General features: G+C 41.6%; 6 protein-coding genes and 1 pseudogene across 9 annotated transcripts; 4 read left to right on the top strand and 3 right to left on the bottom strand.

Annotated features, from left to right (window-relative positions):
* Window positions 1-5394: 5394 nt before the first annotated feature.
* On the bottom strand, window positions 5395-14793 carry LOC308290057 (multidrug and toxin extrusion protein 1-like; the record flags this gene model as incomplete). Its single annotated transcript, XM_080731832.1, has 18 exons — window positions 5395-5618; window positions 5755-5797; window positions 5875-5969; window positions 6898-7030; window positions 7563-7632; window positions 7967-8042; window positions 9100-9208; window positions 9327-9394; window positions 10122-10235; window positions 11076-11173; window positions 11258-11355; window positions 11584-11628; window positions 11795-11837; window positions 12004-12152; window positions 12956-13024; window positions 13110-13211; window positions 13417-13473; window positions 14785-14793. 18 exons carry the CDS (start codon window positions 14791-14793, stop codon window positions 5395-5397), a joined length of 1602 nt encoding a protein of 533 aa, XP_080587958.1.
* A 122-nt stretch (window positions 14794-14915) lies between these two features.
* On the bottom strand, window positions 14916-37913 carry LOC308290056 (multidrug and toxin extrusion protein 1-like; annotated as a pseudogene). The gene is made up of 28 exons: window positions 37815-37913; window positions 37624-37692; window positions 37238-37390; window positions 37058-37100; window positions 36624-36668; window positions 35067-35164; window positions 34871-34968; window positions 34036-34149; window positions 32737-32804; window positions 32487-32595; window positions 28863-28870; window positions 27864-27965; window positions 27558-27626; window positions 27019-27167; window positions 26834-26876; window positions 26648-26692; window positions 25867-25964; window positions 25158-25255; window positions 24718-24831; window positions 24566-24633; window positions 24315-24423; window positions 23892-23967; window positions 21357-21420; window positions 21042-21174; window positions 20360-20454; window positions 20226-20268; window positions 15395-15579; window positions 14916-14927 (listed from the first exon to the last, which is right to left on the bottom strand). The product of its transcript is annotated as a multidrug and toxin extrusion protein 1-like (transcript).
* Window positions 37914-41272: 3359 nt separating this feature from the next.
* Window positions 41273-47549, top strand: LOC308290444 (heat shock cognate 70 kDa protein-like). Its single transcript, XM_080732279.1, has 9 exons — window positions 41273-41409; window positions 42791-43000; window positions 43098-43303; window positions 43628-43780; window positions 43928-44483; window positions 44599-44801; window positions 45304-45502; window positions 45612-45844; window positions 46373-47549. The coding sequence occupies exons 2-9, from the start codon at window positions 42796-42798 to the stop codon at window positions 46580-46582; spliced, it is 1965 nt and encodes a 654-aa protein (XP_080588405.1). The 5' UTR covers window positions 41273-41409; window positions 42791-42795; the 3' UTR covers window positions 46583-47549.
* A 5351-nt stretch (window positions 47550-52900) lies between these two features.
* Window positions 52901-59303, bottom strand: slc13a5b (solute carrier family 13 member 5b; the record flags this gene model as incomplete). The annotated part of the gene is made up of 12 exons (XM_080730936.1): window positions 59253-59303; window positions 57790-57918; window positions 57439-57575; window positions 56354-56559; window positions 55714-55888; window positions 55488-55610; window positions 55148-55360; window positions 54883-54989; window positions 54663-54784; window positions 54358-54519; window positions 53185-53322; window positions 52901-53026 (listed from the first exon to the last, which is right to left on the bottom strand). Exons 2-12 carry the CDS (start codon window positions 57886-57888, stop codon window positions 52901-52903), a joined length of 1608 nt encoding a protein of 535 aa, XP_080587062.1. The 5' UTR covers window positions 57889-57918; window positions 59253-59303.
* Window positions 59304-67414: 8111 nt separating this feature from the next.
* wdr81 (WD repeat domain 81) lies at window positions 67415-83874 on the top strand. Its single transcript, XM_080732375.1, has 12 exons — window positions 67415-67624; window positions 68422-68889; window positions 69245-72810; window positions 72898-73005; window positions 74151-74350; window positions 74522-74703; window positions 76238-76403; window positions 76563-76728; window positions 76861-77682; window positions 78412-78557; window positions 79201-79383; window positions 82004-83874. Exons 2-12 carry the CDS (start codon window positions 68525-68527, stop codon window positions 82328-82330), a joined length of 6231 nt encoding a protein of 2076 aa, XP_080588501.1. The 5' UTR covers window positions 67415-67624; window positions 68422-68524; the 3' UTR covers window positions 82331-83874.
* Window positions 83875-84485: 611 nt separating this feature from the next.
* Window positions 84486-88671, top strand: serpinf2b (serpin peptidase inhibitor, clade F (alpha-2 antiplasmin, pigment epithelium derived factor), member 2b). 2 transcript variants are annotated; one of them, XM_080732350.1, is made up of 9 exons: window positions 84486-84691; window positions 85331-85396; window positions 85575-85649; window positions 85780-86065; window positions 86241-86384; window positions 87079-87267; window positions 87407-87549; window positions 87776-87980; window positions 88151-88671. In XM_080732350.1, exons 2-9 carry the CDS (start codon window positions 85346-85348, stop codon window positions 88495-88497), a joined length of 1440 nt encoding a protein of 479 aa, XP_080588476.1. In that variant the 5' UTR covers window positions 84486-84691; window positions 85331-85345; the 3' UTR covers window positions 88498-88671. The 2 variants fall into 2 exon arrangements, with proteins under 2 accessions (XP_080588476.1, XP_080588477.1); XM_080732351.1 differs by lacking the exon at window positions 84486-84691 and adding an exon at window positions 84749-84772.
* A 2593-nt stretch (window positions 88672-91264) lies between these two features.
* rpa1 (replication protein A1) lies at window positions 91265-141700 on the top strand. Of its 2 annotated transcripts, XM_080731439.1 has the most exons (17): window positions 91265-91401; window positions 93012-93059; window positions 93441-93519; window positions 93708-93816; window positions 94116-94204; window positions 94288-94365; window positions 96047-96167; window positions 96744-96846; window positions 98224-98292; window positions 98597-98795; window positions 100337-100473; window positions 105331-105479; window positions 122147-122279; window positions 126165-126341; window positions 127788-127895; window positions 128179-128265; window positions 140967-141700. In XM_080731439.1, the coding sequence occupies exons 1-17, from the start codon at window positions 91372-91374 to the stop codon at window positions 141069-141071; spliced, it is 1821 nt and encodes a 606-aa protein (XP_080587565.1). In that variant the 5' UTR covers window positions 91265-91371; the 3' UTR covers window positions 141072-141700. The 2 variants fall into 2 exon arrangements, 1 of the variants encoding a protein (XP_080587565.1); XR_013962254.1 differs by lacking the exon at window positions 140967-141700 and having other exon boundaries at window positions 127801-127895; window positions 128179-128263.
* The last annotated feature ends 2479 nt before the right edge of the window (window positions 141701-144179 follow it).

The raw sequence follows: 144179 nt of genomic DNA, 5'->3' as shown, positions 1-144179 counted from the left end.
TGCCCAGAGGCAGCACAGCAGTTAAGGTTACAAGTTACAGAGAAGTAAGAAAAAGAAAAAGAGTACAGTATACAGTCCAAAGAGCAAGCACAAAAAAAGATAAATAAAACAAAGTGTCGAAAGCTATTGCAAAAAAAAAGAAGAAGAATATATACATAAAGTGACCACGAAACATTCAACGCTCATAAGTGACACGTCACACACACAAAAAAGCTATACTCAAGCATAACTTAACAAACAGTGCCACACAAAAGAGTGCACATAACAGTCACTGCTAGTCGATGCAGTCATGCAACAAGTATCACACCGCCATATCAACACCGCAATAATACACAGTACAACCAACACAACCCAATAGTGCAGGGCCAGGATATGAGGTTGGAGGCTTCCTCCTGGTAGCCATTAACAACACATGCATTTACAACACATGCATTTATGCTTTAGATGTTTCTTAGCAAAAAATACCAGTGCATTATACTGTATAACTAAATATATGCAGATCAGATAGCTAACTGGGATGCATATTTTGAGTCATGGAGCATGAATGTAACTCTGCCTCCCTCTTGCTGTGTACCTGTCAATGCTGTATGGAGATCTCTGTATGTTTTGTGCTTCCTCTGGGCTTCAAACTGAGTTTTATGCGACTAGTTTAACATTTCACTAAAGAAAACACAAGACAAAATAAGTTGATCATGAAATAAACTGTGTATTACACATGAGGGTTTCTTTATGAAATATACTGTATATTTTTTCTCTATAAGCTTTTAGCTGGGTTTCTTTCTCAGCTGTGTCTTTCCCCATCTACTGTACCTTCTTCATTATTGTGATCTTCAAGCTAAACTGGGAAATAATGACAGAGGAGGTAGTGTATGCTTCGCACTAATGAACCTTTTAATATAAATGCACAGTAATTGAAATTTCTGTTCTTAAGGCAGTTTTTCCCTGTGCATTGTTCGTTCGTCATAGTGTAGTGGACCAAAGTCAAATACAACTTATACCTTCAAAACGTCGAAAATGAAAAACAATTGCCACTTTCTCTATTGTGACTTGTGTGTAATAGTCTAGTGGAATTTCTGAAAAATGTTAGAGGCATTTTGGGGTAAAAGTTGGGAACCAGTCTATTTTACACAATTCAAGGGTGCTGAATCTGAAAAAAATGGTTCCCAAGCAAAATTTTGAGTTTTTGACCTTCTAAGTTGCGTAATAAAATCGCTGCCGAATTGTCAATTTTAAACTATTTCTTCAAGGGATATTTCACTTTCAAAAAACCTTTAGTAATTTTATCGTCTAATCAAGCTTTTGGGAACACACAGGACAATTTTTGAGTTGTTTGATTCAGTTTAGATTTAGATATTTGATATTCATTTTATCAGACACGCTTCCTATACAAACCCATTGTAACTTCAAACTCCATTTTAACCACGAATAGATTTAATGAGAACACCCATCCTTTTTTCTGGTGACTCCTGACATCCTCCTAATACGTGAGCAGGTTGTGTTTTGTCAATAACATTTTTCATTTATTTTTAATAATTTCTTAATTGTATTTTATTTTTTTCATTTTCCCTAATAATTATATGTAGCACCCAGCCATGAACCAGCGACAACAGCCCTGCTAATCGGGCTCAGCCCTATTAGCACGACTGGATGTGCGTTGAACTGGCGAGTGAGTCCCGGGTTCAATCCCCGCTTCCGCGTATCACTACATCTGGCGTTGTCGGCAGGATGAGGAGCGTGATGTCCTCGCGTGAGGGAACAGTGCCACGTTGTGTGCGGCGGTCCGCGGCGTGATGTGTGAAGCGTGAGGGCGCGCTCCAAAAGACCAGGGGGGTGAATGTAGCACCCAGCCATGAACCACCGACAACAGCCCTGCTAATCGGGCTCAGCCCTATTCACGACTGGATGTGCGTTGAACTGGCGAGTGGGAGTCCCGGGTTCAATCCCCGCTTCCGCGTATCACTACATATAGAAAATAAACTAAAAAGGTTATTGAAAGAACACTGCCTGTTCATGTATTAGAAGGGCATCAGGAGTCACCAGAAAAAAAGGATGGGTGTTTTCATTGAATCTATCATGGTTAAAATGTTTTATTTTTATTTAAAAGGGATATTTATGGTGACTCCTGCCGCCCTCCTAATACACGAACAGGCAGTGTTTTTTCAATAACTTTTTTAGTTTCTTTTTAATAATTATTTGGGAAAATGAAAAATAAATAAATACAAAAAATAAATTATTGAAAATAAATGAAAGGAGTTATCGAAAGAACACAACCTACTCATGTATTAGGAAGGCCTCAGGAGTCACCAGAAAAACGTCACGTGTGTTTATTTATGGGCCACATTGCTCTGGAATGGTTGGTTCCCAAGGCTACTTACAGGACATGTTGGATCTTTCTTGAGGATAAAATACACTAAGCGGAATGTTTAACACCAACTGTAGCTTGTACTCTTTGGCAGAAATATAACTATATCAATAACATTCTGCTCAACTTAAGTGTGTTTTACCCTCAGGAAGGTTGTCAACATGTCCTGTGCATACATTTATATTTATATATTCATATTTAATGTTTTACATACCGTATATTTGCAAATAGCCAGAGGGCAAATAGACGCCAAATGGTGTGCATGGTATTTGGTGCCAGTGAATGACACCTCCTTTCTATGGGAAATTGCATTTATCTCCTCTTGTGGTCTCCTGATTGATGATTTTTCAGGCCCGTTTTGAAAGAAACCAGTCATCTACATCTTGTAATGGATGGTGTCAGTCAGGGCATTCCACATTTTGTATGTTGGCAGAGGACGGGTGTTTTCATTAAATCTATCATGGTTAAAATGGAGTTTGAAGTTACAATGGGTTTGTATAGGAAGGGGGCGTGTCTGATAAAATGAATATCAAATATCTAAATCTAAACTGAATCAAGCAACTGCAGAAACTGTCCTGGGTGTTCGCAAAACCCTGATTATATGATAAAATGATGAAAAGTTTTTTGAAAGAGAAATATTGCTTGAATAAATAGTTCAAAATGTACAATTCGGCAGCCACTTTGTTATGCGAATTAGAAGGTCAAAAACTCAAAATTTTGATTGGGAACCAGGTTTTTCAGATTCTGCACCCTTGAATTATGTAAAATGGCCTGGTTCCCCACTTTTACCCCCAAATGCCTCTAACCTGCTTATAGAAGGCCTTTTTTCCGAATTTCCGCCTGACTATAACAGCCTATAGGCTCTTCCAGTTAGCTAAAGTGTCCGATCGTCCGTCAGTACAGAACAGCAAGAAGAAATCAACAGGAAACAGAGTGAGCTCTCTATGACCCAGCTGTTGGTTGCGGTTGTGCTTTTGGGTGTTGGAGTTGGGACCAGTGTCCACCTCCTGCTACCTCTGCAGGAAAGCCTCTCGGGTTCAGAAAGCAATGAGACGATGGATTTGGTCAATACCACCCTTCCTTCTGATCAAATTCTGTAAACCTTGCTAGTTTGAGAGCAAAATGGGAATATGGCTTAATCTGTTTAGATTAGATAATCACCAATAAATCAAGACACACAAATAAATGGCTTTCATGTAGGTTTGTTTGTTTGAAACCTGCAACAGGGTGACAAACTGAGACCTGGCTAACTTTTACAGAAGTGCCCTGTAAATGAATATAATTTACACAAACAAAATACCTACAAATAATAATAATACAAATAAGTATAAAAGTAGAATTAATCACAGACTACTTGACACATACTACATTCACTGATTTCACCCAGGGAAATCCTGTATCAATATGAATAAATAGCCTACAGTATACATATACATACTGTATATAGTATGTCTCAGTGCAGCCCGTGCCCTATACACACAGCACACAAACTGAGCAGGGACATTGCACACACGCACACACACCCTACAAAGCTGCTTCTAACTAATGAACATCAACAGCCGTTTGGAAGTGACTGCAAGTGTTGGTGTTGCATGTTTCCAACATCTAAACTGACTGTTATTTGTAAAACGCAAGGACTGCAATAGTTTTAAACTTGTGTATTGAAAACTGAGTAAAAGTAAATTGATTGTTAGTCACACTGCTGTGCTGGTGTTTCAGAGGGGGGACGGTTCTCCATTCCGACACATTCCCATTCCGATCACCAGGTTAGCATTCACCAGCGTCAGTAGGTTAGCTACTCACCGGTTAGCAATCACAGAATTGATTGAGTTATTCTTTCTTTCTTTCTTTCTTTTATTTATTTCGAACTTCATACAGTAAAATGTAACAATAAAACAATAGTAAAAATATAATATAAAAACAATTCCAATCATCTCAATGAACAATAAATCGTAAATGTGTTCGAAAAGGAGTAGGACGAAGCTGATGCTTATAATATCCTACCCCTCCTTTACAGTTTTATACAGTATATAAAACAAAATATACAGTATATATTAAAAGTAAAACGAAAAACAAATAGATGAACCAAGTTCACACTCATATTTGTACTTCACTTGACATATCAATTCAGTATCCTTTCTATCATCCCCATCAATTTGAAATTTCCTCATTTCTGTAAATATTAAAAATGCTTTTTTATATCTATTTTTAAATTGTGGCATACTAATGCTTTGTCTTATGTCCTCCTGCAGTGCATTCCACAAATGGACACCGCAGACTGAAATGCACATATTTTTTGGGGTAGTGCGTGCAAAAGGTTGCTCTAAATCTTCCTTTGTTCTTAAATCATACCTTCCCTCTTCTTTATCCTTAAACATATTTTGTAAGTTTCTTGGAAGCAAAGAATTCCGTGCTTTGTAAACCATCTGCATTGATCTAAATTTAACTAGGTCCATACATTTTAAAATCTTTGACTGTAAAAACAATACATTTGTGTGCTCAAGATACCCAACATTGTGCACTATCCTTATTGCTCTTTTTTGTAGAGTGCATATCATTTTTAGAGCGCTCTTATAGTTGTTTCCCCATACTTCTACACAATAATTCAAGTATGGTAGTATAAGTGCACAATATAGAGTATGCAAGGCTTTAAAATTCAATATGTGTTTAGTTCTGGCCAAGATGCCAATGCTCCTGGACATCTTTGAACACAGGTAACTTATGTGGGGTTTCCAGCATAGTTTATGGTCTAATATAACACCCAAGAACTTGTTTTCATACACCCTTTCTATCACCACATCTTCAATTTCCACATGAATATTTCCATAAATCTTACGTTATCACCTCAAGCTGTACAGTATTTGAGTTTAATCATAAAACGTATTTGTGAGTCTTGGCTTGCTCAAAGGCAGACAACGTGGAGACCACATATGACTTTTGAAATAAGTATTTAAAATCTTGAAGACTCTGAAATGTGACCCAGAGTCGATATAGGGGAAAGGGGAACATTGAGGTCCTATGTTTTCAATTCATCATCCTATAGTGACTACTATGTTGGCGATGATTCCAGCAGCCAAAATGAAGAGCATCCCAGCCAGGGCCAGACCCCTACGCAACACCAGACCCCTACGCAACACCAGAGCTCTGTAGCTGTGTGACTCCACCACTGTTATGACAGCCGATCTGTTCCCAACATCAGCCAGCTCCTCTGTATCTGTGTGGGTCCCTCGCAGGGCCCTGTGTCTTCCAACAGACCCTCTGGAGAGACATGACAGTAAATGTCAGAATCATTTGTGGAGATTATCAGAACATGAACCAAGATACTTGAACCACACAGATCTCTAGCAAACTTAACAGTTATAACGGAAATATTCTCTGAGACTGCCTCTCACCTCTTTCTGTAGAGCTCCCATGCACTCCAGCGCACATCAGTGCCTGGGAGGAAAATTCGTATTACCTTCCCATAAAGTTTAGATCATAAAGGGATCAGTGAATTAACTGTGTGTACTCACCTCTGCTGTGACTTTCTTCCAGTTCATTTTGGCCAGATAATAGCTTAGGTAGGAGGATTGAACTGAAACACAGATCAAAAGACCTGTCCACAGACCTGGAAAGCAGAGGAGTAATGTCTGTGTACTTACAGGGTAAGGGCAAAGATGAGTAATTGCGACCGTAGGTTGCAGTTTAGTATCAAAACCTCCACCGGCCGTCCGTCGGTCGGTCGGTCGGTCGGTCGGTCGGTCACACGTCACACGTCACACCTTTGCCCTGCTATCTCCGCATCAGTATATAGGGCTTGTTTGTTTATTGTATGACATCACGCCACATCATCAGCTGTGGACTCTGTGATGTCATCGTATCTCCATATATGGCCACCTCCGTATATGGAGATATAAGTCGTCCATGCCCAAGTATGGGCTGGTGAGGTCAGACTTTGTGTGATGCGTAGGTTATCTCCATATATGGAGATTCAACATTCCAGGTGTAACTATGGCTGCCCGTATGACGTGAGAGGTGGAGGTTGTGATATTTGTGGAGATAAGCGACCAACGGTCGCTTATCTCCCGATTAGGGAGTCTTACTGGTATAGAAGTCCTATGGTACAATACAATACAGCCCCTCCCCCCCAACTGTACAAAATATACAGTACCAGTGAAACAACAATGTACATAACTTAAAACACCACTTAATTCCTATTCAAATATAATTTTCTGATGATTTTTTAAAACGTTTGCATATACCAAAAACAGGGACTACAGATTATTATCGTTGGTATTTTTGTCCATTTTTTCCATTTGTGTGCTAAAAGTCTGACTTTTGAGAACTGTTTCAGCATGCAATTTAATTCCTCCTTTCCCTTATGTAAAGCGACTTTCGGTACTTAAAAAAGTGCTATATAAATGTGAGCTATTATTAAATCAATGGGCAGAATATATTGGATCATCAAGTTTCAATCTACCAAGCAAATACTGAAGACATCTCACCAATATTTGGACTTAAACCAAAGTGTAATTGTGCTTTCATTCTCTTCTTACCTTTAATTCCTAATTTGGCAGCAAACATCAGATACACACCGATAGGCAAGCCCACACCATAATACCCGACCAAGCTGCAGATGGCTCCAACTTTCTGCTTCCCAGCTCCTCTGATAACACCTGTTGTGGCAGCCTAGACAAGCAAACAGAACAAATACATGGCTGGACTGGACTTCCAGTAAAAAAAAAAAGGGCAAAAAAAGGGCATCTTGTATCAATAAGTCATTAAAGGACAACTTTGTTTTTTACAACAAGGGTTCATATTTGAGATAGTCATTAATGAAAAGAAAAGATGAGTGTTAAAATGTTTCATTTAGAAAGATGCACTGCAATCTTTCATGGGCAGATGTGACTTATGGGGGCAGGTGTAAATAGTAACAAAGACATTGCCGGCTTATTGTGTCTAAAAAAGACATATTTAGCCACTTGTACACATGCCCCCACCCACTGAAATCCAAATACTAATATCGCTAAAACAATAGAAAGCAGTAAATGAAAACATTTTAACACTCATCTTTTCTTTTCTCTAATTACAATCTAAAATATGAACCCTTGTTGTAAAAAAACAAAGTTGTCCTTTAAGTGTTTCCAGAATTACAAATAGTTATAGGCACTGTAGGCTGTGTCATGTATCAAGATGAAATGCAGTCTCAAGAGATACTTACTGATAATGCATCTAGCAGGAGGAATGGTGCGTAGAAACCCATAATTTCGTTAACTCGCTCTCTAATTTGTCTGTTGGGAAAGAAAATAGGAATTCAATTCTAAAACGAAATATATGTTATGCAGTATTAATATATTGTTAACAGTATGGTATAATATTAAAAACTAAAAACATCACATAGAAAGCTACAACAAAGGAAACGGCTATTATATCCATAACTCAACCCTTGATTATAATTACAGGTACCGGTACTGTACAGATGTTAGCAAAGTTCACTGATTTCTAGCCTACAATGATTAGTGTTATAATATTCAAGCATAGTGTTTATCTGGGTCAGGGTCAGAAGAAATAATAATATGCTTGTTCTAATGGTGATGTACAGTACAGAACTATTACTCTACTCACTCATCATATGTAAAGACATAAGAGATGTGGTTCTTCAGGCTTCCAATCATAACTGACAAGCACACAGAGACTGACCCTGGAAATGATAGACAGTTACATACAGTATAAGCCATTTTTTGTCAACTAGTCACTAAAATAAAACATTTGTTAAATGAAGCTATAAAAAAGAATTTCAATAACAAAATACATTTTTATTTTTGAATAAATATTTACGGTTTATTTCAAAGAATCATTCAATTCTTCAAAATGTAATTTCTAAATCCATTTATAAATCCATTAAATTGAAATAGAGGCTGAAACACAGCCAAAAGGGTGTATACATCCAAGGCTGTATACTAAAAACTGTATACAAACTAGAAGCAGTGCTCCCTACGTTCATGATTTGAGGCATTTTGTTCAAAACAGACCAATACTACACAACTTTGGAAGCAAATGTCAGCCAATTGGGATGGAAAATGAAATATCTGACAGATCCGTCTTGATCACATGACTATTTAGATACTGTGTGTGTAGCTGTTGCGTGATTTTTGGATAAAATTGAAGGAGTAATATCCCAAAATGTCGGCCTCCTGGTGGCGCTCTAAAGATCAGATGTGAGAAATGCAGGGCAAAGGTATTTCCTTGGCCTCTAGGGAGTGCGCATACAACATTTTACACTGATCAGTGGAGTTACAGGTAAAAACACAAATCGGCCTGTTATAGCGCCACCATGAGGCTGATTAGAAAAAAATCAAGTGGCATTTCTTCCTCGGAAATGTGCGTGCAAACTTTCATGGAAATCGCAATCGAAATCTGTGTTAATGATTTGAGGCTTTTTGTACAAAAGGGAGCATTCTTGCAAACTTTGGAAGCCAATTTTATCCAATCAGGATGGAATATGATAAATATGAAAGTTTAATGACTATTAGAGATACTGTGTACCGATTTGCGTGAAAGAATCTGTAGGAGTAGTGTCCAAAAATGTGTTTTGCACAAATCCACCTCCTGGTGGCGCTATAACAGGCCCATGTGAAACATTGGGGGCAGAGGTTCTGCTCTGGCACCAAGGGAGTGTGCGTGGATGGTTTCGCTGCCATCGTGCCAACCATGCTGGAGATTAAATCAAGGACATTGTAATGAGAATGTGTAGTAACCTGCACAGAGCATTGTCATTTTGGAAGACAGTTTGGCCTGCTCTGTATTTCCTGCCCCCAGGGCATTGCCTACCCTTACACTGCCTGCCACACTGATCCCTAGAGGAAACTAAAAACAAAAACCTTGCATTAACAATTACAAATATAAAAAAAGTTAAAGGATTTGTTGTAAATGCTGCCTATAACAGATGAATTTACATGCTTTTTCCACATAAGTAATAACTCACCATGAATGCAACATTAGCCAGTTCATACACAACTGACTGAGCTCCAAGTTCCACCTCGCTTATTAGGCCTAACCAAAAGGAATGGAGAGAAAATGTCAGACCTGTGAAGTGGCTCGAACCATTCGACAAAAATCCACAAATGCAGTTTTTGGTATTTATTTTCTCCAAAACACCATCAATCCAGTGCAGGATTATGTACAATGAGGCACACGCAAAAATAATAATAAAAAATTAAAATAAACTAGAACAAAGCTGATCAGAGCACAGGTCTCTGCCAGGTCAGGTAGGTTATTGTGGGCCAGCAATGTTGATGGAATATGAAGAACTGGACAGATCCATCTTTATCATATGACTATTGATGAAGTGTACCATTAGCATAAAGGGCGAGCTGGAAAAGTGGCATTTGACATGTGTCAGGCATGTGTCTGTTGCCAAAGTGGCATTTGCTGTTGCCAAAGTGGCATATGCTGTTGCCAAAGTGGCATATGCTGTTGCCGAAATCTGTTATTGTAATATCAAAAGAATTGTTTAGCAAAAATCGACCTCCTGGTGGCTCTATAACATTTTACATTTTCAGACCCCCACTCATTCACATAGACCCAAAAACAAAATGACCGAATTACTAAAAAATAAAAAAAAACATACCACACTGGCATTACACTAAAGGAAGCTTATGGAAGCAACTGTGTAGACTGTGTGCTTGCAATGTTTCTATATGGCACCGCTGCATAGTGACAAGATCCAATGCATATTTATGCCAATACATCTTTTACAAACACAAGATGTCCTGCTTACCTGACAGAAAGCTTCCAATCTCATAAGTCCACCATTCCACACACAGCATGATCATGCTGGGAATGGCCAGGCGGATGAACGCTCCCCATTCCTGCAGGCACTCTTTAGACCAACCTGCACAAAATTAATTGATCACGTAGTTGCTAATTGACAAATCAACGTTATGCAGCATGTTTTGTGCATAGAATGTGTGTGTGTGCGCATGTGTGTACATGTGTGCGTGCATGTGTGTGTTTGTTGGGGGGTACAACGCATATCAAAAAACTATGCAAGGTTGCAAGGCAAAGTGAGTTGCAAAGTGAGTTTAACGCTGTTTAACGTAGTTTAATGCAATCAAATAGGACTTTTCTATTTGGATGTATGGGCTGCCTGCCAAGGACAGAAAGTAGTTTTTGCCACTCTGTAGCCGTTAATTCCAGGTTGATTCCCGCATAACTTCCGGGTATGATGATGATATACCGCGAATGTTCCTACCATAGGAGACGCGTGTGCATGAATTAGAAAGCGCGGCCTGTGATTGGCTGGAGCGGAGTTCTGGAGCGCTCGGCTGTGGTCACTTGGACTGCGCGGGCGGGTGTGAATGCGTTTATCGTGGACAGGGCGTTTATCGTGGGCTTGCCCAGGCCTTACGGCCTGGGCATAAATATAACGATTGCATTCACCACGGCTTCGTAACTCGCGCGGCGCTCCGCCGGCCGCGCGGCCCTGGCCCGCTCTTCGCGGCCACTCGCGCCTGCGGCGCTCGGGGGCGAAGAGCAGGACCAAGGTCCGCTGGCCTTCGCGCCGCTTGCAATGTCGTGGACAATAAAACGAGCGCTCCTTCAAACGGCGTCTCCTACGGTAGGAATAATAGCGTCCCGCCATACCCTCTATAGGCCTACACGAGGGGACATACTGTTTGAAGACGTTCCTGTTTAATGAAATTAGAAAACAATCTGCAAACCTTTAACTTACCACCCCAGGTGGCCTTATGAAGTCCTTCCCACATAATACATGCATATAGTATTATAGCCAAGGAGAACTGGGAGATAGTGTTGGCCACAGCAGACCCTCTGTTAAAGGTATTTCATAGCATTAATAGGCCAAATGTAGCTGACACCAATAATGATATGAGTGAGGTACAAAGTGATACTCACGCTACCCCCAGATTGAGTGCATATACAAGGATGTAATTGATGAGAGCATTCAGAAGATTAACCACAACTCCTGTGATAACCTGTGGCCATATGATGCCCTGAAAACAAGGGATAAACCATTATTCTAATACCCAGGACAGAATACCCAATCACTGTTTGACCATGGAGCAGTGTTCTCCCAAAAGTACACTATCAAATCCTGAGTGTTAATTTAAAGGGGTTTAATTCTCCAGGCAGAGACAAAAATAAATATGCTTTAAGCCAAAAACCTTTAAAGCCCATTCTGAGACCATAACAAATACCAGCAAGTGACCAGCTGCACTTACCTGATTCTGTAGATATCTTGCCTGCAGGTAATAAAGGAATGTCGCCTGTAAAAAGTCTAAATTCAATGGCACTGTTTAACAGGGCATATTCAAGGTCACGGTCAACTTTATTACACCCGTAGATACATTAGTAAAGCATATATTGCCCAACTATACTGTAATACATTCTGTTCATTTTTGCAGAGACCAGACCACATGCAAAGATACTCACAGGTAGTGCTGGCATAACAATCTTCACATACATTTGACACAACCTAAGAAAATCAAAGTCTGTCAGAACCATCAAGAACAATCTAGTGTAATATAAGGAAGCAGGTTTTTCATACATAAAAAAAACATAATATTACTATTCCTAGGCAATTACATGAAAAACATAAGTAAACTGCAGCTGGAGTATACCAATAACTCTACAAGCCTGACCTGGCCACTTCTGGATTTTGTCTGAGAGCCAAGAGAATAGACTCTGTGTTTATTAGGACAGCCCAGCAAGGACAACAAGCCAGCATCAGAATCAGGATAGCCCTCTGCAGAATGACACCAACTCTCAGCAGATTACCACTCCCATAGGTCTGCAGGCACAGGAAAATTACAACTAATAGAAACCTTTCAGTATTTAAAAGGTAAGTACCCTAGAAAAGTATTTATTAAGGTTCGTAGTGAATACAATATAACAAACTATTAGGTTAGGCTAACTCTCCAATCTAGCCCTCACTTAGCTTAGTTAGGGGTTAAATGTATTGCCTTACTCATGAAACACATACACATTGCACAGACAAATAAAATAAAATACAAAATAACAACCCATATAGCAACTTTTCAGTGTGATGTTGGTCAGTAAGGTTTATAGCCTGCCATGCTCCAGAACATAGACTCCATCATCCACTGAGTTGTCTGCTTCTAGCTTCAGTCAGATAATTAGGCTATAGGTTTTACACAGTAACTGAACCATTACGTTAGGCGATACCCATAAGGCTTACACCATACCGGTACATGGGCAAATGGTGGCCTGCAGGTAAATAACCGAATATTGATATAATATTATTTATTTCAGCTGTAACAACATTTTGTAATGACTAATAGTCCAGTGTATTAAATTGTATCAATTTATTTTGTATATCCAATGTAATTGAATTAATAAAGTCATGATAAGTATTTGAAATGAAATAAAAATGTTACTCAGTATAATAATTGTTAATATCACTTTATTATTACATTTGCAGGGTTTACTGTAGTATACTACTACAGTACAAAACTCAATGTGGCCCCCATAGTGAGTGTGGACATTTACTGGCCCTCTCCAGTCTCCATCATCAAAAATGTTGCTTAACGCTGCCCTATACACAGACTTGTATTTAAGTACGGCTGTTCTTACCTGAGACATTAGTGTATCACACCCTGATGCCAAACCACGTCCAATTGACGTACCTGTAACATTAATAACCTGGAGAAATGTAGCACAAGTTATTTTCTGTATGTAGCCTTGTTAACAAAATGTATATTAAAGTGAACAATAGCCGAATACGTACAGTTATAGCCAGACTCACTCCTGCCAGCTCTGTCTTCCCCAAATGGCCACAGAACACAGTACTGATGAAACTCACAGAAAACGCCATAAGTTGAGCCAAACACTAATGAAAAAAGACACAAATATAGCTTGATCTTCTCTTAAAACCAACCATGTGCACTTTCAATGCATTCAGCTTACAGTCCATTGGCCTACTAAAAAAGGTTATTATTGGTGATTAAATTGCAGCTCGATGGATCAGTCATGTAGATTATTATGTAATCTACTGTAAAATGAAACACTTATTTTTAAGTTTTTGGACTACTTACCACTGGCCCAGCTAATTTAGCAAGTTCAAATACTTCCGTCTTGGCACCAAAAGGAATCTTTTGGCGAATTTGTCTCAAACAAGTTCCACAAGTACGACGTATGACAGATGAACTGTTATTTCCATTTACTGTAGTATTCTCCATTATCTAGCTGTGTTTTGTAGAGGCTGTTGCTTATTCCTGGAACACGGCTGAGCATGAATGTGACAATGGCTTGGGTATTTATTTAACTTAAGTAAATACATTTAAATTATGGATGTGTCATGTAAGTATGTGTCAATAAACCCCACCCCCCACCCCCCCCTCCCCCCCTCCCCCCGAACACACACACACACACACACACACACACACACACACACACACACACACACACACACACACACACACACACACACACACACACACTATATATTTACATCACTTGTGGGGACATTACATAGACATCCATTCATTTTTATGCAAGTCCTGTGGCCTTACCCTAACCCCTAACCGTAACCGTTGTGGGGACCTACTATTTTGTCCCCACACTGTCAGAGCTCCCCTGCAGGTGACTGTGTGAACATGCGTTTAGTCCCCATAAGTATAGCTAGACAAACACACACACACACACACACACACACACACACACACACACACACACACACACACACACACACACACACACACACACACACACACACTTTGAGTGGCAGGTATACACCCACCATACGTGTCTTGTATTTCTTGTACTTCTTCATACTGTACAGTATGTGCCTCGCTCTGGAATTAGCGAGTTCCCTAACGCTCTGGACTAGAGCCAATATGTGCCCAGGGACACATAACCACGTCGTGAACTCTATACATTTCATGTACTCACACTACATGACATCATACACAACCTCATACTAAGGACAACAATGGAAACAAGACATTATGGACAGCGCCTCAAAAACCCTCTTCTCGCCCCCCTAGTGGCGAGAAAAAGAACTTCTGGGAACTCAGATTGCAAAAACCCAAACTTACTTTATTTTTTAAACTGTATTATAACAAAGGTAAATACAAACACAAAGGATTGTACTGGTATATGTATTACACCAGGAAGTCTTGTAACTAACTCAGTACAGACACTATATGCATAATGTCACAACACAACCCAACCATAAGTGCTTTCACCCTACACCAAAACCCTTGGAAAAACACATGGTGAAAAACGCCTCGTATTGGAGCGGTTAGGACCGCTCAAAAAGAGTTGAGGCCTACAGCTATTTGCTCACTATGCTCTGACGAAGGCACGTTTTAATCTCTGAATCAGCCATGGGTGTGTACATGGCATAAATGAGTAGACCTATGTGTTGTCTTCCATTCCCATAGAGCTATGTGCTCCTGTACCTGGCGCATTGTTATTTAAATTACAGATTCGGCAAGTTGGAGAAGCAAAACAGTTTTGTTGAAAAAACAGATCTGCTCATGTGTGAAGTGAAAAAAGTAAGACAATCTACAGGAGGTAGTTTATTGTGTGATTATGTGATAGCCTATAATGATAACAGGAAACGCATAGGAAAATATTTAAGATCATGGGTGGCAGAAAGTTATTAATACCATGAGCGCGCAAATGAGTGCAAAAACATTTGGTAATGAGCTTAGCACCATTTAGTGCCTGATGTAATACCGGTCTGTAGGTATTTTATTAGTTAACACAACTTAGGTTACTTCCCTGAGAGAATGAGTCTCAATACAAGAGTGATATTGTTTTACAAAACTATAACAAATTAATAGTTTTATAATAATAATAATAATAATACATGAAAGATAAAGCCTTTCCCAAGCTGGCTCTCTGCTCTGTAGATGTGCAGGTACTGTGTTGGCTGGTCCCAGCCACATGCAGCAACCGTTTGTACCACAGTCTGTGCCACTGCCAACCATGCACTCTCCTGACTTCAGTCGTTCTAGCTGAGAACAACTGTATCTATGCTCCTCTAATTAAGTTAGTGACTACTACGTTGGTGATGATTCCAGCAGCCAAAATGAAGAGCATCCCAGCCAGGGCCAGACCCCTACGCAACACCAGAGCTCTGTAGCTGTGTGACTCCACCACTGTTATGACAGCCGATCTGTTCCCAACATCAGCCAGCTCCTGTGTATCTGTGTGTCCCTCGCAGGGCCCTGTATCTTCCAAATGACTCCCTGGAGAGACATGACAGTAGATATTACAACTTGTCAGTTAGTAAGAGAAAGTTAGCCTATTGCTACATCAATCTGGGAACTAAATCTAAATCACTAGCTTTCTTCACAAATGTGTTCATAAAGGTTTCTACTATCACCTCTGAACTTTGTCAAACCCAACTCCCTTGACATACTTTGTGGGAGCCAATCAAAGGTATTGGGTATCCCGAGGGCCTGGGATTAAAGGGGGAAAAATAAAAAATGGCCAATATGAGCGTATGAGGTATGTAATTTGGGTATTTTTGGGCTGCTGAATCCATTCCAACCATTCGTTTTCAGTTAAAATGACTCCTTGGCCATAAAATAGGCCACACCTAATTTTGTGTGTCCATGAGACATATAATATTGGCAATAAAAAAAAAGGTTGGAGTAGTGTTTGAATTCATGAAAACTATTCAAGATCAGGTGGGTAATCACACATGACACACAGGATAACATGATACAATCTGACAAGGAACATTCAAACACAGGGTTTAAAACATAGGGACTAACAGGACACAGGTGAACTCGAATGACATGATTGGCTAAGCCTTAGCCAATTAGGCCTTTTTTATGGCCAAGGAGTCATTTTTACTTATAACTAATGGTTGGAATTGATTCAGCAGCCCAACAATACCCTAATTACACACTTCATACGTTCATATTGGCCATTTTTTATTTTTCCCCCTTTAATCCCAGGCCCTGGGTATCCCGATACCCCCAACTTCGATTGGCTCCCACAAAGTATGTCAAGGGAGTTGGGTTTGACAAAGTTCAGAGGTGATAGTAGACACCTTTATGAACACATTTGTGAGGAAAGCTAGTGATTTAGATTTAGTTCCCAGATTGATGTAGCAATAGGCTAACTTTCCCTTACTAAGAGGCCCCCCAGACGAGATGCGATATTGCATGAGATCAGAACTCGGAGCCGGGGGTTGATCGGTGTTCATTTCAAACGACAGCGATCCTCTGTCTTGAATTCGGGCCCGGTATATCCCGCTGTGCCAGTGAAATATCTGATACCTTTTCAATCGAGCCAGATATCCTGGATTGACCACCCCTAGCGATCTCGGGCCAGGGTTGAGTGGGGAAAAAGTTTTATTTTATTTTTTCTGGCAGTTGATTGAATAAGAAACAAGGCTCCAGCCTCCACGGAAAGACGGTTCTCAAACTATGTGTCCCGACCCAACGTGGGGTCGCGGAAGGTGCCATGGGCTCGCACATTGCCGACCAAAAGAATAAAAAATAAATAATGAATATGTCTATAAAAGAAACGCTAAAAGTGAAGTTGTTGCGACCAGCGTGAAGCCAACGGACACGTTCCCAGCCTTTATACTGTGTATAACGTGTATTTGCCCTTCAACTATAAAATATATATTGTTTTTTTATGAGACATGCATTGTAATTAGGCTATGCTCCCAAATACATATTATTATCGTCTGTTCACATATTCAATGAGTCCCGCAGTGCAACACCAAACAAAACAAGAAAAAAGAAACTGCGTTTGAAATTGCCTACTTTCCAGTATGATTTCAGTTAGGCTACTTTACATTCCACCCGTCTTTCAGGAGATTCTCTAGTTTCTCCATCCCCGCACTCTTCTGGAATGGTGCAGATTGTGGGCAACTCCAATATGTGTATTGACATTATAATAAATATTGGCGCTGTGGATTCTGTGTTTCTCGAACATTTCAAGGTCTCCCCCTTCTCTTTACAGTGTAGGCCTACAAAATACTAATGCAATGTGCATCAAATGACAGCGCCGTTGCGCGATGGTCATCAGCTGCTTTTTTTTTCCTTTTCTTTTTTTGCGCAGCCTCTTTACAAGGCACGCATGGTGCTTTCATCAGTGCTACCAATTAAATATTACCAGTAAGACTCCCTAATCGGGAGATAAGCGACCGTAGGTCGCTTATCACCACAAATAGGGCAAAAATGTGTTTTTCCAAAATCTTCCTGATCCATGTTGATGACATGAGTGTAGACATACTGTGTGGTGATTTCCGTGATTTTAGGGCAAAATCTGTAGGAGCAGTGTCCAAAAATGTGTTTTTAAAAATCGGCCTGAAGGTGGCGCTATATGGGACAGATTCATGTTGATGGGATGAGTGTAGACATACTGTGTAGCGATTTGCGTGATTTTAGGGCAAAAACTGTAGGAGCAGTGTCCAAAAATGTGTTTTAAAAATCGGCCTGAAGGTGGCGCTAGAAGAGGGCCATGTGAGAAATGAGGGGTGGGGTCTCCGCGTTGCCTTGGTGGACGAATAGGTACCGGCCCCGGCTCTCCCGGACGCTCCTAGCCCGAGTTACGGCATTTTATGTGAGCTGCAGTGGAGGGGGTCCTCCACTGGGGGCGCCACCACTTTTGCATCCGTTCTGGAGCACCAGGAGTGGGTGGTCCCCAGGAATTCCCCTTGAGCAGCCCCGTTGGGGTGGTCATTTTTGCACATTTGGTCATTTTTTACACCTGGGGGTCCCCCAGGGACCTGGGGGTCCCTGGAGCTCCGGGGGCCCTTGGAGGTTGTAGTTTGGCAGGTAAGGAGTGTGTGTGCAAAATTTGGCATGGATGGGGGCAACGGTTGTGGAGATATGAGCAGGGCAAAAGTGTGACGTGTGACGTGTGACAGACAGACGGACGGACAGCCGGTGGAGGTTTTGATAGTAAATGCGACCTACGGTCGCAAAAACGGCAAAATTAAACAAATATATTCGCTAGAGTCTCTCTCTCTCTCTCTCTCTCTCTCTCTCTCTGTGATATTTGTAGCTAATAATGCAGTATTGATACTTTTACTCAAGTAAAGAATGGGAGTACTTTTACCATCACTGCATTAACTGTTCATCAATCAGCATGAATACTTTCAGGTGTGTAGGCCTATCTGATCAATAGGAAATTGCCCATTACATTCTGCATGACATCAAAGCGACATGTTGCGTGAGAGAGTTTGAACTTGAACGATGTGCGCTACATCGTGATTACATAATACAATTAATTAAAAAGGGAAGAAACACGCAAATTAACCCGGGATATAGCCTATTATTGTGATTTCTCCAGATGACTTGTTGTGAGCTTGCAGATCGGCTATTTTTCAGACGCTGAGACTTGTTGAAGGATGAGGCAGTGTGATGCCAGTCAGATAGACCTATAGCCTGTAATGTTTTGACAATGAGGGTGTTCCAGGTGATCCCCAGCTTAATGATGGAGATGGTAACCAAATGGACCCTATTAATCTTCTTGAGGGCGTAAAATGAAACCGCCGTAAGGCTCCATTTGGTTTCATAATCATGCGTGTTGAAATATTAGCGCTCACGACATTTTGATCTTGTGTTGTATGTCTTCCATTTTCGACACGCAACAACATCGCAATAGCCTACGGCGATACGGCGAAGCACAAATCAGGCTTGTCACTCACTCAACACAGAAAACCCAAAACCTAGCCTATATGCCCTTTGTCTTCTGGTACTGTGCGCACACTGGCCGCTGCTCACTTTATAGATATTATAATTATATATTCAGTTATTTTTTGGCAAGCGAGACATCTGGCTCTGCATGACTACTAGATATTAAGTTAACTATAAAAATAAGAACAGATATTGCATCTGTGATAAAGTGGAAAGGATCCCAGCGCGCGTCTCGCTCCTCTGGATAGGTGTAAATTGTATACCTTTTACGCATAGTTAAGAAGGGCATAATAATGCAGTCGTCCAGTATGATTTCATTCACTATACATATTTTAAAAGATTACAGTCTCCATCACTGCCACTCTTCTGGAATGTTGCGGTTTGTACGCAAACTTTCGCACGCAGTGTGCAATGTGATGCGCATCCAGCAAGACACGGCTGAGAGTGTCGCATCTCCAATATCATTGATTTAATAAAATCCATTGCCTCATCCAAGCCTTCAACCAACTGTCCAAAAAGGAACATTTACCTGTAGGGTTCACTTGGTTCCATACACTGTCAAGTTGCACTAGGTCAATTTAGAGCCCTATACACGGGTGCCTCGCATATTGTGATTTGATTAGATGTTAGAAGAGAGGCATGCAACAGCCAACTCCGAGATGTATTATTATCTTATTATGGGCCTATCTTAGATATAAATATAATACAGATATTATCCCCACGTGTTGTCGTGGGGAAAGGCTTTTTGTGAGGCGATAGAATAACCTACACTCTGCGCAGCCAAAAAAAAAAGGGAGGAGGAGCTGGCTTGATATAATCTGAAGCAATCCCGTGTGCTCATTCAGACGACAATAATTGTAAAGGATTTGTACCCGATGACCCGAGAATATCAAGCAAGTTTAATATTCTCGGAAGAGCTCCCGACGAGTCCCGAGGCCATAAAAATACCATTAACATAATCCGATCGTGTCGGGGTACCGTACAAACCCAAGACCGAGTCCGGGGCCGACCGAACGATTTTCCCGGGGGGTCATCCCGAAATCTGATCGGGATGAATCGGCCCCGGGATCTGCTCAGTGTGCACGGGGCTTAAGTAGATCCTTCTCCGATTCATTCTCCAATGTTCTACTCTTGACTTTCAGAACATGAACAAAGCCCACAGATCTCGCACACTGACATGACAGGTAGAATAAGGAAAACATCCACTCTTGAGACAAACACACTCTTACCTGTGTCTGTAGAGCTTCCATGCACTCCAGCTCTCATCAGTGCCTGGGAGGGAAATTGTTATTACCTTCCCAGAAAGGTTAGATCATAATTGACATTTTGGTCCAATCAGAGAGTTATAAATCTGCCTACTCACCTCTGCTGTGGCTTTCTTCCAGTTCATTTTGGTCAGATAAACCATTTGGCCGGAGGACTGGAGGAAAACACCGGTAAACATACCTGTCCACAGACCTGGAGAGGTTCAGAGTAATGTCTGTGTTGTTTATATTGTTTATGGCCAGAAAGGGGGAAAAAAGGCGCTCAAGCCATTTGACGTCTTTCTAAAAGAGGAGTGAACTAATAATGATTATTTTTTTAAAAGGTCAAAAGGTTAAACTTCCAAAATATTCTCCTCACTGATTTATGTTTCATGATGAACAGGTCTAAAATACTAATGCATATTGCTGCCATACAAGGCAAATCAAAGAATCTTGTTAAAATGTGAATGTTACAGTAAGAGACAACAACATTCCCTTTACCATTGTCATTGTAAACAGATTTTAAAAAGCTAACAAAATACTGAACCAGGGTTGTGTAATTTTATACATTAGTAGAATACACTTTGTTTGCATTAATTTGTGTGCTAAAAGAGTGTCTATAAGAGCTGTTTCACCGTGCAAGGCAAGTCAATGAGGGGAAAACATTGGATCAATGTTTTATATACCAGCCAACTATTGAAGATATCTCGCCAATATTTGGAGTTACATCATGGCAAGGTAACTACATCACCCAAACCTTTACCAAAGTTTAATTGTGCTTTAAGTCAATAAACTTATTACCTTTGATCCCTAATTTGGCAGCAAACATCAGAGACACACCAATAGGAAATGCCACACCATAATAGCCGACCACGTTAAAGATGGCTCCAATTTTCTGCTTCCCAGCTCCTCTGATAATACCTGCTATGGAAGCCTAAACAAGCAAACAGAACCAAGACATGACTGGACTGGACTTCCAGTAAAAAACGGTGTCTTGTATTCTTTACTGACAGTATCAATAAGCCATTGGAAATGTTTACAGAAAGTAGTTTACAGGCACTGGAGGCTGTATCATGTCAAGATGAAATGCAGTGGCAACTGGCAAGAGATACTTACTGATAATGCATCTAGCAGGAGGAATGGTGCATAGAAAGATACAGATATCACCTCATAAAAGGCTCTGACATCACGTACGCCACATGAGTCAACAAAAAATCTCTGTGAGTGTGTATGTATGTAATCCGCATATCTCGAGAACCGTTCGTCCCACCGGCACGCGCGTTCTCCATATATGGGAATAAAATGAATGCCTGTATGCGGAGCTGATGTCTGACATCAGAGTTTTCCGCAACCGGTACTGTGTGTCCAGAGATCTTCATATATGGGCATAAGTGGACAAAGGCAAACAGATGGTCAAAACGGGTCCTATGACAACAGGTATATTGGGGTTTGCATTAAAGGGTGGGGCATTCATGGGGTTTGCATTAAAGGGTGGGGCATTCATTCCCTATTTCAAATTCGGCACACGCGTTCCCCACCACAGCAGGTAGTGCAGTGCTCGGCCTCGACCCGACCCGATACACGATTTTCTGTAACCAGCACGAAAGGTTCGGATTCTGATGTCTGACATCAGGATTTTCCGGAACTGACACTGTGTCTGCATAGATCTCCATATATGGGCATAAAATGGATGCAGACAGACAGATACAGATATCTCCATATATGGGCATAAATGGACACAGGCAAACAGATGGTGAAAGATCTCCATATATGGGCATAAAGTGGACGCAGACAGACAGATACAGATATCTCCATATATGGGCATAAATGGACACAGGCAAACAGATGGTCAAAACGGGTCCTATGACAACAGGTATAATGGGGTTTGCATTAAGTTTGTCTCCTCCTCCATCTGTTTGTCTGTGTCCCTTTATTCCCATTATGGAGATCTCTGTATCTGTCTGTGCCTCCGACTGTGTTGCAGACACAGTGCCGGTTCCCCCTTTAATGCAAACCCCAGGTTCGGATTCTGATGTCTAACATCAGCATTTTCCGGAACTGGCACTGTGTCTGCATAGATCTCCATATATGGGCATAAAATGGATGCAGACAGACAGATACATATATCTCCATATATGGACATAAATGGACACAGGCAAACAGATGGTCAAAGATCTCCATATATGGGCATAAAGTGGACGCAGACAGACAGATACAGATATCTCCATATATGGGCATAAATGGACACAGGCAAACAGATGGTCAAAACGGGTCCTATGACAACAGGTATAATGGGGTTTGCGTTAAAGGGGGAACCGGCACTGTGTCTGCAACACAGTCGGAGGCACAGACAGATACTCCATATATGGGCATAAATGGACACAGGCAAACAGATGGTCAAAACGGGTCCTATGACAACAGGTATAATGGGGTTTGCATTAAAGGGGGAACCAGCACATGTGTCTGCAACACAGTCGGAGGCACAGACAGATACAGAGATCTCCATAATGGGGATAAAAGGGACACAGACAGACAGATACAGAGATCTCCATATATGGGCATAAAATGGACGCAGATAGACAGATAACTCCATATATGGGCATATATGGGCATAAAATGGACCCAGAACTATATCTGCAGTGATCTCCATATATGGACATAAAATGGACGCCGACAGACAGACAGATACAGATATCTCCATATATGGGCATAAATGGACACAGATGGTCAAAACGGGTCCTATGACAACAGTATAATGGGATTTGCATTAAAGGGCGGGGCATTCATTCCCTATTTACATAGTTCCCGAGTTGGCCAGGTCGCCGACTAGACGCTGGGCCGCCCGAAGGGCGGCCCAGCTTCTAGTACTGTATAATAGACATCTCTGTGTCAGTCCTTGTCCCATATATGGATATCCCCAATATTAAGCCCATATCTTGGAAAGTCCATAACTTGGAATGCCCATATATGGACATACTGTGTCAGTCTCATGTGGTCTATCATCTCCATATTTGGGAAAAGTTTAATTTTAGCCAATTTTTCCCATTCAAGTCAATGGAGAAAATGTATTTACTAATAAATTAATATAAATTGAACTATATAACGTATCTCTGAGCAAAATGCACCTAGACATGTCCCAATGAAACCGGTCGATTTGGGCAACCACACTACTAACATACATGCAATATATTAAGTAAGTAAGTATTATTATTATATTTTAAACAAGCAGGAAATCAGATTGCCCGATGTTGTGGGGTTACTGTGAGGACATCACAGAGCTACACGTTGATTAGCAAGTTCAGTTGAGTGTTGAGTGTTTCGAGTGTTAAGTGATTTGTCACTTGATGTCAACAGTGTAATACTAAAAACTAAAATCATCACACAGACTGTTATGTGCATAACCCAAACCTGATTAGATTACAGGTGCTGTACAGTGTTTCTGAGAACAAAGGCCACTTGCCACGATCACTTGACTGAAGTTAACATGTAAAAGAAGATGTTCTCAGTTTTCTATAGCTGTGATTGTTAATATAATTCAAACACACTAAGACTGCACTGCTTCGTCTGGGTCAGGGGTAAGAAGAAACCACAATACAGTAATACACTGCGAAGGCAAAGTATGTATACACAACAAAATGACTCAATACTCACTCATCATATGTAAAGACATAGGCGATATGGTCCTTCAGGCTCCCAATTAAGACTGATAAGCACACAGAGACTGACCCTGGAAATGAGATAACAGAGTTGCACAATTACATATAATCCTTATAGGACTATAAAGACCAATTGTTATAATAAAGTCATTAATTTAATCAAATCATTGTTAAATGAATCTCTAATAAAGAGCTTCATTAAAAAAAAAGATATATCAATTCTCTTCCAAAGAAGTCCATAACTTGGACAGGATCCTTTACGCTTTAATTATTAAAATAATGACTTTCACATGTTTCTTAATCCCCAATATTTTGGAAATCGATTGTTCATTCGTGTCATTTCTAAATCCATTATTAATATGTTAATAGGATAACAACTAAATTATGAGAGAGGACATTGGTTAGAATGTGTAGTAACCTGCACAGAGCATAGTCATTTTGGCAGACAGTTTGGCCTGCTCTGTATTTCCTGCCCCCAGGGCATTGCCTACCCTTACACTGCCTGCCACACTGATCCCTAGAGGAAACTAAAAACAAAAACCTTGCATTAACTTACAATTTAATACCATACATAAACATGGTTCATGATCATTTCATGCGTCTAGAATTTGTTGTAGATGCCGTCTGCATAACAGATGGATTTACATACTTTTTCATGTAATAACTCACCATATAGCAAACACTTGCCAGTTCGTACACAACTGCCTGCGCTCCGAGTTCCACCTCACTAATTAAGCCTGACCAAGAGAAATGGAGATATATACGTTTATTTACAACAACACATTATTTTTTTTTACAAACATAATTTCCTGCTTCCTTACCTGCCAGAAAGCTTCCAATCTCATAAGTCCACCATTCCACACACATCATGATCATGCTGGGAATGGCCAGGCGGATGAACGCTCCCCATTCCTGCAGGCACTCTTTAGACCACCCTAGATAATCAATTGGTCAATTAATTTACTGACCACAAGTTAAGAGACTGTATTAGACCCTATTCTGGGGGGAACAATCGCCAAAAATAGCCAAAAATAGCCAATCTACACGTTGTCCGTACCACCAGCCCATGTATAAAACTGAATTGGAACATAGCGGTATAAGTAGGATTGAGGAGATTTTCCATCTCAGAGAAAGCTCTCAGCTCACATAACAATACATGGAAATGTTGTGTCTCCTTATAATAGTACAATAGGATTGACAGTTTGAAGATATTACCCTGTAATTAATTCAGTACCAAAATCAACACAAATGTCGTACTTACCTTCCCAGGTGGTCTTATGAAGTCCATTCCATATAATATATGCATATAGCAATAGTGCTAAGGAGAACTGGGAGACAGTGTTGGAAACAGCAGACCCTCTGTTAATGAAACTAGCCCTTACCCGTTGAGCTCCGAAATGATGTGCAGTGTGTGGGTTATGGGATGTGCACTGTGCACACAGTAGGCCTATATGAGGGATGGAAAGTAACTTTAACTGGTGTTTGCATGATAATATGTAGGCGCATCAATGTAAGAAATACCCGTTTCGTTTAATGGCTACAGAGATACTGTGTTCCACCCCTCCCCCCACACCCCCCGCCCGCCCACCCGCCTGCACACACACACACACACACACACACACAGAGCTGGTTAAACATGTTGCCTCATGCTAGATGCAGAATAGATTAGCCTCAAGCTAGATGCAGAATAGATAGTAGATACACCATAAAAATGCTAATATACAGCATACGATTTGTGAAAGTGACAAACGGGCTTCACAGTTATGTTAGGTGTGTTCATATGCTAATTGTGATGCGATTTCAGATCAATTGCTCCAGCCATTGAGGAGAAACGCTGTGACAGACAGACACTCAGACATTCCGAAAATTATATGTTAGATGTAATAGCATTAAATAGGCCACATGTATACATCACCAATAAATATGAGGAAATATATGAGGGTGGTGATCCTGTACAAAGTGATACTCACGCTACCCCCAGATTGAGTGCATATAGAAAGATGTAATTGATGAGAGCATTCAGAAGATTAACCACAACTCCTGTGATAACCTGTGGCCATATGATGCCCTGAAAACAAAGGGATATACTCAGTTTTATTCTAATACCCTAGACAGAGCTTAAACATACACAGTAAAATCCAGAGGCTTCCTTTAAATCGGAGAGTCTGTATAAAATAACAAATATATTTTAAAAAATAACAAAATAACCTGAATGTTCAAGAGTTGTTGGATTGAACAGTTCTAGGTTGTTCATCTGTATCACATAATCACATATTACATGGTACACATACAGGCTCTTCTCTCTGGTATCTGGATGTGGGAGAGATGTTGGCATGTCTTTTGTTTTGTCTTTATTTTTTGTTCTTTATTCTTTGCTTGTCGGTTTGTTTGTTTGTTTGTTAGGTTTTAGGTTCTCTATATTCTTCTTTCTTGTTATTATGTAAAATACTGTATGTAGTAAGGATAGGAATCAATAAGCATTAAGCTTCTCTGCCTATACAGTACCTTTTCGATACCTTTTTGAACAGGCGAAAAAAGAAAAAAATGAATTTCTCATTGAACAAGCAGTATCGAAATAAACTATTACTTAATTAATTAATTAATTAATTAATTAATTAATTTATTCATTCATGCATTCATAAACTATTAATTAGTTCAACCTTAATTGATTTACAGAATTGAAAGTGAAAGTTGAAACTGAACCAGTGAGTTCAGTTTCGTATTTTAATATACGAAAATGACTGTACTTACTTGATTCTGTAGATATTTTGTCTCCAGGTTATACAGAAATGTGGCCTGTAAAAAGTCTAAATTAAATGTACTTGTTTAACTGGGTTTATTCAAGGTCAAGGTCAACTTTATTGTACCCAAGGTACATTTGTATTGAAGGCAGGTATTAGTGTATTGTTTGCAGAGCACACATGCAAGGATACTCACAGGTAGCGCTGGCATAAAGATCTTCACATACAACTGAGACACCCTAAGAAGGACAAAGCCTGTCAGGACAATCAAGATCAATCTAGTGATATATAAGGCCGCACTTAATACATAAAAACATATAAGATGAAAAACATAAGTAAGTAACTGCAGCTGGAGTATATCAATAACTCTACAAGCCTGACCTGGCCACTTCTGGATTTTGTCTGACAGCCAAGAGAATAGACTCTGTGTTTATTAGGACAGCCCAACAAGGACAACATGCCAGCATCAGAATCAGGATAGCCCTCTGCAGAATGACACCAACTCTCAGCAGATTACCACTCCCATAGGTCTGCAGGCACAGAACAATAGTTTTACATGAAAAAGAAAAACTAATAGAAACTTAAAGGTAAGTACTCTAGAAACATATTGATTAAGGTTTGTAGTGAATTCAATAAACAAACCATTAGGTTGTTGTTAGGCCAACTCTCAAATATAGCCCTCACTTAGTTTAGTTAGACGTTAACTATCTTGTTTTGCTCATGACACACATACAGGTATTCCCCCACTCATCACTACAACTGTGTGTGTGTGTGTGTGTGTGTGTGTGTGTGCGTGTGTGTGTGTGTGCGTGCGTGCGTGCGTGCGTGTGTGTGTGAGAGAGAGAGAGAGAGAGAGAGAGAGAGAGAGAGAGAGAGAGAGAGAGACTTGCTGATGCTTTTGGAGAAGTAAGTGTTCTTACCTGAGATATTAATGTATCACATGCTAATGCTAAACCAGCTCCGATTGATACACCTGTAACATTAATAACCTGGTGAAATGAAGCAAAAGTTTTTAAATGTTATTTATACATACTAGCCACGTGGCTAATGGGCAAATTTAGTCTAGTCTCAGATGCTTATCTTGTTTTCTGTGCACATTATCCATGAAGCTGACCAAAATACACTTTGAAAGTGTTTTTAAGAGCTGTATGTGACAAATAAAGGTTGAATTGAATTGAATAGTTATTGAATAAATGATTCTTAAGAAGGTTACCAGTACTACTTACAGCTATAGCCAGAATCACTCCTGCCAGCTCTGTCTTCCCCAGATGGCCACAGAACACAGTACTGATGAAACTCACAGAAAATGTCATAAGCTGGGCCATAAACTAATGAGAAAAGACAATTAGCTCGATCTGCTTCTTCAGAGCCCATGTCTTGCACTTTCAATGAAGACAGGCTATTATGCAGTAAATAGGTTTAATTCATGTATGCAGCAGCTCACATGTCAGTGTATATTATTTAAATTAAAGGAAGGGTGAGCGATTTTCTTTGGTAAAAAGTTAAGTTAAAGTTAAATATCTCTATATTCTGATAGTAGCCTACTGATTGCTATAGACACTAGAATGTTTTTCAGTTACAGGAGTCTCCATGTCTCTCCAGCTCTTTATTAAATAGAAAATGCATTTTCAGGTCGGGATACAATTTATCTTTGTTTTTTGGAAGTGATGAAGAGCTGGAGGGAGAGGAAGACCCCTGTGACTAAACTAACTTGAAATGATTGATTACTATTAGAATAGATCTTTAACCTTTTAACAAAAAAGGTTTTGTTTTAACGCAAAATATCATATCACTTACCCTAACTTTAATGAAAAAATACGCAACCGCCGGTATTTAAAGAAATAAGTAGTTTTCAGTTGACTTACCGCTGGACAGGCCAATTTTGCAAGTTCAATTAATTCAGTTTTGGCACCTACTGGAATCTTTTGTCGAATTTGTCTCAAACAACCTCCACAAATATGTGATATGACAGATGAACTGTCATTCCCATTTACTGTAGTATTCTCCATAATTTCTATAGCCTATAGGCCTACTGCTAGCAGCTACCCGGCGAAGCTGGCAAAGATGACCGTAAAATGCTAAAGTGGAATTGAATATTAACCTGGGGGCCAAGGTGCAGTTGCACGCGCACCACGCGGTAGAAGTGCACATTATAACACACTTAGGGGCCACATGCCCACCTTTACAGTACTTAGGTCAATATCCAAATACTGGCCTGTTCTTACCTGAGAGGCTGAGACATTAGTGTATCACACCCTGATGCCAAACCAGCTCCAATTGACATACCTGTAACATTAATAACCTGGAGAAATGTAGCACAAGTTATTTTCTGTATGTAGCCTTGTTACCAAAATGTTAAGAAAACAATAGCCGAATACGTACAATTATAGCCAGACTCACTCCTGCCAGCTCTGTCTTCCCCAAATGGCCACAGAAAATGCCATACAGTAAGTTGAGCCAAACACTAATGAAAAAAGACACAAATAGCTTGATCTTCTTTCTCTTAAGATTAAACCAACCATGTGCACTTTCAATGCATTCAGCTTACAGTCCATTGGCCTACTAAAAAAGGTCATTATTGGTGATTAAATTGCAGCTCAGTGGGTCAGTCATGTAGCTTATTGTGTTTCATCTATAATGAAACATTTATTTAGTTTTTTTAACGTTTCTTTTGGACTACTTACCGCTGGCCTGGCTAATTTTGCAAGTTCAAATACCTCCGTCTTGGCACCAACAGGAATATTTCTGCAAAATTGACTAAAACAAGTTCCAAAAGTACTACACATGACAGATGAACAGTTATTCACATTCACTGTATAGTATTCTCCATTATCTAGCAGTGTTGTAGAGCAGTTGATACTCAAACTCAGGCCCGCTGGCCACTTCCGGCCCGTGGCACAATTTTGACTGGCCCACCAATCTAATCAGTCAATCCCAAAATTAACCCAAAATGGACAGAGATATTTTCAGCTTTTTCCCTCTCATGCAAATTCAACAACCACAGTATGTTTAAATTTGCCAAAAAACAGTCTCAGTTGTTAAGATGGACAATATAACAGAGGTTATCGAGTATCATAAATGTTATCATTGTATCAACTGCCCCCTGGCCCCTTGCCATCTATGTAATGTGGCCCACAGGTTTGAGTACCCCTGTTGTAGAGGATATTGTTTATTCCAGGAACAGATTTAAATTATGGATGTGTCATGTACCTTCCAGTTCATTTTGGTCAGATAAACCATTAGGCCGGAGCACTGGAAGAAAACGCCGGTAAACATACCAGTCCACAGACAGAGGTTCAGAGTAATGTCTGTGTTGTTCATATTGTTTATGTCCAGAAAGGGAAATAATAGGTGCTCGGGACATTTGATGTCTTTCTAAAAGAGCAGCAGCTAATAATGATAATAATCAATGTATTGTACACACAATTAAACTTCCAAAATAGCCTCATCACTGATTTATATTTCATGATGAACAGGTCTAAAATGCAGGGCAAATCTTGTAATCATGTGAATGTTAAGAAACAACAACAGTCCCTTTACCAATGTTTACCATGGTCATTGTAAACAGATTTAAAAAACTAACAAAATGCTAAACTGAGGTTTGTAATATTATTACTTATGTAATAATGGATTGCATTTTTAAAGCGCTTTTCCACGTGCTCAAACCACTCAAACCCAACAGTTTAATTGTGCTTTAAGTCTCTAAACTTCTTCTTACCTTTGATCCCTAATTTGGCAGCAAACATCAGAGACACACCAATAGGAAAGGCCACACCATAATACCCGACCACCATTAACGATGGCTCCAATTTTCTGCTTCCCAGCTCCTCTGATAATACCTGCTATGGAAGCCTAAAAACAAGTAAACAGAACAAAGACATGACATTAGCCTGGTTCCAGCCCATAGACCCCGCCCACTCTCAGAGTGGACTGTTGGGTCTGAAATCAGGCTAACATGACAGTATCAATAATCCATTAGAAATGTTTACAGAAAGTAGTTCACAGGCACTGCACTGTAGGTTCTATCATGTCAAGGTGAAATGCAGTGGCAGTGGCAAGAGATACTTACTGATAATGCATCTAGCAGGACGAATGGTGCATAGAAGGCCATAACTTCAGAAACCCGCGCTCTAATTTGTCTGTTGGAATTGAATAACGAAAATTCCATTTTAAAACTGTCAGACTGTAAGACAGCATTAAACCAAAATAACATACTTGCAATATAGTAAGTAAGTATTATTATTATATTTTACACAAGCAGGAAATCAGCTTGCCTGATGTTGTGGTTACAGTTTTGCCCACCACTATTCTCCGTCTCTCTCTTGCTGACAGAGATCTGGATGTGTACCGGTATATGTACGGTATGTGTAGGCTACAGTATATGCCAGGGGTGTATAAACTTTTTTCAAAAGGGGCAATATTAGAAAATATTAAAACACCCAAGGGCCGACTATCTCCTGACATAATGTAGCCTACTTTCGGTGGGACCATAACAAAGTCACATACATATTACATTTAAATGATTTTATTTAACTATCATCATCAATATTTAATTAATGCTCATTTGTCAGGTGTCTGCTCTGAACAAAACACAAATAGCCTTATTTAACATAAGGCTAAAAAAGTAAGGCTAAAAAAGTACAATATAATTGCCTTTCTTCTTCAGAATGAGACAACAGTGAACAATGCTCACAAATTATACTATGGGAAAATATTCTTGTTTGATGGTGCTGGTGGGCCGTTTATAATACAATTTAGGAATGAAGCTGAGGGCCGTATAAAATGTGTCCTCGGGCCACATTTGGCCCCCGGGCCGCACTTTGGACACCCCTGGTATACAGTATATGTGTATGAGTGATTTGTCACTTGATGTCAACAGTGTAATACTAAAAACTAAAATCATCACCCAGACTGTTATGTGCATAACCCAAACCTTGATTAGATTACAGGTACTGTACAGTGCTTCTGAGAACAAAGGCCACTCACCATGATCACTTGACCGAAGTTAATATGTAAAATATATAAGTTCACGGTATTCGTTTTCTATCATACAGTGATTGTTATAATATAATTCAAATGCACTGCTTCGTCTGGGTCAGGGGTAAGCAGAATTCACAATACAGTAATACACCAATGCGAAGGGTACTACTCAACATTACTCAATACTCACTCATCATATGTAAAGACACTAGAGGTTCGCGGCCCTTCGGGCCGCTCACATCTAGAGTCCACGCCCGCTTTAAAAAAATAATAATAATTTAAAAAAAAAGTTAAAAAAAAAATAATAATAATAATTTTTTGAAAAAAACATTTTTTTTTGAAAAAAAAAAGTTTTTTGAATAAAAAAAAGTTTTGGCCTAATTGTGTTATTATTGTTACTGTAATAGGCCTGCCAATGTTTTATTTTCATTATTTCAATGTTTTCATTTTAGCAACACACACACACACACACACACACACACACACACACACACACACACACACAGACAGACAGACAGACAGACAGACAGACAGACAGACAGTATCTTGCTGCAGACAGACAGACAGACAGACAGACAGACAGACAGACAGACAGACAGTATCTTGCTGTGAACTCTAGAGGTGAGTGGCCCGAAGGGCCGCGAACTTCTTGTAAGATACAGGCTCTCGGCTAGCGATTGAGTCTCTCTCTCTCTCTCTCTCTCTCTCTCTCTCTCTCCCCCTGTGCAGCGTTTTCTTCCTCCTCCCAAATATTTTGAAGATCAATTGTTCAGTACTTCATAATGTCATTTCTAAATCCATAACATTTTAATAAGATAACAGCTAAACATAAATTATGATAGAGGACATTGGTTAGAATGTGTAGTAACCTGCACAGAGCACAGTCATTTTGGCAGACAGTTTGGCCTGCTCTGTATTTCCTGCCCCCAGGGCATTGCCTACTCTCACACTGCCTGCAATAGCGAACCCTAGAGGAAACTAAAAACAAAAACCTTGCATTAACTTACAATTTAATTTCATACATAAACATGGTTCATATTATTTAATGAGTCTAGAATTTGTTATAGATGCCGTCTGCATAACAGATGGATTTACATACTTTTTCATGTAATAACTCACCATAGAGCAAACATTTGCCAGTTCGAGCACAACTGCCTGCGCTCCGAGTTCCACCTCGCTAATTAGGCCTGACCAAGAGAAATGGAGTTCAAATATAAGTTTATTTACAACACTTTTTTTTATTTTTTTTACAAACATAATTTCCTGCTTCCTTAAAGGTGATACACCATGCATTTAAAAAGTATTTATGTCATATTGTTTATGTCCCAAAAACGTTTTTCAAAAGGTTTGAGGCTAAATTACCACTCCTGAATAGAGAGCCATCTCATTTTTGAATGGCTCTCAGAGCCTTTTCAGCTGCAGTACCACCTTTGGCCTGAACTGCGCCACCCCCCCCCAAAATCTTTTTGAAAAAAATGTTTTTTGAAAAAAAAAATGTTTTTTCCCTTCAAAAACGGCCGATGATGACGTCATCATCGGCAGCAAATCTGGACAGCCTGTTTTAAGAACCCGTGGGATACTTTTAACCTTCGCCTTCTCAAAACCAGAGAAAGACACAACGGTCAGAAATGGGACTTTGTGAGGATAGAAGGTGCTAGTGGGACCCCCAAAAAAGGTTTTAAAATAGGAAAAGTGAAATTTCACGGTGTATCACCTTTAAGTACTGTATCATGCACAGTGATACATAAGGACCGCAGGTCTACACTAGAAACGGAGGGGGAGAGAGATTTCTTCTGTTTGGTCCGTTTGGTGTTCGTTCTCTCTCCCTGTCCGTAGGCTAGCGGACAACACCCAACCCGACGTATTAAAACCGATTAAAACATACGTAGTCCTACGCATGAACTACCCGTGGCGAACTTTTGTCAACTAACGAAAAATAACTTTTACTTTGCAAAAAGAGTGAAGATGTCGTTCTTATACCTCTATGATACCAACATGGAAATCTCCGTGGCTTGAACGCCGTTCTCTAATTGACTAATCACCTGATTCGAGAGATGGGCTACTCGAGGTGAGTGTGGTTCATTCAGCCAAAAAACGATTCACTTGCGTTTCAAATCATATATACTTTGACTGGCTGGTGATATAACGTTAACTGACACAAAGTATTCATAAAAAAGTCTTGTGTGGATGACAGAGACATCGGGGCACGCTGAGAATCTCTTGTGTGCTCTGTGCTGCGAGGCGCAATATGTGGTGCGCGGCCCCAAGGGGAGCGGAATTGGAGTGGAGGGCTGGTCGGCACGCACAAACCGTAGACGAACTAAGCATGTCGACGTAATTACTGCACGACAGTGCACGTACTCTCTCATCCAAAACGTACACAAAATCAAACATACGGAACTATAAACGGCCCTTTACCTGTCAGAAAGCCTCCAATCTCATAAATCCACCATTCCACACACAGCATGAGCATGCTGGGAATGGCCAGGCGGATGAACGCACCCCAGTCCTGCAAGCACTCTTTAGACCAGCCTAGAATAGATAATCAATTGGTCAATTAGTTTATTAACCACTTGAAGTTATTGAGACATCCCTATTCTGGGGGGAACAATCCCCAAAAATAGCCAATTTATGGCATCGCAACCCAACACGTTGTGAGCTTTTAGATGGGCTATTTTAATAAATCCCCAAATAGCGGCTTTAGAAAACTCAGCCAAGAATAGGGCCAGTGTAGATTGGAAAAAGACCACACCAAGTACAGTGTAACTCAGTTAGGGAGTGTGCATGCAGTGTCAGGCCAATCAGCCCAGATTAGCTGCTCACAGACAGACGGATGGACGTGAGTGAAAACATAATCTACGGCCTGGTGGAGACAATATAAAACATCGATCAGTACAGTACAAGCTGCAGATTTTGGGACTCATAGTTAATGTTCTGTAGAACATTGAGTTGAAAAACTCCAAATAGTATTAACACAGTGGAATCACCTAAAGAGAAGTATTCAAGGGGACCTTCATCACTTGTTATGTAAATCTTACAATTAGAATGAGAAAATCAGACACATTTCCTAATGCATTCTGGGTGCCAAGTGCTCGTGCAGGAAGATTACCATCAGCCCATGTAAAACGTGCTGAATTGAAACATTTATGTAATATTGAGGATATTTTCCATTTCCTTATAATGGTACAAACGAATTGACATAGTACATCCTGTAATTAATTTAGTAAAACAATCATGAAAATGTTTTACTTACCATCCCAGGTGGACTTATGAAGTCCATTCCATATAATATATGCATATAGTAATAGCGCCAAGGCAAACTGGGAGACAGTGTTGGCAGCAGCAGACCCTCTGTTAATGGTATTTAATAGCATTACATGTAGCCGGCCCATCACCCATAAATATGAGGAAATATATGAGATGGTGATCATTTACAAAGTGATACTCACACTACCCCCAGATTGAGTGCATATAGAAAGATGTAATTGATGAGAGCATTCATAAGATTAACCACAACTCCTGTGATAACCTGTGGCCATATGATGCCCTGAAACAAAGGGATATACAACTCAGTTGAAACATTATTCTAATGCCCTGGACAGAGCAAAACATACACATTAAAATCAAGAGTCTTCCTTTAAAGCTATACTGTGTAAGTTGCTCAACTTGTGGTCAGTAGCTCTATAGCATACCTCGGTCGCGTCCGGGTCTTTCGGCCGTTTTTCGGTTTTCACACCCCCGCGTCTGCCTCCACCTCGCCGAGATCTATCTTTTGAGGGGTCCCTGGTTGCTGTGCGTTCAGCCATTCCGGAGATACACTCCTTCACCCATGCTTCACCGTGCACCCGAGTATAGAGACACACAGGAGACTACAAATATGGCCGCCCTAGCGACCCCACTCCAAGATGCGCTGTGATTGGCCGGCAGTGTATAACCCTCGCTGTGATTGGCCGGTAGTGTGATGACGCAATTTTGCCGCGAAAACCGGTCCCCGGTAGGGATCATAGAAAACATATAAAGAGAAGGCTTTAGAAGCTGAAAATAACAGAGTGGGGGTTCTAAAACTTTAGCGATTTAACAGTTAGGACAATTTTAAGATTTGTTTTATAAAAAAAGTTACATGGTATAACTTTAAATCACAGAGTCTACAAAATAACCTGAATCCTCATAAGAAGGGAATATTATCAGAAATAGTGTCATATCCTGGAATAAATTCCTTACCAAAAATGTGTTTGTAAAGGTGTCTAGTAACACATCCCACAAAGACTGAAATTCAGTTTCCCTAGGAGAATCAGTTACAGCTGATGGAAGTTGGAGTCCCATTAAATTAACTATACAGGATAAAACACACCAAAATAAATATGCTTTAAGTAGCATGCGAGAGGTCAAACTAGTTTTTTTTTAATGATTCTGAATCCATTTCAAGCATTTGTTTTGCACCGAAAACATTCCTTGGGGTCAAGGCGGCTCCCACAAAACTTTGAAAAGTGATGACTCATCACTAAACAATAATTGTATGGGGGCTGTTTCTACCCCAAGGAATGTTTTTTGTGCAAAACAAATGCTTGCAATGGATTCAGAATCATTAAAAACCCCTCACATGCTACTTAAAGCATATTTATTTTGGTGTGTATTATCCTGTATAGTTAATTTAATGGGACTTTCATCAGCTGTAACGGATTCTCCTAGGGAAACTGAATTTCAGTCTTTATGGGATGTGCTAGACACCTTTACAAACACATTGGTGAAGAAATGTTTTGGTAAGGAATTTATTCCAGGACTTTTTACAGTATTCCCTTCTTATCAAGAGTTGTTGGACTGAACAGTTCTATGCTGTTCATCTGTATCACATCATCACATAGCCTACAGTATTATATGTTACATGGTACACCTACAGACTCTCTCTGGTATCTGGGAGAGATTTTGTCAACCTTCATTGATTTACATCATTGAAAGTTTAAAACCAGTGAGTGCCCTTTAATATATAGAATGATACAACTACTTACCTGATTCTGTAGATATTTTGTCTCCAGGGAATAAAGAAATGTGGCCTGTAAAAAGTCTAAATTAAATTAACTTGTTTAACTGGGTGTATTCAAGGTCAACTTTATTGTACCCAAAAGGTACATTTGTATTGCAGGCTGGAAATAAGTGTCTGCTGTGACATGTACACACAGACGGGTTGTGCAATATGTTGATATAACATCACATACCGGTAATTATATGAGACTAGACATTCTAAATATACCTGGATGTTTTGGCTATGCTATTATTTGCCTTTACCTAGTTAGTCATTATATATGCATTATGGATGATTATTTATGAAGAATATCATTCTGTACAGTATATATTGTTGAATTTGCTGCCCAGCTCTACTTTGATACTTTCTGTTCATTTTAATCAATTGTTTGCAGACTAGCACGTGTGCAACTATACTCACAGGTAGTGCTGGCATGAAGATCTTCACATACAACTGAGACACCCTAAGAAAGACAAAGCCTGTCAGGACGATCAAGATCAATAGTGATATATAAGGCAGCACTTCATACATAGAAAACATTTTACATGAAAAACACAAGTAATTGCAGCTGGAGTATATCAACAACTCTACAAGCCTGACCTGGCCACTTCTGGATTTTGTCTGACAGCCAAGAGAATAGACTCTGACTGTGTTTATTAGGACAGCCCAACAAGGACAACATGCCAGCATCAGAATCAGGATAGCCCTCTGAAGAATGCCACCAACTCTCATGAGATTACCACTCCCATAGGTCTGCAGGCACAGAAAATAATAGACACTTTTCAGTATTTAAAAGGTAAGTAAACATATTGATTAAGGTTCATAGACAGTGACTATGTGTGTGTGTGTGTGTGTGTGTGTGTGTGTGTGTGTGTGTGTGTGTGTGTGTGTGTGTGTGTGTGTGTGTGTGTGTGTGTGTGTGTGTCTGTGTGAGAGAGAGAGAGAGAGAGAGAGTCTTGCTGATGCTTTTGGAGAAGCGTTCTTACCTGAGATATTAATGTATCACATGCTAATGATAGACCAGCTCCAATTGATACACCTGTAACATTAATAACCTGGTGGAATGAAGCAAAAATCATTTCTGTGGAGTGTTCTAAGAGCTGTATGTGACAAATAAATGTTGAATTGAATTGAATAGTTAAAATAATCTATTTGTAAGGTTACCAGTACTACTTACAGCTATAGCCAGAGTTACTCCTGCCAGCTCTGTCTTCCCCAAATGGCCACAGAACACAGTACTGATGAAACTCACAGCATAAATCATAAGCTGGGCCATAAACTAACGAGAAAAGACAACAATTAGCGAGCCCATGTCTTTAATGAAGACAGGCTAAATGCCTATAGTAAATAAGTTAATTACGTATACGTTGTTTTCGGTTGACTTACCGCTGGACAGGCCAATTTTGCAAGTTCAATTAATTCCGTCTTGGCGCCGACAGGAATCTTTTGACGAATTTGTCTCAAACAACCTCCACAAATACGTGATATGACAGATGAACTGTCATTCCCATTTACTGTAGTATTCTCCATAATTTCTATAGCCTATACTGCTGGCAGCTACCCGGCGAAGCTGACAAAGATTACCATAAAATGCGGAATGTGGAATGGAATATTGACTCGGGTCGGTCACAAATTCGCAGCCTCTGCTAAAGTAGGTGTTTTTAGCCAGGATATGGGATTCATTATCGGGGGCAATTGTCACACAGTGACCGGGGGAAATTGTAACAATGTATTACAATGCAACAGTGCTTAATTTGTCAATGAATAGGTGCCGGATCCCAGGCTCTGTGCGTAAACTTTCATATCTTTTTTACCTAAATTTACGCACCCAGTATAACATTAGCAGCAACATTTGGCACATGTGGCCCATCAGAACACTGGTAGTCAATCTATCAATTTGGAATGATCAATCTGAATAACTGTTATATTAAAAAATATATATTTTATTGTTAACAAAATTCTACATGACACCATGTATGTGTGTGTATATACAGTAGATTGTCTATTGTGTGTCACTGTCACCTATGAAGCACCACATCAGAAACATTACCTGAAATTGAACAAAAACATGAAAATATAAAGTAAAGAGAAATGCTGCAGCCAATTTGGAAAGATGAAAACATAAATGACCAAACAGCACTATTTTGATCGACAGAGAAGGTCCTGGATCCAATCAAATAGGTGCCGGATCCACCAGATCCAATCAAATAGGTGCCGGAATCCATCAAAGAGGTGGGGGAACATGTTCCCCCCACAAATTAAACACTGCAATGCAAGTAGATGGAAAAATAAATGTTTCAACAAAAATAAAAGATACTGTAGCCTACATAATTATAATAAATACATATTACTTAATGATGTGCTTTTATTTTGGATATAGTAGTGTGTTAATATGACTTATTTTTACATTGTTACAATTGCCCCCAACCACTATTGCCTCCGTCATGGGGGCAATTGCAACACTCATTGCATTAAAAGTAATATTTTAGTCTTGTCCTATTAGTGAAAGCTTATACATTGTATTATTAATTAGGGAACATTATGCTTAAAGATACATTTCAAGTGACCCGTATGTTAATTATGAAGGAAAATGCAAAAAGTGTTAGGCCTACTAACTTTATTGACCCCGGTCTCCGCCTACATACACCTAGTGGCCTACCATAGAGTTATATATGAGGCCTACCTGTGATTTTTGCACACACGCATAGGGGTCCAACCTATGTTCCCCAGGTTCTATCCCCAGGTTCTATGTTCCCCATTTACCCCTACAAAAAAGGTTCTATGTGTGACGGAGAGAGTCGCAGCCCCAGCCTTGAAGCCTCAAAAGTCTAGTATCTCCCCCGGACCAGAAGGTTGTCTCTTTGGTCTGGTGGTTAAGATATTGGACTTTCGCGTGAGAGACCCGGGTACGAACCCGGGTGGGGAGGTTCGGATCACCTCTGTTACATTGTTCCCCACTTAACCAAAAAACTTCCTATGTTCCCCAGGTTCTATGTTCCCCACTTACCCCCACAAAAAAAGGTTCTATATACCCAGCTCAACTTAAAAAAGGTTCTATGTTCCCCAATCATCCAAAATGCAGGAAACATGCATTTCTAATTATTAATAACAACTCAAAACATACAATCATCGAGAAATTATGAATACTAGTGGGACGGGGCACTAGGGACATCTGGACACCATACCTTTATTAAGGGCACCTGGACATCTGGGCAATAAGGACATGTGGGCACCTAAATTAGGATTGCCCACATGTTCTTAGTGCCCAGATGTCCCACCATTTCCTGCATTTGAGTTGGGAACAATAACTTTTTTTTGGTGGGGAAGTTCCCCACAAAAAAAAGGGGAACATACAGTAGATCCTTTTTTTTGGTTGAGCGGGGAGCATAGAATCTTTTTGTGGGGAGGGTGGGTGGGGAACATAGAACCTGGGGAACATAGAACCTTTTTTGGGGGGGAAGTGGGGAACATAGAACCTGGGGAACATAATATGTTCCCCAGGTTCTATGTTGGAACATATTATGTTCCCCACCTCACAGCATTAGTTTTAGTGAGGTTATGGTTAGGGTTAGGGGTAGGTTTAGGTGGTAAGAAAGTGGGGAACATAGAACCTGGGGAACATAGGTACGGTCCCCACGCATAGGCCTACATGGGGGTCATGTACCTACTTATTACCAGTAAGACTCCCTAATCGGGAGATAAGCGACCGTAGGTCGCTTATCTCCACAAATAGGGCAAAAATGTGTTTTTCCAAAATCTTCCTGATCCATGTTGATGACATGAGTGTAGACATGCTGTGTAGTGATTTTCGTGATTTTAGGGCAAAATCTGTAGGAGCAGTGTCCAAAAATGTGTTTTTAAAAATCGGCCTGAAGGTGGCGCTATATGGGACAGATTCATGGTGATGGGATGAGTGTAGACATACTGTGTAGCGATTTGCGTGATTTTAGGGCAAAAACTGTAGGAGCAGTGTCCAAAAATGTGTTTTAAAAATCGGCCTCATGGTGGCGCTAGAAGAGGGCCATGTGAGAAATGAGGGGTGGGGTGTCCGCGTTGCCTTGGCGGACGAATAGGTACCGGCCCCGGCTCTCCCGGACCCTCCTAGCCCGAGTTACGGCATTTTATGTGAGCTGCAGTGGAGGGGGTCCTCCACTGGGGGCGCCACCACTTTTGCATCCGTTCTGGAGCACCAGGAGTCGGTGGTCCCCGGGAATTCCCCGTGAGCAGCCCCGTTGGGGTGGTCATTTGGTAATTTTGGCACATTTGGTCATTTTTTACATCTGGGGGTCCCCCAGGGACCTGGGAGTCCCTGGAGCTCTGGGTTGCGGAGATATGCGCAGGGCAATAGTGTGACGTGTGAGGTGTGACAGACAGACAGACAGACGGACAGACAGACAGACAGACAGACAGACAGACAGACAGACAGACAGACAGACAGACAGACAGACAGACAGACAGACAGTTTGTGCAGGTTTTGATAGTAAGTGCGACATACGGTCGCAATAACTCTATGACATGTACTCATTCGACCGGATCAGCAACGTGCAAAGGGAAGTGACGTAGTCCAAGTCTGTTTCCGTCGAAAGAACAAGAACATTCCAGAGCAGTTTATCGTGCCTTCATAAAACTGAGGGAGGAGGAGCCAAAGCCTCAGTATTATCTTTGCGGAGCCAGCTAGTTGTCAAACACAAGAAGCGTCCCGCGGTTATCCGCAGATTTGACAGACGCTTTTAACCAGAAGACTTCCTCCTCAACGACCACTCGTCTATAAGGTAAGATGCTTGTTTTGCGTTATCTTTTCTCCGAGAACAATATAAAGGAAATTTGCCAAACATGATGTAAACTGCTGGTCGGCGGGCTTCAACTGCTAACTCCACTACAAAATACATTTTCTGCGGTTTGAGTTCATCCTTGTGTGAACTATCTGACAGTTCATTACATTACTCTAGTAGACTACAACGTTTATCCTGTTTTAGTAATGAAGCGCCTAATGCAAACAGTGTGATAAATGTGCCTATATAAATTATACGTTTGAACTTAGGCCAGCTGGGTAGACTTTTGTATTAGGTTTTTCATTTTAAATGTTAAACGTAAATGTATAAATGTTTAACTCTCTTCGATGACGCGCTGAGCAGTGAGCAGAATGTTCCAGAATTTTCTCAACCAAACCAAATAAGGACTTCCTCATCCGTAGCTCAGTCAGATTATCGTCATTAGCCGTTGTTAGCCTGGCTCTGATGATCAGGCTACTGCTATGTGCTATGTAGCTTTGCATGCCAATAATTCATTGATATAACAGCTTATAAATTCATTGTAACCAGCTTTAGAATGAAAATACAATGTCTTAATGTTCCACTGTAGAATCCTTGTGGATTGAGTTGAGTAGCCTATCTGCCTATGTGGTTGTGGTTCAACTTCGACTGTGGTTGCCTTTGTCACGTAGGCCTACTGCTGTAACATGAAACTGTTGTACTGTTGTAGTAACACTAAACCGCTGTTGCCATAATAATGAGACAGATGTCAAGCTTGACAGAATAAAGAGGGTGGAAAAAGGTGCACATTTGACCATGTTTTAACCATTTATTTATTTGAGTCCCTCAAACGAATTATTGAATCGCATCTCTTCGAGAGAATTTCTAGTCTATATTAAAGGGGAACTAGGCAAGTCTGTGTGTGTATACAAACACATTCCCTCCCCTCTGTGACGGGCATATAACAGGTAGTTGGTTTTCATTGATATGAGAGATCACTAACAAGCACTTGACACTTTTATGGCCCAATCAATTACCTCAGTGCACGCGCAGTGTTCTACCCCTTTGAAGTTCAAAAGGAACAATTGAGTGCTCTGGCCAGCTCCCCCTGACAGAAACGTCCCTCCAAGGGATGAATGTCAACATAAATGGTGGAATAGAAGCAAAATACAGTGAAGGGGATGTGTCCTTCTGCAAGGAAACACCCCAGCACAATAATATAGTGACTGATACAGGGAAAGGACTGCTAAAAATGTATATACATGTATATTACATTTAAAAACAGTCTTAAAGTTACCTAGTTTCCCTTAAAAAGTTAAATACCATTAATTTGTATAATTTAATTTTGTTAAATGGACACAACTTGTCAATCCTAAAAAATACTTTTTCTCCAACACTATAGGAACCATGTCAAAGGGACCAGCAGTTGGCATTGACCTGGGCACCACCTACTCCTGTGTAGGGGTGTTTCAGCATGGCAAGGTAGAGATCATTGCCAATGACCAGGGCAACAGGACCACACCCAGCTATGTTGCATTCACGGACACAGAGAGGCTGATTGGGGATGCAGCCAAAAATCAAGTGGCCATGAACCCCACCAATACAGTATTTGGTAAGATTTTATTCAGTTTGTGAAGTATTGACGTTAATCACTGCTTAATTTTTTTATTTTATTTTTTCAACTCATTTACTTTCTACTTTCCTCTCAGATGCAAAACGTCTAATTGGACGGCGGTTTGACGACAGTGTTGTCCAGTCAGACATGAAACACTGGCCATTCCAGGTCATCGACGATGCCACACGTCCCAAAGTCCAAGTGGAGTTCAAGGGTGAGACCAAGGCCTTCTACCCAGAGGAGATCTCTTCCATGGTGCTGGTCAAAATGAAGGAGATCGCTGAAGCGTACCTTGGCAAGGTAATTAAATAAAGATATATGCACAAAACTACTGTAATACTGTAGGGGTGAAACAATGGAATGATTAACAGGAAATGTATCAAAATACAATTGTATTCATTAACTAATCATGTTTAAAAGCAAACATCCTAATATGTGCTATTTACCACCCGTATAAACTTGTATTTTTGCCTACATTGAGATCTAAACAAACCCCTGCATAATCAGCTGACATGTTATGGTTCAAACTGGGTAAATAATAGCTAAACGCGACTTAATATAATTATGTAGCAAACTACCATTGGTCAGATTCAACATTTATTTGATATTTCCGTTCCTCCACAGACCGTGAACAACGCTGTGGTAACAGTGCCTGCCTACTTCAACGACTCTCAGCGTCAGGCTACTAAAGATGCAGGGACCATTTCTGGACTCAATGTCCTCCGCATCATCAACGAGCCAACAGCGGCCGCCATTGCTTATGGCCTGGACAAAAAGGTTCAGTACCAATATGTTGCAAAATCTGTCATGATGCATGTGCTTTTTGTAGTAGCCTGTTCAAGACCCATCAAACTGTCCAAGTTTTTATTCACTTTAAGGTTAATACATTTCCACTTTGTATGATTTTAAATGTTTCCCTTGCAGGTGGGAGTTGAAAGAAATGTTCTTATCTTTGACCTCGGTGGCGGCACATTCGATGTCTCCATCCTGACCATTGAGGATGGAATCTTTGAGGTCAAGTCCACAGCAGGGGACACACACTTGGGAGGAGAAGACTTTGACAACCGCATGGTTAATCACTTCATCGCAGAGTTCAAGCGCAAATACAAGAAAGACATCAGCGACAACAAGAGGGCTGTTCGTCGTCTGCGAACGGCCTGTGAGAGGGCCAAGCGTACCTTGTCCTCCAGCACACAGGCTAGTATCGAGATCGACTCTCTGTATGAGGGCGTGGACTTCTACACCTCAATCACCAGGGCCCGTTTTGAGGAGCTTAACGCCGACCTGTTCCGTGGCACCCTGGACCCTGTGGAGAAGTCCCTCCGTGATGCAAAGATGGACAAGGCCCAGATCCATGAGATTGTTCTGGTGGGAGGCTCCACTCGTATCCCCAAGATCCAGAAGCTGCTGCAGGACTTCTTCAATGGAAAGGAGCTTAATAAGAGCATTAATCCTGATGAAGCAGTGGCCTATGGTGCAGGTATGGCTCAGAGTATACCGTTTACCAGCTATTGTATAGTAATCGTACCTGTACAAATAAATAATCTCAAATATTTGTATATAGCTGAGGATTGAAATTGTAAAATGTTTTGCAGCTGTACAGGCTGCCATTTTGTCAGGAGACAAGTCAGAGAATGTGCAGGACCTGCTGCTGCTAGATGTCACCCCTCTGTCCTTGGGAATCGAGACGGCTGGAGGAGTCATGACAGTACTCATCAAGAGGAACACCACCATCCCTACCAAGCAGACTCAGACCTTCACCACCTATTCAGACAACCAGCCGGGTGTGCTCATCCAGGTATTGAATTGAGGTGGTCAAACAGTATATCCTATATTAAAATTACCTAATGGGTGGGCGTGGATCGACATCACAAATGTAACTTCCGATTTGCAAGGCGCACCGTTGTAGCCTTGCTTCAAACTGCACCAAACCAAACCATACACTGTGATGACAGTAGTCACACCAGTGGGCCCCAAATGGCCAGATGTGCACCATGATCCGATCCGCACCAACGGTGGGGAAAAAACACTGTTCAGGGGTCTGGCATGAGAAAGTCACACACCAAATGGCCATAACTTGTTGACCATTGTTCTGAATATTGCAATATTGGAGTAGATTTGAAGGCCACACATCGCCCTGAAAGTTTTGTGCATTGTGTTAGTAAATTGTGATTTAGGTATGGGAATAAACATTAAATGAAAACTTAACATTGGCCCCGACATGCCTAAAACAATTTGATTGTGGATGATGAATTTACAAAGGGTATGCATTGGTTCCTGATTTAACATTTTGTCTTCAGGTATATGAGGGTGAAAGAGCGATGACCAAAGACAACAACCTTTTGGGGAAGTTTGAGCTGATTGGAATCCCCCCAGCCCCACGAGGTGTTCCTCAGATCGAGGTGACTTTTGACATTGACGCCAATGGCATCATGAACGTCTCTGCTGCTGATAAGAGCACTGGCAAGGAGAATAAGATCACTATCACCAACGACAAAGGTAAACCTAAGAGAACTGCAACACTGTGCCATAGGGGTCAGGCAATGAATTCTACCTTCCCCTTATCAACATTCTTACAAATACGTTCTTTTGTGTTGCCCCTCTCCAGGTCGCTTATCCAAGGAGGATATTGAGCGCATGGTCCAGGAAGCTGATAAGTACAAGGCTGAGGATGACGTGCAGAGAGAAAAGGTTGCTGCCAAGAATGGCCTAGAGGCGTACGCCTTCAACCTGAAGTCCACTGTGGAGGATGAGAAGTTGCAGGGCAAGATCAGTGATGAGGACAAACAGAAGATCCTGGATAAGTGCTCTGAGGTCATCAGTTGGTTGGATCAGAATCAGGTATGAATTAACTGACTTGGTCACTGACTGGGGTCCCCAGATGTTTAGCTTAATGTAAAAAAAAATGTCTCACTCAACGGTAAACAAACCTACATAAGTGTATACAGGGTATCTGCACATTTATAAAGTGACAATTTAAGGACTTTACAGACCATTTAATACCAAACTGGCCGAACTGTAAAATATGAAGTAAGCAAAAGGCGAACATTGTGAAAATAGCAGATCTACATGCTCACAACGCCTCGCAGTGCGAGGCGTTGTGAGCATGTAGATTTGCTATTTTCACAATATTAGTCACATTAAATGTAATACCTACAATTCCAAGTGCTTGTCAGGGTGGGGGTCCCCAGTTCATGTTTATTTTGGGGGTTACAGCCTTAAAAAGTTTGAGAACCCCTGATCTAGATCATTGGCTAGATTTGATATAATCATCAATTCATAATTTGGCTAATGTCAGTTGTTGTAGGTCATCTGCTAAAAAATTAAGGTTTAAGGTTTAAGGTGTATCCCCTCCCCCCCTGTGCTTAGTCTGCAGAAAAAGATGAGTTTGAGCATCAGCAGAAGGAGCTGGAGAAGGTGTGCAATCCCATCATTACTCAGCTGTACCAGAGTGCTGGTGGTATGCCTGGTGGTATGCCTGGTGGCATGCCTGGTGGAATGCCAGGTGGCTTCCCAGGGGCTGGTGGTGCCCCCGGAGGAGGAGGAGCCTCTGGACCAACCATTGAAGAGGTCGACTAAACTAGAACATTCCCACAGTTGTTTCCATACCCTGTAACTTTTTTTTTCTTCTTTTTTTTCTCAGAAAAGCATTCATTGTACCAAGCAATTACTATTATACAGTCAGGGACGCAAAAAAATGGATATGCAGGATTTCCATTAATATTGTTTTTGTGGCACTTTGTTTTGTTTGTATCGTATGCTGTTTTATGGACCGTTCTGATCCTGTTATAAGGGGAACAACTTATTTTGCGTTCTATCGATAGGCACTTTTTGTACTTTGTTCGGTTGCACTGTTTTGGTTACCACGGCATGTTTTGCTATCACAAAGAATTTACATTAAAATATATAATTTATAAGATCGAGTTGATATCCTGAAACATCAATGTCATTGTGAAAGTGTGTTTGGCAGGTTAGTGTGAGTTTGATTCATATGTCCGGTAGGCACAGAAAGGGAGATACAAATATTATTAAACACACCAAAATGCTGCATTCACAAATTAAGTGATCTCCAGAGTTATCATTTTGAATGTCCTCTCCGAGGTTTGAAATCATTGTGACAGCACACATACCTGAGAAGAATGTTAGCACCATCTACTCATTACTCAACCCATTCTACAAGATAAGATTTGACCGTTTCCATAGTTCACTTAGGTAGAGCTCACAGGACATGAAGAAGATACCTGATTAATAATAACTAGTGGATATTGGGATATTTTCCAGCTGTACTATCATTAATCAATTAAGCAGTTGATGGAGAATTAGAATGTGAGATGTCAAAACAATTGAACTTACTGTCTATAACAGGTATTGTAGCATTTGTGGAAATATTGGGCCTTAAATATACATTTTATATATATATATATATATATATATATATGGCCCCTAGTCTCTTAATATAAATAATATTTTTAACGTTGCATAATGTACTCGGGTCCAATGCTCTGGCGTGCTGTCGAGTGCCAATCAGAGGCAAAAAATGTTTATAGTCTGGTAAGTTTGGTATGACTGACAGGACTGAAACCTGACTATAACCACAAAGCCACTAAGGTGGTTTACAGGAAAACACAATGTTCAAGGTGAAATAAATAAAATAATGAATTATCATTTTGGTGTTTTTAAAAACAAACAATATGATTAATATTTATGTGATATTAATAAGGCGTTTGGTTTCTCAAAGTGATGATCTAAATATGACTACAAATCATCACAATGGACAGAAGACATGTCCCCTTCTACATTATACCAGAAGATGGAGCCATTTAGCTATTAATCCCATTGCAAAATGAGTAACCAGTGTAGCATAATATTCATTGCCCAATGCCCACTAGTTGAAAAAAGGTTGTGTAAACCAATAGAACCTTTACCATTACATTTCTCTCAAAGTAATGACTTAAAACTAATGAACAATTATATTACAGTAAATATGATGAGAATGTTACTTTATGATTTGGGACTTTTTATTTGCATAAATGAGTTCTTTTGAGAAATTATTAATTTTGAACCGGAAAAACTGCTTTTTAACAGAATAACCCCTTAAAACTGAGTGTACCTTTCTCCAACATGTGATAAAGTAGCTCCAGATAATACATAAAAAGTAGTTTAACAACAAAAAGACATAATGAGTGCCTCAGATCTGTCTCCATTGATATAGACCTATTATTTGGCGATAGGTGTACCATATATTCACTGTTAATACACACTATAGTAAGACACCCCAGGGCGACCATCTGGCCAGTGATATATACAGGTATATCGGACCAGTTACCTATTTATGGAGACCCCTGCATGCTAGTCAACAATGTGATGTGGGGGGGGGGGGGTGTGTGTGCACTGTGCACATGGGGCATGGGGTGATCACTGCCTGCCTCCTGTGAATTGTTTTATTTATTTGTTTATTTTCTTTTTATTTCGTTCATATTATTTTTAGGGTTAGGGTAGAAATCTCCATATATGGGCATAAAACGGACAAGGACGTAATTAATTTGCAAGTGTGACTCGTGTGACAAGTGTGACATCAGCGTTCTCCATATATGAGCATTAAAGGGACATCAAGCCAGAGCGTGATGTCAGAGCGGCAAACGCAAACCCATTCTGTTAAGAGTGGTTCCCCTGGCATCACAGTGAGATCAGAGCATGATGTCAGAGCGACAAACTCATAGAACCACAGACAAACCCATAGAAGCACAGTGTACATACACGGACACGGACAAGCTGTGACATTTCTCATGGTAAACTGCGACCTTCGGTCACAATCTTAGTAAAATTCATAATAGTGCATTTATACTTATATTTATTGATAGACTACATATGTTATCAATTCATCCTTCATTCAGAGATCCAGTGCAGAGGCCATCAGCTAGGTGAAGCTGTAAAAGCAAAATAGATACTCCCTTCCTTTTCTTGTACCTCGCCTGTACACCCCCCCCCCCCCCCCAGGGATCCATAAAGTAAATCTATCTTATCTAAGATAAGATATATACATATCTATCTTATCTTATCTTTCTGGTCCTTAACCACTTCAGAGATTCATTCTCTGACTGTGAGCTGAACAGGTGAAAGGTTTCATGCTGACAGAAAATTGTCCTAGAACATAAAACCAAAACAGGTGAATCTATCAGAATTTGTAATATTATGCACATATTTATAGATATAGCTATATTGCAAGTTGAAAGCGAATAGAAGAGTTTTTATGACTTCTCAAGCCAACAAGGAATTCTTTGGCATGCCAATTCTCAGTAGTACAACTGTCATTGGTCTAAAGAGAGACAAAGAAAGGCTGTATTCTGTGTCTTTTAGCATTGGTTAAAGACAGGCAAATATAAGAAAGCCTACTAGTATACCTAATTGTAGACTCAAATTGCTGCTGAACCCCATTTTACACACAATCTTTTGAGTGCGGGGAAGAGGTAATTTTATCAGACAGGCTATATATTGTCCTCATCCGTAACTGATACAGAAAAGTGAATAGCCATTGGGCAGCTTGAACATTCTCATCCACGAAACTTCACTGCTGAATCAGCATGACTCTGTAGATGCAACCGGTGGAGTGGCCACAAAACATGCTTTTCATTCCAATTCCAATGTAGTCTGGAGGTCATGTACTTTCTTGCCAACTGCTGCTCACTCTGCAAAAAAGGCCTTGTTGCTTCTGAGTTCATCAAAGGTCTGGTCTGAGGAGTCTGTCTCATGCAATCATTGGTAAGAAGAGAATAGCTTACAGGTTCCATTTCTCACCACATACACGCACACGTGTGTGTGTGTGTGTGTGTGTGTGTGAGTGAGTGTGCATGTGTGTGTGCGTGCGACACACACACACACACACACACACACACACACACACACACACACACACACACACACACACACACACACAGTAGTAAATAATGGAGGCTGCAATACACAAGGTTTTAATTGGATAATGATTGGGTGGCTGAGAGGCACTAAAGTGGGAGAGAAAGGCACTGTAATTACATAAACCTTTATGAAGCTAAGATCATAGTGATCTGTACTGTATTATACACCCAGCTACTTGTTGCGTACTCTTTAAGCGTATAACATTTTAATTGTCCCATGTAACTCTAAGGACAAGGTCACATCTTTCTCTCTCCTTTTTAAGTTTGTAGCACATTTAGCTTACCTTTTCAACAACATACATATTAACATACTAATACATATTATCTTACAGCTACAGTATATGCATCAAATGTTTTATAGCCCACTATGTCTGAATATTGTCTTGTCTGTGAAATGTTAGTCATCATGGTTCTTGATTATCCAATTCTCCATTGTTAAATTGTTGTGCTATGAAGTCTATAAATGGACAAATGATAAACATCCTCATTGTGTTTGAGCTACAACTGTATTGTTCATGGTGGTGATACATATATTTTGAGTTGATACCGACCCTTGTTCAAAGTAAAGTGACAATCACAAAGCTCTTACTTTACCTAGGTGTGGCTAGTATTCAGTAAAGGATTACACTGGTCTTACATGCTGTGTTTATGGGATTATACCAGATAGACTCAGAGGAAAACAATTGCACTTTCAAAATGCAGCTGGCAGTCAACAATCAAGTTGAGACATGATATGATTGACAAGCGATCAAAGTTTGGTCTCTTGGTTTGACTCTTTGAATAGATAATACACAAGACACCATGATACACTTACCACTATTGTGTTTTTAATCTGCCTTTATCGACTCATCATGTACTGGACCACAAATGATTTGAGATCTCTTATAGTGTATGAAAAGTTGACTTGAAGTGAAAAGAATAATTTAAATGGACATTATGAGTTTTGAGAAATACCTACATGGTTGAACCAAGTTTTTGTCTCTTGGTTTTGGACTCTTTTAACTGATACTTGAGACACTGACAATATAGTTATTTACTGGACAGAATGGGGTTTGAGGAAATAATGTGCATGGCTTGAACCAATAACACATTTTAAAAGGGATGACTCTGGCATCATACTCAGCATAGTGACTTTAAGTTACGCAGGATAGGGCATGCGTTAGTTGCTCTTTCTTTTAGAATGATCCAGTGCTAACCATAAATGAACAGTTTTTCTTCTCCTTGCATATAATAGTCAGTTACAGTGGGTGTGTTGTATATTCACCATGTTCTCAAAAAGCGCTTGATGTGGGACTCTTTTAGAGCTTGGAAATATCCTTAGTCATTCCTTACCAAGTAAATGGTAAATGGTGCATTTATATAGCGCTTTTATCCATGGCGCTTTACATAGATTGTGCATTACATTCACCCATTCACACACACATTCATACACCGGTGGCGGAGGAAACCATGGCACCAACCTACTCACCGGGAGCAATTAGGGGTTCAGAGTCTTGCTCAAGGACCCTTCGACATTAACTCAGGGGGAGCCCTGATTCCAACTGGGAACCCTTCGGGAACCCTTTGTGCTCTAATAACGTTTCTCTACCCCTGAGCTATGACGCCCCAAGTACAAATTTGACATTGCATCTTAATTTGCTTAAAAGGATTAGTTCATCACAGTTTATTAAACCAGAGAATTCATATTACAATGAGAACATATTATCTCTGATCATACCACATGAAGCAGCCAGAAGATACTTTCTTCCATTTCCGTTCACATGTGCATTGATGATGCAACTGAAAATATACTACTGTATTCTAACTATACACTCTTAAATACATCCTTTTTTTTTCAACTAAATTATATTACAGTTAAGTTAGACAATTCAAAAATATCTGCACATGCTGACTTAAATCTAGAATGTGTCCAGTAATTCAATGTACTACCATTTTCACAAGGGTGCTTCTGTAGCGAAGCATGATGCCACCAAGTGATGTTGGACTTGACAAAGAATATTGTATTCTAGTGTAAGGCCACATACGTCAAGATTACCGGTATGTGAAAGAGCAAAACTGTTTTGCCATTCACATCCTTATAATCTTGACCTATGTTAACTTACATTAGAAACAACACTTTGACATGTATTTTTAAACTACATTTAGCTTTTATGCCTATAATATTCTCATATGATTTGACCTGACCAAAATACTTTGTGGCGTAATATTGAATCTTAGTTTAACCACTTGAACCCTATTGTACCAATTCTGGGCATGAATAGGAAAAATAGACTCACATTTGATGAAAATAGGAGAACATTCAGAAAATCTAAAATAGCAGTAAGCTATTTTCTTCTTAAGGCAACATAATGGGGATACTGGCATACAGATATACTGTAAGTAAGGGGAAGTAAGACAATCTGCACATTTCATTTGAATGTCAAATCTGACTTATAAAATAATAATAAGTTAATGTAACTCTGAGAAGATGCTTGACATTAATATTTTAAGTTTGTTGTTGTTTTTACTTTGGCAACCCAAATTTCCCTTGAGATAAAATAATGCTTTAAATTGGCCAGATCTCAGGAGCATTGCAAAAAATAATAATAATAATACAAAAATAATCTTTGGGCCACTATCATCACAAGGTGATGATAGTTTAAAAATGTAAGAGGGTGTTTAAGACAGTTTATCTTTTAAAGTGTAACTCCATTATGGTGCAGTGTAAATTCAACACAACTTAAGTTCCAGTAGTCATGTATTCAAGTCATGTCTCCCAGTCCCTCTCACATTCACCACCACTTTTTCTCACAAGCAAGACTCAAGTATCAATTAAATAAAACCTAGACTATGCTAGCCTAGGCTTTTATCCCCAAAACATCCAAACACAGCCAAGTTATTCTGTGCTGTCTGGCTGGCCAGATCAGAGGTCTTTGTCTGGAGGCTGTGGATGAGGACGACTTGTGTGCTTGGAACATCTCCAATGGCCAAGTCTCACCTCGGCTCACACCCCAGTGACATTGGCCCAGGTGGGGAAGGTGTCAAGGTGAAACATGGCTTTTCCCCAGCTGTTGATGGCCAGTGTGATGCAAAGGATGCCGATGATGTTCATGACTATTCCTGCCTTGGCCTGAGTGATAGGGACGATGTGCAATGACATAATCAGTTTCACAACATCATAGCAAAGCTATACGATCATCTCTTGCCTGTATTATCACATTCTGATGACAACTACAAAACAGAAAACAGATCGTACTAAAATGTTCTGAAGATACACAGCAAACTCACCATATCAGCAACCTTGAGGTATCCATAGGAGAAGACAATGGCATTTGGGGGTGTGGCAACAGGCAACATGAAGGCAAATGAAGCACTCAGTGTACAAGGCACCATGATATACAGAGGATTGATTCCAATGGACTGGGACTGAAATAAACACAGAATGGTCTTAGACTGGTGTGAGAGAACATTTGATGACAATATTCTTCAATCTCCACTCCTCCAGCTGGTTACTTTTTCTGCACTGTAATCACTGACTCATAACTCACACTGGAATTTGCCGTCTCTGCCGAGAGAAAACCTTCATTAGGTGGGTGTAATTAAGATGCAATTCCTGTTTGTTTGGGTGCTGACTCATGACTACCAAAATGGGAAAACGAGCAGCGATAATGGCATACTAGACCAGATGCATTACACTGTGGAACATTACATATTCCACAGTGCAGCAGATCACAGCGGAACAGTCATTTAGGTCAACAAAGCCTGAACTCAAAATACTTCAGCCTTCAAAACGAGTCTTATTTAGCCAGTACTGCTGTCTATCACTTTACCATGGCAGCACCCTGGGTTGTCTAGTCGTTAAACATTTGAATGATGAAGGCTCAATTTGCAGCAATGTCAGCAATGCCACATAAAAGCCAATCCTGCTGTAAATTGCTTCCTTGCAATTGTCAACTATATGTCATTCCACTCCTTTCATTCCCTTTTTTACTGACATCCTTTTGTACCCCTTGGCTTTGGCTGTACCTAGAATAACTATTTCTCGGAATACCCCTGTTGCCACATTCTGACTCAGTCCAGCTCTGGTGTTCTCCAAAGTGCTTGACTACTGAGCACAGTAATACCATTCTTCAGTAGCTATGGGCACCAGGACAAGAAACTAGACTGATGTGTGTGGCAAAGGGCTAATGGGAGGAGGGGCCCATTGAAGGGGAACCAATCTTATTCAGTCAAAATTGCTAACTAGAGGGGCAACCAAACAAGGGAATGTAGGCAGGCTTCTGCTGGGAGTAGTTTCAATGCTGGACTCCAATTGGGGAATTTAATTCAAAAGGACATCAGGGAGTACTTGTGCCAGAAAGCAAATGTGTGTCTCCTGGGCTGTAAGAGCCCGTTTCTATAGCTGTACGATGGCATGGGATTATCTTTTTAAATGTTAGATTACTCTGTCAAAATCCTTACCATGGAGGCCAGGACAGGCAGGAAGAGAGTGGCAGTGGCCACGTTACTGGTGCATTCAGTGAAGGTAGCAATCAGCAGGCAGAGAATGATAGCAATTGCCCATGGAGGGATGGTTTGAAGCGGAGTCATTTGATCTCCCAACCACTTTGACAGCCCTGATTCCTACAGAGACATATATATATAAACATAAACAGCATGCTCTTAAGGTCACTTTGTACAGTCTATATTCATAAAGCTATAATCAACCTATAGAACGTATAAAGTTGGCAGCCACTGGTGAACATATTCTTATTATTGTACCGTACCTCACTGCCTTTCGCCAGGGCGAAGCCTCCTCCAAGAAGGAGTACTATGTTCCATGGTAACTTCTTTTGAGCCACTTTCCAGGTGAGCAGAGATGGATTGGGGCCATTGTTTTGCTGGGGGTCTGAAGTTACAAAAATATTCCATGATGTGATACTATCATCAGGACTGTATAGCTGCATAATACTATATTGTTGTCTGTGTTCCAGAAAGATGGCTCACCCGTGTCAAAGCCTCGAGTTCTCCAAGTACAGAAACGAGGAGCTTTAGAAGGCAAAACAAATAGAAGGACAGCAATGAATACTGCCACTGTAGCATCGGTTACATATCTGTGAACAAGAAAATAAAATATACATTTATAAAAGCGAATCTGTCATACTATTTGATTAGCTGTCTATTGTTGCATTGCGCTACAGTATGCTGAGGGTGAAGTGTATATCAGTACACATGAGTGACCATGAGGAAAAAATAAGTTATGTGTACAAACTCTGCTTTGGAGTTGAAGATGTCTGTTGCCCAGCCAGCAACAAAGCCAGGGTCTCTGGTGAACCAGAGCACCACCAGCATTACGAAGAGACTGAGGACACTCAGCTCCCCAAAGGACATTGGCCCTAGCTGACGGTGCTGCTCGCGGATCACATTATAGGCAGCAATCTCCTTCTCCGTCTTTATTGCGCCACATCCCCATGTCTTTTTAAAGCTGAAGTGGAGGGCAAGAGAGATCAGGAAAAAAGGATCCTGGGGTTGAAGGTGAATTTGAACTTGAAATTTAAGTTAATGCATCTCTCAGTGTACAGTAAATACATTTTCATCTTCGTCAAACTCACTTGAATCCCATGAAGGCAAACTGCAGCCAGAGCCAAGCCATTGTAAGCATGATCATCATGTTTGGGAAAGCAAAGCCAAACCAGGAGGCAAAATTAATGACATCTCCATTTTGAGGGAAGAGTCTAAGGCAAAAATAAAGAAATAATCAAATTAAACATATCAAATATGTAATCCATGTGTATGAATACAAAAAAACAAAAAAAAGATATATATATGTATATTTACTCATTCATCTGGCCCTTGAGCACCAGATTAGGGCCTGTTCCTGTAAGGGTGGCAGTGCCTCCGATGCTGGCAGCGTAACAAACACACAGAGTCATGCCTTTGCACATTCTTCTTCTCTCTTTTGCCTCCTGACGCTTGGCAGCTTCCACAGCAGTGTCTAAGAATGTCACCACCACTGGAAAGGCAAGTAGAGAGATGTTAAAAAGTATTGAACTCGAAATCAGAAGTACCGGTATATCATACTCATGAGAATATCATATACTGTACAATGTTAGAAAGAATCCTGGCAACATATGACATAATGTGTGGCTCTTCATGGACTGTCCATTCACTAAATCCTGAAATAACTGAACCTGACGAGGAGGGCTAGACTACAGATTTTTATCTCTGACCATTGTGAAGTGTTTCCATATTTTTGCATTTGATGTTGCCACTGTTTAAATTACATTGTTTGTCCATTGTTTTGTATGGTGATTGATCTTTGTACCATTCCTGTGTTGTGGTTAGAGGACGGGGCATTGTTTGTGTTTATTTATTTGTTTGTTTCTTGTCTTGAACAAGGCACATTTTCTGTATAAAAATCTAATAAAATGTTGTTTCTTAATCAACCAAACCATTAACTGCTTACCTTGTCCCTCACTTTGTTTCCCTGTCTGTCCAGGCTGTTTGCTTTCAGTCTCTGATGGCTGGGCCAGTTCCTCTGAACTGAGGATTTGAGGCATGTCTAACTCATTATTAAGCTGCTCCAAAACAGCCTGGACAATAGGTACCATCATGGCTGTGGTAGCCGTGTTGCTGATCCACATGGACAGGAAAGCTGTGACACCCATGAAACCTAACATCAGACTGAGAGGGAAACATTCGCCTTTAATCAATAAGTTCAGCTAGGGGATCAAAAAGCTGATCGGAAACTATGCAAGGTTTACAAACGTTTATAACCTCTCCTTATCAAGGGTTGTAAACAAAGTTTATGTTGTTTTTGTGATCACAGATAACCCTTTCTTCCCCCTTTAACTCTTATCTTAAATTTCATTACTGATTATAATAATAATAAACTTTATTCATGAAGCACTTTTCAAAAATAGTCTTACGAAGTGCTTTACAGTGCCATGATAAAAACACCCATAGGGATAAACAACAACAGTCAATTAAAATTCATAGATAAAATAAAACCACAATAAAACCAAAGCATATACAGTACATAAACATAAATGTACATATACTGAAAGTATATGTACAATTGAGACAACTAAATGTGCAAGGTATGGGTACTAACATCTAAGGAAAGACCTTGGTATACTGTACAAATAGGTTTTCAGGAGTGATTTAAAAGATGACACTGACTTAGCTAGCCTTAAATCCACAGACAGGGCATTCCAGAGCCTGGGTGCCCGGGGCTGCAAAAGCCATCGCCCATGGTGACAGAGGGAGTCTTGGGAACTTCCAAGAGAGCCTTACCTGCAGCATCTAAGGCTGCGTACCGGCTTGTGCAGTTCCAGCATATCCGAGATATATAGCTGGTAGCCAGGCCTTGAGGGCTTTAAAAGTCATCAGTAAAATCTTAAAATCAACTCTGAAACTGACCACAGCCAGTAAAGGGCAGCTAGGATCGGCATAATGTGATAATATCTCCTAGACTTTTGGGTTTGGATTGGGTGCCACTCAACAAATATGATGAACATGACTTTTGTGTTTGCAGCAGTGTGTTTCTGGTAAGCGACTCACAGTGCTGGCCGGACGCCAACACAGAGAAGCACCCTCAAGGCGATACGCTTATGCAGATTCCAGTGTTCCACGGCTACTGCCACCATCAGCCCACCCACAAACAACATATTTGTGTCCTTCAGGTACTGCATACACACCTGAAACCGCAATACCATCCGAATTAAGATATGCACATGCATCGATGACAGAAATACCCCTTTACAGGGATCAATATCCTTTGTTGCCCGAGGTGTCTTACATCGAAACTTAGCTGATCTACAAGCTCACAATGTAAAAGTGGCACACAACAAAATCACCCTTAAAATGAACACAAGACTGAAGATTGTGTGATAACATAATGACTTTGCTTACATCTTTGGACTTCATGATGCCAAATAGGGGGAAAAGGACAGCTGGGAGGAGGGCAGTCACAGCCAGTGGCAAGGCCTCTGTGCACCAGTACACTGCCATCAGGATTATCACATAGGCACATCCTGCCTCCTACTTGTGCATACACACACACACACACACACACACACACACACACACACACACACACACACACACACACACACACACACACACACACACACACACACACACACACACACACACACACGAAGAAGTTATAACTTTTGTGTAATAAGACAAGTATGTGACTTCTTGTGGATATAGGTGCTGTGCAGGCTTGGAATTTCGTCATTTTAGGGGCAAGGCCACTTGGCTTTTGGTGTTGTCCATTTTTTTTCCACTGTTTAATTTAAGGGTTGGGGATGATAACCTAATCTGCAGTGAAAGATAAATGATGGTATTTGCAATCTGATATGCTCAGCCCAGCACCAATCAAAGTCACTGAATTGGTTTAAAGATGGGGACTCGGGGGAGTTAAGATTTCAGAATCTCAACAAAAGACACTGTCTATATGACAAGAAAGAGACACCTTTGTCTACTGTCTACATATTGACAAGAAAGTGGTACAGTCAGCTGGCACAAGGCCAAACTGAGGGGCAAAGGCAATGGCCTTCATGGCCTCCATGAAATTCCTGCCCTGGCGCCGTGCCATAAAAAGTGTGAAATATGGCAAAAACACAGAGCAGCATCTCCCAACTTGTTATTGTTACATCGTTTTTAATGATCTGTGATAACAGGTTGGACTGAGATAAGGATCAGGGTTAAAGATCGGTGTACCTATGTTTTAGTCACCTGTTCGTACACCTGCCAGACCCATGCAGGCAGACCCTACAATTTCACACTAACGGGTCATTTCCCTGTGAGTGAAGGTGCAGTAATCCTTTCATGGTAGGTTTTGCTGTGCATGAGAGAGCTGCAATGACGTGAGATGCATGGATATGCCTATCATAACATGCTTACAGCCACTGATCGTGTCAAGCTACTTCACATGTAACAGCTAGTGGACACACATGTGCAGACTGCTCTGAGTTCCCACGCTGGACATGAACCTCCATGCATTGCTAACAACAATGAGTTAACAAACATAACATTAAAATCACACTAGGTTGTGATTGTGAAAGCCACGGCCATACTGGTCAGTTCACAAGCATTTTGCAATGATTGCAGTCAGAGCAGAATAGATGCTATGGTCGCAGGCGCAGCATCAACAGGTGCAATGGACCGCTAAACAGTGCAACACACTTAGAGTTGCGCCAAAGATATTCTTCTTAATAAAAGGCTATTATTGGAAGTAGGCTACAAAGAAAAGTCAGTGAGCCTAAAGTAAAAAGAAAAAAAGAAAAAATAATGTGTGTGTTTAGGCTAATAAAAAGAAAAGCACAATGCAAAGTTATCTTGGACAATCAGCACATTAATTTACATACCGTGGTCCCGATCACCAAAGGTAATGGAAGAAGAAGAAATGGAGTAGAGAATAAGATTATTTCATTCTTAACATATCGAATACTTTTTAAAAATGCCATCTTCAACAGACAGCGGGGGAACAGAAACGCCGGGGAAAAGAAAGTGTGTGTGCCATGGATCGGCTTTTTAAATCGAGTAAGGCGGGGAAGGGGGAGTCTCAAAAGAGAGGAGAGAAAAGCGAACTCACGAATCACAATGAAGAGAGACAAATGGGGGGAGAGAGAGAGAGAGAGAGAGAGAGAGAGAGAGAGAGAGAGAGAGAGAGAGAGGGGGGGGGGGGGGGGGGGGGGGGGGGGGGGGCAGATAGAGGGAGAGACAGAGAGTTAGAGTTCCTATTTCCTAAATTCCTATATTCAATTGCCCAGTCATGTATCCATTGTTTTGTTTTGATTGTCCTGACTTGTTCCACTTTTGCTTCAATGCCAATTGCCAATAAAGCTCCATCCATTGAATTGAATTGCAGAGAGTGAGTTTATATATAAAACATATATTTATAGACACTTTTAAAGTCTCATTATATTTTACATTTTTAAATAAATAGTTTCAGATATTGGCTGTTCAAATGTTATAAATTGATGGTCTTACTGCCAGACTTCTGGGGTTGCAAAGACAATCGTTTTGTTTTATAGTTAGCTAGTGATCAACTCAATCGCATGTAATCATAATTTGGACCAAATTATGAATGAATATGTCAAGAAAGACATATCAGTCACCTCATAGCCTAGCCTATAGTTCCAGACCCTGAATCGCTAGCCACACCCCTTTAAATTTTGAATAATGAAGTGAAACGAAATGTCAATTCAGGCTGAGCGTCAGGCTACTCATAGCCTATAGTTTTGGGTAACCACAAGATATCCTCCAAATCCCTCATGGGCCTGAGCATGCCAGTTTCATCCCTCAAGGCCAGTCCCATTTAATACCAAACTTAAAAGCAAAGATTTTGTTGGTCTAGTAAAATGTAACCACACTCTATTTGAACATCTGCCACTCTAAAGAGCTTTTATATCACCACCAGTGAATAAAATGCAGATCTGCTACATTGTCAAAGGTTAGGTATGTCATATTATGTTCTATGTGTCCACAGAACATTTTCTCAGGTTGGTGAGCCATGGCAAAGAACAGTCATTGTAGAAGGGTTTAGTTTGGCCTCTGACTGTAGTGTAAAGCCATTCTTTGGCTCATGTCTGACGTATGGTCTGAGCTGAGACAATAACATTAAACTTTGGCAGGTCAGCCTTGAGATCCCTGTGCCATGCAAGCGGTTTTTAATGGCTCATGCAAGTCTTCAATGCCACCTGAGATCAGGTTTCATTTTAGCCTTTCCTTGGAGACAAGGGGTAAGATTCTTGATATTGAAAAGAAGGTCTAGGACCTAGACCTTCTTTTCAATGTCAAGAATCTAGACTCTAGCACCAGGTGACCTTAGTGTTGTTGTCACTGTCAGTGCTTACATTTGGTGAAATACATTTCTTACACAGACGGTTATAAGTTAACCCAAAAATGATATTTGTACTATACAGTCTACCTGCCTACCTATTCCTCTAAGACCTCTTTTGTGATTTTGGTTGACCAACCATGTGGCCCAATAAGAGTCTCTAACTGGTGAGCGATGTTTCAGTTAAGTGCGCAGAACAAGATGACACCTGGCAGTATCCCACGACCAGTTCTGAAGTTTATTACACACACATAGCATAATAGGACTGGACACATTATATGACCAGAAGATATGAGACAAGGACAAGAACAGAATGCGAGGCATTGTGAGCTTGTACTGAAGACTCACCTTTTCAGACTCCACCTAAACCCATAGCACTACTGAAACACTCAATGACCGTACAAGAAACTAGTTAGCATTTGTTTTTAGGTTTTTTGGAATCCTTTTTTCTTAACTGATTATTTTGGTTCATTAGATTGATATTCATATGCATTTGTTATATTGTTGTTGATGTTCTGACATGTTATCTTGTTTATTATAGTGATGTATTATCTGCTTATTGTAAGTCGCTTTGGATTAAAAGCGTCTGCTAAACGCCTAAACTGTAAACTTGTAGATCGGCTATTTTCAAATGGCCGAAATGTATATAAGGCTGCTGTTGAAGTGATAAAAAAAAGATACAGTTCACATACTGTGGGGAAAAATTAAAATAAAGTATCCTCACTTGCACAAAGAACTTTGTTGAACAACGTTTCAGTCCATCTGACCTTTGTCAGAACAGAGAAGTGAAGATTGAGAAGTTATTTTATTAATTATCATCTTGGCTGTGATATCATCAACATTAACTGCCACTCTTTTTTATTTATTTGTTCAACCACTTAAGGACTATTTGATAATTTACAGTACTAGAAGCTGTCTAGTCAGCGACCTGGCCAACTCGGAACAATGTAAATAGGGAATGAATGCCCCGCCCTTTAATGCAAACCCCATTATACCTGTTTTCATAGGACCCGTTTTGACCATCTGTCTGCCTGTGTCCATTTATGCCCATATATGGAGATATCTGTATCTGTCTGTCTGTCTGTCGGCGTCCATTTTATGTCCATATATGGAGATCACTGCAGTTATAGTTCTGGGTCCATTTTATGCCCATATATGGAGATATCTGTCTATCTGCGTCCATTTTATGCCCATATATGGAGTATCTGTCTGTGCCTCCAACTGTGTTGCAGACACAGTGCCGGTTCCCCCTTTAATGCAAACCTCATTATACCTGTTGTCATAGGACCCGTTTTGAACATCTGTTTGCCTGTGTCCATTTATGCCCATATATGGAGATATCTGTATCTGTCTGTCTGCGTCCATTTTATGCCCATATATGGAGATCTTTGACCATCTGTTTGCCTCTGTCCATTTATGTCCATATATGGAGATATCTGTATCTGTCTGTCTGCAATCCATTTTATGCCCATATATGGGGGCATTCATTTTATGCCCATATATGGAGAACGCGCGTGCCCGTGGGACGAACGGTTCTCGAGATACGCGGATTACATACATACATACACACTCACAGAGATTTTTTGTTGACTCATGTGGCGTACGTGATGTCAGAGCCTTTTATGAAGTGATGTCACAATGAGTCAGAGCTTTCGCCGATTTCCTCCGGAACAGCCTGATGTCAACTATCAACCCTGCATAAGGAGATTCCGAACGTTTCGCGCCGGTTCGGGAAAACCGCGCGTCGGGTCGGGTCGAGACCCGGCACTGCACTCCGTGCCGCGGCGGGGAACGCGCGTGCCGAATCTGAAGCCGGTGGGACGAACGGTTCTCGAGATATGCGGATTACAGACACACAGACAGACAGACAGACACACACGCAGAGACTTCTCGCATTTATAGATAGATAATGAAAATAGCAGATCTGAGTTTGTAGATCTGCTAGTTTTTGTCAAATTAAAATAAAATAAATGTGTTGAACCTTTTTGAAAGATTTAGAAAAATGCACATCCAGGATGAAATTGGTTATGAGTAGACAATAACATTGAATGATCCTAAATCCACCAACCTGAAATCTGAGACTGTTTGAGTTAAAACTTGCTTTGGAATGGATGAGGATTGCATAAGTATTGGATCCCATGGGCTGATTGGGCCCCTGTGGGGCCTCATGAGGCCTAAAGGGCATTTTGCCAAAACCTTCTTGACAACCGAGCAATGATCACATGCTGATTCAGTTTTTCAATAAGTTGAATGTATAGTATAGTATAATAGTATAATGTAGGAAAGTAACCATGAATATTGTCTTCCAGGGAACAGTGCACTAAATGACCTGACAAACAGTATGATCTTGCGTCAATGTTATCAGTATACGGACAAGTCGCCGGTCAAGAAATTACACAGAAAATCTCAAGAAGTGGCATGTGTCTGCTCACTCTACATAAGATACAAATCTGTATAGGCTATCAGTTAATATGAGGTTGGGTAAAGTAAGAGGATAAGGGAATAAGGGTAACAGTGGGATAGGAATAGATTAGCGATTCTCAACCTTTTTTCAGCTCTGGACCACTCAGATATTTCAGTTAACTAATATCTGGGTTGATATTGGAATACACCACCACTAAGGCAGGGTTGTCAACATTGGACTGTCAAAATCCAGGAGATTAATTTTTTGGGGGGTGCGCAGAACTCCCCAACCGGGTTCTGGGGGTCCTCTCCCCAAAACTTCTTAATAGATATATTTTTCTGTGTTCTGTTGATACTTTTATCAGGCTTGCTTTACTAGCATGTGTACAATTTCAGCCTTAAAATGCCAAATGTAGGTGTACAGATTTGATGAGACATCTTAAGACATCTTTAATAATAAAGTCTTATCTTTCAGTCATTAATTAAGTGAATTTCTGTATGATCTTGCATGCATTGCCCCCACCCCTAAAGCTGTGGGTCTGGGGGTCCTCCCCCAGAAAAGAATTAGCATAGTAGATTTAATTTCCTGTGTTCTGTTGAATTTTGTGCATGTTTGATACTGGGTACAATTGGGTACAATTTCAGCCTTAAAATGCCAAATGTATGTGTACAGATTTGATGACCAAAGCAAAGTAAGACATCTTTAATAATGACTTCTCATCTTTAAGTCATTACTTAATTGAATATCTCTATGATTTTTCTTGCATGCATTTCCCCCACTCCTAAAGCGGGGGGTCTGGTAGATGTAATTTCCTGTGTTCTGGATTTGCCAATCCAGGGGATTCCCAGGAGATGGGGTCAAAATCCAGGAGACTCCTGGGAAAATCCAGGAGTATTGACAAGCCTGCCCTATGGTCTACAAACCATTGAACGGTATCCAGACCTACATACGGTATGAACAGAGCTGCTACCTTTAAACACGTTTTAAATCTGAGGCTTTTTTCTTTTCCTTCATTTATATGCTATTGAAATTGTATTGAGAAAAAAGAAATGCTGATATTTGTTCCAAAAAGCTTCATACCCTACATAACGACAAAATGTGACATAGCTCCGTTTACAAAATGCTGTACCCCCGACTGTATATATGTTCCCCATTTTCATCAATTTTTTATTATTTTTTGAAACTTGCTTTGGCAATGTAAACATATGTTTTCTCATGCCAATAAAGCTCCTTTGAATTGAATTGGTATAATTTGTTGCACATAATTTTGTGCAACAAATTAAATATTTTTCTCTTTTTCTTGTAGCCTACATTTTAAAACATCCTCCCATGGACCACCTGCAGTCTTAATTATGCTGTGGTGTGGACCAGTCCACTATAGTCTGTGGACTATTTGTTGAGAATAGGTTGCATTGGTTGCATAGACATGAGATGCATACTATAGCAAGTGTTACCAAAGCTCTAATCTTAGTCCATATCCCCACCCAACACAACAGTGGTCCCAGGTTGATTCTTAGTCAGGGTGGTGGTCCCTGGTTCACAATCAGTAGAAACCCCTGCCTTAGACAATGTTCCAGGACATTAAATTTGAATGATGAAAAGAGAGATGTACACAATGATGTTGGGATATTATGCTCCACCCATGAGTGGCGCTGCCAGTATGTCCAGTCCACTGGTAACCTAGTGATCACCTTGTGTACAACTTGACAACAGTAAAACGTAGTGATGATGAAACATAGATGGCAGCATGAAACACTGTTGTCCCACCACCTTATATTCTTGAAAAACATATAGCGGTAACTGTCCCAGCTCATATAGAATAACCATGTCCTATGATGTACTAGCCTTTTTTAAGGTGTGTAGTGATATTTTAACCCTTTATCACAAGGCTACAGTACTGCAAGTTACGTTATATTTAATTTAGTTCTTGTATTTGTATATCCGCTGGGGCCCATGACCATTATGAAAACAATATCAACAGACTTTTTCCTTCAACATGTATTCAGGGAATTAAATAAGGGAATGCTGTATTTTAAGAAATGCTGATGAGGCCTAAAGCACCGAAGTACAAATGTTTCTCCAACTGACTTGACCATGCATTGCAATGGGGTTAGGAAAATCATGTTTTTGGGCCATAATGTCCTGGAAGCAATTATGTTGCCAAGTGGTATGTTGTGATGAATACAACTTTTAATCTGTGTCCCTGTAATTGCAAGTCTAGGACCCACAGTGGTTTTAGTTTGCTTTCATGCCCAAAGACTGTTGGCCTCTTTTGAACGAAGCCAAACTTTGTTATAATTTGGACAAGAGGCGATCTATTGTGCTGAATTACTGTGCACTTACTGTGATGTACTCATTGTACAGAGCATCATTGATGTACTTGCATTGGTAGGGAGGGTGGCTGTTGGTTGGGACAATACTCAGTTTCATATGATTAGTTTGCGTCTTCCTTCAAATTGTAGTGTGCAAATTTTATATAGCCTTCATACACACAATAAAACTTTTAAAGTACAGCTTTCCGGCCTCGTTGCGGATTTCTTTCTTTCTTTCGTTTTTCTTTACATTCATTTATAAAAATATACTCTGGGCAGAAGAGAAGAATAGGCCTCTTTAGCATTATTAAACAAATGCTACTAATTTAAAGTCCTAAACTAAATCAGCAAATTATAATTTCCTCCAATAAAATGCATGAAATATTTTGACTTTGGGCCACAAGCAGAAGCAGTTGGAGGTTGGTTTCGCAGTGGCATTTTGCATGTTGGAGTGGGGCGATAACCCTTAAAGGAGTAGTTCACCCCCAAAATGACTTTTTTTCCTATTGATTACTCATGCCATGGAGACTTGAGTTCAATAATATTTTGAGCATTCCTAAGAGAACAAATGTATTACAATAAATTTACCCACATTGATTCCGATTCCAAATTCATTTGGGTCCCCATCCGGACTCCTTTAAGTCCTATGGGTTCATTGCACCTGAAATTACAACCATGACCCCTTGCATTAAAACAATAAACTTTTTCTTAATGTAATTATGCCAATATGTATGGTAAAGAACGTTAATAAAATATAATTTATACAATTGCGTGGTTATATTTTGTCTCCTTGTACTTCTATTGAGACATTTAGATTAGTGTAAAAAGAAGGTCTTGTCTCACCTACAGTAAACAGGAGAGATCTGACCGGCCAAGACCAAGCAATTTACTGTATCAATTTAGATAATTTCAGAGCCTACATTTTGGTGTTGCAAGTTGCAAAGTTGTGGCATGTAGGCTAAGGCAGAATATTTGTGAATTTGCAAAGTTAAAAACTTTTGATTGTTATATCTAGCTGCACTGAGGTTGATTGCAATTTAAAGCAATCATTTTCACAAATATTACTGGGTGCATTTCATAAAGTACTATATCGCCATCTACTGGTTGTGAAGAATACAGCATGAAATGTGCTTAAATACTGTAATTACTAGGATAATTATAATTATATTATAAGCACATATTTGTGTTCTGTTTGTGTTATTCCAAAAACATATAGGCTAGTCCCCATCACCAGGTCCCCATAAGCATTGATTGATTGATTGATTGATTGATTGATTGGTTGAAGCACCCCATAAACTGTTAGCTGCGACACTTACATTAGTGCCCAAGGCCACTCATCCCAAAAATATGGCTGCCAATTTTGACCAAATCTCCTGCTCATAGAGGCAATAGCTCCTGCTGGACTCCTGGTCGGAGTTGTAAATCAAACTCCCAAAATTCACCAGAACACAGGAAATTACATTTACTACTAGACCTATATGTTAAAATGTTTCTGGGGAGGACCACCAGACCTCCCGCTTGGGTGGTGTCAGTGTCAGTGTGGGCAGTGAGTGCATCCAATCATACAGAGAGATATTAACATGGTTATTATTAATAAACTCAAGGTGGGTCTCACATTCAGTCATCAAATCAACTTAAGCTAGCCTAACACCTAACAACTTTGAAACTTTACAACACAGGAAAACACATCTATTCTGTTAAAAGGTTTCTGTGGGAAGATGACGCAACTTGCGTCATTTAAGAAAAAGGGGAGGGGGGGGGGGAAGTAGAAACAGCAAACCTACAAGCTCATACCTCCACGCATCAGCGATTCAGCGACGCGTTGTGAGCTTGTAGGTCTGCTATTTTCGGCGCGCTACACCGCCGTGCGACGAAGTAGAATTCTGGCGTCACATGTCACATGAGCTGGGGGCTGACGGTGTGTCACGTGAGTGCTCGTTTCAACAACATGGCTCCAAGCAGAACGGAACATAACATCATCGGCTGACTCGCCTCCCTGCCCCCCCTTCTGCCGTTGTTGACAACCTGCTGGACTGAATGGAGAAAGTACATGTTGTCCATTAGCATGTATTCATCAGTTCGCCAAGTGAATATGTTCCAAAACTCACCATGCATGAAGGCGGCGGCGAGCTGTTAGCTTATTAGCTGTCACGCTGCCAGTTAACAGCGAGCGGCCAAGAGGTGAGCTACCCTATCATAACAATGTAGGTTCACTAGTTAGTGTGTTTAGTACATGATTTACTTGGACGTTAATACTCTGTTGTTGGAGTTTAATTGGTTGCACTTTGTGTATCTGTATCTGGTCACCGCTGCAACGGTAACAACAACAAGAAAGAAAGAGAAAAGTTGTAATTCCCGTTCTCTATCTTGAAGTTTGTTATGTAGCGCAAGTTAGCTAACGTTAGCCTTTGTTGGTTTAGCTGAAGTTACTTCCTCTCAGTGGGAAACCCCTTGTGTAACCCAAATCTCGATCACCATTTTAGTTTCATATATAGTGAATGGCAAAAGCTGTACGTTATGCTTTATTTCTTTATAGCAGTCACTTTGTTTTTTTACTGCCATGAATGATTTGAAAATAAATTGAAATGCATGCAAGTTAACTCTTTAACATCTAAAATAACCACCCAAACGTCACTACAACGGTAAAAAAAGCGTATCACTTCCTACTTTCTAGCTGTTTCTAGATAAAAGTCGATAAAAGTGGTGGGCGCCAAGGCAAGGGAGTCATGTGAGCCTTAGCCATGGGTGCTAACCCTAACCCACTAAGAGAAGGACAATCAGTCATGTGTGCATTAAATAACATCACACAGCTCATTCATTCCAGTAACATGACTAAGTAGTCTTCTGCAGGAAATTATTAACCTCTTGTTAACAATTACATTCTTGCCTTTTCGCTGCTTAAATGGTTTTAAAACTTTCAAAGAAGAGATTAATTGTACTGCTTGCTTATTTCACATTTCTTTCCAAAATCTTTTCAGCTGTGCATCTGTCTCTACTTCCATGGAGGTGTAAAAGTCATCTTCTGTAGCAGAGAGCTGGAGATCAGCAGCTGGCCAGTGTGTGTCTAATTGGAAACTCACGATGGAGTGGCTAATGCTGGCAGTAGAGAAAGACTTGGGTATTGACCGGCGGCAGCTCGGTCCAGGTACCCGTTCCCAGGAGGTTGTTGCCCTGGTGCCTTCTCGCTGGGTGATGAATCTTAGGGACAGGAGGGTCATACGCTGTCCTCGCTTTGATGGCATCAGCGACAGTGAAATTCGCATCTACCTTCAGCGTTCCCAGACGAAGTTGCCCCCCGGCTGGACACGAGTGTGCATCCAGGGTGTCAGGAAAAGCAAGCTGAGCTTCAGGTTGGCCAGAGACGCATGCTACCCGGGGGAAGCTTCGTCCGCGTCACAACACTCTTTCGTGAAAACCATGCATTCTGTATCGCAGCATAACGTCAGGTACTGTTCATACATATCAGGTCAATAATTTGCTAGCATAATAATGTTCCTCAACTTTCATGCAAGGTTACATAATACACCTGGTTAAAGTGAAACTGAAGTTAAATCCTTGGGGTGCTTTTATTTAAAAAAGTCAAACCCAAATTTAAAACATTGCATGTTCACAAATATAATCACGATTGTCTTATATCCTAGTAACAAGTATTTACATTTTTAGGAAGGATTTCATTATGTCATGTAGACAGTTTATTCAAATGTGGTAATTCTATTTTGCTTTGAGAAGCTGGAATGAAGAACATCCCAATGCAAAGATTATGTAAAACATTGCTTGATTTGGGTTTACCTTCTTTTTCAGGAATCTCTGGCGTGAAGCACATTACAACCATGTGCAGCCGTATGCGGGGCCCACTGAACAGGTGCAAGTTGCCGCTATCGATGCCATGCGTCACGCACTGCAGAAGCTTTTCAATTTACCGTTCATCTCCACCGACAGAGTATCACCATCTCTTTCTCCTGCTAGGGAGAAAGAGAGAGACAGCCCTCACCAATCATCCTTTTGCAAATTCCAGACTAAACTCTGTCCCAACATTGTCCATGCAGAGTGTCTTATGGAGTCAGCAGAGCTGCTCTATGTGGTTCTACCTTACACTCAGTATTCACTCCATGACATTGTCTCCTACAGCCCAGCTAAGCTTGCCAACAGCCAAGCCAAAGTGCTGTTCATCCTCTATCAGTTACTAATAGCTTTGCAGGCATGTCAAGCTGCAGGGCTGTCTGCTGGAGAGCTCTCCCTGGGGGACATCGCAGTAGATGAGCAGCTCTGTAGCCGCCTTAGGCTCAGCCTGCACCACTATGAAGAACTGGGAGCAGAAATGGAGGCAGATGGCTCTGTTGCAGGCAGACACGTGCCAAAAAGCATCCCGGTGAGGGGCAGTCCATGTACAAGCCCTGACAACAAGAGCCTTTGCAAAGTCTGCTTTGATGAGCTCAAGGCTTTGGTACTAGATTGGGTCCATGGTCGAGTCAGTAACTTTCGCTACCTGATGGAACTGAACAGGTTAGCAGGGAGGCGAGAAGGGGACCCTAACTACAACCCAGTCCTTCCCTGGGTAGTGGACTTCACTGTGCCATTCGGAAGGTTCCGTGACCTCAGGAGGTCCAAGTTCAGACTTAACAAAGGAGACAAGCAGCTTGACTTCACGTATGAGATGACCAAAGAGGCTCTGGCAGCTGCAGGGGCAAACGGGGTGGGAGTAGGTGGTGTAGGTGGAGACTTGTCTGGCTCAGTAGGTGGTGGTGGTGTTGGACAGTCTGATCACCTCCATGTTCCTCATCATATATCGGATGTGCTCTCAGACATCACCTACTATGTCTACAAGGCCCGGCAGACACCCAAGTCAGTACTGTGTAGCCATGTGAGGTCTCAGTGGGAACCTAATGAATACCCTGCTACTATGGAGCGCATGCAGAGCTGGACACCTGACGAGTGCATTCCAGAGTTCTACACAGATCCTTCCATATTCCGCTCCATCCACCCTGACATGCCAGACCTGGATGTGCCACCATGGTGCAAGTCTTATGAGGAATTTATAGAGATGCACAGGCGGCTTCTAGAGAGCAGAGAAGTCTCCCAGTATTTGCATCACTGGATTGACCTCACCTTTGGCTATAAACTGTCAGGTAAAGAAGCTGTCAAGGCCAAGAATGTGTGCCTCCATCTAGTGGACAACCACACCCATCTTACTAGCTATGGGGTGGTTCAACTGTTTGACCAGCCCCACCCACCGCGCCTTGCTCCATATCAGTACGCCCCACCCGAACCCCCTCTCTTAGGTGTTGCTGATCTCAATGTGCCTTCTCTTCAAATCCCTCTTCTCCGCACCATGAGTGACGCTGTGGACGGAACTGTGCCAGAGTCCACAGGGTGTGAATCCAGTAGCTGGACCATGGTAGACAGAGATGAGGAGCTTGAGCAAGGTATGGAAGCTTTGGACTCACTAGCTTCTACTGGTGCATCCAGCTCTGCTCCCTCTTCAGTCCCACTGCCAAACATGAGCTTAGCCGGAGGGAAGACAGGAGAACACCCAGCAATTATTCTGTCCCATTCCTCAAGTCCATTTGCTAGTGAGGGTACAGGCAGTACCACAGGCAGCCTGGGCTCTGGCTTGCGTAGTGCCATGTCACAGAGGAGTGGTGCAATCAGTAAAAAGCACACAGAAGGGAGTGTATCTGCCACCAACTCAGAAGACTTCAAGATCACCTTGCCTGAAGGATTCAGCCCATTACAGCCATTGGAAGAGGTGGAGAAATTGAATAACTTCCTAGTGAAGTGTCTGTATGCTGACGTATGGAATCCCTCAGAGTCAAATAATGAAAAGGCACGAGGAATGATACACCCACAGTCCCTTCCCTCTCTTGCAGAGCTCTACCAAAGGGACATGCAGGCATTAGGTGTTCTTATTTCTGAGATATTCTTCTCTTCCAAGCTGCGAAGTTTGAAACCTGGTACTCCTCTGAGAGAGCGTTACCAGGCTGTGATGAAGCTCTGCTCTGTCAGCCTCCGGGATGTGCCGCCGTCTTTGCATCATGCTCTCGACACACTGCTTCGAATACAGAAGCACTCTGCAAAAGCACATACTGAACAAACAGATTTCCCTCATCTGCTTCTTTTCAAGTATGACCCCATCTACAAGGGCCTTCCTCCTCCAAACCCCCATCAGTTACTGGATCCCTATATTAGCCCCTTTCCCTTCCCTACATATTTCCCATCACTTCATCACTTCATCTTCTCTTACCATGCTAAGATGGAGACTACCTGCAGCCTCCAAGGAAGAGATGTGGTGTTTCACCTTTGGCAGCAGCTGGAGACACTGTTGCAGGGCAAAATCACGGCTGAGGGTCTGGAGATCCTCTTACCATTTGTCCTGACCCTCATGTTGGAAGAGCCAACCGCTGTCTATGCTGCCTGGTACCTGTTTGAGCCCATCTCTAAAGTACTGGGCCCCAGGAATGCCAACAAGTACTTGTTGAAGCCCCTGGTTAGCGTCTATGAGAACCCCCGGTGCCTGCGAGGGCGCTTCTATCTCTACACAGACTGCTTCGTCCTGCAACTCATTGTAAGGCTTGGCCTGCAGGCCTTCCTGTCCAGTCTCCTCCCCCACGTGCTACAGGTCATCACCGGCTTTGACAGCTGCATCTCAGGCACAGGAGGGGATGGCAAAGGAATGAGGGGTGGGACTTGCAACCTGGGAGAGGAGGAAGAAGAGGACTTCCAGTGTGGCGACGGGCGGTCGTCTTCCAGCTCTGTCAGTGGTAAAGTGGGAGGTAGCAGTGGAGGAAGTGGTGGAGTCGGGGCGGTGGCAGACACCGGGATGGTCGACTACTCTTCCGGCATTAGCTTCAATGACCAGGTTTTCCTTGCCGAAGGGGAGGACTTCCAAAATGGCTTCTACGTCAACAGTGGTGCAGGGGTGGCAACTGGCAAGCAGAGCCAGAACTCCACTGCCAGGGATCAGGACCAGGAGTCACTGAGTGTGGGAAAGCTCAGCGACAAGAGCAGCACCAGTGAGCTCTCCATAGGAGACGGAGACTCAACACGCGACCGGGCTAGTCTGAAGTCAGCTGACAGCAGCCAGGACCTCAAACAGGCCAGTGAAGGAGAGGACGGCGGAGATCTGGAAGAAGAGGAGATGACAGAGAGTAACGGAGGTAAAGAGCGAATGACAGACCACGGCGTGCCCAGCCTGGAGCTCACTCTCTCCGCTTGCACAGAGGACTCTGGCGCCACAATAGACACTCTGGAGGGTCAGTTTGTTAATGGGATGGCACTTGAAGAGACTGAGAAAGACATGGTGGGGGAAGAGGATGAAGAACATGATCCACTAGAAGACTCTGAGGAGAAAGAGCAAAAGATACTTCTTGGTGAGTAATGGACACATAACATGATTTTATTTTATGCTACTTCTCTACTGTGTAATATGTCTGTACTCATGTTATTTCTCCGCACAGACACAGTCTGTAAGACAGTTAGGTGGCTGTCTGCGAAGTTGGGACCAACAGTCACTTCTCGGTATGTGGCCAGAAATCTTCTCCGGCTGCTCACAACTTGCTATATCGGTGAGTAACCAGTTGACAGAGAATACAATAGTACCTCTGTTGCTTCCAAGATTAACAGACTTCCCACACCAACACTTTCTGAACAATAAGGCCATCACATGTTTAGCACCCACAATAGCAAATGACACTGATCGTCCCCTACATTGTCACTTCAAACGCATGCCCTTTCTTTTCAAGCTGCACGCACGTGCGCCTCACATACACATGCGTGCATGCACATGTGTGCATGTGCGTGCACGCACGCCGTCAAGATGTGTTGATGCGGCGGACCGGCGGTCAACACTTCGATCCCACTACCTGGCTGCTTGCTTTGCATAACAATACTCGGGCATGCCTCACCTGACACCTATAGTGTACGTCCTCACAGCACGACGTTCTCAGACTTCTCACCTAGTGTTCACTGCTGTGGTTAAGGCTAACGACGTGCTTAGCTGCACTAAAAGAGCTCGGACGATCAGGTAAAACTAAGCACATTACAACAAATGGGACTGATGCGCCTGGGGAACACACAGCGTTAGTGGAGTTCTAACACTATGGACCAGAAATAGGGGAACACCAGGACATACAAGGACAACAATTAAAATGCCTTTTTTTTTAATTAAACAATACAGAAGATACAGGTGATTCTGGTTGAGCGGCACGTATTCTGGCACAGTATTATACGGTCATACGACCGTTTCAGGGCTAGTGTAGTGTGTGTTGGTTTGGCGAGTCTATGTAAAGGTATTTTATATAAAACGTAATTTTGTATATATAAAAAAGGAAAATAAATTAATTGAAAATAAAACAAAAACAACAAATTAACAATATAACTAAATAAGAAATATAATTAGACTACATTAAAACAAGTTTTCCATCATGTGTGTTGAATACAGAACATGGCGTGCACGTGACGTCATGAAAATAGAGTTCCTCTACTTCTAAAATCCACATCACACCACTGGTCTTGGTGTAATGTTGTTCTGTGCTATGTGTTTTTCTGGAGAACAGACTGTGAGGATGAATATACTGTACCTGCGGGGACATTATTAATTCAATGCACTGTAACATTTAAGATAATAGTTTTCCAATGGATGTTTATTTGGAAATATTTTTTTGAAGCACTGTTTTAACTGTAATTTCCTCTTTCTCTGTCCCATCACTAGGACCTGACAAGCATCAGTTTGTGGCCCCCGCTTCTGATGAGAGCAGTCTGGAAAGTGTTGGGATGGGCAATGTGTATGAGAAGAAGCCAGTGGTAGGAGACCAGACCGCAGGGCCCGTATTGGACTGTCTCCTGTACATAGCGCACCTTTATGGAGAGCCTGTACTCACATACCAGTACCTGCCCTACATTGGCTATCTGGTAAAAATAAATAAACACAAATTCATCACTGTTATAGACATTTTTTGAAAACAGGTTGTAAATGACATTTTGTGGGAAATGACATTTTATTGGTAATTTATTATATGAGCGATAACATATTGCATATTCCTAGTTTTCTGCATAGACATTGTACTGTATATTCTTTCCCAGGTGTCTCCCCCATCATCCCAGCGTCTAAACACACGCAAGGAGGCAGGTTTGCTGGGGGCTGTGGTGCTCACTCAGAAGATCATTGTCTTTCTATCTGACTCCACTCTCATGGACATGCTAATGAAGATTAATCAGGATGTGCTGCTCCCACTGTTGGATCTTCTTACCTCACCACTAATGGGGTAAACATGCACTCTGACAGACATATTATGTCTATGAACAAATCATGATGTAGTCTACACTAGGGTACCCTGGAGGTGTACATACTGTAGTTTGCCAAATAACCTCAGTGTCCCACCAGCCAGACAATGCTTATTGATTATGTCTGGGGAAATCTATATAAAATCTATGGGATCGACCCATCTGTGACCTCCCGCTGCTGTAACTCTGTTGAGTAAAGTTAAGAGCCGGCTGAGAAGTGAGATGCGTACCTTTTTCTGGACATCGTATCAAAAATATAACGGTAGTCTTAGTCCTGGTATCTTAAAGATGTCTGTAGTTCTGACAACCTGCTCCAAATTTAACTTTGCTCCCGATCAGGAACACACCTCCTCCATGCACTTAATTAAGTTACAAATCTAACATGGAGGCACGTTCCCGAGACTGCCTTTAAATTATTGATACAATGGTGAGAAAAAGGTATGGCTATTCATTATTAGACAAGTCGTTCTTTAACTTTTAAGGGTCCATTTGTAACCCATTCATGAAGTACCGCCCTAAAGTCTTTGCATTGGTTCTGCAATACTGTTATTCTGAATAGTTTCCACAGCCCATTCATTGAATTTGATGTGACTAGACAGACATTTGAATAGGCAGAGATCTCTGATCTCCTGCTACATGAGAGTACTAAACTGCACCACATGGTCAGATTGAGTTGGAATCCAATATGTTTTGTGGCCTTGTATTGACTGTATTGTCACATGTCACAGAGTTACTTATTGTATACCTACACCAACAGACAGCGTCATTCCAATCGTTTTTGCAATCGCTTCATGGCTCAAATAAGACATATGACAAAACCTAGTTGTCATACCAACTTCTTCTAACTAGGGGTGGGCGATATGGTGATAATTATCGTTGAGACGATACAATGTCTCCACGATATGCCTTTTCAAAGGTATCGTATATATCATGATACAATTGAGGGAGCCTTATAAAAAATCCTGTTTAATCGTTAATACAGAGATTCATTGTAGAATTCAATTTAAACCTGCATTTTGGTCTAAATCAGTAGTTCTCAAACTTTAAAATGTCAAGGTCTCCACTTAACTCTGACAGTATACAAATGAAACCAAATGGACCCGTAAGGGTCCATTTGGTAAGGGTCCATTTGGTTTCATTTGTATGCTGTCAGAGTTACATACTAGATCTCCCAAAAGGAACCCAGAGAGTCTAGTTTTTGTCAAGTAACTTGAAAAATAACCATAAAAACCAACGTGAAAAAGAATCGTGATAAAATAGTGTATCGTGATACAGCGTGGGGAAATATCGTGATATTATATTTTTCCATATCGCCCACCCCTACTTCTAACCGTACAGTATATGAAATATATGCTGTTTTTGCATTTTTCTTTATACAGCATTACAGTCTTAGTTTTAAAGAGAAATCAAAATGTCCACTTCTAAGCTGTAACACACTGTGGTAAAATGGGGAAAATGTGTTGAACCCATCACTCATCATTGTCTTGCTGCTTGACTGTACTCAACTGTATCTAGCTTCCCCAGCGGAGTGCAGATGCGCACTGCAGTGTGTCTCAAGACGCTTAGTCTAATGGCACTCATCTGTCTGCGCATTGGCCGGGAGATGGTACAGCAGCACATGGCCGATACCCTGCGCCGGTTCTTCACTGTCTTCTCCCTGCTGCACTGTCTGCAGTCACAGGTGGGTACACAATGCATATTCTAAGTAGCAGGTAACGGCGTCAACTTGTTAGCCCAAGCATTTACTAGATACACTGATCATCTGAGATTTGGAATGGTAAAATATCAACTGATGACTGACTATTACTGATCGGGTAATATCACACTGAATGGCTTTCAGCTGGAGAATGCTCCTCATAGAGTGGTGGGAGAAATGACTGTGGTGGACGTGCACACTCCTGAGGGGTCTAATGTGACTTATGAGTTGGCGGTGTTGGAGGAACTGCAAACTGTTTTTAACCCTGAGATGGCCCATGCCTCCTACATCCCCTTCTATTGTCTCATAGGTAAGAACCGTCATATTCTATCAGCATCCTAATTGTCAGACAAACATCACACCCTCTGCTGAACCACCTTGCATTACAATTTTTAATTTTCCCCCATTGATTCATATGGCTGTTCTGCTGTGTCTTCTGTAGGCGACGCAGCGATCCGTAAACTGGTTCCTAACCACGAGCTTGTCTGGCGATTGGCCCAGTCCTACCATGACAGTGTTAGCGCAGGTAGCCCAGATGCCAACACCACGACAGGAACCAGGATGGATGTACCCATGGGCCTGTCCCCAGCCCTCGGGAGACGCGTGGGGCGCAGCCCCTTTCCTGCTCCCTCCACCTCCACTCACCTAGTATCAGACTCCCTTCCCGAGTCTGGCACTTTTGGAAGCCAGATGGTAGGGAACAGAATACAGGTGTCGCGTGACAGTGATGTCTGCGGTAGCCCTAACCTGGGCACGATTGACTCTTGGGGGCGTTCCCACCCCAGCCACACTGCCCCTACCATTACCTCTGCCTCCACATCCACAGGTCCAGGGTTCTCTACCTTCTCCTCATCCTGGGTGACAGGCCCCACTCCAGAAGACAGTGCCCTGAAGCAGGAGCTTCCTCGCTGCAGTCGTTCTCTTCAGGGCAACTGGTTGGCCTACTGGCAGTATGAAATCGGCCTGAACCAGCAGGACCCACATTTCCACTTCCACCAGATTCGGTTGCAGAGCTTCCTGGGTCACTCGGGCACTGCCAAGTGTCTCGCACCATTGGCAGGAGAAGACTACTTCTTGTCCGGCAGTAAAGACAAGACAGTGAAGCTGTGGCCTCTCTACAACCATGGGGATGGAACGCGAGAGGTGGAGCCCAGGTTGACTTACACTGACCATCGAAAGTCTGTGTTCTACGTTGGACAGCTCGAGGCGTCCCAGGAGGTGGTGAGCTGCGACGGAACGGTGCATCTGTGGGACCAGTACACCGGTGAGGGAGAGACTTTTTGCATACTTCTGCTAACTAGCACAAGTGTACAGCTCAGAGTTGATTAGATTACTTTTTAATGTTTTTATTCAATCTTTGTTTTTAAAACACAGACAACAAGCACAACACGCAAGACCATTTGGATAACGATAAACAACCGCATCCCTTCCTCCATCTCACAGAGAAAAACATGTAAAAAATAAATACATAAATATATATATATATATATATATATATATATATATATATATACAGTACATACACACATAAGACACCACCAGTATGAATCAGAGTTAATGAGTTAAAGTTTATGAAGGCAAAGTGAAAAGTTAAAGGCATTATAAACAACTGAACCAATATTACATCACACTAATCTACAACTGGTCTCCATATTTGAAAGAATTTTCACCAGGCTGCCAGACAGCTCAAATCACAGGTCTACATGTCAAATACCCACCAGCTCCCTCAACCGTGATTTGAATTTGGGGACAGAGTGCAGAGACCCATTTCCATAAGTCTCAACAGAACATGCATCTCTTCACACACTGCAATCCATACGCAATCCATACACACTACAGCTCTGCAGGTGCTGGGGCCCAGTCTCCTGTGGCAGAATGCCCAAATAAGGCAGTGTCTGCATCTGGGAGTTGATTTGATTGTTATCTTGATGAAAACTGCATTGATATCTGTTGCATGTATTGTAATCACATTCCTTTCTGCTCTTGTGCACAGGCAAGCAGATCCGCTCATATGAAGCCCTGGATGGGAAGAATCCCATTACAGCAGTAACCACCATGCCAGCTCCACACTGCAGTGTTGTCTTTGGCAGTGCAGATTCTGTTCTCCGCTTCATTGACCCTCGCAAACCAGGACTGCAGGTAAACTATTTCTCCTGGGATCAGTAAGCTTGAGGCTTCTTCCATATAACAGGGCAAGACTTCTCACATTTGTTCTTGCTAAAAGAAGAGAATTAGAGTTTTGATTTATAGGGGCAGTGCACCCATGCAAGTGCAGTTCTTTTTAACAGAGCATTTATGTATGTGTATGGCCGGCATCAGAGAAAACAAATGCTTCTAATTACTTAGCTGCAGTAGTTGCACCTACCTTCATTACTATTGTTTACTTTAATTCAGCAGCGCCGGCTGAATAAATGTCTACATTGTGTATAGTATTGGTAGGCAAACTGATTTCCCCAACATATACAAAGTCCTACATTCAACATAAGGGTAAGTCATTAAGCCATTGTCCTTGGTGGGAGACATAGTTTGTATTTAGTCAGCTTGCATAGCAATTCATGGGCCTGATTTGTGTTCATCAGACTATGTTAATCTATCCATAACAAAAAAGTACTTGAAAGAATTGTGTGTGTGAAATGTATTAGTTCTGGTTGTGTTTGATGTGCCTGCAATTAATCGGAATCAACATTCCATAGTTTTCATGTAAATCATTGTGGAATTCTCAGCTATGCCCTATAGTCAGTGCTGAAGTGACACAAGGTTCTTGCCCTTCATGTGTTTCCAGCACGAGTTTCGCCTGGCTTACAACAATGTAAGTGCCGGGCTGATTCGCTACCTGGCAGTGAGCCCTGGAGGACGTACGGTGGCTGCTGGCTTCTCCTCTGGTTTCATTGTCCTGCTAGACGCACGCACAGGCTTGGTTCTGAAGGGCTGGCCAGCTCATGAGGGAGATATCTTGCAAATGAAGGTGTGTGTGTGTGTGTGTGTGTGTGTGTGTGTGTGTGTGTGTGTGTGTGTGTGTGTGTGTGTGTGTGTGTGTGTGTGTGTGTGTGTGTGTGTGTGTGTGTGTGTGTGTGTGTGTGTGTGTGTGTGTGTGTGTGTGTGTGTGGTTCTTGATGTCCCCAGCAACAAACTTTATTGATGGTTAAACAATGTTTTTGTATACAGGAACGTTTAATTGGCTAATAAATATAGGAGGAAACACAGAAAACGGCTAAAACTGAGCACATTTATATGTATAAGGTATGCATGTAGGCACAGCCTGCATCCAACTTTCCCCATCTTCCTCCAAATCAAAGTACTCCCATATATATATATTTTTTGAACCGACACTCATTGGGTCTGTAGTTACATTCACTGCACACGGAAGTAAACCTACAATGTCGGGCTCCTGCTGACCAGCTCTGCATCACCCTTGTTAATGCTTAATTGGCACATTTTTAACATTTTATTAAGACATGATTTGTGGGTGCATATAAACGTCTCAAAAGTCAGAATATAAATAACGTACTGTGTATTTGAATTAATAGTTTAATGACTAGTAGTATTTAGTAAACGTTTAGTAGGGTTAGTACCGTTGGACTAACTCCGTCCCTTGTAATGGACCTTATTCACACCGTAGCCATCCTGGATCACATGACCACATGGGATGGCAACACATCTGAGCCTGCATTACAAATCATTGTAAACAATGGAGCGATGGTCCCAAAATATGAGTTATATTTTTTCCAATTTCTTTGACCAAATTGACAAATGGACAGATGACAATGTCAACACCCCCAAAATGATTCAAAAGAAGAGCCACAGTAACTGGATTGAATGATACATCCACAATATTGCAACATTAATGTGTACAGACTTGCTATCTGTGCAGTGCTTGCTCTGCTTCATATTAACTATTTGTTAACAACAAATAAAACAATGTTGGCATGGAAACATCAGCAACTACAAGTTGCTCATATCTACTTAGAGCACTGCACATACAGATACTGTAGCAAGTCTTGGTAGTGGTACACATTAATGTTACCTGATTTTGGCAAAACAAATTTTTGCCCTATTTGTGGAGATAAGTGACCTACGGTCGCTTATCTCCCGATTAGGGAGTCTTACTGGTGTTACCTTGAATATTGTGGATGTAACATTCAATCCAGTTACTGTGGCCCTTCTTTTGAATCCTTTTGGGGGTGTTGATCTTGTCATCTGCCCATTTGTCAATTTGTTCAAAGAAATTGGTTGAAAATAACTAATGTTTTGGGACCATCGCTCCATTGTTTACAATGATTGTAATGCAGGCTCAGATGTTTTGCCACCCCATGTGATCATGTGATCCAAGATCACCCTGCCAGCGGTTGTCATTCAAAGCGACGCCAGCCAATCACAGCGCGTATTTTCCGGGACTTATCGAAATGCGGCTCTCATTCGCTTTCATGCTGAGTGTGGGCCTAACATCATCAGCCTTGGTGCAGCCCACTGCAACTATATTGTACTTTTACCATTTCATCTATAAACGATATTATTGCACTATATACATTCAGGATTTGTATTTTGTAATATGTAAAAAAAAATCATAGTTTTTAGAACTTAACTTGACCTGAGGTCAATTAATTACACACATACAGGACTAGGGATGGAGCTAGTTAATTTTTATTGATAATGAGCACCTTGTCGATCCTGCTTATTGAGGCAGGCTTTTATCGAGCCCACTATTGAGCGTTTCTAATATTTTGTGGAAAGATGTGAGATGACAAATTCTAACTATCTTTTATTATTTACCAGTTGTTGTGACTGAGCTTATGTAACAAAAGTTAAACATATTTTACCTATCATTAAAACAACCATTCATTAATGTGCAATATGTGTTAAATGGCCTTATATATAGCCTTGATTGTTTAAACATGATGTCATGGGACGCTATGCTCGATAACAGGCTTGATAAGCCCAAAGCTTATTGATACCAGGTACTCAATACATTTGTTATCGAGTTTGTAACAGGATTGTGTTTCGATCTCCATCCCTATACAGGACTATTGCATAAAAGTCCTTCCGTCGTTACTGTGTTTATGGTCTGCTGAACACTATCATTTTCATCGTTTTTCAGGGAGGCAGATGGTGTGAAAATTAAAAGCATTAATTTAATCAACAGATTTTTAGCCAAGTGGCTCTAATTGACACCCCATAACAATTGATCGATCACATTTAAATGCAGAGCAGAAGACTGGTCAAAGTTGTACCCTGTAGAAACGTCAACATCACAAGAGCTGAGCAAACTTTATTTAACCCCAAATAGTGGGGTCAAGGATTGTGTCACTGGTTTTAAAGGCAGAGGTTTAGACAAATATGGACATAAGTTACTCAACAGAAGAAAAAAACATTCTCTTTGGCTTATAGCGAGGCCTGGCCCAGACATTCTTTTGTTTGCCAGGTCAGTGTTCACCATTAAGCATAAGATTTAGAAAACCTAGAGAAGCAGAAACTACTTTGTTATTTTGCTCCAATTTAATAATTTACTAATAAAGCGTAGGTTTTGCCTTTTTAAGACTTCAACGGTGTGTGAGCCGGTCCTTCCTGATTTCTGTAATGTTTTTCAGGCTGCAGAGGGAAACCTGGTCATCAGCTCTTCAACTGACTACACACTGACCGTGTGGAAAGATGTCGAACACAAGCCTTTCCGTGTGTACAAGTCACCCTCTGATCACATCCATGCCTTTGACCTCTATGGCCCAGAGATTGTGGCCGGAACAGTGGCCAACAAGATAGGGGTGTACTCCATGATTGATATCTCGGTAAGCCCGGCCAGCAGCACCAAGCTGAGTTCAGAGAACTTCCGTGGCACCCTCACCAGCCTAGCTGTCCTGCCCACCAAGAGACTGTTGCTCCTGGGCTCTGAGAATGGTGCCATCAGGTTATTAGCTTAGACCAACACAATGGTTCTCAGCTTCACTAAACAATTTACTGCTGACCTTAACAGTGTCTTGTTCATGATGGCTGGTAGCTGTGCTGCCTGTCAGTGAGATATTGATGCGCTTTCCACTGATGGAGCAAGGGGCCAAAACCTCTTAACATTTGTTTTAGTTATTATGCAGCGCTAGAGCTGTAGTTGAGTGAGCATCATGCCTAGAGAATCTTATTGCCCTGGCTATAGGCATTGACCAAAATAGTGAACACTATATTGACATTTATCATTGTACAGCAAATCATGTAACCTCCTTTTCTTTTAAGCATTTTACATATTGTAGATACTATAATATGGAAAATAAATTCTTATCTAGGCAAGGTCAATTATTTGTCTGTTGACAAGGTCAATTATTCTGTTCAGAAGAATCAAAGTAACCGCTCAGGAAGGTGGAACCAATCATGGTTCTAATTTAGTGTTTACACTTTCCAAATAGATGCATACAACACCAAAAAAAAGAAATGCAGTCACTTCATCATTAATTTCCCCTTGACATTAGTACATTCAATGCACTGACTAAACTATGCAGTATTTCTAGATTAAAACCTTTTTGTGTGTTTGTTTGTTTGCATTACTATTTTATTAGCACTATTTCAAGGTCAATTGTTTATTGATGAACAATAAAACTACAGCAGCTTGTCCATTTGATAGTCTTGTCGGAGCGAACATGCTTCAATTGACTTTGGATACTTATGTGAATAGAGATGCACAACCTTCATAGTACTGCACAATTATAACCTGAATTGTAATATTTTTTACTTATTCAGAATAAGATTATATGTTTTTACCACTTTAATTACTTGAAATTCCTTTTCCAGAGTCGTCTTCCTTTTGTAGTCTGAGCTGTAATATAATTCATTAGAAACCCATAGGCAGATGCTATTTTAATTGGGTATGCCAGTTTAAACTTAGTACATCAGTGTACTGATTACACAATCAAGCACCGGAACAGACAATGCCAAGACACAACAGACTATTCTATAACTTGATATAATCACATGATATCGTACAAGATACACAATACATGATATACTAGATGTTTTACTACATCAGTATGATGCAGAAATAAGTAATGAATCTCTAAAGAGTCATTTAAATGTGATTTCACTAGCTTCTGTATTGCCAATATATAGTAAGAAATGGAAACCAAATTAAAATGTATTGGCAATTATGTTTGACCTTGACAGGATTGCCAGACCACCAACTGTTGCCAAGAATTCAATAACGAACAAAGAATTCTCTGCTCTTGTTTCATCTTTATTATATACAGAAATTCTATGAATAATACCTCATTTTAATTATTTGCCTTAAGGCTAAACGGCTCTGGCATTTATACCCAGTTTTTTTATGTTTTCTGTGGCTTTTATAAATTCAAAGGTGAACTATGGCCAACAAGATTTTCAAAATAATTCAATAACACATTGCATCTTGATAATCAGTTTTACTTGATCCAATATCATTTGGAACAATGTAATGATGAAAAAATACATGAAAATGCTTATTTATTAACTGGTTTATTAAAATACTACATTTACATGGTTTGTGTATGTTCCAGCTTTTTTTAATGTACATTTCCTAAACCTCCAAACCTAATTAGAGCTCTAAGTGGACAAAGTCCACACTAACACATTCTCACTAGTCTATGCTGTCAGCTGATGCCATGTGATGTAGAGGACGCCTCTATACAGCTTCTGATGACTACCGTGAACATATTGTGTGTTCTCTCTGTGTCTTAACTAGCTAAACCTAGTATACTTTATTGGCCGTGGTCCCCCAGGGGTCTGTACTTGGCACCCTAATTCTCCTCTACACAAAATGTGTGCCTATTATATGCTCAGCATAGGGACACTAGGGTTAATGTGGTTGAGCAGTGATGTTAAATGTATAACATTATCATTAATGTGCCTTGCCAAATATTTCTGGGAAATGTTTTCCTTGGTTTCTCATACACTATTTACATGACTCAAAACATTACACTTCTTTTCCCGCACAGAAGTGGAGTGACCACACACTTTTGCAATCAAACAATCAGCATATTATCTTCCAGTTTTGCTGTGTTAGGTTCTCATAATGTTCATTGTGATACTGAATAGCCAACTGTCAGACCTCCACATTGGACCCAGGATTAGTCTCAGTAGTGACATTTACAAACAAGTAGTGACTTAGGGCTTAGGCTATATGAGGCACCGATCAATGTAAGTTGATTTTTAACTGTTCACTGAGCAAGTGGCAATCTTTTACACTAGGGACATCCGTCATTCACATTCACCTAGTCTGTTTTTTTGGAACAAGATAGGAGGGGTTTGATCTAATTGTAAAGAAGGTAAGAGTGTTTTATATAATCTTTTATTACACCAGTAAGAAATAAGAACACTTTTAAGCTTTTGGACTAATGTTCTAAAAGGTAATGATTACCTTTATAAGATTACTTTCCATGTATTCCTCTAGGCATATGTGGAGTATATTAAGGATTCCTTAAATAAATAAAGATACAATCTTCTTATCTAGTATATAACACTATTTCAGATACAACATTACACAATTATGTTATTAATTGAAATGTTGACGAAATGTTGACTATACATATATATTTTTAGTTTCAAATATTTTCTGGATTTGGGCATGTGTTTCATAAAAGCATGGTGAGAGCACATGGTTTACAATTTCACTGAAGCGGTCTTGTTGTGAGACTCATGTTTCAGACATGGTAGAAATTATTTTTGTGCTTTTCAAAGAGAGCAAAACTAGGCCCAATATCTGCATAGTTAAAAGTCATGATAAGTACTAACCTAAACAGTTGATATTAGAATTGAAAAAAAGTATAGAATATGACCTCCAGAAAGATTTACTGTAAATGTATTCTTGTATTGTCTATTAGTATTGTATAACTGTTTGAGTATTGTTATTTGGAACAGAGAACATTACACTGTCCTTTGGTCAAATTCATTTCTGCCTCTTCTAGGAACGCTGTGAGGACATGGACCTTTTGCTGGCACTCCTGTTGATGTGTCTGTGCAGAGGAGTTACTGTAAAGCCATATATAAATATATTTTTTTAGCTTGAAATTTTTGTTGAGTCGTACAACAAAGTATACATTTTGCCTTAAAACGTAGATCATACAATGCCATCATTCTTTTAGTTTAAATGCCACTCTTTGTGCCATTGTGTTACGTAGACCTAACAGTGTATATTGTGTTTCTGTTCAGATTGCGAATGGAGAAACTGATGAGGCAATCCCCTTGGTGCCTCTTATTCCTTTAATGCCTAGCCACCCCATAGAGGTGAGGCCCAAAGATGAGATGTTTGGATGTTTGTTGCATTACCTGAGTAACCTGGCAACACTGCTTTGATGTACCCATGCATTTTGTATGCCCCTTTGCTCAACTGTCACCCACTATTCCTTGCCTTCAGAAAGTGGAAAACGGAAGCACATCACAATCACCAAATACAACTAACACACAGCAAACCACAGTCGCCACAAATACAATTGATCGACCAGATGGTGGCTCATCAGAGGAGGAGCAAGATGGACACTGTGTGTCTTTGGGTCGAAGCTCAGAGTCCAAGGAGGCCATAGCCATTGCCTTTCAAAGACTGGGCATGCAGATTCTACAGAACCTAGAGACAACACCCAAGAACCCCAATGTGATCATATCTCCACTCAGCATATCATTTGCTCTCTCCCAGCTGGCTCTGGGTAATGATCTATTATGGTAGCTTTTAAATTATGAGAAATTGTATGTCACTTCATATGCATAGCAACTGGCAAGTACATCTGATAGAAATGTCCTGGCAACTAGGCTGTGTATTATACAAACATTATTTTACAAAGTCAATATTATGATATGTTTGTTGTTCTCTCGTCAATTTAGGGGCAGTTAATGAGACAGAGGAGCTTCTGATGCACCATCTCAATGCAAATACTCTACCTTGCTACCACCAGTCACTGCATACTGTCTTAAAGCAGCTCAGAAACACTGACTTGCAAATTGCATCAGGCATCTTCATTGACAAAGGTTAGTACTTAAATAAATGTGGGGTTACATCTGTGGAGTACACTGTATTAAACAAAAAAATCTGTCTGGGACCATACTAACAGTTTAAACTATGATTAGAATTCCACACAAGACATTTTATGTTCATTGCAGCCTTTACCTTCTTTTATATATATAAATTAGGGCTGGGATGCGATTAAAATTTTGAATCTAATTAATTACAGACTCTGTGATTAATTAATCGCAATTAATCGCATTTTAATCGCACATCGATATTTGACCTGAGAAGCATCTTTTTTCAAGTAAAACACATTTTGTTGTACGAGTGAATCAACGAGTGAGTTTTTTTTAATCTAAATTTCGCATCCACTGGGCCAAGCAAAGCACTCTGATCGGCTACTTTTCCCTTTGCGTTTGTTGTCTCTTCTTGGTTGGTGCATCGCTATGATCAGTATGCCCGAAACTGAAGGTTCTGTGGTGCAAAAACTAAGTGCGATTAAAATGCGTTAATTTTTTTAATCGCGTTAATTTTCTGTAATTAATTAATCGCAATTAATCAGTTAAAGTCCCAGCCTTAATATAAATATATATAATTTATGTCCCTCACCACCAGTCATATGATTAGGAAAAGTGTTGTAATTAGGCGAGTGAATAGTGCCGCTCTAAAGAGAACGTTTAATGGAATCAATGGAACAGTATTTGATGTGTGTTTTAGGGTTTCAGCCAAAGCCAGAGTTTATCCTCGAATCCCAGCAACTTTATGACTCAGAGCCAATGACCCTGGAAGGGATGCAACAGATAAATGAGTGGGTTGAGAAGGCCACGAATGGAAGAATGACTGACTTCCTTACTTCTTTACCGCCCAACTTGCTCCTAATGCTCATTAACGCTGTCCATTTCAAAGGTAAACAAAGTGGCGGATGAAATCTGGCCAAATGGCATTTGTGTTGCAGGATGATCATTTCTAAAAAACAAAACTGATTCCAGGTTATTTTCACTGCTGTGGTAATATGAGTTGAAGTAATCCTCACTGTTTAAAACAGGAGAATGGAAATCTCGCTTTGACCCACGCTTCACCTCCAGAGGTGTGTTCTACATTGATGACAAACAAATGGTTGATGTTGAAATGATGGAAGGTGCCAAACACCCCTTGAGTGTGCTCACTGATAATGACTTGGAGGCTCAGGTAAAATATGTTTCCTTGAGTTGTAACTAGAGCTACAAGAGGGCCAGTTTATCAACTCTGTGTTGAGGTAGAATATATTTTGCCTCTTTAATGGTAAAGATAATTAATAATAATGATGATAATAATAATAATGATAGTAATAATAATATACAGTATATGTAAAATTCATGAGAAAAAGGACCAATGCTCAGCATTATTTTTGACATTATTTATTCTGCTCATGCAGGTGGCCCGGTTCCCATTTCAGAAGTCTACGAGCTTGATAGTGGTCATGCCCCTGTCTGGCAAGCTGAATATGTCACAAATTTCAGCAAAGCTGAATTTCACAGACTTATATGAACGTCTGCCCAAGGAAAGGGCAGTGCAGGTTAAAGTCCCCAAATTCAAACTTGAGTACACTCAGGATCTACATGACGTTCTTGCCAAGTTAGGTAAGGCTTCTCAACCGCCTCCAGTCCTTGTGTAATAGCCTAGGGCCCTAGGCCTAGATGAAGAGATGTGTATCAACAGACGTGGTCAATGAAGTATCTTGTATCTATTCAGTCTAGATCTATTCCACACCTTGACTTGAATTTGCTTGTTACTCTATATCCCATGACAGGTCTAGGGGAGATCTTTTCTCAACCCAACCTAGCAGCGATGGCAGATGGCCCCCTGCTGGTAACCAGCGTGATGCACAAGTCCAGCATGGAAATAAATGAAGAGGGAGCAGAAGCTACAGCAGCAACCTCTGTGGTCATCTCACGAGCATCAAACCCCATCTTCTATCTCAACCAGCCCTTTTTCCTTGCCCTTATGGATGATATGACCCAAGTACCAATCTTCATGGGTGTCATCAGCAACCCTAACCCTGAAGCTCCTATCTTGCAGAGAGTGGAACCTGGAAACAAAGATAAAATGGGATTTCCTACTGATAATTATGATAGCTATGGTCGCCCACCTAAGTAAGAACTATTACCTAGATGGCTGTCAAAAATAAATCCCAGACAAGGAACTGTCTTCTCCTGGTGAGACACCCCAGGTGGAAACATGAAAAAATAAAAAATGGTTTGAATTTTGTGCTATTTTGCTTCCTAAACATGTCTTCTTTCAAACTAATGCAGAATAAACGTTCAAAATACCCATAGATGTTAATTTTATGCGTGAAGGTGCCATCTTTACTTATTATTATATACACACACACACACACACACACACACACGCACACACACACACACACACACACACACACACACACACACCAGTAAGACCACCGGGTTGGTTGTTGGACAAAATGTGTCCATATTTTCCCAAATATGGAGAGGACTGACATCATAGATGTTTGATGTCATAGACCACATGAGACTGACACAATATGTCCATATATGGGCATTCCCAGATATAAGCATAATATTGATGATGACATCAGGGATCTCCATATATGGGCATAAAAGGGACAAGGACTGAATTCATTTGCAAGAGTGACTTGTGTTGCGGTTGGTCTTCTTCTTTCGTGTATCATCGTCCTTGGGAGGTTGTTGAACAAAATGTGGCCCAAATGCGGCCATATTTTCCAAAATATGGATGTGTCACGCACAGTGATGAGCTTAATATATATTTTTTTTTAAGATTTGTTTTTGGGCTTTTTTATGCCTTTATTCGATAGGACGGTAGAATGACAGGAAATGAGGAGAGAGATGGGGAATGACATGCGGCAAAGGTCGTCCAGATCGGGAATCGAACCGGCGACGCCAGCAGGCATCAGCCTAGTATGTGGTATGCGCCTTGACCACCAGGCCAGCGGGTGCCCCAGATGAGCTTAATATTGATGACATCAGGTATCTCCATATATGGGCATAAAAGGGAGTGGGACAAGGACTGAATTAATTTGCAACATCATTGTGATGTCAGAACAGGTCAGCTATATCCTTCTGCTGAGCTGGGAGGAGGTGATGTCAGAACAGGTCAGCTATATCCTCCTACTCTCACCTATGGTCATGAAGTGTGGGTCACAAAAGTATAAGGTCTCAGTACAAACAGACAAAATTAGTTTTCTCAGAAGGGTGGCTGGTATCTCCCTTAGAGATAGGGTGAGAAGTTCAATTGCACGAGAAAGACTTGGAGCAGAACCGCTGCTCCTTCACTTGGAAAGGAGTCAGCTTAGGTGGTTTGGGCATCTAGTACGGAAGCCTCCCAAACGCCTTCCTATAGATAAGGTCCTCGATGCACGTCCCACTGGAAGGCCAAAGACCAGATGGAAGAATTATATCTCCACCCTGGCCTGGGAACGCCAGTATACTCCCGGAAGGAGTGGAGGAAGTTGCTCAGGATAGGGAACTCTGGAAATCCCAGTTGGAACGGCGACCCGATTCCGGATAAGCGGTTGAAGATGATGGATGGATGGAGCTGGGATGAGGTACAAAAATTCTTAGTCTTAATGTAAGTAATCAACTGGAGAAGTTTCATTGTGATAGCAATTAGTAAGAAAGAAATACCCTAGTCACCTGGGGTGTCTCACCTTAAAACAGATTTGACAAAAGGTTTGGACAAAATACATCAATACAAACTGAAGTGTTAATAATTAATAATGTATGCAACAAATATGGGATTGAAATATCTAAGCATGATAATCGTTGCTCAGCTTTATTACATGTACATACAGCATATAGGCCAGTGGTTCTCTGCTGGGGTTCATCTGGGGACCCCTAGATGATTTTGGGGGGTCCTGAAGATGATTTCACATTGTTTTCTCACTCAACAGTAAACAAACCTACATAAAGTATAAGTGTATAATAGTGTGTGTTGTGTTTGTAGATCAGCCATTTATCTGTGGAACTGAGTCAAACTAAAAGCATTGCCTCAACTCCTATAATTCCAAGTGCTTGTCAGGGTGGGGGGTCCCTTCAGATATGATTATTTGTGGGGGGCACAGTCTGAAATGTTTGAGAACCACTATTTCAAATATTTCATTTTTATTTTAGGCTAAATATTACAAACGTAGATATTAGCAAACTTGCTGGCATGAATGTAAAACGTTTGCTAACTAAATTTGTTTTAAATTCCAAAGAAAATGTATTCAAGTTCAATTAACTTAACAACATTCCCATTTACGTTAGTATACTCATAATAAACGAGACATGTTTTATTTCGTTAACATGAGGAAAAACACCTGAAGCTATGCTTAATTTTCCCATTTCTCATTAATTGCCCCATCTTGTGACAAAGTAGAGGTACTACACGACTCTCTCTGACTGTATGTACAAGGCTCTGGTTCAACCCCATATCTGGCCATACTTTCCTCCACTGAGTTGTTCCATCGTGGCTCGTGGTCCATTCATAGCAGCGTAGCCGGCGTCCACAGTTGCATTACCAACCTACTGGGCTCTACTAACTTTCTGGACGTACTAAAAAGTCTCACATATTAATTTGGCATAATAAATAGTATGAGTATGATACTCAGAGTATCGGTCGGAGTAGCAGAGCCATGTGACGTATGTGGCGTAACGCGGTGACACACCACCACACCACGCATTCGTAACTCTACGCAGTACGCACTTGCCCCTGCCCTACTATGGATGAACTGGTCTCAAGTCAGATCTGTGGCAGTGTGTATCCATGCTTGTAGCACTAAGAAAACGCCGTTAACTGATTCCAGGTCTGTGACCGGAAAACGGAAGCTTGAGCAGTGCTTTTCTTTGGCGGGTTTGTACTAGCATTGGCGCCACACACACCGAGAGACAACAACCCGAGTAGCAGGCACTGTTCTGGAGCTCTTCTGTTCAAACACGCCACTGTTTTAGATTAAACAATTCTTGTACTCAATTTAAGAAAAGCTCTGCAGATATGATACAGCTTTCACAAGGAACGATAGAGGTAAGGTTCTGTTTTGCAGTAGGTAACTATATTGTTGACAATATGATTATGACCACAGTTCAGAGTCAAAATGGTGCTGTGTACACATAAGAACATGTCTTTGTTGAACTTGGTGGTGTCATCTATGGTTTGTTAGTAAAGTTTAGCGACTTTTCTGACTAGGTTTTTGCTCATATTGCTGTGAAATCAGCCGACAGACAAGACCCACTCCACTCCGTCTGATATTGATTGCAAAGAAAAACACAACTGAAGTTGCCTTTTATTCTGCTTTTGACATTTGTTTAAACGTGTAGAAATTAGTGAGAGTCCCTTCCCTTGAACACTGTACCGTGGGTAGGAATATTGGAAGGCAGTGTACATCATCAGAGTAAAATCTAACTACGAGTGTAATTGGTCCATTTGGTTACATTTGTACACGGCTAGAGTTACAATGGATAAAAGACAAGTAGCACTGATGATTTCACTTCTGTACTGTGGCAAGTATCTGAAACAAAGCTTACTGACAGTGACAGACATCAGAGCATTCATTAAAACCTGGAGGAAAGAGACCCAAAGGATATTAGTCACATTTCCATTTCCACAATGATGAGTTATACATTTGTGTAACTATATTACTGTCTGCAACGTTAACTGTCACAAATGACATGTGTTATCATCTGTCAAGCCATTTTTGACTTATAAGATCTGCACCTGGCTTAATGTCAACAAACTATCACTATTTCTGCCCTGGATAAAACGGAATCCATCCTCTTTGGGTCAAATCCTATTCTCAGCCAGGTTGATAATGATAACCTAGAAGTCAAAGTGGGTGACAATGTAATCACAAGAAAAGATGAAATCACCACCTTGGGTTGCATCCTAGGGGCCAAACCAAACCAAATAACTAGTTGTTTTTTTTACAGAGGATCGCCCTTCTGGTCAGTAAAAACACTTTGAAGACTCTAGCAAGAGCACTCGTTCAACCCCACCCAAAGGCCTTAAAAACAATGCTCCAAACAGCCCAAAACAAACTGATTATTAGGCTTCTGCTTAACCACTCGGCGCACCTTAAACCTGATCATTTTGTACTTACAAAATGATCAGGTTGATCCATTTTGGGTTGGGTTGGCTCATGGTAGCTGACAGTGTCCAGCATCTTGCAATGGGCCTGGTGTACAAGATACACTACACAAGTAAACTAAGATACCATGTACCTGACAAAATGTACTTCCAAACTGTCAGAGATGTTCACAATTGCAACACCAGAGGCAGCTCCACAAATCATGTCCAAACCAGATTTGGCACAAACAAATGCTTAAATCCGTTCTCCTGCTATGCTGCAAAAATGTGAAATGCCCTACTGATGGCCTTAAAGGAGTGTAAATCCCTATCCTCCTTTAAAACCGTTCTGAAAAGTCACTTACAGGTGGCTGCAACTTGAAACTCAAAAAAGACAAAGCCTACTATAAATAAAATTTATTTTTTGATATTCTTTGCATCGTACTGTTTTATTTGTCTGTCTTTTAATGTTGTATGAGTTGTAAAAAGGGACCCCAATTTAAACCAGACCAAAAGCTTTCTTGTGGTGTTTATTATTATATGAATTATAACCTGACAATCTCTGCTTGCAGGATCTGACAAAGGGCAACACTGTCAATGATTCAATGCTTCAGTTATTGGTGAGTAGTGACTCGCCTTAGCATTTTTTATTATTATTATTATTATTATTTAACTATATACGAATAATTCAACCAAACATCATGTGCTGGGTACACCTAATGAAAAAATATGCTCTAATAATCAAATGTATCCAAAGTGACATCTTTTGAGACTTGTATTGTTTATCTGTAATTGGGAATGTAATTGTGTTCTTCACATATTTGATTAACTGTAGTTGTATGACCTGCTTATTGCTAATGAAGGTCTAAATCTCCTTTTGGTCAAGTCATATATTCAGAACAACTTGGTTCATAAACATACGGCACAGTTCAGTGAAACAAATTATGCTGCTGTTTTTATTAATTGATCTAAATCATGAACTTTTGCCATGTTTCTCTCAGAACATCCGTAAGATTGAGAGTGGGAATGGTGCTGCCCGATTTAGACTGATGATGAGTGATGGACTACACACCATGTCCTGTAAGTATAGAATAATAAAACTTAATTCCTTGATTTAGAAAGGAATGTTTTGCCCATTAGAGGCCCTCCTTCAATCATATTCATACATTAATGCCCTGCTCAATCTCTTGTGAAGTGAAGGGCAAAGTTCTCAGTAGTTGGCCTTGCCTGGTATTAATCAGCTCTTTTGTATTTCTACCCTCTTGTAGCTTTCATGCTCTCAACCCAGCTCAACCACATGGCAGAGGACAACAGACTGGTCCAAAACTGTGTCTGCTGCCTCAAGAGGAGCGTGACCAATGTATTGAAGGATGGACGGTATGATGAATTAGTCTTTCTTGTTAATGATCTACATTTAATAGCTCAGAAGATGTCTTAAAAAGACAGAAAAGTGGCCGCACACACCGTAGCCAAAGTGCCAAAGTTTATTGTTGGACATTGTTGGAGAATAATTATTAAACCAACGTTTCGGCAGTACAGCTGCCTTTTTCAGGGTATGATACATTTAATAGCTGACATTATGACACAGTATGATGAATTAAGGTCTTTGCTCACTGCTGTGTTTTTTCGGAGCCCGTAAATAAAGGTGTTCCTGCTGTTTGTTTATCATTTGTCAGACGGGTGATTATTATTCTGGAAATGGACATAATAAAGTCTGCTGATGAAGTTGGTGGAAAGATCGGGGAACCCATTACTTACGTGGAGGGTAAGGCTTCAACACAAACACATTTTTGTTGCCAACTTGCATATGTTACGTTGAGTGCTCCTCTCACTTTTGGTCTTCCTTAGGTCAAAGTAAGCCAGCTCCACAGCCAGCTGCAAACCCTCCACCACACCGCCCCCTGCAGCCCCAAAATGGAAATGAAGGTAAACACTGCTTGGATCTCTTCTAACTGGACTGCATTGCCATTGTGCAATATGAAAATAATATACAATATATGATAGTTTCTTTGAGACATAATGATACTAACCACTATTTTCACACACATGTAGTCATCTCCTCCTTTTACCATTGCGCCACCCGAGCCTTAGCCTCTTGACTTGGGCTTATGCTATTAGGAATTATTTGGATGTTTCTTAAATTGGCACCAGATGGCAGCATTTGTGTGTAGTAGACATTTTGGGTGAACAGAATGGTCGACAGAATGCTATTGAGAAAATGTGCCATTTTAGGTCCTTCTGTCAATTTCTTTAATTTATCATCACCATGCTGAGTCTCTACTCATTAACAACTGACATAATAAATGACTCACTATGACAATCTGGTATGTGAGTTATTAGCCATCTATGCCTGCTTACTGTGTTTTATGGATTTATGTATTGTCCAGATACATTTCCATCTTTTACCTAATATGGAAGAAAACTATTCTAGAACCATGCAATTTATTTGAATTGGCTAAGTTTACAACATGGCTTTCAATCATGTCAGAAGGCAGGAGCACTCGGCACAGTCCACAAACACCAGCTCAATGGGTGATGACTGTTCTGATTAATACAATAATTCCAAACAAACCCATATTAACATTAACATTTTTTTTAGAACATTGGCAGTTTATGTTAACCCATTCAGAACGGGTACACATTATTGTGTATCATTATTTTGTGCTTTAACTATTGAAAAATAGCAGATATACAAGCTCACAGCGCGACACTGCCGCGCTGCGAGCTTGTAGATCTGCTATTTTTGAAAAATCGTGAAAATTAGAATTTTGACCCGGTTCTATAAGTGTCTTTTGAATCCTACGATTTTTTTGAAGAACCTATGTTTCTATGTCAGCAATCTGGCCAGCCATAGTCAAAGTAAGAAAAGGTCCTTTTCACTTAAATACAGTTTATAGTTGTTCATGTCATAGAACTTTGAGAAGGCCAGCAGAGATGAAATGCAGCCTTGTGCAGTCCTCTGTGTGTCATAACAGGTATTCATCCCCCTAATCTGCCGTCCGGGAATTGGAAATTGTGCCGAGCATCCTCTTCATCAGCACAGTTATTTCTCTATGTGTGCCGCTTGATCTCTGGGTTTAATTACCAGAAATGCAGTGGTCGGCAAAGTAGAAGGACTTAACCGGACACTTTGAACTTTAATCCGCCATGTGAGACGCACACAAATCAAATGTGCAGCGCTTGTCCAAAGAGAAAATCTCCCAAGTCTGTCAGCTCCGTTCTCCAGGGGGAAGTGCAACTTTAGTTTGTTACAGCATATAAGGCTCTTGCTTTGATTCTATGAAATGGGAATAATACCTCTGAAATGCCATCATGTAACACCTAGCTTCAACAGGACTTTTGTTACCTCCCTCTAGTCCCTCCTAATGCAAGCTTTCCAGATCTACTGCAATATGTTCTATTACTATTACGTTACAAAGTGTTTGAAGGCTTTAAACCTACAAACTGTCCTTCATGAACAGAGATATAGTGATCAAGGAGTTGTAATCTAAAGAAAGTAGATTTTTGCAATTCGGCCCTGATGAATAATGTACTGTATGTCTGCTGTGACCTGAGTTTACTAGTCTACTTCACTACTCATCATGTTTCTCCTCATTCCTCCGAATAGTGAACAGAGTTCCTAATAGGGACCTTCCCTTTGGGAAGAAGCCACAATCTGCTGTGCCCAGCACTCCTGGGGGTAGCTCCAAAGTCGTGCCCATTGCCAGCCTCAACCCGTACCAGTCTAAGTGAGTATTTGATGTCCTCTAGAGAATCGTGGTTCACAATTCCCGAATCACAATGTTTGCCATAAAATACAAATGTCCTAACATGAAACTACAGAGCAGTAAATACATTTATTTTACCCCATGACATGCAAGAGTTAGAGTTGGATCTGAATAGGGAATCTTGCTGTTATAGCCCACAGTATAATTCTGAATAAAAGCTTAATTTTCCATTGGCAAATAACATACTGTACAGTATACATGGTTTGCAGCCAGACATTGTGGGGAAAGAGATTGACACATCTTATCTCAGTCATGGAGGGAGGCATAACTGTTATGATTCTTAGTAAGATTAGAGGAGTCCACTTCAGTATGCATTATTTTGATTGACAAGAGAAGAGATAGTTGTGTTTGACAGGCATGGGCATTTATCTGTTTTGTAATTAATGAGAATATAAAGAGACTGCTTGATCATCACACTATTCTTAGATCAGAAATTATATAGATAGATATCTCTTGACACAGTATCCAATTAGAATACCACTACTCATTTCAAATTGAATCACCCTGACATGAATCGCCTTCAACCCTGTGTGTTAGATGGACCATCCGAGCCCGTGTCACTAACAAAAGCGGCATCCGCACATGGAGCAACTCTAAGGGTGATGGCAAGCTCTTCTCCATGGAGATTGTGGATGAGAGTGTGAGTATCAACAGGGTTATTCCGACAACTTTTATTTGGTCATTGTATCTATCTGTATATATCTCTCTATATATATATACATACATACATACATACATACATACATGCATACATGCATACATACACACATATACTATACCAGTGATGTTACTTGGTTTTCAATGTAATGGGTCCCGGGACCCACAGGTGGTCATTCAAATGGGTCCCAGAAAAGTCCTCAATACAATGTTTTCGAGTGCTTTGAGCTTGTAGATCGGCTATTTTCAAAATGTTTGCCTATTTCTTATATTTATTTTACAATTTGGCTAATGTTTGAACTTAGAACTACTAAAACTACTAAAACATGTGCCCCTAATTAATTTGGGCGCGCAAAATAGCGGTGGAATCAAAACATTGACGTTTCTATCGCCTGTTTAACCCTTGCAGTGCCTATCCCGAACAAGTTCGGCTTTATTTCAATCCAATACAATATTTTATTTGCTATTTTACTTACCCCGAGCTGCTTGGAGCAACGTGGGTGGTCCTTGCTCGTCCAGCGCTAGCCAACGAGAGACGCTAGATGGTCCGACGATTTATTCCATTGAAAATGGTTTAAAATAAAGCCCCCCAAAAAAAACTTGATATATACTGTCGGCGGCGCGACGTATGCCAGGGTGCCTATCCCGAACTAGTTCGGGATATTTAATAAAATGAATTATTTAATCGGAGGCCTCAACGAAGCCCCGGTCTAAATTTCCATCCATGGCCGGGACTTAGACTCGGCCATCCACGGGCCGTAGTCGCGCTAACGGCCGCATCGCGCCGCCCACTCCAATGATAAATCACATCTTTAGACAGGATTTTCTCCGGATTGTGTTCCCAGACCCAAAGAAAAAGTTTTTTGCGACTGAAATAGCTTTAGATCGGGCTTCTAAATGGGTTAGCATTTTGGCTACGTGTCAGCTAGCTTCCTCCTATCGTCACCCATAGCATTGGCTGGAGTGAAATCCCAAGGCACTTGGGACAGTGTCGACGAAAGCTAGAGCGAAGGTCTATGGAGAAATTTCTGGCACTCTAGCGCCCCTTGTGGCCGGCGGCACTGTATGAGTTAAGACTTTCTACGTGGATTTTATTTGTGTTAACGTAGGGTAAAGTAGGATGCTTTCACCCATGAACAATGGTGGTGTCTGTGGAATTTAAAAATGTTTTTCTTTTACTGCGACCCGGTAAATTATTTTAACATGGACTCCAATGGAGGCGCATCCCCGGGACCCCAGGACCATGACATGAATGAGTCCCTGGGCGACTTGAATGAGTTTTTGATGCGGGATGCGCATGTAATGACATCACTGCTATACACACACACTATGGCTGAAGAATTGCTGTGTTTTGTTTCAGGGAGAAATAAGAGTGACAGGTTTCCAACAAGAGGTGGACAAGTTCTACACTCTTCTAGAGACGGGAAAGGTGAGCGATGCCCCTCTCTCACCAATTATGTTACACAGTCACACTGTCACTGTCAATCGCTTTGCTGTCTAAGATGGATTTGGCTCTCACCGTTGTACAAACAACTGCCAATACGTTTTTGAATTGCAACCAAAGGGACTTTGAGTGAGTCATTCTGCTGCAATGTACCAACACAATAAGCAGCTTATGTTGATCAGTCTTTGTCGAGTCCCCCCAACTGCATAAAGTCACATCTTGTTAGCACCATTCAGTCAGGTGAAATGCTCCTCAGATCTGTTTTAACACATCTGTCTGTACATCCTAGGTGTACTACATTTCCAAGGGCTCCCTGAAGATTGCCAACAAGCAGTACTGCACCCTGAAGAACGACTACGAGATGACGCTCAATGGGGAATCGACCATCATCCCCTGTGACGACAGTGAGAGCAGTGAGGTTCCCATGGTGCAGTGTGACTTCGTCTCCATTGGCGACCTGGAGGCCAGAGAAACGGATTCCGTCCTGGGTGAGGAGAAGCAACTCATAAGTTAGACCAGTAGCCATGGAAGCAGCATTGATAAGCATTACTAATACCAGACTGATGATGATGATAATAATAACCTATGATAGGGTAGGACGATGCATGTAGTTGAGTGTGGAGAGGGATGTGCATGGGAGGTTAAGGCAATTATAAGAAGATAGAAGAAGTATTAATAATACTGATGATGACAGTAATGGCCTGTAGCATAGATTGACTTTGGCCCCATGGCCGACCCGGTTAACTTAGCAGAGGAGAAAGTGCTGTCACAGGTAATATGAATAAGTAATAATAAGGAGCCCACATGTAATTATGATAACGGAGACTGCCGCTTGTAGTACTGTTTGAGTGATTTCACTCCCAAGTCCATCATTCAGGCGTCGCTATGGTGTTATGACTTCAAAAGGATAATTAGACTTAAATATTTCTTGATATTGATTTTTCAAATACCATACCAATAGTGACATGACCTTTCTTGGGAACTAAATTCTTGACCTTCGGGCTCCAGAAAACATCCACAAACTCTGAAAAGTGATGACTCATCACTTTTCATCACTAAACCATTTTTCTGGAGCTGTGGCGACCCCGAAGGTCACCGACTCGGGCGCCCTAGCTAAATCATTAGAGCATGCCCTGGGCTACATCTGTGCAAAATGTGGCGCTTTTAGACTGATTAGCACGAGAAATAAAACCCTAAGGCCTCTGACTAACATGAATGCACACCCATACATGCATCGTTTTCTGAGGCCATTTATAGCCCAAGGAATGTTTTTTGTGCAAAACAAATGCTTGCAATGGATTCGGCATCATGACAAACCCCTAGTTTGACCCCTCTTATGCTACTAAAAGCTACTTATGCTACTATTTTTTGCTTTTTTTCCCTGTAATGTAAAGTTAATGGGACACCAACTCCAGCGGCTGATAACACCAATTTAGCTGTGTCTAAGAAAGGGTTATCATACCAAAATATAATCTACAGATATAGAGCTTTTCAAAAATGCATGGTAACCTTTGCCACCTTTTTGATACCGACAACCCGTCTGGCCCATGGACTATCATTAGTACTCACTGCTCATATAAATGGCTCCTCATCATTTAAGCGAACAGTTTCAACAATACTGAGGTTGTGCTTGATGCGCTGCATTTGATTTTGTCCACTTATAGAGTATAGAGGCAACACACCAGCATAGGGAATGTATGTGTTTAAAGCTGCTGACCTCATACTGAGTTGAACTGAAAAATGAGTCAACTGATTTCCCCATAGCCGATTTGAGCCGTAAGACGGTGGGACCCTAAGTGACCTGTGGCCGTCAAGACACGCATTTAATATTTATGATATGTATATGTGTGAATGTGTGTTTGTCTGGGAATGTAGTCCAGAGTTGGTCAAGGGCTTTTCAAGGACAAGCAGCCCGTTGTTTGTCATGATAAGGTTTTTGCAAGTGTGACCATGAATCTGCCTGGCAAAGGAGACACAATCAGTTTCTTAGTGCTGAGAGTTGTAAACAATGCTTTGTCTTCCTGCACAGATGTTATTGGGGTGTGCAAGAGCGTGGATGAGATGACCCGTCTAACCACCAAGACTGGCCGCGAGGTTTCCAAGAGGACCGTGAATCTGATAGACATGTCTGGGAAGATGGTATCTGTAACGCTGTGGGGAGACGAGGTGAGGACCAACTGGGGGAGAGATGCAGACAAAGGGGGGTATAGAGAATGACTCCAGGTTTCCATACACCACAATACAATTTAGGCATTTAGCAGACGCTCTCATGTCTCATCCACAGTGACTTACAAAGTGCTTGAACGCCGTAAGCGGCATAAACCCTAGTAAACCAACAAAGTAAGGTAAAGCGGTCAAGTAAATACCTGTCTAAACTAGGCACTCCAGGTTGAAACAAGTCTGCTTAGTCTGTTGAATAAGCATAAGTTGCATAACTAACCTCAGACATGACTTTAATTAGAGCTGACTTCACCCCAATATGTCAGTCAGTAGAACTAGGCCAAATGCCAGACCAGGCATTTAAAAAAAATGCAACATCACCGCTGCTGTGAAGACCAAATCTAGTCACACATTTAAAAGTCGCTTGCAGCCAAATTGTACATGTTCCGACTCCTGACAGGTAGTGACAGACATAGGCTGTACATCTCCTCCCCTCCCTCTTTAATTGAAAAGGTGTTTTTTTGCGTGTCGCGTATGAGCCAGCACCCGGAGATTGCTATTCAGCAGTTTGAAGATGGAGGGGATTTAACAGGGTTGTGCGCTGTGTTTAATGGAAGCTGATGTGGTTGAAGTTACTGAGTAAATACCCTGTCATGGGTCTGATGAAGGAACTGTGGTGCTGCAGTTGATTTTACCTATGGCTCAAAGGGACTCTGCTCAGTTTGCCACCATTTCATTCCTTCTGACAAGAAGCACTGTGTACCCTCTTTGTTTGCTCTGCAGATACCCCTTCTCCAGGGAGACTTGCTGAAGTACACAAGATGTATAGTTTATAAAGAACCACGGCAGTGCCAGATAGAAAAGTGACAATGCCCAGCATGCGTATAAATAGCACTTTTTGAAGTTCGTTCCTTCAAATGGGTCTACTGAGGTGGTTGTATTTAGAATGAGGCGAAAACTTTGGTAAATAGTTTTAAATGAATACAAACACATCTCCATTTCCTGCCCTGTTATTGAAAAAAAAAGGAACTACAAAGGTATGCTCCTCGGAGCACAGGTTCTTGTTGTAAACCTTGCAAGCCAATCTTGGCTAATCGGGATGGAATATGAAAAATCCGACAGATCCATCTTGATGACATTACTGTTTACAATTTACAATTTAGGCATTTAGCAGACGCTCTTAAAGGAGGGGGAGCAGGAATCTTTCTTTATCTAAATAATGACGCATATCTCTCAAAGATCCCCTAAGGATGCCCAAATAAATTTAAAATAAATAAAAACACAAAAGACATAGGCACATTTGAAGTTATAATCAGTGTCTCCCTCTACACCCTCGACTTCGGGACCACGCCTCTTCCGTGACGTTCTGTTCCGTCACAGCGGAGGCTCGTTTCAGTCAGTGAGACAGACAGGCAGACAGACAGACAGACAGACAGGCAGACAGACAGACAGACAGTCGCCCCCTCCCCTCTGCCTGTTTCTGCAGGACTCTGAGAGAGTGAAGTGAAATAATTGTTTAATGTTCTGATTGTGTGTACTTTAGCCTACTTCAGTAGTAGAGACACATTGCAGACTGTTTGATTGCGTGACTGTTTGTGTTCGCGGCTCGCTGCACGCCCGGACATCACCGCGATGTGTAAAGTAACTATAAGTATATTTACTCAAGTACTGTACTCGAGTAAAATGTTGAGGTATTTGTACTTGGATATTTCCAATTTCCAATACTTTCACTTCTACTACACTACATCTATCTCTGAGGCAAATACTGGTTACACCATTAAAATTATTTGAAAGCTTTAGTTACTACAGTACCTTTTCCTATGCAAACTTCTAATAAAATCTTCAATCAATCAAAACAGAAATACATTATAATATAAAACATATATTAACTACCTATTTTATACCTTGGCTGTTTTAAACTAGCCGATCTGCAAGCTGCACGTCACGTCCTAGGCGACTGTCATGCGAGAATGATATAAGAGTACTTTTACTTGAGTAAAATATATTTTCCACCATTGCGAGTTCGAACGGGCGACGGCCATGTCACTCGCGTTTGTGAAGGACCAGATAATAACTACTTTAGCCCTATTATACCTTGGCTGTTTGAAACTAGCCGATCTGCAAGCTCACAATTGTGAGCTTGTACTGTAGATTGGCCACTGCGTGACTGTCCATGCGTGCGAGAATGATATGAGAGTACTTTTACTTAAGTATGAGTATCGTTTCCAGTCGAGCTCGTCACGTGGCTCGCACAGCCCACGGCCCCATCACTTGCGTTTGTGAAGCACCTTTTAATAACTAATTCCAGTGGAATACATTTGTCTACCTTCTTTTGGGTGAGTTAATCCAATCTTCTACCACTTTTTCTAGTCACGTGTTCAAATACTGGATTGTGATTGGCTTAAAACAGTAGTAAATGAGGCCACAATAGCCGGAATGTGTGAAATGCCCGGATGTACATGCAAATGAGGCACATTTCCGAGATCAATACGCGATGAACGCATCCGGGGACTTCAGGAGGGAGTCGGAACCCTATGGTCGGAACACCTTTCCCCCCACCAACAAATGACGGTCGCAGCGGTCCTTTGTTTACTAACGTGCGTACTATCGTCGCCGATTTATTTGGATCCAATGCAATCCGCCAACTTTAAAGCCCCTTTTCTCTGAACCTATGCCTTTCTGGAAGCGAACAGCCTCTATTTACGGCCGGAACGGTGCTTTTAACTGACGTTAGCTTAGCTGTAAGCTAGGCGACCGAGTATTTCCCGGTGAATCTGTGCGCAAAGGTGGGGGCTTGGGAGTGTGGGGGTCTGGGGGACACGCACCACCACTGACTATTGCTGATGATGGAGAGGTTCTATAGCTTAGCCTTTATGTATTGAAAATGAGAGGCACTCTTGCCGATTTAGTAAGAGACTCGTCTCCAATTGCAAGATATTTAAAAGTTATTTGGGGCCATGATGATGATGATATCCTTTTCTTCCCACAACTAGACTAAGGATTGTATATTGTCTGTGTTATTGTTTACAACCACTGAACCACAATTATTCACGTGTGGCAAGATTCACTCGTTTTTAGTAGGCTATATAGTGTAGGCTTAGAAGAAGCCTTTTCAGAAGTTAATTTAATGATTTCCATTTAATGATTTCATTTATCCTCATCTAATGCACCGTATGCACGCTGTTTAAAGGTCGTGTAGGCTTTTCAGAAGTTAATTGAATGTTTTCCATTTGCGCTAATGCACGCAACTGTTTTCGCCAGGTTTTAAGGTCTTATTTTAGTTGTTTCTCATAAGCTCGCAACCCTCCTTGCCCATCGGCCCCCACCTTTGCGCACAGATTCACCGGGAAATACTCGGTCGCGTAAGCTAGACATCTGTCTCAGCATGGAGTTGGCGCCATCTGGTGGTGAGTAGAAGATGTTGTTTGTGGCACTATTTGTTGTTATGGCGGAAGTTTTATAGGCAACAATGATTGTAACTTAAGATCCTTGCAAGTTACAACTATGTGTTTTCTTTCATGTATATGGGAAAAAGTGGTAGAAAAGCTATTTACCACTCGGGGTCGGACATTATGCTCTGATAATGTCCTGTGTTAGGGGGTTATCGGACTCGGCTTCGCCTCGTCCGATCACCCCCTAACACAGGACATTATCAGAGCATAATGTCCTCTCACTCGGGGTAAATTGCTTACTCGTGTCATTGTTTGGTCCAGAGGTAGAGAACACATGAATGAGAGGCAGGGGAAAAAACGGGAGGAGAGAGAGAAAAAAACAAACAAAAAAAAAAAACATCCACAGTCAAACACCGAGGCAACTCCAGCATTTGGCCGAAACGAGCGCCCATCTCGGCTTAGTGTTTCTCAGTGCCTCGCTAGAGAACCGGGGCCGCGAAGAGACACGCCCCCCAGGCTAGTAAAATACGTGCATGCTACACTATATAATGGATACGGAAAAAACGGCTTATTGATTCTTTATAAAAAATTGCAAGTGCATGTTGTTGTTCATGTCAATTAAGAAAGTTAAGAGTTCACTTTATTAGAAAGAGTGTAAAATATTGTAATTTCCAAGACATTCTTCACATTCCTTTCAATGGGATCACGTGATGTTGCTCTGCTTTCATACGTCATGCTTTTGCTCGGCCATTCCCGAGCTCGTGGAGGAGGAGTTTTGAAAAAGTAGGACATTGGAATCTCCGTCTGAATACAACTCTGAAAACAGGCAAGACAACTATATGGTTGCATTGGCAAATATTTTCACAACTACCTAACAATTAAATTGGGACAAAGTAGATGTTATTCTGCTACCCTGTCTTTAATCTAGAGCGATTTACAATAAGCAAGGTAATACGTCAATACAATAGGTAAAGTAATACATCAATGTTTGAACAAAATCTATAGGAGTAATATCCAAAAATTACTTTATCAAAAGCCTGCCACTTGGTGGCGCAGGCTGAACTGAAAAATCTGGGACAGACGTTTTTACTTGGTCTCAAGGGAGAGCGTGCAGTGTTTCACGCCAATTGGCTGCACACAGACAGACAGAGACAGGGGTGATAACGTAGTCTAGCCCAGTGGTTCTCAAACTTTTCAGGCCGCAACCCCCCATAAAAATCATATTTTAACTAATGGCAGAGGGGATGAAACTGGCCTTTTTCTTAAATGTGCAGCATTTACCTCCCAGGTTCTGAGTGTCTCATGATTCTTGCTCTGCTTTCTTCCAAGCTCTACCAAGGTTGTTGTAAGCTGGAATTAGTACTTTAGAATATAAACTACACTCCTATATGAACACTATTCTAATGGCCATTATCAATTATCACTACGTTTGTTATATATATTCTGTTTTAAATGTTTTATCTCTTCGCAGGCAGAGAAATTTGATGGTTCTGGACAGCCAATCTTGGCCATCAAGGGGGCCAAGCTATCTGACTTTGGAGGCAGGTCCCTCAGTGCTAGCTTCAGTAGCACTATAATGATCAACCCAGACATCCCTGAAGCATATAAACTCAGAGGCTGGTAAGTGAACCTGAAATCAATGGATAACGAAATACTGTACAACAGTGGCATTCTTTTGTTCTGTCCATTTCCAGAGCTGTGCAATGCATGGATTAAAGTTCTCAGTCTCCGCAACTGATTTCTGTCGCTTGGATTCTATAGAAGCCATTAGGGCTGTCACGATTCTAACATTTTATGCATCAGCATTGAGAGCTTGTAGATAGTCTATTTTTGGGTATTATTTAAGATTGGAGCATTTGGAGCATATTTTGAGATTGGAGCAATGTGTTCTGAAGCATCTTCTATAAAACGCTAATGGTCTGGGATATTTCATATAAAAGCAAAGGATAGAGCCTCATTATGTGATTTCTTCACCTGGAAGATGCCACACCAGGAATAATATTCAGGGTTCCCACGGTCATGAAATTCCTGGAAATATTTTGAAATTAGAAAAATATTTTTCCAGTACTTGAAAAGTTTTGGAATTGATCAAGGGTCCTGGACAAGCTATGTATTGTCTTTGGTTAATACCTCTGAAATGACAAATTAAACATTGGCCAAATTGTCAAATATTAGAGGCAGAAATTGTGAAAATAGCAGATCTACATGCTCACAACGCCTCGCATTACGGTGTTATACAAAATTCCTCAACTCTTAGTGCTCGTCAGGGTGCCGGGGTCCCCAGTTCAAATATTATTTAGAGGGTCACGGCCTGAAAAGGTTGAGATCCACTGGCATACACTACCTGTCTGTGAGCATTGCGCATCGGAGTAAGCGACTCGTTATTGAGCTGAATTATTGTTACAGTATATAGTCCTGGAAATCGGGTTAAATATTCTGGAAAAGTTTTGGAAATTAATTGGTAAAGATGTGTGGGAACCCTGAATATTACTAAAACATCTTTTTACATACAGAGCTGGGTGCAATAATATATATAATATAATAATATGCGGCTGTGTAATGCATACCGTTTGTCGAGTTCATAACCGCGATTATACTGCGATGACCGCCATACTGTCTGTAAAAAGTGACCGCAATAACTAAAAATCCATACCGCCCCAGCCCTATTTACATATTACGGTGTTTAGGAATCACTGCTAGTGTGGGGCGCTCCTTTCACACACTTTTAGTTCACATCACATCCCAGGTACACATCCCATACTTACTTAGCAATAGAGGCAAACAAAATAATAATAATACAAAACAAAGTTTTCTGTAAAACAAAATATGACAAACTTTTGTAATTTTGTAACCAAACAATTTCATCCAATGATATCACATCCACCCATCAATCTTTGTTAAACTTGTATTGTAATTATTTATAATTTTTGACATGGCCACTATTAAATGTTCAAATTCAGTTTACGCCCAATGCTATGGTATGTCTCACGCATATCCTGTTTCATTACTTACTTACTTACTTTCCTGTTTCATTAGACGGTCGGAAATATGTTCGGGTACAGAAGTTAGATACTTTGAAAGTGCTATTTTGTTGCATCTGACTAAAGACATTGAAAGGATTTCAGAATTTGAATTGTAAACTTCCCGATTCACAAGCTAGGAGGGCACATGCTCTGGTTCTCATTAAGGAGATTAGGCCACCTCTGTTTGCAAAGATGTAGGGGGTACTTCACTGAAGCTTTACATGTTAATGCAAATCACCCTTTATCTTTACACAATGCCATTTTCTACTCCAAATGAAATGACGGTAAACCTGCCAGACTTCTCATTTGTCTTTCATTATGGGGACTGTAGCATTTTGTTTATCGTGTTGGTGGTTTGGGATAGACGTCCAATTTCTCATGTTAATTTCTTATATTCAAGCTCAATTTGAGCTTCGCTACTGTGAACCATTTTGTAATTTATCATATGTATGCTACTATAAGGATATTGCAGCACTTTTGCGCATGTTCAATTATATATTATCTCAAGGGCTGAACAATTAATCGAATCCCTTTAACTGCAATTTCCAAATTGCGCAGGCTGCTATTAATTACATTAAATCATAAGAGAGAGGGGTCCATAATGGACTTGGTTATTCGTTGTTTTGGTAAAATGTGGTCCATGAATCAAGTAGAACGTAGAAGAAAAGGAGGGGAAAAAGAGCAGACTAAGTACAGAGTGAAAGGTTAAGTTTAATAAGTATTGACGGTTCAAGTGGTTAAATATCTGAAAACACAAATTGACATGAATCCAAAATACACTGATGATCGTGCTGTCAAATGATGAAACTATATGGAATCTATAAAAAGGTTTTGGGGGTCCCTGCTTCATCTCTCTCTCTCAACTAAGGGGTCCTTGGCCTGAAAATGTTGAAGACTTCTGAAGTAGAATATTCAATTCAGCCTTAAAACGCAATGACACTTTGGTAGAGGTTTGTCTTGTGTAGTTATCCTGTCATTAGTTCCCAAGGTCACCTTTTCTGGCACAGTGGTAAAGTCTGCGTCCTCCCACCACCACAGAGGTTGAGTGTTCAAATCCACCGTTGTGCTTCAGCCTTTTTTAATGCGTCTATGCCAGGGGTCTTCAATGTTTTCAGGCCAAGGACCCCTTAGTTGAGAGACAGATGAAGCAGGGAACCCCAAAACCTTTTTAGAGATTCCATATAGTTTCATTATTTGACAGCAGGATCATCAGTGTATTTTGGATTCTTTCACTCTGTACTTAGTCTGCTCTTTTTTCCCCTCAACACCAAACCACTTTGCCGAAAATAGCCGCTGCGAGGCGTTGTGAGCTTGTAGATCTGCTATTTTTGGCTGAAGTTATCAGAATATGGACGCTAGGGTTCAAGTGGTTAATATAAAAAGGGGGAGTTTCTATCACACGAAGATTTGGAGGACCCCCTGTAGTAACTCTGAGGACCCCCTAGGGGTCCCGGACCCCCTGTTGAAGAGCCTTGGTCTATGCGACCACTACGTATTTTCCCCAAATTGTTCAGCTCTAATTTGCACTATATTTGAGTGTGTTAGCCAGCTGCTGTGGCAGGCAGGCCCCATCACAGTTGAACAGGCATATGCCTCTATTCCTTGAGGACATTCTGTTGGCTTCTTGTGCAGAGGAATACAGAATCAGCCTTGAGTCAAGCTTTCATCTTTTCTCTGAGCTCTCTTGCCAGTTTTTGTGATCATAATTATCTTAGTCATTGCACACCCCTCAACGCCCTCATCACATACTGGTCCAATAATGAACGTTCATATTTATCTTCTCCCACCTTATTTTTATATTGTTTATAAAAATGTCAAATACTTTTTGAAGTCAAGAACTGGTAGTAAGAGAAGACTGCAAATCTACTTGGCAATCTATCTTGTGCCAACCTTTGCCACTTTGTAAAACCACTTGGCAAAGTAAGTGACACAGGTTAACTTGGCACAGGAAGCATTGCCAAGTGGTTTTACAAAGTGGCACTGGTTGGCACAGAAAAGATTGATGGACAATGCAATGTTAACATGGACTGAGGTGGCTGTCATTGCTCCTACTTAACCTTCACTTCAGCTCACTTGGCACATTGACTGATTGATTTTGTCCATCTTCTTATCGTCCTCCCCCACTGAGGCGCTGCAGCAGCAAACCTGGTCTGGGGCCTCTTCTCTGAAGAAGGCAATGTGTGCGTTTCAGATTGGAGATACGATTGATTGCACCCAAGTGGGCGGAGAGACATTTGTTTACCTCCCAGTACCAATGGCCCCACCTGGCATCTTCACAGATTCAGAGTCTCTTTTTAATACAAAAGTTGTCTGTGATTATTTTGAGCACTTAAAAATAAAATGATCTGCACAATGAGGGCAGTGAAATGTGACTCCGTGCAGCGGGTTAGAGACAGACAGGCCAGTCAGCAAAACGTTTTCATATCAGCCACTTGATTTGGTGTTTGGCTGTGGAAAATAAATGTCGTGATCACAGTTAGCTTGAGCACCTACCTACTATTTGAAAGTATCCTGTTGTTCCTTGTTGCTGTCTTAGGAATTATTATCTTGTCTGGAGTTTGATTGTAAAGTGCTGAACAATGTCCCTCAAACTAAGGAGCTTTCAGATTAAGCGGATTGGTTGTTTAAATGAGATAGCTTTGTGTTACTTAGCATATTTCGATAGTCGTAGAAAGTGCTCTCTGCTCTGCTTACTCAATATGCAAAAGGAAATAAGACTCAGGAAAAGCATTTTCTGGATTTGCTTGTTTACCTGATGCCATTATGTAATAATAATGAGTGTTGACTGCTGAATCGCCATAGTTTCCACGTCCCTGCTTTCAATGCTGATGTTTTCACTTCTCCCTCGTCTCTATTTAACAGCAGCAGTCTGCTCTCCACTCTCTCCAGTCACTTTTCACTTGGATGGCCAGAGATAACGATCCCTAAAGCCGTGTTCCTGTTTATCTAGAGCAGAGGAGTTAGGTCATGCAGGTCCTTCTTGGCCAGTGGGTTTCTGCAGGCGCACACAGTCAACCACCAATTAATAGTTCAGAAGTCACTATGATGGGAGGCCAGATTTGAGACTCAGTCCTTTAGCCTGAGCGAGGGAATTGTGGTGAAGTTACACCATCAACATACTGTACAACATGGCGGTCCTCAGCAGCATGGAAGAACGGAAATAATTATAATGTCGCATCGCGACGCGTTGTGAGCTTGTAGATCGGCTATTTCCACTATCAGTGTTCTTTTTTAAGTATAAAGTTGTCAAATATGTCAGTAATTTCTTTGTATGTTTAGGTTATGTGTCATATCTACCATGTGCTACTTCAAAGCCTACAAGCCAAACAGAAATGTAATTGTCAAAGACAGAAACACAATTTATTATTTGAGTGACAATTATTCGTTGTGTAAAATGTCATAATCGTGACAGCCCTACTCATGCACACTGCCCACTGTTTTGGTCCTCCTCAGACCTTCATCAGGTAAAATAGCTGTTGACACTGAGAAGCCATGTTATGTACTGATGAGTGTCGGGCTCTCCACAGTAGGGCTGGGTGCAATAACCGCAATACCTCCATACTGCCTTTTTGTAATGCAGGGGTTTTCAAAGTGGGTGACGGGGCACCCTGGGGTGCCATGACGGCAGTCCAGGGGTGCCACGAGATAATTTGATAATATTTGGAATTTATCTGGACACTTGAAAAAATATGTAATATTTCATTTTAAACTTGAAGTACAAAGTTATTTTCAGTCAGTTCTAAACAAAATGGCTATTATCTCAACGTTTTCCTCGCAAAATAAACATCATAATTCATCGTACAAGACTGTCGCACAAAACTAGTGAAAACAGCCAATCTACAAGCACCATTGCGAGGCGTTGTGTGCTTGTAGATCTGCTGTTTTCACTAGTTTAGTACACTTTATAGATGATAAATACAAAACAAACGCTTTTGGACAAGGTTTCCACCCGACAACGACGATATGCTATAAATATAAGGTGCTGGGACTGGGAGTGAAAATTGTAATGTAGGGGTGCCTCAGATTTAAAAAAATATTAATGGGGTGCCCTGAGACAAAAAAACTTTTGGGAACCCCTGGTGTAATGTATACCGCAGTGTCGAGTTCATAAGCGTGATTATTATTATTTTAAATTTGTTTTCAAAATGTTTTGGGGAGAGAACGCCATACTGTAGGTAATTACCCGTCCAATCAGAGTGTTGCTCACACAGATATAGTACAAAATGACCATGTATGTAATGTACTAAGACAGTACATATGTTAGGCACATGTACAGTATATTTGGGTTCATTTGCTAAATGTTGCATGCATTATAATTTTCTTGTTCCTATCATAATTTAACTTCACAATCTAATAGTATGCAGCCAATTAAAGGAATGGATGCTAGTTTGCATTGATTAATGGAGTGTAATATGGATTATGGCTGTTTATTTCTCTGTGGTAAATTTGTACTTTATCTGTGTGAGTAGCACTTTTGGGAAGGTAATTGAATTTGTTACCTATGGGGAGTCAGCCACTCCCTGCATAAGATGGATGTTCATTGTCAAACTAAATTGTGTTATTTTGCCAAATGTTTTAATTAACAGTATGTGTGTCTCTTCATTCACGCTGTATGCCTTGCAGCCTTTAGGCCCTCTCCTATTATATGCACCTATCACTTTTTATAGTTGGTTTACAGGTGATGAATATGGAAAATGAATTGTTAGTGGGTGTATTCATGGGGTAGATTAGTAGCTGTTGAATATATGTATGTGTTTTACATTTTCCTGCTCATCAGTCCTGAGTCTCAGAACAGTAACAGTCCACACATTGTGCCCTTGTGGTTTTAATTGTAATCTCAATTTGGGTGTTGGATTTGTTGTAGACGTCGAAAGGAAAGGAAACAAATCACAGCCTATATCATTCATGTTGAATGTTGATCTCCAATTGGAGAACCCTTTAGGCTTGCAACAAAGACATGTGGTTTCACGGCTGCTGGAACAACATTTGTTTTATGCTTGTTGAGGCGTCTTCTTTTGATCATGTTTTGGTTCAGTCTCTTGGGACATGTTTAACTGAACAGGCCATTTATCCTTGATGGGCTGTTGACTCGAACATATAATAGACAGTGGATCAGTGGTTCCACATGGCACATCACATTGTGCTTGTATGGGGATTCGGGGAGTTGAGTGCTATATCCCTTTAATGTCAGACTAGCCTCGGAAACCCAGACTTTTATTTTGGCGATAGGAAGAAAAAATAAAAGCCTGGGAAAGCACAACGCATATGCTGGCATAAGGGGGCGTCTCTCCAAATGCTGTGACGTCAGGGCCAGTCTGCTCTGGTCCTACCCTGAAAATAGTTCCGTAGGGAAACCAAACCAGCGCAGCAGTCCCTCTCCCTGCACGGCTGCGCTCGCATACACATTACACAAGACTCAGTGGATGGGAAATTTACATTTAAAAGGCAATCGGATGGAAGTGTGGACACACGCACGCCAGCACGGTGTATGCAATGAAGTAGTCGCATATTCACCGCAGCAGGTCAAGCCTCAGGGTTTACCATAGTTCGAATTATGTTGCTGCTAGCTTAGAGGCTAACTTGAAGCTAACTAGCTAAGCAGCTAACGTTTACTTTCTCCTGCAAGGCAGGCGACCGGGTATTTCCCGGTGAATCTGTGCGCAACGGTGGGGGCTTGGGAGTGTGGGGAACACTGCTGATGGAGAAGTTATATAGCTTAGCCTTTATGTATTGAGGACGAGAGGCACTCTTGCCGATTTAGTAAGAGACTCGTTGCCAATTGCAAGATATTTAAAAGTTATTTGGGGCCATGATGATAACCTTTTCTTCCCACAACTAGACTAAGGATTTACATTGTCTGTGTTATTGTTTACAACCAATTATTCACGTGTGGCAAGATCGCGGTTCCACTAGTTTTTAGTAGGCTATAGTGTAGGCTTAGAAGCCTTTTCAGAAGTTAATTCAATGTTCTCCATTTAATGATTTCCTTTATCCCCAGTCTTTACTCTTTTATTACCTTTGCTATGGTACTGATGAGGCTGCGCAGCATCTCGTCCGTTGATGTCACATAAATAAATAAATAAATAAATACACATTCACCAGTAACACAATCAAAGACTGTTTTAAGATGTTGAAAGGCTACCTTGGTGGGAACATGTATAAAATACACTATTTGACCAACCTACAGACTATTAAATGGCTACAACGTTTCAATGCATTCACCCTGTTATTCTCAATAGTAGTTTAGAATGTATAGCCTACGCCTTTTAATCATAGAACTATCCTTTTACTCTTGCTGTTTTGCATTCATGTCTAATCAATTATTCAATCAATTCACAATGCTAAATCCTCCTTTCACCCAAACCTGTGAGCAACATGAGACACATTGTTTAAACCAGTAAGACTCCCTAATCGGGAGATAAGCGACCGTAGGTCACTTATCTCCACAAATAGGGAAAAAATGTGTTTTTCCAAAATCTGCCTGAGCCATGTTGATGACATGAGTGTAGACATACTGTGTAGTGATTTTCGTGATTTTAGGGCAACATCTTTTTATGTGAGCTGCAGTGGAGGGGGTCCTCCACTGGGGGCGTCACTAGAAGAGGGCAATGTGAGAAATGAGGGGTGGGGTCTCCGCGTTGCCTTGGCGGACGAATAGGTACCGGCCCCGGCTCACCCGGACGCTCCTAGGCCGAGTTACGGCATTTTATGTGAGCTGCAGTGGAGGGGGTCCTCCACTGGGGGCGTCACCACTTTTGCATCCGTTCTGGAGCACCAGGAGTGGGTGGTCCCCAGGAATTCCCCGTGAGCAGCCCCGTTGGGGTGGTCATTTGGTAATTTTTTCACATGTGCTCATTTTTTACACTTGGGGGTCCCCGAGGGAGCTGGGGGTCCCTGGAGCTCCGGGGGTCCTTGGAGGTTGTAGTTTGGCAGGTAAGGAGTGTGTGTGCAAAATCTGGCATGGATCGGGGCAACGGTTGCGGAGATATGAGCAGGGCAAAAGTGTGACGTCTGACGTGTGACGGACTGACTGACTGACGCACGGACACCTGGTGGAGCTTTCTGTAGTAAGTGCGACCTACGGTCGCAATAATTCATTGTGTACATAGTCTGTATAGCCTACAGTATGACAATAGGCTATATGGGCCAATCAAGCCTGCTAGCACCTTGATTTTCATGCAAATACACCAATACCATGGATTATTAAAGAGTGTCATGTCATCACCAGATGAGTCAAAATAAGTAGCCAACCGATTTTACAGATCCAAGTACAGTTCCAATGTCAAAACAATATAATTATATTGAAATGATTAAATGTCTTCTTAAACTGGTACCCTCAATTTAATAAAGACATATTAGGATTCCCATTTCCATATTATTTAAACGTTTATTTGGCTCAATAGTAAAATGTAAAGAAGACTGTAGAATGTAATACAATATTCAATCAGTTCAATGTATACATCCTTTGTAGTTTTATTTTAGCAGCTTGTCGGATGTTTAATTGAACCATATTTCAGTATGTGTAGTTGTTACAGTGACAAGTTGAAGGCATATTTTGTTATTATTTTGATTGAGAAGATGTTTGTTTGGCGTTCCAGCTGTGACTCTCCACTCCCATTGTTGAAGGTCTGGACTGGGTTTGCAGCAGAGCTGAGTAGGGACTAGGGACTCCTCCAATGTGTTGTCTCCTTGAGAAGAAAATGAAAAATAATGTTCAAATGAATACATTGATGAACACATGATAGAAAAAACATGATAACATTGGGATTAACATATTTGTAAGTTGTAGTGGGGGTTGGAGTGGGAGTGGGGGTTGACACACAGATAAAGACCAGTTAGAGACAAAAGGAAGGAATGTAAGGGTAAGCATGTTACGTGGGGGAAGGGGGATATATTCAGAGGTGTAAAGCCAAGCAAGTACCGTACTTTACTTGAGCAACGTATTGTGAGCTTGTAATCTGCTATTTTCAAATATTGTATACATTTGAAAACGTGTGAAATGGTTAGTCTACTTAGTCTACTTTTCCACCAGTGGAAATACTATACGAGACATGATACAGCAAAGACTGACACAGTAAAGACTGATACAGAGCTCTGTAGCTAATTCAAAAGAACAAAAGATACATTTATATTTTACCGTTGCCGTTCCCAGATTAAACTCTGCGTGTGTTACAGTAGCTTGTTTGATACCCCCTCGCTCGCCCATTATTACTGGATCGCGTTTTACTTTTAGCTTAAGTTTACAGCATTTTATTTATAACGGTAGTTACGCTATTGTCCCAGTTTGAGCAGCGAGATGTTTAACTGCACTAAAATACAAAATGTCGTGCAGCAATACCGTACACAGCTGTAGTGTATGTACTGTACTGCAGGCTGCAGCATTGTTGAGCCAAAGTTATGTTTTTGATTGATTGATTGAAGGCTTTATTAGAAGTTTGCATAGGAAAATGTACAGATTCATGACGGTACAGTTCACTGGTACAAGGTCTACTAAAAGGAGATCCATGAAAAGACTAAGCTTATTTCAACAGGAAACCATTAAAGTATCTCATATAACATTGAATGACAGACAAATAGAACACAGTACTATGCAGTAGATATGTAAAGAAAAAAAGAAAAACAGTAGGTCTATACAATCAGTAAGTACAGTATATACAATATATACAAGGAAGGGGCAGGTAACAGTAAGTCTAAACAATCAGTATGTACAGTATATACAAGGAAGGGGCAGGGAGGGTAGGGTTGGGCTAGGTTTTTACCAGTTGTGAACGGCTGCTGCCTGTAAGTGGTTTTTTAGGGCAATTTTAAAGGATGCTAGTGATCCACACTCCTTTATGGCCTTCGGTAAGGCATTCCACATTTTTGTGGTGTAGCAGAAGAACGAGTTCGACCCTTTCTTTGAGTTGACTCTGGGTTGAACGTGATCTGTGGCACTGCCTCTGGTGTTGTAATTATGGACATCCTTAACGTTTTTAAAGTATTTTGACAGGTACTTGGGTATCATAGTGGTGTAGTGTATCTTGTACAACAGGCCCATTGCAAGTTGCTGTACTCTGTCATCTACTCTGAGCCACCCCACTCTTAACTGGTGAGTAGCGGTGAGGTGAGTCTGATTGGGAAGGTTAAGCAGGACCCTAATTAGTTTATTTTGGGCTGTTTGGAGTTTAGTTTTTAGGGCTTGTGGGGCGTCACGATACCATACGTGGACTCCATAGTCAAAGAGGGGCTGGATTATTGCACCAGCTATGGTCTTCAGTGTGTTGAAGTTGACCATTGGGGCGATCCTCTGTAGGAAACGAGTTCGTTGGTTGATTTTTTGTATTACTTTTGAAGTCATCTTTTCGCTGGAAAGATTAGCTTCAAGGATACATCCTAAGTAGGAGATTTCGTTTTTTCGTGTTATGACCTTGTCACCCACTTTGATTGTGAAGTTCTCTACCTTTTTGAGGTTATGATTTGATCCAAAGAGGATGGACTCGGTTTTGCCCAGGTGAATTGATAATTTGTTGTCGTTAAGCCATGTGCAGATCTTACTCAGTTCAGAGTTAAGTGTCTTTTCAACCTGCAAGTGGTCCTTGCCCGACACTAGGAGAGCCGAGTCATCCGCGAACAGGAACAGGTTGCAGTCGCAAGCAGATGCCATGTCGTTCACGTATATTAGGAACAACAGAGGTCCCAGTATGCTACCTTGGGGAACTCCACAGCTTACTGGGAGGGGGGGGGACAGGGTACCGTTAATCTCCACCACCTGTTCCCTCCCCACCAGGTAAGATTGCATCCAGCTCACTGCTGCGCTGTCTAGACCGATGGCTTTTAGTTTCTCAATCAGAATAGCATGATCCACGGTGTCAAATGCCTTCTGGAGGTCCATCATGACCATGCCACTATACTTGCCCTGATCCGCTTCGCGTTTGATTTGGTCAGTCAAATAGAGAAGGCATGTGTCAGTGGAATGGGATTTTCTGAATCCAGATTGGAACTCGTAAATCAGATTATTCTCATCGAGATATCTTGCAATCTGTTCGTAGACTATTTTCTCCATGACTTTGGATATGGAGCTAAGAATGGAAACGGGGCGGTAGTTTCCAGGGTCTAGTTTGCTACCTTTTTTATGCAGGGGGGTTACTTTTGCTAGTTTGAAGTCCTGGGGGACATGACCCTGTTCGATGGAAAGGTTAATTATGTGGGTAATGATTGGAGCAATGGTGGCGGCTGAATCTCTGAGAAATCTAGCTGGGATTTTATCAAGGCCAGTGGCCTTGTGTTGAGGTAGGGCGCTCAATTTTTTAAACACTTCATCAGTTGTCACTGTGGAAAGTTTAAAGCTGTCTTTACTGACGCCCAGTTTTTTGTAGAATGTATTAACAAATTCTTCACCATACCGCCCAGATGGGGCGACCAGTCTTTTGACCAGTGAACGGGCTGTGGTGGTAAAGGTTTTGTTAAAATGGGTAGCCACTTCACCTTTGTCAGAAATGAGAGCGGCGTCCGTTTTGATGTTTATGTTGTGGCATATGGTTTTTGATTTTAAGCCTAATTGGTTGTTAAGCAACTTCCATAGGTCTCGTGGGTTGTTTTTGTATTCATCGATTTTGTCGTCGATGTAGTTTTTTTTGGCGGATCTAACTAGGGCGGTTGTCTGGTTTCTAAGTCTCTTGCATTGAGCAGTAAGATGCTCAATGTGTTTTTTGAGGTCATGGTTGAATTTTTTCTTGAGCTTTTTGCAGCACTTTCGTTTTTCATCGTATTTTTTGTCTCTGAGTCTAGCTGATTCTGCAATATCTGAGTTATACCATGGCTCTTGGCGGGCTTTAACCCTGGTGGTATTCAAGGGGGCCACGTCGTCTAGAGCATCGGTCAATTTGGTTTTAAAACCGTACCATGCTTCCTCGACATCTGTACACTGCAGCTCTGGGGAAAAGTCTACACCCGCTAGTTTGAGATTAAAAGCCTCACTGGAGTAGTTCTTCAGGCTTCTAGCAACGACAGTTCTGTGGCCACTAGCTTTGGGTTTGTGTATTTTTCGGGTAGAGTAGATCATATAATGATCACTAAGACCGCATACAATAGCCCCGCTAGCGGTGACTTTGGACTTGTCAGTGGTTACGACGAGATCTATGAGGGTTTGAGAGTGCTCTGTCACCCTGGTGGGTACTGTGACAAGCTGAGTGAGGCTGTATTGCTTGCATAACCCATCAAAGGACTTGAACATGGGTGCGTCTTTACGCAAAATGTCCACATTCCAGTCGCCCAAAATGTGACACTCGGTACCGTCCACCTTTGCTAAGCTCTCATCAAACAGCTCAAAGAAATCATTCTGATCAGGTGGTCTATAGACAGCGCATATTAGTATGTTTTTGGCATGTTCAAAGATTACCTCAATCCATACAGTTTCAAGTGAACTGTGGTGTAAGTCTGGACGGGGGACAAAATTGACATCATTGTGTACATACATGCAAACTCCGCCTCCATACCTGTTTCTATCATTCCTGATTACAGTATAGTTGGCAATTTCAATGCTAGCATCCGTAAACGAGTCATCAAGTTTAGTTTCAGAGAAGGATAAAATCTTTGCCTTACCGTCATGAAACATTCCCTTAATTAACTCCAGTTTTTTGGGATTCAAGCTATTGATGTAACGTGTTGTTTATAATCTCTAGTTGAAATATCGTCAGATTAATATTTGTAACTAGAGCACTACAGTGCTAACCTGGCATAGTCATACTAAATCACACACTGCAGTTAACTGCGTGAGTATATATTTCTGTCTTTTGTTAACATCATGGGTGGATAGTTTAGCTGTGCTAGGCTAACTTTATTCAACTGCAACACTAGTACTGTTATGCAATGTGCACACTAAACACAGAAAATAACGAAATACTTACAGTTGAAAGACGCTGAGTTGGTAGTGATCCACTTGTGAGAAAGCGCTTTTTCAAACCCAGCTTTGTGGTTTGAACTAAACTAAGGTCCCAAGTTGTGTAAACATTAGAATGAGGAGGAACTAGTTTCAATTGCTTCCCACCGGAGCCTAAATGCTGACGGAGTGCACTGGGGAGGAGGGGTGAGGCGGTGAGCGGAGGGGGGTGGGGGGGAGGGTGGGGATCGGTGAACCAATAGGATCTCGGCGCTGGATTTTTGCGGGAGGTTTGAATCCGCCCCCCAATGCCAAATCGTCCTCCTCTTTGAACAGGCTAATGTCAGACTAATTCATCTTGGCGAGAAGGAAAGCTGTTTTAATTTCCTCAAACAAGAATGCTGCGCAATGCAGCACTTACCATGTGATATAAAAATGTTGGTCCCTTGTATAGATCCTTAGGTTACCAGGTGTGCAAACTTGAACTCGCCCTTCCTACTGGACTGCTGCTAAATGTTTTAATGAGTCTTTCACTTATTTATAGTTACATTTATTTGTTTATTATTTAATATGCTTAAAGTTTTGCTTAATGTTGAGATTAATTACATTTCTATTTGCATTTTCCTCCTGAATGATCACTTTAATTGGATTAATGTGCTAATATATAAATAATATACTCTGTATTTAATTTAAATTTATATTTAATTCAAATGTACTTGTTTATCTACAGTTCCCTGAAAATGACTTAATTCATTTCTGTTCCTTTGCCACTCTAAACCAATGTTTGTCTCATAAGGACCACAGGACTAACCGTTCTGTGACCATGTCACTCTACGTCTTGTGCACCACAAAGGTTGACCATTAGATGGCAACAGCACATTTGGAGATGGTCCTGTTGCCCTCCTTGGCTTTGCGTTCTGTTAACTAGACAGTCACTTCTGTGTCAGCTGGACCTCTTGCCATTCTGCTGCTCTGCTCTTGACACTGTTATCCTCCGGCACTCACCGATCACTCACTCCATGTTACTTATGTCCACTATGGATGGCCCCAGCACATCGGTGTCTTGGTGACACTGATTTATCAGATGAGTGCTGGTTTCAAACACATGATGCTGTGATTAGGTCCTTACCAGAGTGGTATGCAGTCTATGCAGCCTGATTTATACTTTGACGTGCACCAGTGTCACACACCCAAAACAGACTTAGTTGCCAATATCAGTTGTAAAAAAAAAAAAGGAAATCTGCTAAATGTAGGGTAGATGCCCTCACAAAAACATGCAGTAGTCCTGGTTTCTATACTCCCCCTAGCCAGCCAGGTGCTCCCCAATTCCCCTGGCGCGGCAGGGGGAGAGCGGAAACCAGGACTACAGGTTAGGTAGTTGGCACTAGGTGAGAAAATGGGTTGCAAAAAACGTGGGATAAAAATATAAAAAAAAATCAACTAAATGTCAAGGCTGTGTTTGCTGACTCAATTGTGTCCATCATTGTAAATGGACTTTGTTACCATTAGTCAAAAGAAAATCTTTGAATAATTTAGTATTATTATTATTATTTTACACAAATCTTATATGGGGGTCACTGGCACACACTTTAAAGATGGGGATCAGTGTCCAAATACATATCAATTTGGGGGCTCCTTGACATGAAGTGGTTTTGAGAACCACTGTCCCTTTCCGTCATGTCCTCATGTTCCCCCTCCTCCCACGCTCCTCCTGCCTTTGATTGTTGACACACTCTGACATGTGATGGTTTGTGGCGTGCTGCACATGTGTACATGCGTCTGCTCCTCCCCCCTGTCTCTCTTGTGGTGCTTCCACAGTTGGTTGGTCTCACTTCAGCCACGTTGATCAGAGCTGGGATCTGCCTGCCTGGCTGCCTGTCAGTCAACCCCCTGCACATTTTTTTTTCTTTCTTTCTGCCAGCTCCAATTTGTCCTTTTGTCTCTCTCGCCAGGACCACTGTGTCTACCCTGCTATTTCTCTTCCCTGAGCATGTTTATAGTCCAGATAATCAGTCACTAGGCTAGGGTAGCCTGGGTGCACAGTCCTACTGTAAGTCGTCTCTCATCTAGGGATGGGGCGATCCTGTGACGCGTTGTGAGCTTGTAGATCGGCTATTTTTTGGCAAAAAATTGGAAAGCGTGAAAAAAAGAGTATGGAGTACGTATATTATAAGTACCTTTTACCAATTATAGAGGGTTTAAGTGGTACCAGATATGCAGCTCGGCAAATAAAAGGTTGATTGATCCGAGTGCATGACGGAGGACGATATCACGATAAATTAAATCTCCACGATACGATTATCATGATTGTTTTTTTTTTATCACGATAACCGATAATATCGTGTATCGTCCCATCCCTATACTCTCATCAGATGGCATAAAAAAGTAATCATGCAGAACCTATTAACTTGGGAGTCTGTTTACTTTAGAGAGTGATTTATTAACTGTAGTGTATTCACATTTTTGTTCTCGTTAAAATGTGTGCAATGGTGTTAATCCAAGAAAAACGTTCAATTTGATTTTTCTGGATCTTTGCTTTTTTTCCAGTACCTCGACTGCACTCTCACACAATTAAAAAATAAAGCAGTGAGTGAATAGGTGCCACCGGAAAGAATTGCTCACATTTGTCAGTAGGACTGGGAATTGGCAGCATGCTTGTTGCAGCCTGGACCATTAATGGGGATATTTTCAATTAGTCATGCCTTCAGGAGCAAGTCCTGCTCTCCTTGTATTTCCAATCCCGCCATCAACAACAACACACTGCCTTATAACTTACAGAATACACCACCACCCTGCCTTAAGGCTAACAGATTAGTAAACGGTATTGGCTCTCTCGGACCACGTACAGTGAAGTGGGGATATATATTTTGTGAAGAGATTTGGTGTACATAAAAACCACCGGCTGTCTGTCCGTCATGTCACACTTTTGCCCTACTCTTATCTCCAGCACCTTTGCCCCTATCCATTTCTCACATGGCCCTCTTCTAGCACCACCATCAGGCTGATTTATGGACACTGCTCCAGTGCTCCTACAGATTTTGGCCTAAAATCACACAAAGTGGTACACAGTATCTCTAAAGTCATGTCATCAACATGGATCTGTCCCTTTTCCCATATTCCCTCCTGACTGGCTACGATTGCCTTCTAAAGTTTGTGTAGTATAGGGCCTAAAGTGCATTTCACAGTCAGAAGTGGCTACACAGGACAGGACCTTTTTTTTTAGGCTAACTGTAATGAGACAAGATGTTTTTTAGTTTTGTTTGCTTTTGTCCTACATTGCGTTTCAGTTACTTGTACGTAATGAATGATGATGCCTCAGCAACCCTCAAAAAACATATTTGGCTCACTTTGATTGATGAGGTTGACTCTGCACTGACAGCTGAGCTTTTCTCTTTGTGTGCCTGCAGGTATGACAAGGAGGGTCACGCCGTTGATGGACAGTCTCTCACTGAGTCGAGAGGACCTGGAGGAGGAGGTGCAAACACTAACTGGAAGACACTGGCTGACGTCAAGACGGAGCACCTGGGACACGGAGACAAGGTACGCGCGCAGCACACGCGCTCTTGCATAGCTCGACAGGCTTTACCTTGACATGCACATCAAACATTCAAGATACGATGGCCGCAGATGTATTGTTATTCAAGGGTGATTCTTTCAAGCGATTCAAGGGTGAACTGGAAGGCCCACGTTGAATTTCAAGCAATAACTCTGATGTGGCTTACAGACACACTGCCCGTGTTATCAAATACTGTACATGTATGGTATATTACTGATGCACGTTAAGTCTCTCTCCTCTCGTCCCTTCCAGCCGGTGTCCAAGGATCCCCATAGCTGCCAGTCACAGTGATGAATCTTTATAATCTCTGTGGCTCATATTAAAGGAGCGTGCTACAGAGGACGCTAAACTTGTTTTTAAAAGCGTATCTGATCTGCCCTTGCTCATTAATCACTGCCATAGTGGGTGTCCACTCCCCAGCCTAGTTATATATTTCAGGTGAAAGTCACATTTATCTCTTGATATTGATTGGGAAAATAATGTGGGCTCTATTCTTTGCGTACTGTAATGAAATGATTGCCCCCTCTGATAAGTAAAGCAATATGCGTTTTGTAATCCCCCTCCCCCCACACTTTTCATGGTAGATTGGCTCAGATAATGTTCCTAATTTCCAGTATGGGGATAATCGAGCTCTTTTGAGATCTTGGCTCGCATAATTTAACACAATTTAATATGCACATAACTGGAATAATGATTGTACCCTGAAAATTGTGGAATTCGAATAAAGCGAGGATATGGCGTTCAGTTGGACTCAAAGTAAAGGGAGGAATTCTAACAAAAATTGCTTAGAGCACCCGTGCTGTGAATGCTGTCGTAAGTGTGAGCGAGTGGCGTGAAAGATAACAGGACAGAGGATTTGGAAATGGCAGATGCAAATAAAGCTCCTTTTTTTTTCTCTCAAAACATGTTAAATGGGGTGTATGAATGTACCACAGTGAACACAACAGCAACACAGACCTACGACTGTCAGTTTGGGGGCGAAATCCTGTGTTTCGGTGTGAAGGATTGTGAGGAATTGCAGGAGTTATTGGATCAGTAGTTCAGCTGTGTGTGTGTGTGTCTTGCCCCCCGGCTATAAGTGGCCCTGTCCTACTTCTGCTGCTCTCATCATTATCTCAACTCCAGCCACACAGCTGCAGGGTCCTCCAGTCATAGATAGTCTGCATCATTGCACTTCTGTATGCCACTATTGGTGCTTTGGGTATCCTACCATAAATAGTAGGCTGACAATGCCATTTCTGTTGCACCAGCTAGCTCTCAATCTCCTAGATAGATAGATAGATAGATAGATACCTTTATTATCCCAAGGGGGAAATTTAGTTGTCCAGTAGTAGCACAGCAGTATACAGTTATTTACAAAGTTACAGAGACGTAAGAAAGATAGATAAGAGGGAAAAAAACAAAACAAAGACAAGAGCAGTACAGTACCAATAAGGAGAAGGTGCATCAATAGAGGGGGCGAATAATATATAAGTATATATACATAAAGTGTCTTGCAAAAGAGACCATAGCAGTCAATGCTAGTTAGTGCAAACAAGTATATCACTGTCATTGTTAAACAAAGCAAAAATACTCAGAAACTACCAACACTAACAACCTAATAGTGCAGTGTCAAAAATCAGTGCGAAAAAAGAAGAAACTAGGAAGCGTGTCACCGCAAGGCGCACATGAGCACTCTTCCTGGAAGGTCCTTAGAGGTCAAAGTCAATACAGCAATTGATCCTTAGAGGTCAAAGTCAATACAGCAATGGTTCCGTAAGTCTAAGTTAGGAAGGGAGACCTTCAGTTCAACTGGTAACCATTATCTCCCCCTGTTGGTTACATAGCTTTCTCCTGCAATTAGATCCCTGCGGTGGAGGGGGTAAAGTTTGACCCCACAGTGCCACAGTGTCTCTTGCACCACTTCAGCCTGTAGCTTGATGGGGGCTGAGGCTGACAAAGGAGCCAAACTCGGTTTGCGCTCAGCCTGCACAGACGCTCGACACGCAGTGGCGAGGGGTCAGGCCTCTTGAAGGACCCTCACCCTGTCTGCCACAATTAATTGTCCTTGTCACAAAGTCTCTGTCTCACAAACTCAAATCTTCCACATTGTGCTTGCCCCCCCTCCTCCCCCCCTGACAGTGAGCGGCTACCGTATCTTGTGGACTCGACACCGCGTGTAGAAAGAGCCTTTGACAGAAAAACACTTCTCTTGGCACTATTGTACACTGAGTTACACACTAATTGAAGTGGTATTTACTCGACTAATTAGCACTCTTATAAGCAGGCTTCTGAGGTGCATGTCTGGGTTGTTGGTGGTAGGTCAAGCTCCATGTGTGCAATTGGGATGAGTTTAATTTGGCCACTGTCATTCACCATTTCCTAAAGGCATTTATTCATCCAAAGTGACATGGAATATCAATTGTCCCGGGTGTGAAGTTAATTGGGGTCAAAAAAATCCTTCGCTTGCAAACACAATGGTCAGCATTAGCATGTGGAGTTTTCACTACTGTTGGGAAATGTTCCCTTTATTTTATTTTTTACATTTTCCTATTTAGTTCCTTTTAAAATCTTAGAAGTCAAGGCTTGCCTGAGGCTCCCTGCTAGATATTGTAATCTAGAGAGGAATCATCTTCCTTAAACAAAATTCTCAATTAACTACTTGGCCAAATGTCCCATTCCTGACTCCTGCTAGGTTTTAAAGTGAGACTATTTATAGGTGAACACACAACTGGACAACATGATTAAAAAAGAAGAAAGAAAATCTGCTTGTTTATCCCACAGTAGGCCGATGTACTATATATCAGCAAATCACATCTGGCCATTGTGCTCTGTGGATAAACTCATTACAGATTTGCCTTTGGCCTTCAGCACTTCAGCAGTGTCAACATATTTTAGGATTCATAGGGTGACAGGGATGATTGTTTGATGAATTCTGCTGCTTTGCCCTGGCTCCATGGCCTGTTGCCCTGTTCGCTGACCCTCAACGCTGAGCCTTTGGCCTGCTTCTCAGCTTGCAGGGCTGTAGTCTCCACTCTGTACCTACAGCCAGTGCTGGGGTGAAACCTTCTATTGTGTCGGGGCCTTTGACACCTGGATAGTGGTGCTGAGAGGAAGGCCTGCCTTGGGAAGAAAAGTGTTGTGACTTAGTGAGTCCTCTCCTTCACAAAACATCTCTCTTTATATTCAACTGTTGTTTTTCAGCCTCTGAAATTCATGTCAGCTGTTTTTATGTTTTCCTCATACCAGCGAGGGGTGATTTCCAAAGAGGCTTTGTATATGCCATGGAGGGGTTATACACTTTGCCTATTCCAAAGGTGTTGCTACGTTGCCTTTGAGCATCCACTGCTTTTGAATTATTTGAATACAGCGTGAAGCAGAATATATTCTGCCTCATCAAAAGGTTGTCTCATCCTTGTTGTGACCTTGCCCTTGGTTCTATTTACAACTGCACAAAGCTCAATGGATGGCCTTCCAAAAAAACGCTGAAGAGTTGGCCACAATAAATAGAGTACATACTCCAAGCAGTAACAGGCGGTTTACAATACGTTGTCTGAGATTTTAGTGTTTTAGATCATTGGTTCTCAACCTTTTCAGGCCGCGACCCCCAAAATAATCATATTTTAACTGGGGACCCCCCACCCTGACGAGCACTAAGAGTTGAGGCATTACATTTCATATAATATGGTTCTATTGTGAAAAATAGCCGATCTACATGCTCAAAACGCCTCGTGTTGCGAGGTGTTATTGGCCATTTTTCACCCTCTAATATTTGACAATTTTACCAATATTTCATTTGTCATTTTAGAGGTAAAAATGACAAAAATAATTTGGGGACCCCCCTGGGGTTGAGAACCACTGTTTTAGATTGTTTGTATTTTCTGTTCTAGCCCGACTACTTCAGCTGCACTGCCACCATAGTGTACCTGAAGAAGGAAAACTGCCTGTACCAGGCCTGCCCCAGCCAGGACTGCAACAAGAAGGTGGTGGACCAGCAGAACGGCATGTTCCGCTGTGAGAAGTGCGACAAAGAATTCCCCAACTACAAGTACCGGCTCATCCTTTCTGTGAGTCGCTCAGCACTGGCTGCCCTAAAGCCTCTGTCTGACTCTATTTCAACAGTTTCACTCACACACACACACACACACACACACACACACACACACACACACACACACACACACACAGAGTCCTCCGTTCAGCCTGCCACGTCCTCAGAAGACCTTTCCGCTGAGGCTATGGGTGTCATCCTCAGGGTGACTTATGTAGTGCTACTCATTACCCTGTCTTTCACACTGTCTCCCCTTCCCACCACATTTCTCCACTGCTCCTCCTTTCCTCATCTATCTCTCAGGATTCCAGCACCTCTTTCGGTGGCCCTCTCCCCATAGGTCATTGCTGTCCCTGTTTGCTCTTCAGTTCCTATTTAAAGACTTTAATTTGGAAGCTTATTGCCCTCGCTTGTTGGAATTGTGTAATTGGATAAATCCAAATATTGAATCCATTATTTTTGTTAAGATCTTACTGGTAATTGCTGCTATATTTTGTATTCATCTTAACACATATGGTGCCAACCCCGAGTTTCCCGAGTTTGTATTGGTACTAGTGCTGTGCCAACCCCGAGTTTCCCGAGTTTGGGCCGTTTTTGAAAAAAAAAAAAAAAAAAAAAAATTTCAAAAAATTTTTTTTCAAATTTTTTTTTTGGACCTCCAGAAATGTATTAGGCATGATCGCGATCGCGAAATTGCATGTTTAACCCCCACACCAACCCATTCTTTCAAACATGGCAGCCATGTTTGTTTACATCTGTAGAAAACATAATGGCTGATAAATCATGAATGCCTGCACGGATTTCCAAGCGGATTTTTTTGTTTGAAAGCTGTGAACAGCATCTACACACGTGGTGCATCATCTAGGCATGGGCGTGCACTTTTTACACACTTGCACAATTACATGGAAGTCTATGGTAACCATGGCAACGCGGGACATTGGCCGGAAAAAATCATTGCAACATAAGTGTTAAGCAGATGTCTAGCAATGAGCACATATGCATTCTCCTTTTGCTCTGCTAGTCTGCAGCCAGAAAAAAAAGAAAAACCTATCGGCATTAAATGCTAAAACTAATTTAGTCAGCAGAGGTCGGAAGCTATTGCATATTACGTCTGAAATAAGAGGCTTTTCGATTGTTTTTGTACCTCTCTACAGTCAGCATATTGCAATTCTTCACAAGTAGTAACGTAAGCTGTGAACTTGCTTGCGCTTTATGCATAACAAGTGCAACCTTGGCCTTCTGTTAGATTTGTATGCATGCTTGTCAAATGCCAACAAGATACAAGCTAACATATACATATTGTACGCACTCACACACATGCATGTGTGTCATATTTATGCATTGAGTAGCTACTGCATCAAGCCAATAATGACATGTCAGAGTGTGAACTAAAAGATTAAACTGTGATAAGTGCCTTTGACTTAACTTGCCACTCATTTGTGGCATGCGTTTTCTCTGGCAGGCCAACATTGCAGACTATGCGGACAACCAGTGGGTGACATGCTTTCAAGAAAGTGCGGAGGCCATTCTGGGCCAGAATGCTACTTACCTGGGGCAGCTCAGGGATTCGGTGAGTCTCCTTTGCCTGTGTTAAAGGCTGTCCACAGGAAATGGCCCGCCACCAACAACAAAACAGTCTAAATACGGTTGTGCTGTTTTTCCTGTGGTCGGTATTTCCATACAACTTAATAAAATAATCATAGGGGCCGTTTATTCCAGTGTAACTTCAGGGCTAAGCTGGTTTTAATTGAGTACCACAGGTTTCTTTTGTATTCTGAACCCAAATGAACCTTGCATTTGAATAGAAATAGTTGTGAAGTTGAGTTCATCCAATGTTTATCTTATTTTTCCAGAATGAAACTGCCTTTGATGAAGTCTTCCAGCAAGCCAATTTCAATACCTTTATCTTCCGCAGCAGAGTCAAGATGGAAACGTATAATGTAAGTAAAGTAGGGCTGTTACCTTCCTATAACTATAATATGACTTGGTGAGTGATAATTGGAACAATGCCATCCTTTATTGAAGCCAAGTGCATGTATGGTACGGTAGATGCATCTGTCCAGAGCCACCTTCGTTCATTGAACTAGATTCGTACAGCTTCTGGAACATGTATAAAAAGATCCTATATACTCAAATGTTTGAGCTCTACATGTGTGACCCATTATATAGAGTTTCCATTCGCTCTATATTTAACAAAACAAATAGTGTGCCTCATTTTGATTTACAAAGCAGTTAGACCAGGCAAAAAGGGGGAAAAAAGACTGTTTGCCTGTTACCACTCATTTTCAGCTTTGCAAAAAGGTGCGCACACAGATTAGTTGCGGTCACTATTTCCTGTAGGCTACACAGGCAGAGGCTTGTTTTTGAGGGAAGAGCATAAAAAAGGAATTGATTGGGCTGGGATTCTGAGCAGGAGGTCTGGAGTTGAGCCAACGGCTGCATCCGCCACCAACCAACACACACAGTATCCCACTATGTGTGTGTGTGTGTGTGTGTCTGTGTCTCATTCAACTCAAGCATCCTGAATGCCTGTGGCACCGCTACAAGGAGGTAGTGGCTGTCACCCCCAAAAATCCATATGCCTTGCAGACACCTGCACCCTTCTCACCCAAACATATTTTTTTTCCCCCCATTCTCAGCCTTTCCCTTTTTGCTTGTTTGCAGGGTTCCCACGGTCATGAAATTCCTGGAAATATTTTGAAATTAGAAAAATATTTTTCCAGTACTTGAAAAGTTCCAGTACGCCTCGGGTTGCGAGGCGTTGTGAGCATGTAGATCGGCTACTTTCACAATAAAACGGTGTTATACAAAATTCGTCAACTCTTAGTGCTCGTCAGGGTGCCGGGGTCCCCAGTTCAAATATGATTATTTCGGTGGTCACGGCCTGAAAAGGTTGAGAACCACTGGCATACACTACCTGTCTTTGGGCATTGCGCATAGGAGTAAGCGACTCGTTATTGAGCTGAATTATTGTTTTATAGTCCTGGAAATTGGGTTAAATATTCTGGAAAGGTTTTGGAAATTAATTGGTAAAGAATGTGTGGGAACCCTGTGTTTGGTAGTGGAGGTTCTATTATGGAGCGGTTCATCTCAGCTACTTGTAGGGATATCGTAGAGGAACCACAACGAGTCAGTATGTGTCCTATAGAGGGGAAAGCATTAGTAGTAGTTAATGACGCCTATCAATTCTGTTGCGGCATTGGTGTTTTGACAGGATCCGTCTAACGAAGTTTACGAGGATGTTTGGGGAAATTATGCTCTGCATTTTTAATTCACTCCCGTTCATGCAAGATGTATAACGCAATTATCTCCATGTAATGTAATTGGGACACTAAGTCACTGTCAGCAGATATGAAGGTGACCCTGCATGTGTCCCTGATGTTCTGTGAAGACGAGACTATCGCCTGGATTAAAGTTCTCAGTCTGACAAGTCACTTGTTTGGACCTACATTGTGTGGACCTTTGTTTTAATTAGCTATGTATTTATTTATTTGTATAATTTGTTATAATAATTGTCAGTTGATTGAATTGCAAATTGTGAGCTGATTCTTATTGTTATAGCCATACAAATCCTATCTTTCTGGGAAATTGTGACAAACACGAATAACTGAATGAACTCTGTCGTTGCGCTGCAGTATAGGGTGTATCTGTGAGTGGATGACTGCCTGCAAGGTGTAAAGGAACTTTATACACCTGAAAGCAGAGCATCACGAGAGCTTCTGTGAATTACTCGGTTGAGAATGAAAAGTGACAATTCACAGGCTACCCTATGTCTCCTCTGTCCCGTTTGATAAATGCTTCATAGAACATAAAAAAGGCCCTGTGCCCTTTTCAAGTGTAATTATCGTACACAATCAGTCGTGGCACACTTACCCACTTAAAGCCTGTAAGACTCCCTAATCGGGAGATAAGCGACCGTCAGGTCGCATGTTTACACAAATTGGCCGTGGGTTGGCATGGATAGGGGCAACGGTGCCGGAGATAAGGCCAAAAGTGTGACGTGACGGACAGACGGAGGGACTGACAGACAGCCTGTGGAGGTTTTCATAGTAACTTGCGACCTGACGGTCGCAACCACAACCATGCAGGTTGTTGACACATGGGATGCCTAACACGTCCACACTGTAACGGTTTAGGCCGAATAGTAAAATGTTTGGGGTGCCAGCCAGGGAGTTAACCTGACAAAATGGCCAAAACCATTACACAAAGCTGCTATATGGAGGGTAGTAGGCACTCTCACATATACACAACCTCTGGGAATACAGGGGTTCGTTCATTAAACAACACGCAATAACGGACACAACACAATAACTTGCAGTTCAAAAGGTAAGTTATATTGAAAGTTCCATTCACATAGGCCTATTCACAGGTCAGTTCACGTATTCACAGTTCAGTTCACAGTCACGTTTCACCATAGCGTCGCGCATCACAGTTCGCATACAACCCGACAGTTCACGTCCCCAAACCCCACTCCAATGTTAAGGCCCGCACGTCCGCACGCACGCAGTGTACAATGGAAGCAGTCTCCTTGTGTGTATTCGCACCGCACGTCAGCACGCACGCAGTGTACAATGGAATCTCCTTGTTTGTATTGCACCGCACGTCCGTACGCACGCAGTTGTACAGTGAAAGCCGTCTCCTTGTTTGTATTCGCTCCGCACGGTCAGACCTGTACTCACGGCCAGGAACGGAAGTTTGTTGTTGAACTTGGTGAGCATCCACGCTCCGCTGAGGGTTTACTGTAGGTCACAGCAGATGCATCCTCCCTGCGCGATCCTCCAAGAACTCCTTCCTCCGGTGAAAACGAGGTGATCGCCGATATACGATAAACACTGTACGAGCTACAAACACAACAAACGTGGGCAGCGCAGCAACAATGGACGTGGCGTCCCTCTCCGTGGCTCCGAGCTGTCTCCTCGCCTGCAGACTCTCAGCAGCCTGAGTGACGTCACAGTTCATTCATAAAAGTGGTCGGAGCGGCGTGTGCGGCTCGCAGCGTAATGACGTTGAACTTGAAGTGGCGATTCTCCGCTAATCGTCACATTCCCCCCCCCTTGAAAAAAGACGGCTACGGGGAGACGTCAACTCTGAGCTCTCCTCTGGGAATCCTAGGAACTCCTCCGACTCGCTGTCCTCTTCAAATATGTTGAGGATACGCTGATATTGAACTTTCTCCTCCTCCTTTTTGAGGCAAGTGACTTCTTGGGACTCTGGAAAGCCCAGGAACTCTTCTGTGTCACTTTCCTCGTTAAAGATTTTAAGAATCCGCTGGCGCTGAGCCTTCTCCTCCTCCTTTTTGGGGCAAGTGGCTTCTTGGGAATCCGGAAACCCTAGAAAATCTTCTGAGTCGCTGTCCTCTTCAAAGATCTCACAAACTCGCTGTCGTTCCCTTGCCTCCACCTCTTCTGCGGTGGGGTAACAGGGTTTCAGTCTTGAAACGTGCACAGTTTTCCTTCCTTCTCCATCCTCCTCTCTCACGATTTCCACATTAACAGGGCCCATTTTCTGAATGACCCTGTAAGGACCATGCCACCTAGGTGCTAATTTAGCAGCAAAGGCGGTTTCCTTCTTTGAGTAAGGGTGGGTACGCAACCAGACCCTGGCATTGTCCTTGAACGCTATGTCACGGTGTTTCCGGTCATAGTTTCTCTTCTGCCTCCTTCGTCCCTTGATCAGGTTCTCCTCCACAAACTCCCTCATGTTGGACAGTTCTGCTGTCTTGGGGTAAGCAGGGCAATCCGGATCCATATTCCGGGGCAATAACAGAACCTCCAGTGGTCCTCGCAACCCCCTGCCCAGATTCAGGTCCGCAGGTGTCACACCTGTGGATTCATGGACTGCAGAGTTTATAGCGAAGCGGAAGTCAGGCAGGTTCTTGTCCCAGGCTTTATGATTGTCCCCAACATAAGAAGCAATCATAACCTTCAGGGTTCGATTTATCCTCTCTGTGAGGTTTGTCTGCGGATGGTAAGCAGTAGTCATCTTGTGTCCTACATTCCAGCTCTTGCAGGTGGCATTGAATACTGCTGAGACAAACTGAGACCCTTGGTCAGAAAGAAGAAAATCAGGAACCCCCCAGCGAGTCAAGATTTCCTGCGTAAAGAACTTAGACACTATTTCGGCTGTGGCCTTCTTCAAGGGAAATAACTCCACCCACCGAGAATAGTAGTCTACAAAGACCAACAAGTAGAGGTTACCTGCGGTACTTCGGGGAAAGGGCCCCATAAGATCTACGCCCAGCATTTCCCACGGCCTGTGGACGATAGTCTGCTGTAGCATTCCGGCCACCTTTCGGCATTCTGGCTTGTACCTCTGGCACGTTTCGCAGTCCTGAACGAACTCTCGAACATCTCGATTCATGGTTGGCCAGAAGGCGAGAGACTGCAACCTCTTGTAAGTCTTAAATCTCCCAAGGTGACCGGCTAAGGTGTCCTCATGGACCTGGCGAAGCAGCTCTGGTCGTAGTATAGCCGGAACGTAGACTTGATACGAGCTCTTATAAGGAAGTGTAACCAGTCTGTACACTTTATCTTCCAAGATAGTAAAGAAAGTTGTCTCGTTAACCTTGACCTCCCCTTCCTCCATTATTCTCTGGTACAGTTCTTGTATTTCTACATCACCCTGCTGCGCCTTCCAGATTTCATCATCCGAGATAGGGATCTCCTTTACCGCCTCCTTCTGCGATGGTTGCATGATGGCACAGGTGGGTGATACGGTGTAAGGTATTTCCCCAGGAGATCGGGACAGGGCATCAGGAACAACGTTGTACTTGCCCTTCCGGTACTCTACAGCAAAGCTGAACTCTTGGAGCTTCAGAGCCCAACGCATGAGGCGTGAGGTGGTCCGTTGAGATTTCAAGACCCACACCAGAGAAGAATGATCCGTCACGATGGTGAAAAATCTCCCCTCCAGGTAGTATCTCCATTTCTCTAGGGCCCACACCACAGCCAAACACTCCTGCTCAGTCGTAGAGTAGTTCCTCTCTGCCTTGTTTAGGCTCCGGCTTGCATAGGCAAGAACTTCCTCCGATCCCAATCCTGTCTGTTGCACCAGAACTGCACCCAACCCCACATCACTGGCGTCTGTATAGACGATGAAGGGCAGCTCAAAGTTCGGATGTCCTAGAATGGGTGATGACACAAGATGGGTTTTAAGGATCTCAAAGGCTCTTTGACACTCCTCCGTCCACTTGAACTTGACACCTTTCCTCTTCAGATTGTTAAGGGGTTCTGCTATCCGGGAAAAGTTGGGCACGAACCGGTGATACCAGCCCGACATGCCTAAGAACCGCTGTACAGTCTTAAGGTTGGTGGGGACAGGATACTGCTCCACGGCCTTGGTCTTTTCAGGGTCTACTTGGACCCCAGCAGCAGAAACCACATGACCTAGGAACTTCAAGGAGGTCTGAAAGAAGCTGCTTTTCTTCATGTTGACCGTAAGCTTGGCCTCTCTCAGCTTGTCCAATACTGCCTGTATGTCATGGTAGTGCTGTTCCCAGGTTGAAGAGTAGATGATAATGTCATCTAAGTAGACAAAGCAAATCTGACCTCTGAGCTCACCCAAAGTCTGCTCCATGAGCCGCTGAAAGGTGGCTGGGGCGTTTTTAAGGCCGAAGGGCATAACCTTGAAGTGATACAACCCAAAAGCACAGACAAAGGCAGTCTTATCCTGGCTTTCAGGGTTCATCTTGCATTGCCAATATCCGCTGTTCAAGTCAATGCTGGAAAACACCACAGAGCCAGCAAGTGATTCCAGAATCTCCTGAATGGTAGGAAGAGGGTAGGCGTCAGTGTAAGTGATGGCGTTCAGCTTGATGTAATTAACGCAGAATCTATACGTCCCATTCTTCTTTGGAATTAAGACGACAGGAGAGGACCATGCAGAAGCAGACGGCTCAATGACGTCAGCCGCCAGCATTTCATCAATGAGCTCTTTCATGATCTTGAGTCTTGATGGTGAAACCCGGTAGGCCTTCTGCTTAACTCATTTAATGCCACCCTTTCACCACTAGAGGGGGCCAAGTGTGCCACAGACAATCCCATAGAGATATGCTGGTATATGCAGAAGCCCTGCAGCCATGACTTGCCTAAACACTTTCCTTTGTGCATGTACAGGAAGAGGATGAAGTTAGCTTGAAGTTAGCTATTGGCTACCAAGCATTTTAAAAGCCTTATTTTCGTCAACTTAGCCATGATTAAACCTTGCACACCTCATGCATGGGAAAAAAACAGAGAAGAATGAGCTCTAAAAAATCCAATGCAATCCTGGATTGCATTGTTGTGGGTTTGTGCAGTTTGTTCACAGCTTTCAAACAAAAAAATCCGATTGGAAATCCGTTCAGGCATTCTTGAGATAATAGCCATTATGTTTTACACTGTTGTGAGCTTGGAGGTCTGCTACCTGAGTTGTATGGGGGTTGTATGGGGGTTAAACATGCAAAATCGCGATTGAAATCATGTTCACTAGTTTTGATGGGGTCCAAAAAAAAAAATTCAAAAAAAAATTTTCCCCCAAAAATTTTTTTTTTTTTTTTTTTTTTTTTGAATCACGTGTATATACGTGATTGGCACTGTGGGATGCGCTAATATATCACGTGTATACGCGTGATTGGCACAGAATGAGTTAATGGGCATGTCCTGAGTCACAAAGATTTTGTGCGTCAACACTTCGGTACAGCCCAGAGCGGAAGTGCATACATCTCCATTCTGCTGAAGTTGCCTACCGAGTTGGGCCTTTCCTGCGTCATCTAGTTGGGCATTCCGGGTGGCTTCCTTCAAAAGCTCTAGATCTTTGTCACAAGTCTGAGAAGCCGGCCGGCGTGGAGACACCGCCGTAAAGAAGCATACTCGGCCTGAGGATGACCCTTTGGACGACATGGGGGTGAAGAAATACTTGATGTTGTCACAATCTTTGAACCAGTAACTGTTGTTGGTGACATCCAGCTGTACACCACTGGCACACATGAAGTCTAGGCCAAGGACGACGGGAAATGCCAGAGTCTCAGCAGTAAGGATCACCACCGGTATGGTCCATGAGCGTTGGTGCATGGTAATTTTTTCCTCAGACCATCCCAACGGCTGTCGTGGACTCCCGTCTGCCAAGTACAAAGGTCCTTCAGACCATGGATTAAGCTTTCTGGTTTTCCCAACAACGCTCTTCCAGAGTTCCTCATTAATCAAAGTATAAGTAGAACCAGAGTCAAGGATTCCACTAACCTCCACCCCCACAACAGAAAGAGGAACCAGCAGTTGTTGCGGATGGGAGGCAGCAGTCAAGAAACAAGAGGAAGTCTCAGGTACAGTGGGCTCAACGGTTGTAGATGGCCCAGCATGAGAGACTGTATGGGCTATAGGCGCATTGAACGTGGAACTCTGTGGCTTTTTTTCCCATTTGTTGTATCTGCCTTTTTGTCCTGGATTGTTGGGGCATGAGGCAGGGGAATGAGCACCCTTACAATGCCAGCAGTAGGGTTCAGAAGATTTTTGGGTAGACTGTCCCGCAGAGTTTGAAGCTGAATAGTTGGAGCCTTTACTCATGTTTTGAGGTTGCTGACCTCTCTTGTCCTGCATCTGTTTGTACTTCCAGACATCCTTCTCCAGCTGTTGGCCTAGTCGCACTAGGGCATCTACAGTGGCCACACGGCTGCTACGGAGCTGACTGGCGAGTTGTGGACGAGCATTCTTGAGAATCATTTGAATGATTTTCTCCTCAGTAATGTCAGGCTTCCAACGCATCAGTGTAGCCCTGTATGCGTAGGCAAAATCCCTGATGTTCTCCTCTTCCCCCTGCACCCTGGTCCTCACACGTTCCTCCAGTTCATCTGCATAATCTTCAGAAAGAAAGGCTGCAAGGAATTTATGCTTGAACTGAGTCCAGGTTTGGATGTCTTTCCGTGCGACATCCCACCAATCACGGGCAGTGCCGTAAAGAACATTTCGGAGAGTGGCAAGCAGCTCTGCGTTGTGGAGTGAGTTTAATGCCAGAAAGTCATTACAGTTCTCCAGATACCTAAGTGGGTCCGTACAGTCCTCACTTCTCCCAAACGTTGGGAACTGTAACTTCACCAGGCTTTGAGCAAGGAATCTGCCTCTCCCCTCACTTGACACAGCTGAGTCAAGGAGAGATATTAAAGGTTCCGGATCAGCTCCTTTTTGCATGGTGGAACACAATGGAGGCTGTTGGCCTACAGCCTGTGACGCTTCAGGTGTTAAAAAGGCAGATGGTGGTAAAGTTTGAACCTTAGAAGAAAGAATGGAAGAAGTGGCCTGCTGTTTAAGAAAAGTCACTTCCCCCACCACCTCTTTGAGTTGCATAGAACACTCTGTGAGCTGCTGAGAACAATCAATGACCGTGTCCTTTAATTGATTGACTGCATTAACGAGGGGCAATACAGCCTGGTCCACGACCTTTACAGAGTCAGTCTGTAATTGTTTCAACTTCCACGTTAAGTTAAGGTCCACTTGTTTCCTGATGTATTCGGCCTGCAAATCCAACATTTCCTGCAATTGTTTTGCTTTCTGAATTTCCATTTGTTTGAGTATTTTTGAGAAGTTGTCCAGCCCGCTCCGCATAGTTTCCCTGAGATTGGTGTAGTCTGGGTTTTCCGGTTGTGCCTCCGTTTGAGTATTTCGTTCCACGCTTTGAGTTTGAGGCTCGTTATTTTGAGGTGACCCAAGTACATTTCGTTCCACACTTTGAGTTTGCGGCTCCTTAGTTTGAGGTGACGCAATTCCTGCGGGATGAAATCCTGTAGTCAAATCCAACACATCCAACACAGAGTAGCTTGTTGCCTGCTGCTGCGAATTAGCGCCTTCATATACCATTGGGCTCTCTGGTGTGGCACTGGTAGTAGTTGTAGGAGCAGGTATTGTAGGAGCAGGCATCACCTGACTTAGATCTTCCATGTTTAAATCAAGTAGCCTCTCCAGCGCTGTGGCCATTTTTAAACCTTTTTGTGAATAACCTTTTTAAACCTTTTTGTGAATAATCTTTCTCCCATAAACACCTTTTCACACTGTTTTTACCAAGCAAATTCCCACCTTTTCTTTGTTTTTACCACAAAACACGTTTTACAGTGTAAACCAAAAAAGTACAGGGGAAAAAAAATTCTTAGTGTATTTCTTTTTTTTTTTCTTTTTTTTTCTTCTTTTTTTTACAGTGTTACATCCGTTTCATACGACCATCTGGGGTGCCATTTTCTATGTAACGGTTTAGGCCGAATAGTAAAATGTTTGGGGTGCCAGCCAGGGAGTTAACCTGACAAAATGGCCAAAACCATTACACAAAGCTGCTATATGGAGGGTAGTAGGCACTCTCACATATACACAACCTCTGGGAATACAGGGGTTCGTTCATTAAACAACACGCAATAACGGACACAACACAATAACTTGCAGTTCAAAAGGTAAGTTATATTGAAAGTTCCATTCACATAGGCCTATTCACAGGTCAGTTCACGTATTCACAGTTCAGTTCACAGTCACGTTTCACCATAGCGTCGCGCATCACAGTTCGCATACAACCCGACAGTTCACGTCCCCAAACCCCACTCCAATGTTAAGGCCCGCACGTCCGCACGCACGCAGTGTACAATGGAAGCAGTCTCCTTGTGTGTATTCGCACCGCACGTCAGCACGCACGCAGTGTACAATGGAATCTCCTTGTTTGTATTGCACCGCACGTCCGCACGCACGCAGTTGTACAGTGAAAGCCGTCTCCTTGTTTGTATTCGCTCCGCACGGTCAGACCTGTACTCACGGCCAGGAACGGAAGTTTGTTGTTGAACTTGGTGAGCATCCACGCTCCGCTGAGGGTTTACTGTAGGTCACAGCAGATGCATCCTCCCTGCGCGATCCTCCAAGAACTCCTTCCTCCGGTGAAAACGAGGTGATCGCCGATATACGATAAACACTGTACGAGCTACAAACACAACAAACGTGGGCAGCGCAGCAACAATGGACGTGGCGTCCCTCTCCGTGGCTCCGAGCTGTCTCCTCGCCTGCAGACTCTCAGCAGCCTGAGTGACGTCACAGTTCATTCATAAAAGTGGTCGGAGCGGCGTGTGCGGCTCGCAGCGTAATGACGTTGAACTTGAAGTGGCGATTCTCCGCTAATCGTCACAACACGCGTGATAACGATTCCCCACCGTGGAGCGCCGCGGCCCTGTTATCACGTTCAGAGACGTGTTAACTGGTTACCATGGTAACCGATAGCCCCAGCGTTGCCTAGGCTTTATTAAAGGCATGTCCTTCTATTGCTCTGGCTTCCCACAAGCCCAGATATTGGAGTTTCTTGAAATATGAAAAAGTCAGACATTAGACTTATCTTCTGCAAGCAACAATCATGGTTTTGAGAATATTAGATGGACCTGTGTGTTGAGGTGTATTGGAAATGCTTTCATCAAGGCTCTTATATTTTTAGCCTTTTACTATAGGCTGTGAAAATGCCGGTTAACCATGCACTTTTGGAACAAGTTATTTGGATCTATTCAGAACAGTCTATTGGAGAGTTGCGCCATTGTGGGGGCAGAAACCTCATGCACATGTCATTTGAAATAGTGCCAAATGCCCATAAACTCCAATGCCTTCTGTGAACTTCTGGTTCAGTGCTTTGGCACTATTCGCCAATGGAGGTCTATGTAGAAGACCCAGGTCAAGTGAACAGAGGTGGCTCGACTCCAGCGACGGCTCTGGTTCTGTTGCATCAGGCAGGTTAAATGCTATTCGTGTAGACCAGTTGAGAATGTTTGTAAACAAACATGTAGAGCGGTATTTCCGGGTTGAATGTTAATATATATATATATATATATATATATATATATATATATATATATTTATTGAGCCAGATCACAGCGATTTGGGTAGGGATGGGACGATAAGCGATATTATCGTTTATCGTGATAAAAAAACACTCGCAATAATCGTATTGTGGAGATTTAATTTATTGTGATATCGTCCTCCGTCATGCACTGGGATCAGTTCACCTTTTATTTGCCGAGCTGCATATCTGGTACCATTTAAACTTTCTATAATTGATAAAAGGTACTTATAATATACGTACTTGATACAGTCTTTTTTTTCACTCTCTACTAAATCTCTGCCAAAAAAATAGCCGATCTACAAGCTCACAACACGTCGCAATGCGACGCGTTGTGAGCTTGTAGATCTGCTATTTTTTGGCAAATGTTCCGCCCCAGGAAGTAAATCGCGATTTCTTTGGTCACAATAATCGTGATATGAAATTTTCATATCGTCCCATCCCTAGCTCTGGGAATGAGTCGTAGCACTGCTATAGCACAAGCTTAGCCCTGTGTGTTTATGTGCATGAGCCCCCCACGCCTCAAACTCTCATCCTGGCTTGGAAATCTGGGAGGCATTGGTACAGGAAGATCAGATTGCTCACAGCATGTTGCAGACATACAATACACAACTCCCACTCTCCACCAAGATGGCTAAAATGATATGGTTTTCCTATGGGAAATGAACTTGAACAGGGTTGTGCCGTGTTCAGTCGAATATTTAGCATGCCAAGACCATACAGGATTTCTGCCTGATGGTGAAGCTATTGACCATAACCTCATCCTACTATCTTTAGTAGTAGGATATGTAGTGTATTCCTCTTAAGTACCATGCATAGTAATACATAAGGACCGCAAGTCTACACTAGAAACGGAGGGGGAGAGTAATTTAATCCGTTGGCTACGTTACGTCTGTCCGTTTTTGTCTCTGTACGTAACCTTACGGACAACACTCAACCCGACGGATTAAAACCGATGAAACTACCCGTGCCAAACTTTTGTCAACCGTGGCAGTAATGAGGAAAATTACTTATAAGACAGAGGTTCTCCTCCAACAGCAAGATGGGTGCAGGGCACTGTGTTTCGTTATTATTACTCAGTCCGGGTGGTTAAATCTGTACCCTTGCGGAGTTGCATTTACCGCGATAACGTTGCCGACAGACAGCAGCTGCAGAACCAGTCCAGACTGTTACCAAACATCACGTCGGGTCAAGAAATTCTGTGGTTCTACATATTTTGGCTAAAAATGCTTCGGTTTACACGTGTGTGCTGTGCAGAACCACCTCCATGTGGCGCACGGCCCCAACGGGAGCAGGTCAGCACGTAAATAACGTAGAGAGGAACTATGCATGTCGACAGATCTACCGTACGTAATCTCACCCAAAACGTACACAAAATCAAGCATACGTAACTATAAACGGCCCTTTAGTCGCGAATGAGAGACTGCAGGACTCTTAAAAGGTATTTGCATGAATCCAGTATGATTTCCATCCATTTCACCTACTGCAGTAGCAGAGGGATTAATGGAGACAAAGTGTGTGTAACCTCTGTTTAAATGATGGCCCTGCTAGAAATGACCTTCTCCTGTCTAGACAGCTTGCGGAGGTGGTGTTGAAAGCCTCTGTTGTAGTCAGAAGCAGTAATTAAAATTAGAATGCCTGCATATTACTAATCCCCTGTCAAACGCTCACAGGGAGATGATGGCTGCTTTTATCCTCTTGTTTATCTGCATTAACTGTGATACCACATTGAAGTAATGTATGGAATCTGTTGTCTTGGGTTGTTTTGAAGGAAGTGAATGCACAAGGTGTGATGGGGTTTCTTTTTTCTTCCCTTTTTGAATAGGACGAATCCAGGATCAAAGCCACAGTGATGGATGTGAAACCCGTGGACCACAAGGAGTACAGCAAGAGGCTAATCATGAACATCAGGAAACTGGCCGTGCAGTAGGAGCCGTTGTCAGGGCCCTGTGCTTTTTGTTTTTCACGTCAACAATGACTCTTGAGTTTGTTCACTTTTGCTTTCAGTGTACTTATTTTTCCTTAAACTGAAATGACGGCCTTAGTCTCATTTAATGCTAATGGAGCCGTTAAGCTTGTTCAGTTTTCCCCTGTAAAGATGATGATTGGTGGAATAGCTGCGTTCAGATTTATGAGGGATAAAACAGATTGACGGGAACGTCTTAAGATTGCATGCATACACTAGTGGTGCACGGGGCTGCCGTAAGCAGAGGGCCAACACTGTAGCTAGCAGTCTTTTCATTCTGACTCATCGTTGGAACGGCTGGACTGGACCTGCACATTCCTGATAAGACTATTCTAGCCCCCTTCTCCACTTTTCCCTCAATCCCTTTCTCACACACAAACCAAAACGTGTGAGCAGTGAGCACAGAGGAACATGTAGTAGTATAGCGGGAAATTGACTTCTCTTCATTTATGTGCATACAAGGTGTTATCCATGCCTATACCTCTTGTAACTTTGATTTGCATTTCTTTTTGTAACAATTTGTTGTGTGTGTGGGTGTAGTCTGTAATGTTTTCCTTGGCACAGATAACTGTGAATAAAGTTAAGTAATACAATGTTTGATAATTGCGTTTTCCTATTCATCATTGGAATTTATAATTGTGGAGTGTGTGAATTTAGCATTCAGTAAATGGCATGTTGGAACACCAAATGGATCCCTTATGAGTTATTATAACGACCAGCGCGCTGACAATTATGCCTTGCATATTGTACTTCCATTTGCTCTAGACTTAGTCCACTCCTTTTTTCCCTCTTCACCAAATAGTATACCAAAAATAGTCAATATACAAGGCAGATGTGCTATTTTCACTTTTCGTTTGACCCATAATGGGGACACTAGGGTTCATGTGGTTAAATGAACACACAGGATTTGACTAGGTTCCAAGCTCTGGCTGTAGAGTAAATGTAGGAAGTTGAAGAATGTCTCTCTGGTGAATTTGGATCTTGCTGAAGCACTGTTATTGGTTCTCAATAGGGGTGTAACAATATAGTAACTGTATCGAAATATCATTTTTAACTTAAAAAATCGAAGTATATCGAAATGAAAACAGCTAAAATCGAATCGTATCGTTTTATTTTGTATCGTATCGAATCGGCAGTGCTAAGAATCGATTGTATCGATACTACCTACTTGGGCAATGTATTTACCATTTTCAAGAAGAAAAAAATAAAAGTAGGAGTTTAATTACGTTTCCTTTCCATATAGCTAGATAGATACCTTTATTATCCCAAGGGGGAAATTCAGTAAGCTTCAATAGCTACATTGGTCTATCGATAAATGTGTGTAATCTCTGGGTTCATGTCAAGGTGCAGGTTTGTCAATATACAATGTCCATATATTTGGCAGATAATCACTGTGTTTACTTATTTATATCCATAATAATACATGTTTCCCTTAAAAACCTGCACTATCCACACCTTTCACACAGATTTAATGTCTTTGCTAAATAGTTACTATATCGATTTTAAATCACTGAATCGAATCGTATCGTATTGCCATGAATGAACCAATATCGTCCATGTATCGTATCGTCAACCATGTATCGCGATATGTATCGAATCGCTATTAAAATGTATCGTTACACCCTTAGTTCTCAACCTGTGGGTCGGGACCTCCAGGGGGGATTATTTTGGGGGTTCCCCACTCCCCAGATGATTGGCTTAATGTGCAACATTGTTTTCTCACTCACAGTAAACAACCCAAGAGGTTTAAGTGTATAGAGTAGACAGAGGGTATATGCCCACATTTCTTAAGTGACAATTTAAGGCCTTTTTAATACCTCTAAAATGACAAATTAAACATTGGCCAAATTGTCAAATATTAGAGGCAAAAATTGTGAAAATAGCCGATCTACATGCTCACAGCGCCATGTGTTGTGAGGGGTCGTGGCCAGAAAAAGTTGAGAACCAGTGTTTTAGAGCATTTATTCAGCCACTGGCCTACAATGCTCCCCATCTCCTGAGGCCTGGCTCAGATGTGCCACAGATTCCCCCACAAACTAGACTTTCATGTCGTATTAAAGCACAACATCAGTGAGGCTTTGCTTCCCCATTTTTCTTGGGATAACATCTAGTTGCTGCTGAACACCACATCTGTTGCCTGTTGTGTGTGCCGAGATGGATTAAGGCTGTCTTAAAAGGGGAAAAAAGGAAAAAAACTTTTGTAGAGAGGCCTGCTTCCAGATATTGGTTGAGGATGTTTCCGATTCATCTTCTTCTCGCTACTTAATAGTTGAGTAGATATTTCTACACATTGGGTTTTTTCTTAGGTGGAGAGTGAACGTTACTTTGGTAGATGGAATAAATCAAGGGTCTTCAACAGGGGGTCCGGGACCCCTAGGGGGTCCTCAGAGTAACTACAGGGGTCTTTTTTTCCTCCTTTTTTATATTAACCACTTGAACCGTAGTGTCCATATTCTGAGAACTTTAGCCAAAAATAGCAGATCTACAAGCTCTCAACGCTTGTAGATCAGCTATTTTCGGCAAAGACGTTTGGTGTAGAGGGGAAAACGAGCAGACTAAGTGAATGTTATGTATTAACGATTCAAGTGTTTAAATACGTATCTGAAAACACAAATTGACATGAATCCAAAATACACTGATTTTTCTGTCAAAACAATGAAACTATATGGAATCTATGAGAAGATTGTGGGTGTGGGCTTCATCTCTCTCTCAACTAAGGGGTCCTTGGCCTGAAAACGTTGAAGACGAACCAAGGAAACAATGAAAATACTAAATGCAGTGAAGCACTGAGCCGCTGTTGAGGCAAAGGAGAGCGGTACTTTTACCTGTTTAAATGCACATCACTCCCTTGAGACTCCTAGCATGTTTTTCATACCCTTAATATTTATAGTTGACCTGTAAATGCTAATTTGAAATGTTCTGAAAATGCACCTATTCAAGTCTCGGGTAACGTCGTTTGGTGGGAAGCCCATATGTCACTCACAACTGCAGCCTCTTTCCGATTAAGATAAACGCCAGTTCCATGGACCTAGTTATGCATTTAGGATTGATTTTACACTTGGAAGATATTGT

Source organism: Nannobrachium achirus (assembly GCF_963921795.1).
Source record: "Nannobrachium achirus genome assembly, chromosome: 8".
NCBI lineage: Eukaryota > Metazoa > Chordata > Actinopteri > Myctophiformes > Myctophidae > Nannobrachium > Nannobrachium achirus.
The sequence above is the reverse complement of the archived record's forward strand: the minus strand, read 5'-3'. Positions and strand labels throughout refer to the sequence as shown.

Excerpts from the sequence above, each read along its gene's own strand:
- LOC308290444 (XM_080732279.1), top strand. The coding sequence starts at position 42,796 with ATGTCAAAGGGACCAGCAGTTGGCATTGACCTGGGCACCACCTACTCC. Across the intron at positions 43,001-43,097 it reads CCCCACCAATACAGTATTTG|ATGCAAAACGTCTAATTGGA; the intron begins GTAAGATTTTAT and ends CTTTCCTCTCAG. Across the intron at positions 44,802-45,303 it reads AGCCGGGTGTGCTCATCCAG|GTATATGAGGGTGAAAGAGC; the intron begins GTATTGAATTGA and ends TTTTGTCTTCAG.
- wdr81 (XM_080732375.1), top strand. The coding sequence starts at position 68,525 with ATGGAGTGGCTAATGCTGGCAGTAGAGAAAGACTTGGGTATTGACCGG. Across the intron at positions 74,704-76,237 it reads CTTACCTCACCACTAATGGG|CTTCCCCAGCGGAGTGCAGA; the intron begins GTAAACATGCAC and ends AACTGTATCTAG. Across the intron at positions 76,729-76,860 it reads CCCCTTCTATTGTCTCATAG|GCGACGCAGCGATCCGTAAA; the intron begins GTAAGAACCGTC and ends TGTCTTCTGTAG.
- serpinf2b (XM_080732350.1), top strand. The coding sequence starts at position 85,346 with ATGGACCTTTTGCTGGCACTCCTGTTGATGTGTCTGTGCAGAGGAGTT. Across the intron at positions 85,650-85,779 it reads TGCCTAGCCACCCCATAGAG|AAAGTGGAAAACGGAAGCAC; the intron begins GTGAGGCCCAAA and ends CCTTGCCTTCAG. Across the intron at positions 87,981-88,150 it reads TGACGTTCTTGCCAAGTTAG|GTCTAGGGGAGATCTTTTCT; the intron begins GTAAGGCTTCTC and ends ATCCCATGACAG.
- rpa1 (XM_080731439.1), top strand. The coding sequence starts at position 91,372 with ATGATACAGCTTTCACAAGGAACGATAGAG. Across the intron at positions 94,366-96,046 it reads GCCCCAAAATGGAAATGAAG|TGAACAGAGTTCCTAATAGG; the intron begins GTAAACACTGCT and ends TCCTCCGAATAG. Across the intron at positions 96,168-96,743 it reads CTCAACCCGTACCAGTCTAA|ATGGACCATCCGAGCCCGTG; the intron begins GTGAGTATTTGA and ends CCTGTGTGTTAG.